Consider the following 144,179-nt stretch of genomic DNA (forward strand, 5'->3'; position numbering starts at 1 on the left):
AGCAGGGGGAGGCAGTGAATTACTGGATTTTAAACAGTATAGGCGCTTATTTTTAATGTTTTACATACAGTAGCTTTACCTGCAAAAGAGGCCAGCATGAAGTGATCCAGTAAGACTAAAGTTCCACTTTAATGTGACTGTTTTGGGAAAGAGTTAAAGAGGAGGTCCAGCCCCCCCCCCCAATGAAAAATTTTTAGTCAGCAGCTACAAATACTGCAGCTGCTGACTTAATATATGGACACTTACAGTACCTGTCCAGGGAGCCCGCAATGTTGGGGGCAGCCTTCACCATTCCTTGTAGGGTAACCCGGCAGTGATGCCTTTCGGCTTCTCAGCTGGTTCCCTACTGCGCATGCGCGAAGCACGCTGCACTTTCTAAATGGTCTGGTGGCGGAGGAAAGAGACAAACTTCCAAGAGCCAAGGCCATGGCCCTGTCTCTCGGAAGTGGGGAACGGTACCTGTCAAAAAACAGGTGCCCATTCTCACCTCCCCCTGAAAGGTGCCAAATGAGGCACCGGAGGGCGGGGAGGAGACAGATAAGCGGAAGTTTCACTTTTGAGTGGAACTCCGTTTTAAAGTGGAACTAAACCCAAAACAGTTTAAAAAAAATAGCTACATTGGTTGTGTTCTCAACCAAACTGTCAAACCATCAAATGTCTGGTGTCATAACTGATCACATGGGCAGCACCATGGCAGCTGAAGTTCAAACAGGTAAGATGGCCGCTTCCTTGGCTGAAAAGGACAGGAGGGTTTAGTTTCACTTTAGGGTTGATGAACTGCAATATATTACATTTCTGCATTCGAGTTTAGGTACATTCAATGTTTTACAAAAATTATTATATATGCAATATTCAAATTAAGAAAATCATCTCTACTTCTGTTTTTTATATTCTTTTATTATTCATTAAATGTACCCCCATCACAACTACATTCACCACTTTGTAATCTTTGGCACCCTTCTAAACTTCATTTTCTGTAGCTCAGTACCTGAAATGTGTACCATACCTGCATTAGTATTACCAGGGTCTGCCATTAAAGACTGTATATGGGATCTTTAGATCTGAACACACATATTAGAAACAATCAGGCTTTTATAGTGTAGGAGAAAACCACAAAAAACAGGAGAAGAGAACACTCAAAATCCATACAGATAGTGTCTTGGCTGAGATTTGAAAACAAAGGCACCAGTGCTGCAAACCATAAGTGCTAATTGTTAAAGTGGTTGTAAACCCTTCCATATACCCAATGAAGTGAGTAGCCTCAGGTAAAACACTGAGATTTAAAAATAAATCCTCCTACATAAGTTTAACCTGTTTATTTGCAGCCATTTGTCCTATACATCCTTGTATAACACAGAGATGAAACAGATTTTTCACAGACCCACAACGCATGGTATGCAGAACTGCAGTTAAAGACAGTACAGGAGCTCTAGAGTGAGTGGACTTTAAAAAGACATTGGGGTTGATTTACTAAAGGAAAATCCACTTTGCACTACAAGTGCACTGAAAGTGCAGTCGCTGTAGATCTGAGGGGGAGTTCTGAAATGAGGGGAAGCTCTGCTGATTTTATAATCCAATCAAGTGCAAGCTAAAATGCTGTTTTTTATTTTCCTTGCATGTCCCCCTCCAGAGGAGTAACTAGAACCTTCAGGGCCCCGGTACAAGGAACCATGAAGGGCCCACTGACCTCTGGTCCCGGGGCCCTTTCTAATGATCCTGGTGTCCTTTTCTCCCATCGCGGGGCCCTTGATTATGGTCCTGCAGCAGGACCCCTTTCTGGCGTCTTTTACACATTTGAACTGATCGGACCACCCATTGTTTTGTATGGGGAGGTGGATGTAAACAGACGTGTCCATTTACACCTGCCTGCATCCGCTCCAATGAAAACAGACTAGCGGATTGGATGACAGTCAGACCGGTCCATAGAGAACAGCAGTCTGTGTCTGTGTCCACTCTGCACAAGTGGAGCAGACATGGACCTGTCATCCACCTGTTCGGTGTGGATCAGCGGAAAGATCCCGCACTGAGCAGGTGGATTTGCTTGGCAGAGTCTACCCATGAGAAAGGGCCCTAAGGGGGAGCTCTATGGACTGTAATGTAAAGGGAAACTGATGTAAGAGGTGCTCTGGGAATCCTTATGTAAGGGGGACTCTGCTCACCAAAGCCCCCCATGTACATCAGAGTCCCCCTTTACATTACAGTCCACAGAGATCTCCCTTACATAAGTGTGCTCAGAGGCTGGCGAGATAAGAGAGGAAGGGTGGGGGACACTTCCCTTACCATAGATGGAGGCTTGGGCCCTGGATTGGTCAGCAAACAAGATCTACTAGCCTGTGCTATACATACACTAATAGGGCGTACACACGGTCGGACTTTGTTCGGACATTCCGACAACAAAATCCTAGGATTTTTTCCGACGGATGTTGGCTCAAACTTGTCTTGCATACACACGGTCACACAAAGTTGTCGGAAAATCCGATCGTTCTGAACGCGGTGACGTAAAACACGTACGTCGGGACTATAAACGGGGCAGTGGCCAATAGCTTTCATCTCTTTATTTATTCTGAGCATGCGTGGCACTTTGTCCGTCGGATTTGTGTACACACGATCAGAATTTCCGACAACGGATTTTGTTGTCGGAAAATTTTATCTCCTGCTTTCCAACTTTGTGTGTCGGAAAATCCGATGGAAAATGTCCGATGGAGCCCACACACGGTCGGAATTTCCGACAACACGCTCCGACCGGACATTTTCCATCGGAAAATCCGACCGTGTGTACGGGGCATAAGGCTACGTTCATACTGAGGCGCTTTACAGACGCTACAGCGCTATAAATCGGGCCTGCATAGCGCCTGTAAAGAGCCTCTCTTGTGTCTCCAGTATGAAAGCCTGAGGGCTTTTACACTGGAGCGGTGCACTTGCAGGATTGTAAAAAAAAGTCCTGCATCTTTGCAGCGCTGTATACACCGCTCCTAAATTGCCCCTGCCCATTGAAAACAATGGGGCAGTGCCGCCAAACCTCTGGCAAAGAGCCGCTGCAGTGATGCTTTGCGGGCGGGTTTAACCCTTTTTTGGCCGCTAGCGGGGGTTGAAACTGCCCCGCTAGCAGCCGAATAGCGTCGCTAAAACAACGGTAAAGCGGCACTAAAAAATAGTGCCCCTTTACCGCCGATGCCCGCTCCCAGTCTGAAAGTAGCCATAGGCTGGCAGAGCATGCTGGGGCTTGTAGTGCACCACACTAGGGAAACCCCAGTGGGCTGCTGTGTTGGTTGAAGGGCTCTGGAGGGGACAACACAACAAGTCCCATCAATGACTGACCCACCTGTGTGCTGCTTTCTTTTCAGGCACTGAGAAGTTTCATTAGGAAGGCAATTGGCTGACCTGGAGAGCTGTGGATCCTCTGAGGAGGGTTGCAGCATCCATAGTACAAGCTGGCCTTTCCTCCACTATCTACCTGCAGGCTGCTGGAGTTTCTCTTTGCTAAGCATGGAGCTGCCGAGGATTGGAATGTGGGCGGGGCCACGGGGAGACACGCGAGGGGGGTGGGAGGAGAAGATCCTGCTGTCTGTATCTCTTTCCTCTCCTGTCCGATGTCCGTGCGAGGAGGGGGGGCAGGCTGTCAGTGCGGGGTCCGAACAGTGTGACAGAGAGTGTAATAGACACTCTATACTCATAACTGCAGCCAGCAAACCCGGAGCCACATCCCAGGCTTTTGGGTCCCCCCCACATGGGCAGAACTCCAGGGCCCAGTTGCTGGTGCGACCCTGGTAATTCCGCCACTGTCACCCTCAGATCTACAGTGACTGCACTACCAAGTGCACTTGTAGTGCAAAGTGGATTTGCCTTTAGTAAATAACCCCCCATATGTCATACATTTGTAGTTAGGATACATCTAGTGTGTTATACCTAGGATATAGTGCAAGACCATCTGTTTGATAGCTCTTCGCATTTATCTTCCAAATTTCCTATCATTTCTTGACAATTTTCAAGTGATTTCTCTGCATCCTGGTTCTCTCGCTGTAATGTTTCCATATGTGCTTGGTACTTGTTGGCTTGTTCCTGCAATCCTTGCTTTAAGTATAATTCCTGTTCCTGTGAACACAATAAGAATAGATACATGAGAAATCCATAGAAGCCAAAGAAAGAAATTTTCATAGGAAAATCAATAGAAGTCAAAGAAACATGATAGTGAAAGTGGTTATTATCTTATAATAGAGGTTAAATACAGTTATTTCAATCAAATGTTGGTAAATCAAGAAGCTTGTTCATATTTAGAGTTGGGCGAATGGTTCGGCCCAAGCATGAGTTTGGGCCAAACATCGGCTGAGCGCCCATTTCGACGAATGCCCGAATTATCAGGACGTTCGACCCTTTTTTTTTTGCCAACTGAATGACTACAATGCACTGCGCCGCTGCACAGTGCATTGGAAGCCCAGATTGGCTGAAGCAATAAAAGATTTGCCCAATCAGGGCACATAGCTTCAAGGGTCGTAGCTTGGCGACCTGGGGTCACAGAGATCTACCCACAATCCCAAGTTTTTCTCACACAGTTAAGAAAGAGAATGATAATCTGCTGTTGAAAAGGTACTGTTTTAATCAAGCTAAATCATATATGTATATGCTATATGGTATAACATAATAATTTATTATTCATCTATTTACTGTGAAATGACTGGTTAGAAGTTATAACTTGTTCGTTAAGCCACCTGCTTGAGTACAGTTTTTGAAAATATAGTAAAGTATCTTAAAAACAATATATAATAATTATTTGTACCTTATGGTAATTAACCCCTTACCACCCAGGCCAATTCTGACACTTCTCTCCTACATGTAAAAATCATCATTTTTTTTGCTAGAAAATTACTCAGAACCCCCAAACATTTTATATACCGTATTTATCGGCGTATAACACACACCCCAAGTTTAGGGGGGAATTTTAAGGCAAAAAATTTTAGGAGGGAAGTTTAAGGAAAAAAAAACCTACATTTAAATGCCCATCAATACAGCCTTATCTGTCCATCTGCAGCCTTGCTCTGTGTCATTGCATCCTTTGCAGCCTTGTGTCATTGCAGCCTTTGCAGCCTTGTGTCATTGCAGCCTTTGCAGCCTTGTGTCATTGCAGCCTTTGCAGCCTTGTGTCATTGCATCCTTTGCAGCCTTGTGTCATTGCATCCTTTGCAGCCTTGTGTCATTGCATCCTTTGCAGCCTTGTGTCATTGCATCCTTTGCAGCCTTGTGTCATTGCATCCTTTGCAGCCCTGTGTCATTGCAGTCTTTGCAGCCTTGTGTCATTGCATCCTTTGCAGCCTTGTGTCATTGCAGCCTTTGCAGCCTTGTGTCATTGCAGCCTTTGCAGCCTTGTGTCATTGCATCCTTTGCAGCCTTGTGTCATTGCATCCTTTGCAGCCTTGTTTCATTGCATCCTTTGCAGCCTTGTGTCATTGCATCCTTTGCAGCCCTGTGTCATTGCAGCCTTTGCAGCCCTGTGTCATTGCATCCTTTGCAGCCTTGTGTCATTGCATCCTTTGCAGCCTTGTGTCATTGCAGCCTTTGCAGCCTTGTGTCATTGCAGCCTTTGCAGCCTTGTGTCATTGCAGCCTTGTGTCATTGCAGCCTTTGCAGCCTTGTGTCATTGCATCCTTTGCAGCCTTGTGTCATTGCAGCCTTTGCAGCCTTGTGTCATTGCATCCTTTGCAGCGTTGTGTCATTGCAGCCTTTGCAGCCCTGTGTCATTGCAGCCTTTGCAGCCTTGTGTCATTGCAGCCTTTGCAGCCCTGTGTCATTGCATCCTTTGCAGCCTTGTGTCATTGCAGCCTTTGCAGCCTTGTGTCATTGCAGCCTTGTGTCATTGCAGCCTTTGCAGCCTTGTGTCATTGCATCCTTTGCAGCCTTGTGTCATTGCAGCCTTTGCAGCCTTGTGTCATTGCAGCCTTTGCAGCCTTGTGTCATTGCAGCCTTGTGTCATTGCAGCCTTGTATCATTGCAGCCTTTGCAGCCTTGTGTCATTGCAGCCTTGCTCTGTGTCATTGCAGCCTTGTGTCATTGCAGCCTTTGCAGCCTTGTGTCATTGCAGCCTTGCTCTGTGTCATTGCAACCTTGTGTCATTGCAGCCTTTGCAGCCTTGTGTCATTGCAGCCTTTGCAGCCTTGTGTCATTGCAGCCTTTGCAGCCTTGTGTCATTGCAGCCTTTGCAGCCTTGTGTCATTGCAGCCTTTGCAGCCTTGTGTCATTGCAGCCTTTGCAGCCTTGTGTCATTGCAGCCTTTGCAGCCTTGTGTCATTGCAGCCTTTGCAGCCTTGTGTCATTGCAGCCTTTGCAGCCTTGTGTCATTGCATCCTTTGCAGCCTTGTGTCATTGCAGCCTTTGCAGCCTTGTGTCATTGTATCCTTTGCAGCGTTGTGTCATTGCAGCCTTTGCAGCCCTGTGTCATTGCAGCCTTTGCAGCCTTGTGTCATTGCAGCCTTTGCAGCCCTGTGTCATTGCAGCCTTTGCAGCCTTGTGTCATTGCAGCCTTTGCAGCCTTGTGTCATTGCAGCCTTTGCAGCCTTGTGTCATTGCATCCTTTGCAGCCTTGTGTCATTGCAGCCTTTGCAGCCTTGTGTCATTGCAGCCTTTGCAGCCTTGTGTCATTGCAGCCTTTGCAGCCTTGTGTCATTGCAGCCTTGTGTCATTGCAGCCTTGTATCATTGCAGCCTTTGCAGCCTTGTGTCATTGCAGCCTTGCTCTGTGTCATTGCAGCCTTGTGTCATTGCAGCCTTTGCAGCCTTGTGTCATTGCAGCCTTGCTCTGTGTCATTGCAACCTTGTGTCATTGCAGCCTTTGCAGCCTTGTGTCATTGCAGCCTTTGCAGCGTTGTGTCATTGCAGCCTTTGCAGCCCTGTGTCATTGCAGCCTTTGCAGCCTTGTGTCATTGCAGCCTTTGCAGCCCTGTGTCATTGCATCCTTTGCAGCCTTGTGTCATTGCAGCCTTTGCAGCCTTGTGTCATTGCAGCCTTGTGTCATTGCAGCCTTTGCAGCCTTGTGTCATTGCATCCTTTGCAGCCTTGTGTCATTGCATCCTTTGCAGCCTTGTGTCATTGCAGCCTTTGCAGCCTTGTGTCATTGCAGCCTTTGCAGCCTTGTGTCATTGCAGCCTTGTGTCATTGCAGCCTTGTATCATTGCAGCCTTTGCAGCCTTGTGTCATTGCAGCCTTGCTCTGTGTCATTGCAGCCTTGTGTCATTGCAGCCTTTGCAGCCTTGTGTCATTGCAGCCTTGCTCTGTGTCATTGCAACCTTGTGTCATTGCAGCCTTTGCAGCCTTGTGTCATTGCAGCCTTTGCAGCCTTGTGTCATTGCAGCCTTTGCAGCCTTGTGTCATTGCAGCCTTTGCAGCCTTGTGTCATTGCAGCCTTTGCAGCCTTGTGTCATTGCAGCCTTTGCAGCCTTGTGTCATTGCAGCCTTTGCAGCCTTGTGTCATTGCAGCCTTTGCAGCCTTGTGTCATTGCAGCCTTTGCAGCCTTGTGTCATTGCATCCTTTGCAGCCTTGTGTCATTGCAGCCTTTGCAGCCTTGTGTCATTGTATCCTTTGCAGCGTTGTGTCATTGCAGCCTTTGCAGCCCTGTGTCATTGCAGCCTTTGCAGCCTTGTGTCATTGCAGCCTTTGCAGCCCTGTGTCATTGCAGCCTTTGCAGCCTTGTGTCATTGCAGCCTTTGCAGCCTTGTGTCATTGCAGCCTTTGCAGCCTTGTGTCATTGCATCCTTTGCAGCCTTGTGTCATTGCAGCCTTTGCAGCCTTGTGTCATTGCAGCCTTTGCAGCCTTGTGTCATTGCAGCCTTTGCAGCCTTGTGTCATTGCAGCCTTGTGTCATTGCAGCCTTGTATCATTGCAGCCTTTGCAGCCTTGTGTCATTGCAGCCTTGCTCTGTGTCATTGCAGCCTTGTGTCATTGCAGCCTTTGCAGCCTTGTGTCATTGCAGCCTTGCTCTGTGTCATTGCAACCTTGTGTCATTGCAGCCTTTGCAGCCTTGTGTCATTGCAGCCTTTGCAGCCTTGTGTCATTGCAGCCTTTGCAGCCTTGTGTCATTGCAGCCTTTTTAGCCCTGTGTCATTGCAGCTACAGGTATTTAAAATTGGCGCCAATCATCAGCTGTGTCTTCCCTGTAGTGCGCAGGAGACGTCGAAGATCTCCGAACAGCTGATTGTGAGCCTTTTCGTCAGAACACCGGCGCCAACATACACAAAGCCGAGTGTGTTCGGCTAGTCTCGGCTCCTCTCGCGTCCCGCCCAGTCCCGCCCCTATGATGGACATAACACAGGTCCAATGGCGGGACTGGACGTGACTGTGAGCGGAGCCGAGACTAGCCGAGACTAGCTGAGTACACTCGGCTTTGTGTGTGTCGGCGGCGCTCGCTTCGCTCTGCTCACAATCAGCGGAGATCGGTGGGGGATCGGCGTATAACACGCACCCACGATTTTCCCCTGATTTTAAGGGGAAAAAACTGTGTGTTATACGCCGATAAATACAGTATACAGTATTTCACAAAAGTGAGTACACCCCACACATTTCTGTAAATATTTTCTTCTATCTTTTCATGTGACAACACTGAAGAAATGACACTTTGCTACAATGTAAAGTAGTGAGTGTACAGCTTGTATAAGGCCTGGTTCACACTGATGCTCTGTGATTTTGTTCCTTTTTTTGTCCTTTGTGGGGTGCGAATTTACCGCGATTTTATCGCAAATTTACCGCAATTTACCGCAAATTTCAGGAGTTGGACATAGCTGCGATTGATATTCTAGCCAATGGAATCATAATGTAAAAAAAAAAAAAGGTGTTAACTTCCTGTGTACTTCCTGGTTTTTGTGGAGAGTAGTGTGGTGGAATTCGCACATATGTGAACCATCACTACGATTCAAGAACGATTTACATTGGTGTCTATGGAGACTAAATTCGCAACGCAACGCAGTAAACTCTCACAAGACCCTTTCTTTAATCGCATCGCATTCGTAGAAGAATCACAATGCATGTATGTGAACGACCGTCATTGAAAACAATGACTTTATGGATGACATGCGAATGTAAAGTGTTTTTGACGCATCACATTCGTCATGAACTCGCATCAGTGTGAATCGGGCCTAAAAGTGTAAATTTGCTGTCCCCTCAAAATAACTCAACACACAAGCCATTAATGTCTAAACCGCTGGCAACAAAAGTGAGTACACCCCTAAGTGAAAATGTCCAAATTGGGCCCAATTAGCCATTTTCCCTTCCCGGTGTCATGTGACTCGTTAGTGTTACAAGGTCACAGGTGTGAGTGGGGAGCAGGTGTGTTAAATTTGGTGTTATCGCTCTCACTCTCTCAAACTGGTCATTGGAAATTCAACATGGCACCTCATAGCAAAGAACTCTCTGAGGATCTGAAAAAAAGAATTGTTGCTCTACATAAAGATAGCCTAGGCCAGGGATCCTCAAACTACGGCCCTCTAGCTGTTGCGGAACTACGCATCCCATGAGGCATTGTAAAACTCTGACATTCACAGACACGACTAGGCATTAGGAGTGCTGAAATTAATCGCAGCATCGATGCATCACCATTCGGGTGTCCCCGATGCGGCATCGATGCATGCGACTGCAAAGATCGATTACTTGCCCCGCCCCCTCCCGGGAGAGTGCTCCGTGCGTATAGCTGTTACTTAGTGTGTGTATATCCCGGTCATGTGACTCCCGGCCCGCCTCTCTCCTCTCACATCTTTCCTGATGTCAGCCCCGCCCACTGACTGGAGCTATGAGGTCAGAAGAGAGGCGGGCGGGGCTGACATCAGGAAAGACGTGAGAGGAGAGAGGCGGGCCGGGAGTCACATGACTGGGATATACACACACTAAGTAACAGCTATACGCATTAAGCGCTCTCCCAGGCGAATTCCCTGCTGACCTCAGGAGAGAACACCGGCGGATGGAATGGAGATGGGGGGGAGATGGTGAGCAGGCAGATCGCCCTGCTCATTTCAGGCTACCATGGTCAGAGGGATAGTCACAGCAATGACACATTTTTTCAAGTAAGTTCCCTCCAATGATTCTCTATCGCCCGAGTAGAATTACAACTTACAAAATGTGTGCCTGCCTGGCCACGCCCCCTTCTTATCACTAGGCAACTCAGTGTTTACAGCATTACCAGGTTGTGTCACAATCACCATTCAGCTGATCAACATAACCCAACACAAGTCCATATTATAGAATTGTCTTCTATGTGCCTTCATCACACCACAACATTATTGTCCGCAGTCTTTGACCATCTCCTGTAGCATGTAAGCAAGTCTCTGACCATCTCCTGTAGCATGTCCGCAGTCTCTGACCATCTCCTGTAGCATGTCCGCAGTCTCTGACCATCTCCTGTAGCATGTCCGCAGGCTCTGACCATCTCCTGCAGCATGTGCGCAGTCTCTGACCATCTCCTGTAGCATGTCTGCAGGCTCTAATCATCTCCTGTAGCATGTCTGCAGTCTCTGATCATCCCCTGTAGCATGTCTGCAGTCTCTGACCATCTCCTGTAGCATGTCCGCAGTCTCTGATCATCTCCTGTAGCATATCGGATTGTCCGCAGTCTCTGACCATCTCCTGTAGCATGTCCGCAGTCTCTGACCATCTCCTGTAGCATGTCTGCAGTCTCTGACCATCTCCTGTAGCATGTCCGCAGTCTCTGATCATCTCCTGTAGCATGTCCGCAGTCTCTGACCATCTCCTGTAGCATGTCCGCAGTCTCTGACCATCTCCTGTAGCATGTCCGCAGTCTCTGACCATCTCCTGTAGTATGTCCGCAGTCTCTGATCATCTCCTGTAGCATGTCCTCCATCTGATCATCTCCTGTAGCATGTCCACAGTCTCTGATCATCTCCTGTAGCATGTCCACAGTCTCTGACCATCTCCTGTAGCATGTCCACAGGCTCTGACCATCTCCTGTAGCATGTCCGCAGTCTCTGACCATCTCCTGTAGCATGTCCGCAGGCTCTAATCATCTCCTGTAGCATGTCCGCAGTCTCTGACCATCTCCTGTAGCATGTCTGCAGGCTCTAATCATCTCCTGTAGCATGTCTGCAGTCTCTGATCATCCCCTGTAGCATGTCCACAGTCTCTGATCATCTCCTGTAGCATGTCCACAGGCTCTGACCATCTCCTGTAGCATGTCTGCAGTCTCTGACCATCTCCTGTAGCATGTCTGCAGTCTCTGACCATCTCCTGTAGCATGTCTGCAGGCTCTGACCATCTCCTGTAGCATTTCTGCAGTCTCTGACCATCTCCTGTAGCATGTCCGCAGTGTGTCCTGAAATGTCCAATTGGCCACCTGGGTCATAATAGCTGTAATAGTATAGTATATGTATCTAAGTCAAAATAAAGCTTAACCACTTGCCAACCGCACCATAGCCAAATGATGGCTGCAGGGCGGTTGGATAACTCTGGGATCGCGTCATATGACGTGATTCCAGAAAACTGCTCCCGCGCGCCCCCTGGGGCGCGCACACGGGAACACGCTGATCGCGGCCGTTTACCAAATGACGGAGCGATCACATGTAAACAAACTGGCATCATGTCATGACGCCGGTTCCTCCCTCCCCTCTCTGTACCGATCAGTACAGAGGGGGAGAGATCGGATGGGAGCCGCGCTGTGGGCTGGATGTGTAGTGCCCACAGCGCAGCTCAGTGACATGTACAGTCACATCCATCCCTCCATGCTCAGCCATTTCCCCCTATGCTCTGCAATGACCCTGTGCAATACTCTGCAATGACCCTGTGCAATACTCTGCAATGATCCTGTGCAACCCTGTGCAATACTCTGCAATGACCCTGTGCAACACTCTGCAATGATCCCATGCAACCCTGTGCAATACTCTGCAATGACCCTGTGCAATACTCTGCAATGACCCTGTGCAATAATCTGCAATGACCCGCAATAATCTGCAATGACCCTGTGCAATACTCTGCAATGACCCTGTGCAATACTCTGCAATGACCCTGTGCAATACCCCGCAATACTCTGCAATGCTCCGCAATAGTCTGCAATACTCTGCAATGCCCCGCAATACTCTGCAATGCTCCGCAATAGTCTGCAATGCTCCGCAATACTCTGCAATACCCCGCAATACTCTGCAATACCCCGTAATACTCTGCAATACCCCACAATACCCCGCAATACCCCGCAATACTCTGCAATGCCCTGCAATACTCTGCCATACTCCGCCATACTCTGCCATACTCCGCCATACTCCGCCATACTCCGCCATACTCTGCAATACTCGGTGATACCCAACCATACTTTGCCATGCTCTGCCATGCTCAGCCATACTCGGCTGTACTCGCCCTCTGTATGTGGCCAGGCTGTGGAAGTCTCACACATGTGGTATCGCCGTACTCAGGAGGAGTAGGAGAATCTATTTTGGGGTGTCATTTTTGGTATGTACATGCTATGTGCTAGAAATATTGTATAAATGGACAACTTTGTGTTAAAAAAATGCGTTTTAACCACTTCCCGCCCGCCGGCCATCATACGACGTCCTTGACTTTGTGCGGGGATATCTGAATGATGGATGCAGCTACAGGCATCATTCAGATATCAGCTTTTTCAGCCAGCGATTCCCTACACCATAGAAATGATCATAGCAGCTGTTCCACTGCTTGATCATTCTTACGGGAGGCGAGAGGGGATGCCCCCCCTCTCGCCGCCCTCAGGTGCTTCTACCGACTCACCGCTACGATCGAAGCCAGGATCTTTTTTTTTTTTTTTTATCTCAGGCTTCTCAGCCTAGAGGTGAGATGTGGGGTCTTATTGACCCCATATCTCACTGTAAAGAGGACCTGTCATGCCATATTCCTATTACAGGGGATGTTTACATTCCTGGTGATAGAAATAAAAGTGATCAAAAAATGTATTTTTTGGAAAAAAGCCTCAAACTAAAATAAATAAAGTAAAATGAACAATAAAAAAAAAAAAAAAAAAATGTTCCCCGTGTGCTCGCAGTCAGAAGCGAACGCATACGTAAGTTGCGCCCACATATGAAAATGGTGTTCAAACCACAAATGTGAGGTATCGCTGCGATCGGTAAAGCAAGAGAAATAATTTTGGCCCTAGACCTCCTCTGTAACTCACAAAATGTAACCAGTAAAAATTTTTAAAGCATCTCCTATGGGGATTTTTAAGTAGCGAAGTTTGCCGCCATTCCACGAGCGTGTGCAATTTTGAAGGGTGACATGTTAGGTATCTATTTACTCGGCATAACTTCATTATTCACATTATGTAAAAACATTGGGCTAACTTTACTGTTTTTTTTTTTTTTTTGAAAGCACAAAACTGTTTTTTTTAAAAAAAAAACGCGTTCGAAAAATTGCTGCGCAAAAACCGTGCGAGATAAAAAGTTGCAACGACCGCCATTGTATTCTCTAGGGTCTTTGCTAAAAAAAATATATATATAATGTTTTGGGGTTTTGGGGTTTTGTAATTTTCTAGCAAATAAATTATGATTTTTACATGTAGGAGAGAAATGTCAGAATTGGCCTGGGCACTCCCCTGCATGTTGGGCCTCTGTATGTGGCCACGCTGTGTAAAAGTCTCACACATGTGGTATCGCCATACTCGGGAGTAATAGCAGAATGTGTTTTGGGGTGTAATTTGTGGTATGCATATGCTGTGTGTGAGAAATAACCTGCTAATATGACAATTTTGTGAAAAAAAAAAGAAAAAAAAATCTTGATTTTGCAAAGAATTGTGGGAAAAAATTACAACTTCAAAAAACTCATCATGCATCTTTCTAAATACCTTGGAATGTCTTCTTTCCAAAAAGGGGTCATTTGGGGGATATTTGTACTTTTCTGGCATGTTAGGGTCTCAAGAAATGAGATAGGCCGTCAGTACTTCAGGTGTGATCAATTTTCAGATATTGGCACCATAGCTTGTGGACTCTATAACTTTCACAAAGACCAAATAATATACACCGATTTGGGTTATTTTTAACAAAAATATTTGGCCAAAATATATGAAGAAAAAATTACTAATTTGCAAAATTTTATAACAGAAACGAAGAAAAATGCATTTTTTTACAGAATTTTTGGTCTTTTTTCTTTTATAGCGCAAAAAAAAAAGAACCCAGCAGTGATTAAATACCGCCAAAAGAAAGCTCTATTTGTGTGAAAAAAAGTACAAAAAATTCATTTGGGTACAGTGTTGCATGACTGAGTAATTGTCATTCAAAGTGTGAGAGCACCGAAAGCTGAAAATTGGTCTGGTTATTAAGGGGGTTTAAGTGCCCAGTGGTCAAGTGGTTAATAATGACTTGGGAGTAGGGATGAGCCGAACACCCCCCTGTTCGGTTCGCACCATAACATGCGAACAGGAAAAAAGTTTGTTCGAACACCGTTAAAGTCTATGGGACACGAACATGAATAATCAAAAGTGCTAATTTTAAAGGCTAATGTGCAAGTTATTGTCATAAAAAGTGTTTGGGGACCTGGGTCCTGCCCCAGGGGACACGGATCAATGCAAAAAAAAGTTTTAAAAACGGCCGTTTTTTCAGGAGCAGTGATTTTAATAATGCTTAAAGTCAAACAATAAAAGTGTAATATCCCTTTAAATTTCGTACCTGGGCGGTGTCTATAGTATTCCTGTAAAGGGGCGCATGTTTCCTGTGTTTAGGACAGTCTGACAGCAAAATGACATTTCGAAGGAAAAAACCCATTTAAAACTACCCGCGGCTATTGCATTGCCGACAATACACATAAAAGTTCATTGATAAAAACGGCATGGGAATTCCCCAAAGGGGAACCCCGTACCAAAATTAAAAAAAAAATGACGTGGGAGTCCCCCTAAATTCCATACCAGGCCCTTCAGGTCTGGTATGGATATTAAGGGGAACCCCGGCCAAAATTAAAAAAAAAAAATGACGTGGGGTTCCCCCTAAATTCCATACCAGACCCTTCAGGTCTGGTATGGATTTTAAGGGGAACCCCGCACCAAAAAAAAAAAAAACGGCGTGGGGTCCCCCCAAAAATCCATACCAGACCCTTATCCGAGCACGCAACCTGGCAGGCCGCAGGAAAAGAGGGGGGGACGAGAGTGCGGCCCCCTCCCTCCTGAACCATACCAGGCCACATGCCCTCAACATTGGGAGGGTGCTTTGGGGTAGCCCCCCAAAACACCTTGTCCCCATGTTGATGAGGACAAGGGCCTCATCCCCACAACCCTGGCCGGTGGTTGTGGGGGTCTGCGGGCGGGGGGCTTATCGGAATCTGGAAGCCCCCTTTAACAAGGGGACCCCCAGATCCCGCCCCCCCCCCTGTGTGAAATGGTAAGGGGGTACTTACCCCTACCATTTCACTAAAAAACTGTTAAAAATGACAAGAGACAGTTTTTGACAATTCCTTTATTTAAAATCTTCTTCTTTCTTCTATCTTCCTTCATCTTCTGGTTCTTCTGGTTCTTCTGGCTCTTCTGGTTCTTCCCCCGGCGTTCTCGTCCAGCATCTCCTCCGCGGCGTCTTCTATCTTCTTCTCCTCGGGCCGCTCCGCACCCATGGCATGGGGGGGAGGCTCCCGCTCTTCTCTTCTTCTTTTCTTCTCTTCATCTCTTCTTCATTTTCTTCTCCGGGCCGCTCCGCACCCATGCTGGCATGGAGGGAGGCTCCCGCTGTGTGACGGCGCTCCTTGTCTGACAGTTCTTAAATAACGGGGCGGTGCCACCCGGTGACCCCTCCCCCCTCTGAAGCACGGTGACTTGACGGGACTTCCCTGTGACGTCACGGGGAATGCCACAGGGAAGTCCCATCATGTCCCGTGCGTCAGAGGGGGGCCCCGCCCCGCGTTATTTAAGAACTGTCAGACGAGGAGCGCCGTCACACAGCGGAAGCCTCCCTCCATGCCAGCATGGGTGCGGAGCGGCCCGGAGAAGAAAATGAAGAAGAGAAGAAGAGAAGAAGAGAAGAGCAGGAGCCTCCCCCCCATGCCATGGGTGCGGAGCGGCCCGAGGAGAAGAAGATAGAAGACGCCGCGGAGGAGATGCTGGACGAGAACGCCAGAGGAAGAACCAGAAGAGCCAGAAGAACCAGAAGATGAAGGAAGATAGAAGAAAGAAGAAGCATTTAATAAAGGAATTGTCAAAAACTGTCTCTTGTCATTTTTAACATTTTTGACAGTTTTTTAGTGAAATGGTAGGGATAAGTACCCCCTTACCATTTCACACAGGGGGGGCCGGGATCTGGGGGTCCCCTTGTTGAAGGGGGCTTCCAGATTCCGATAAGCCCCCCGCCCGCAGACCCCCACAACCACCGGCCAGGGTTGTGGGGATGAGGCCCTTGTCCTCATCAACATGGGGACAAGGTGTTTTGGGGGGCTACCCCAAAGCACCCTCCCAATGTTGAGGGCATGTGGCCTGGTGCGGTTCAGGAGGGGGGGGCCACACTCTCGTCCCCCCCTCTTTTCCTGCGGCCTGCCAGGTTGCGTGCTCGGATAAGGGTCTGGTATGGATTTCTGGGGGGACCCCACGCCGTTTTTTTTTTTTTTTTTTTTTTTTTTTTGGCGCGGGGTTCCCCTTAAAATCCATACCAGACCTGAAGGGTCTGGTGTGGAATTTAGGGGGAACCCCACGTCATTTTTTTTTAAATTTTGGTTCGGGGTTCCCCTTTGGGGAATTCCCATGCCGTTTTTATCAATGAACTTCTATGTGTATTGTCGGCAATGCAATAGCCGCGGGTAGTTTTAAACGGGTTTTTTCCTTCAAAATGTCATTTTGCTGTCAGACTGTTCTAAACACAGGAAACATGCGCCCCTTTACAGGCATACTATAGACACCCCCCCGGTACGAAATTTAAAGGGATATTACACTTTTATTGTTTGACTTTAAGCATTATTAAAATCACTGCTCCTGAAAAAATGGCCGTTTTTAAAACTTTTTTTGCATTGATCCATGTCCCCTGGGGCAGGACCCAGGTCCCCAAACACTTTTTATGATAATAACTTGCATATAAGCCTTTAAAATTAGCACTTTTGATTTCTCCCATAGACTTTTAAAGGGTGTTCTGCGGCATTCGAATTTGCCGCGAACACCCCAAATTGTTCGCTGTTCGGCGAACTTGCGAACAGCCAATGTTCGAGTCGAACATGAGTTCGACTCGAACTCGAAGCTCATCCCTACTTGGGAGTGTAAATTGTGTAATATCACTGTTATATAGAGGAAACCTATGACATGGTGGGCATGGATGCAAACAGGAAAGAGGAAGAAGTAATGAGAGAAGTGTAGAGGGTGCGAGCCTGTGAAAAAGAAATTGAAATTGAAAAGGAGATTATGTTCCTTGGTGTGCCTCATTAAACATATGCAGTAAAACAATGTTGGCAGTAAAATATAATAGGTCTGAGAGTAATCACCTTGAAAGCGAAATAAAAAAGTATAAAATTGTAAATATCATTCTAATGTCTATGTTGTATACTGAAATGAGAAAAGGGCACCGACAGACCAGGGTAGATATGAGAAAAGTACGAAGAGTGGAGGAGAACAAAGCAGGGTGAGAGAAAGAAGGGGAGGAAAATAGAGATAAGTGTCCTACTGATAAGTAATAAGTGTATAATTTACACATTATGTGTACGGATATAGTTAGGCAGAGTAAGGTGACATGATAAAAATGTCTGTGATGTGCTTACCCCTGTGTAGAAAGTCTCGGGTGTGAGAGGACAATCCAAGTGAGGAGAGAAAGGAAAATTTGCCATGTCAGCACCTTCACGCTTAAATCCCCGAGCGGGATCATTGGGCTACGCCTCTAACGCCATACGAACGTGGCTACGGCGTATGCCCACGCTGCGCATGCGCAGGCATCTCCAGCCAACGGGATGACACACTGCACACCAAAACGTGGAGCCGCTGCAATGCGGAAATCACACGATGGGTGCAGATGTATGGCACCGATGTAAGGGTGGCCCCCCCCCCACACATACAATAAATAGAGGGGAGGGGACAGCAGGGGGGAGATAGCCCCTCATTTATACATCGCAGCTCCCGATGAGGAGAAGCAAAAACCGCGGCCACCAATGAACACAACACATAGGAAACAATACCATAAAATAACTCAAATAACATAAAGGAATAGTATGATACTCATATATAAACGTATAATGGCAATAAAGTAGTAATAGGTATGACCACGAGGACAGCACACAGACCAAGTGGGCTAGTAGGTGTCTTCCACCTTGGTAATTTAGGAAAGAAGGAGAGCGGTCTGTGTACTGTCTCTTAATATAACAGTGTTACAAGGTCTCAGGTGTGAATGGGGAGCAGGTGTGTTAAATTTGGTGTTATCGCTCTCACTCTCTCAAACTGGTCACTGGAAATTCAACATGACACCTCATAGCAAAGAACTCTCTGAGGATCTGAAAAAAAGAGTTGTTGCTCTACATAAAGATGGCCTAGGGCTAGGCTATAAGAAAATTGCCAAGATCCTGAAACTGAGCTGCAGCACGGTGGCCAAGACCATACAGAGGTTTAACAGGACAGGTTCCACTCAGAACAGGCCTCGCCATGGTCAGCCAAAGAGGTTGAGTACACGTGCTCAGTGTCATATCCAGAGTTGTCTTTGGGAAATAGATGTATGAGTGTTGCCAGCATTACTGAAGAGGTTGAAGGGGTGGGGGGTCAGGCTGTCAGTGCTCAGACCATACACCACACACTGCATCAAATTGGTCAGCATGGCTGTGATCCCAGAAGGAAGCCTCTTCTAAAGATGATGCACAAGAAAGCCTGCAAACAGTTTGTTGAAGACAAGCAGACTAAAGACATGGATTACTGAAACCATGTCCTGTGGTCTGATGAGACCAAGATAAACATATTTGGTTCAGATGGTGTCAAATGTGTGTGGTGGCAACCAGGTGAGGAGTACAAAGACAAGTGTGTCTTGCCTACAGTCAAGCATGGTGGTGGGATTGTCATAGTCTGGGGCTGCCTGAGAGCTGCCGGCACTGTGGAGCTACAGTTCATTGAGGGAACCATGAATGCCAACATGTACTGTGACATACTGAAACAGAGCATGATCCCCTCCCTTCGGAGACTGGGCCGCAGGGCAGTATTCCAACATGATAACTACCCCAAACACACCTCCAAGACCACCACTTCCTTGCTAAAGAAGCTGAGGGTAAAAGTGATGGACTGGCCAAGCATGTCTCCAGACCTAAATCATATTGAGCATCTGTGGGGCATCCTCAAATGGAAGGTGGAGAAGCGCAAGGTCTCTAACATCCACCAGCTCCGTGATGTCATCATGGAGGAGTGGAAGAGGACTCCAGTGATAACCTGTGAAGCTCTGGTGAACTCCATGCCCAAGAGGGTTAAGGCAGTGCTGGAAAATAATGGTGGCCACACAACATATTGACACTTTATGCCCAATTTGGACATTTTCACTTAGGGGTGTACTCACATTTGTTGCCAACGGTTTAGACATTAATGGCTGTGTGTTGAGTTGTTTTGAGGGGACAGCAAATTTACACTGTTATACAAGCTGTACACTCCCTACTTTACATTGTAGCAAAGTGTCATTTCTTCAGTCTTGTCACATGAAAAGATATAATAAAATATTTACAGAAATGTGAGAGGTGTACTCACTTGTGTGAGCTACTGTATGTGATATATATATATATATATATATACACACTATACATACACAGTAGGGACGGAAAGTATTCAGACCCCCTTAAATTTTTCACTCTTTGTTATATTGCAGCCATTTGCTAAAATCGTTTAAGTTATTTTTTTTCCTCATTAATGTACACACAGCACCCCATATTGACAGAAAAAACACAGAATTGTTGACATTTTTGCAGATTTATTAAAAAAGAAAACTAAAATATCACATGGTCCTAAGTATTCAGACCCTTTGCTCAGTATTTAGTAGAAGAACCCTTTTGATCTTATACAGCCATGAGTCTTTTTTTTTTTTTCAAATAGTTTTTATTTTTTTTTTCACAGAGTATACATGGGATATGATCATAAATCAGCAAAATGTTCAGAGATACATGAAAGGGCTATTACAAAGGTTTCTGCATTTTCCAGGTTGCTATGAAAGTGCCATAAGAATGTTATCTCCAAAGGTGTATATTTACTCCGTCAACATAGATAGAACTGTAGGGATGTAGAAAGAAACAGAAGGGAGTAAGGGATTTGAGGGGGGGGGGGGTAGGGGAAGGGAAAGGTGGGAGTGGGAGGGAGGAAAGGGGACAGGGTTTTTTTTTTTTTTTCCCCTGGTCTGTTCTTTAGGTAAGCATAACATATATAGTTACAGTAAGGTAAGTTTATCTCAAAGATTGTTCATCTTTAATTACTTTTAAACCATGCTGTCCATATCTTCCATTGGTTATCAAACTTTTCCTTTTGTTCACCTCTGCTAGCTAGTAGAGATTCATACACATAGTGAGTCTGGGTGTTTGTAAAGACTTCGGACGCGTTTGGGGCTTTGTCTGTTCTCCAGTGCCTGGCTATCAAGGCTCTAGCTACTAGGAAAATGTGGGTGATCACTGTTCTAAATTCGGGAGGGAACAATTCTATACCTATATTTAGTATTGCCAAGCTCGGCTTTGGACGGGTTAGGATCCCTGTAATAGTTGAAATGGCCCGAAAGATAGAGTTCCAGAAGCTAGTTAAATGTTTACAGGTCCAGAACATATGCAGTAGGTTGCCTATGGAACCACAATTTCGCCAACATAGTGGAGAACCGCGATTTCCAAACTTGGAGATTCTAAATGGGGTGAGGTACCATCTAAGTGCTATTTTTTGGGTCAGTTCCCAGTGGTTAACGCATCTGGATGCTTTATACAGTGATCCAAATGCGTGTTGCCATTGTACAGTTGTAATATGTATACCCAGATCTGTCTCCCACTTTTGGTAGGGAGGAGATTTTATAAATTCTAATTTGTGTTGGAAAAGGTTGTAAAACAGAGAGATACCTTTGGGTGGAGTTGGTTGTTTGGTGAAATATTCCCACACTTCTTTCGGAAGGTAAATTTGGTAAGATTTAATAGTGTGTAGGAGGTGAGCTATTTGGTTGTACTTGTATTGGTCAGTAGAGCAAAGATTGTACTTATTCTTAAGCACAGGGAAGGGAATAAGGGAGTTATTACTGTGTAGATCATCAACCGTCTTAATCCCTCTGTCCTGCCATTCCTTGATCTGAAGATCTGGAATAGCATGAGAGAAGATTGCTATGGGTATAGGGATATCTTTTTGGTTGAGTTTTGGGATTGGGACGTTGCAGAGGTCTCTCCATGCTAAGATCGATGTTTGGATAGTGAGTGGTAGTTTGGTAATGGGAAGGGGTCTCCAAACGTCTAGGAGAAGGAGGCATTTCAGATTACCAGGCGGGATCAGAGCTTGTTCAATGTCGCACCACAGAGTTTTAGGTGTCGAGTTGAACCACTCCTTAAGTTGCGCGAGGATGGCTGCCCTGTGGTAATCCTTAATGTCTACCAGTCCCATACCCCCCGCCTTTCTATGTTTAACCAACAGTGTTTTAGAGCATCTTGGTCTTTTAAGTTTCCAGATATAGTTAGAGAGTAGGGTGTTTAGTGCTTTGATGTATGTGGTGTGTATTGGGACCGGTAAGGTACGGAAAACATAAAGTATTTGGAGCAAGATTAACATTTTAAATGAGGCCAGGCGTCCTGTCCATGTTAACTCTATATTGGCCATTTTTTTTATTTCTTTGGATAGTTTGGTGATTAAAGCTGGATAGTTGGCTTCTGCTAAGTCTTGGGGGTTTTTAGTTAGTGTTAGGCCTAAGTAGGTGATGGTTGAGTTACTCCAAGTATAGGGATAGGACGAAAGTAGGTGGGATTTTGAGGAGGGTGATATGCCCATATCCAATACAATTGATTTTGTGAAGTTGACTTTGTAATATGAGATCTTACTGAATTCGTTAAGTGTATCATGTGCGTGTGGCAGTGATACATCGGGTGATGATAAAAAGAGGATAATATCATCAGCAAATAGATTTATATTGTGGGCCTGTCATTGTATGGAAAAGCCTGAGATATTGGGATGAGTTCTAACTCTTTCTGCGAGGGGTTCTATTAGTAGATTAAAAATGGAGGGAGAGAGGGGGCACCCCTGCCTTGTTCCGTTTGATATGCTGAAGGTGTCTGATAGTAGATTAGATGTGAACACTTGTGCACAGGGGGAAGAGTATAGAGCCAATATGGCCGATAAGATGGGCCCACAAAAGCCAAACCTCTGCAGTGTGTGTCTCATGTAGCCCCAATGGATCCTGTCGAATGCCTTCTCCGTGTCCAATGAGAGGAGCAGAGAAGGCACCCGACAGGACCGAGCATATTGCATGACATTGATAACTCTTCTAGTGGCGTCAACAGCCTGCCTCCCCGCTGTGAAGCCCGATTGATCAGATTTCACAAGAAAGGGAAGACAGCCATGAGTCTTTTTGGGAAAGATGCAACAAGTTTTTCACACCTGGATTTGGGGATCCTCTGCCATTCCTCCTTACAGATCTTCTCCAGTTCTGTCAGGTTGGATGGTAAATGTTGGTGGACAGCCATTTTTAGGTCTCTCCAGAGATGCTCAATTGGGTTTAAGTCAAGGCTCTGGGTGGGCCATTCAAGAACAGTCACGGAGTTGTTGTGAAGCCAATCCTTCGTTATTTTAGCTGTGTGCTTATGGTCATTGTCTTGTTGGAAGATAAACCTTCAGCCCAGTCTGAGGTCCTGAGCACTCTGGAGAAGGTTTTCGTCCAGGATATCCCTGTACTTGGCCGCATTCATCTTTCCCTCGATTGCAACCAGTCGTCCTGTCCCTGCAGCTGAAAAACACCCCCACAGCATGATGCTGCCACCACCATGCTTCACTGTTGGGACTGTATTGGACAGGTGATGAGCAGTGCCTGGTTTTCTCCACACATACCGCTTAGAATTAAGGCCAAAAAGTTCTATCTTGGTCTCATTAGACCAGAGAATCTTATTTCTCACCATCTTGGAGTCCTTCAGGTGTTTTTTAGCAAACTCCATGTCGGCTTTCATGTGTCTTGCACTGAGGAGAGGCTTCCGTCGGGCCACTCTGCCATAAAGCCCCGACTGGTGGAGGGCTGCAGTGATGGTTGACTTTCTACAACTTTCTTCCATCTCCCGATTGCATCTCTGGAGATCAGCCACAGTGATCTTTGGGTTCTTCTTTACCTCTCTCACCAAGGCTCGTCTCCCCGGATAGCTCAGTTTGGCCAGACGGCCAGCTCTAGGAAGGGTTCTGGTCATCCCAAACGTCCTCCATTTAAGGATTATGGAGGCCACTGTGCTCTTAGGAACCTTAAGTGCAGCAGAAATTTTTTTGTAACCTTGGCCAGATCTGTGCCTTGCCACAATTCTGTCTCTGAGTTCTTCAGGCAGTTCCTTTGACCTCATGATTCTCATTTGCTCTGACATGCACTGTGAACTGTAAGGTCTTATATAGACAGTGTCAGAGAAGCAATAAGAAAAGAGCTTGCCAACATCGGAAGGTTCCTGTGCGTTTGTGCGGCGGAGCCGCGCTTCGGCGCATGCGCGTTAGCAAAGTAGCGACACACGTGTTCACTACACGGCGCAACGGCGTAATGGCGTACGAACGTTCGTTTGTCAGCGTTACGCCCCCTTTCTGACCTATATAAGGACTGACTTGTTCTCTGTTTAATTGCTGGTTTGTCTTTCAGCTTCCAGTGTTCCGTTCCTGATTCCTGCTACTTGTGTTTACCTGTTTGACCCGGATTTGCCTGACCTACCTTGTTTCTCTCCAGTGTTTGAGCTCGGCCTGTTGTAAGGACTTCTCCACCATCTGCTTCCAGTGTTTGACCCTCTGCCTGTCTCCGGATTCTCCTGCCTTCTCGTGTATGACCCCGGCTTGTTTAACGGACTCCTCTACTGACATCTCCAGTACTCTACCTCTGGCTTGCCTTCAGGACTTCTCTGCTTACAGTCTGCTGTGTTTGACCCTCGGCCTGTTTAAAGGACTTCCTCATCTACCGGGTATATGTTCCCGGCCTGCACCACAGACTCTCCATTACTGGGTTCTCCGTGCCTGATCTCCTGCACCTCTCTCAGCTCCCGTTGTGTTTACGGGTTAGAACCCCAGCCGGGTCTTCTTCTCCAAGTTCCAGGGGCAGAGCCACTATTGCTCTCATCTCTACGTTACAGAAGTCCTCCTCTCAAGAGCTACCTGCCTGCTGGTGACCCGTGCCTCTCTGTGTCCTATACCCTCTGTACCATCACCAGGGGTATAGTGCACTTAGCTGCAAGGGAAGCCACTCCCAGCATCTCGGCCTCGGTGAGTACCCGTGATAGACAGGTGTGTGGCTTTCCTAATCAAGTCCAATCAGTATAATCAAACACAGCTGGACTTCTATTTTATTTATTGGGTATATTTTATTGTATATTTTATGCTTCACTATGTGTGAATAGATTTAAATGCGCAAGATCACGTTTTATTAATACCTTATCGAAGTGCAATGTGAACACTTTTTGGTCTTGCTGCTATCTTTTTAAGATATCACCACTAGGGATGAGCTTCGTGTTCAAGTCGAACCCATGTTCGACTCGAACATCGGCTGTTCGGTCGTTCGCCGAATTGCGAACGATATGGGCCGTTCGCGCCAAATTCGTGTGGCGCGTCACGGCCCATAATTCACTGCGGCATCGCAGTGCATTGCTTGCTGATGATTGGGCAAGCATGCACTATGACCCGCATGCTTGGCCAATCACAGCGCCGCCTAAACAGAGAGCCGTAATTGGCCAAAGCCAAGGAGGCTTTGGCAAATTATGGCTCAGGGGATTTAGTACACGCCCCACACTATATAAGGCCGCCTGCACGGCGGCCCTGTGCAGTGTGTTCCGGTGTGCTTAGAGAGAGAGAGACAGTGTCATTTCATTTGAGTTAGCTAGATTAGGCAGGACAGTCAGTCAGTTAGCTGCACTTAAAGTGTATTGTGTATATATATGCATCCCAGGTGTTGCATATATATATATATATATATATATATATATACACTGTATTCAGTTTAGCTAGATCCGTTCCTGTTATCTTCTAGACTATTTACATTTAGTGCAGTGCGTCCTGCTCACAGTGTTCAGCTAGATCCGTTCCTGTTATCTTCCTACTGACAGGCAGGCTTGTCTTGTTACAGTATTTACAGCTACCTAAAGAAAATTACTGGTGTTCTTTTGATCCTATTAGTACCACGGTCAGGCAGCTAGACTATTTACATTTAGTGCAGTGTGTCCTGCTCACAGTGTTCAGCTAGATCCGTTCCTGTTATCTTCCTACTGACAGGCAGGCTTGTCTTCTTACAGTATATAAAGCTACCTGAAGAAAATTACTGGTGTTCTTTTGATCCTATTAGTACCACGGTCAGGCAGCTAGACTATTTACATTTAGTGCAGTGCGTCCTGCTCACAGTGTTCAGCTAGATCAGTTCCTGTTATCTTCCTACTGACAGGCAGGCTTGTCTTGTTACAGTATATAAAGATACCTGAAGAAAATTACTGGTGTTTTTTTGATCCTATTAGTACCACGGTCAGGCAGCTAGACTATTTACAGTTAGTGCAGTGCGTCCTGCTCACAGTGTTCAGCTAAACCTACAAGTTAGTGGGGTGCGTCCACCTCACAGTGTTCAGCTAAAGCTACCTGTAGAAGGTTGGTGGTGTTCTCATACTACAGGCTGCAGCATCAGTACATATATATCCCAGCTTAGTGCAGCTACAGGCCATTAGTATGTCTGGAAGGCCAAGAAGGAGAGGCAGACAGTCACAATCCAATAAGAGAGGGCAAGCAGGCTCTGTGTCTAGTGCTGGTCGTGGACACGGTGCATCCTCATCAGCACGTGGCCATGGGACACGCTTGCCCTTTTTTTCGGCAGCTGGCCGTGTTGAGCCGCAACATGCGGAAGACTTGGTCGAGTGGATGACCAAGCCGTCCTCATCCTCTCTCACCCATGCCCAGGGTGCTTTGTCTGGCAAAGCAGCGGCCTCTTCCCTTGGCTCAATGTCATCAGTGACTCCTTCCCTAGCTCCACCATGTCCTCCTGAGGAGTTCCTCGAACTGTTTGACCACAGTGTTGGGTACATGCTCCAGGAGGATGCCCAGCATTTGGAAGGCTCTGATGATGATACTGAGCTCGATGAAGGCAGTAACATGAGCATGGACAGAGGGGGTGCCCAAGAAGGACAGCAATCTGGCAGTCATGCTCCCCCTGCTGCAGCATACTGCCAGGTTTGCTCCAGTGATGAGGAGGGAGGGGATGATGAGGTCACTGACTCAACGTGGGTGCCTGATAGGAGAGAGGAGGAGGAGGAGGAGGAGGCGGAACATCACCAACGAGGCAGGATGCCCTCCAGGGGCCAGCCTAAGGGCAGCACATTGACTGCATCACACCCCAAAGCTCCACATGTGCAGGGCGCTGCAGTCTCTGCGCGTTATTCAAAAAGTTCTTTGGTGTGGGCCTTTTTTGAGACGAGTGCATCAGATTGCACCGCTGCTATTTGCAACATTATGTCTCAAGCGTATCTCACGTGGCCAAAACATCTCCCACTTGGGTACCACATGCTTGACCAGACATATGTTGACCTGCCATGCAGTTCGTTGGCAAGCGTATCTAAAAGACCCACACCAAAGAACAAAGAGGACCTCTCCTTGCTCCTCATCAGCTGAGATTTCCAACCCCACTAGACCTTCAGTCCTCTCTGAGACCTGCACTGAGAGGAATGAAGGTGTAGAATTAGGTGTGTCACAGCCAAGTACTTGTGGGCAATCTGCTTTTGGTACACCGACGTCAGATTGTACCAGGCAAATTTCCCTGCCCCAGCTGCTGCACCGCCGAAAGAAGTTTGCTCCCAGCCATCCACATGCCCAGCGGTTGAATGCTAGCTTGGCAAAATTGCTAGCACTTCAACTGCTGCCTTTTCAGTTGGTAGACTCTGCCCCCTTCCGTGAGTTTGTGGAATGTGCGATTCCTCAGTGGCAGGTACCCAAACGCCACTTTTTCTCACAGAAGGCGATTCTGGCTCTCTACCGGCATGTGGAAGGCAATGTCCATGCCTCGCTGAACAGGGCGGTCAGCGGTAAGGTGCATATTACCGCTGACTCATGGTCCAGCAGGCATGGACAGGGACGTTACCTAAGTTTCACGGCGCATTGGGTGACTCTGCTGGCAGCTGGGAAGGATGCAGGACAAGGTGCAGTAGTGTTGGAGGTTGTTCCGCCACCACGCCTCCAAAATGCTAATGATTGTGACACACCTCTCTCCTCCACCCCCTCCTCTTCTTCTTCCTCCATGGCCTCTTCCTCGGAACCAGCGGTGCTCCATAGTCGTTCAAGGGGCTACGCAAGTACGCAGGCCAAAAGATGCCATGCGGTGCTTGAGCTGGTGTGCTTGGGGGACAGGAGCCACACTGGGGCAGAGGTTCTGTCAGCTCTGCAGGGGCAGGTTCAGAGGTGGTTGACGCCACGCCAACTTAAGGCAGGAATGGTGGTTTGCGACAATGGCACCAACCTCCTCTCTGCCCTCCGACAGGGACAAATGACCCATGTGCCCTGTTTGGCTCACGTCCTTAACTTGGTGGTGCAGCGGTTCTTGGGCAGGTACCCGGGCTTACAGGATGTCCTGAGGCAGGCCAGGAAAGTCTGTGTGCATTTCCGCCGGTCATATAATGCCAGTGCTCGGCTGACGGACCTCCAAAAGGAGTTTAACCTGCCCAAGAACCGCCTAATCTGTGACATGCCCACCAGGTGGAACTCAACGTTGGCCATGCTGTAGCGGCTGCACACGCAGCAGAGGGCCATCAATGAGTACCTGTGCGACTATGGCACCAGGACAGGGTCAGGGGAGCTTGTTTTTTTTCCCCCACGCCAGTGGGCCATGATCAGGGATGCATGCACTGTCCTGTCACCATTTGAGGAGGCCATGAGGATGGTGAGCAGTGACAGTGCATGCATCAGTGACACTGTCCCCCTTGTCCACACGCTGCGTGGAATAATGGACAGGGCACTTGAGGCAGAACAGAGGCAGGAAGAGGAGGACTTCCTTAGCTCTCAAGGCCCCCTTTATCCAGACAGTGTTCCTGCGTGCCCGCCAATCACACAGGAAGAGGAGGAGGAGGAAGATTGTGTCAGTATGGAGGTGGAGCCTGGCACTCAGCATCAGCAGCAGTCTTTAAGGGATCAGTCCCAAGAAACACATGGACTTGTACGTGGCTGGGAGGAGGTGGCTGCGGACCATGTCGTCCTTAGCGACCCAGGGGACTCCGGACCGAATGCCTCAGCAAACCTACTCTGCATGGCCTCCCTGATCCTGCAAAGCCTGCGTAAGGATCCTCGTATTCGTGGTATCAAGGAGAAGGACCAATACTGGCTGACAACCCTCCTTGATCCACGTTACAAGGGTAAGGTTGCGGACCTTATCTTGCCATCGCAGAGGGAGTAGAGGATGAAACATCTTCGGGAGGCCTTGCAGAAAGGTCTGTGCAACGCGTTCCCAGAGACTGGGAGGTTACAAACTCCTGTTTCTGGACAACGTGTTGCTAAGGCTTCGGTCAGTCAAAGAAGGAGCGGTGGAGAAGGTGGCCGTCTGACCGATGCGTTCAGACAATTTTTTGGTCCGCAGCCCCAAGGTATGATCGGTTCCAGCAACCATCGCCAGCGTTTGTTTTACATGGTGCAGGAATACCTAGGGGCAAGATCAGACTTGGACACCTTTCCCACCGAAAATCCTCTGGGTTACTGGGTCTTGAGGATGGATCACTGGCCAGAGCTTGCACAGTATGCAATTGAGCTACTGGCCTGTCCTGCATCCAGCGTTCTTTCGGAACGCACATTCAGTGCTGCTGGACGTGGTAACCGATCACAGGGTGCGTCTGTCCACCGACTCGGTCGATTGACTGACCTTCATAAAAATGAATCAGTCTTGGATCACCACCAGCTACCAAGCACCTGATGCTGATGTAACCAAATAATTTTTTTTGAAATCTCAGATCCCTTCAAAGACTGCCTATGCTGATGCTGAGTGACTATCCCTGAGTAATTATCCTCTTCCTCCTCAATCATCACGCTGATAGCTTGTAAGAACATTTTTGGTTCTGGGCGCCACCACCAGTGCCTAAGGCACAATTTTTCAGCCCCTGTTTAACAGGGGCGTGTAATTACAATTTTTGATGTAATACTTTGCAGCAGGGCTTGTTCCTGCATTCCAACTAGAGTGTCTGTGAGGGGTTGCAGTGTTGTGGCACCAGCACCAGTGCCTAAGGCCCAATTTTTCTGCCCCTGTCTAACAGGGGCGTGTAATTTCAATTTTTGATGCAATACTTTGCAGCAGGGCTCGTTCCTGCGTTCCAACTAGAGTGTCTGTGAGGGGTTGCAGTGTTGTGGCACCAGCACCAGTGCCTAAGGCCCAATTTTTCTGCCCCTGTCTAACAGGGGCGTGTAATTACAATTTTTAATGCAATAATTTGCAGCAGGGCTCGTTCCTGCGTTCCAACTAGAGTGTCTGTGAGGGGTTGCAGTGTTGTGGCACCAGCACCAGTGCCTAAGGCCCAATTTTTCTGCCCCTGTCTAACAGGGGCATGTAATTACAATTTTTGATGCAATACTTTGCAGCAGGGCTCGTTCCTGCGTTCCAACTAGAGTGTCTGTGAGGGGTTGCAGTGTTGTGGCACCAGCACCAGTGCCTAAGGCCTAATTTTTCAGCTCCTGTTCAACAGGGGCATGTAATTACAATTCTTGATCTAATATTTCACAGCAGGGCCCTGTGAGGGCTTACAGTGTTGTGGCCACAGCAACACCTAAGGCCCAAATTTCTGCTGAGTATATAGGGCAGGACCCTACTTTCAAACATCTAACTTACAAACGACTCCTACTTGCAAACGGAAGGAGACAACAGGAAGTGAGGTGAAATCTACCCCTAGGAAGGGAAATTCTCTCCTGTAAGAGTTAATATGGGAAAACAATTTCTCCTTTCCACTGATGCTTTCCAATCCTTGTTCCACAAAAAAACCCAAATTTTCAAAAAACATTTTTCATTGGGACAAAAAATGAGGTGAAATCTTCTGAAGAGGAGGAAAGACAGCAAAACAAATGTCACAGGGGTGATAACCCTTCCCTATGTTTTCCAAAAAGCTTAAAAAAGATTTTTTGGCTGGAGCTAAACACGTTAAAAATGTACCCTTTCAAAATTACAAAGAGATTCTACTTAACAACAAACCTACAGTCCCTGTCTTGTTTGCACCGCCTGTATACTGCTGTTCAGAGTATATAGGGCCTTTTCTTATTTTAATTTGGGTGCGGGGTTCCCCTTAATATCCATACAAGACCCAAAGGGCCTGGTAATGGACTGGGGGGTACCCATGCCGTTTGTCTCACTGATTTTCATCCATATTGCTAGGACCTGACATTACATTAAACCCGCAAGCAGTTTTAAATGAGATTTTTTCCTTTAAAAATGACATTTGGTGCAGGGACTGTTCCAAACACGGGAAACATGCGTCACTTTACAGGCATACTATAGACACCCCCCAGGTACGATATTTAAAGGCATATTTCACTTTTTTTTTTTTTTTTACTTTAAGCATCATTAAAATCACTGCTCCCGAAAAAACAGCCGTTTTTAAAAGTTCTTTTTGCATTGATACATGTCCCCTGGGGTAGGACCCGGGTCCCCAAACCCTTTTTAGGACAATACCATGCAAATTAGCCTTTAAAATGAGCACTTTTGATTTCGAACGTTCGAGTCCCATAGACGTCAATGGGGTTCTAACGTTCGTGCAAACTTTCGGTCCGTTCGCAGGTTCTGGTGCGAACCGAACCGGGGGGTGTTCGGCTCATCCCTAATCACCACACATACTTTATTTTGGTCACTTTTTTCTGTTTACTATACACATGTTCACTTTTACTCATTCGTAGCGCGAAGGACACTTTCACTTATTTTCCAGTTGATGATCCACTGGGTCATGAGAATAGACCACTGGCCAGCTATCAAGCCCGTGATGCCAATGTCACTGATTAAGTGCTTTCTGGATCTGGAATTTCTGAAAGACCGTCTAGACTACCTAGCTTTGTGGGTGTTGATTTTGTCTGAAAGAAATTTTTGGTGTAGGTTTCATGGGCATAATAAACACCCAAGGACCAATTTTTCCACACCTGTTTGACAAGTACATATCATTTAAATTTTTGACAGTAAGGCCAATTCTTGCTTACAAAAGGCACCACCAACACCCAGAGACCAATTTTTCTGCACCTATCACTTCTATCCAAAGTCTGCAAAAGAGACACCAGCATTTATCCCAAAAATCTCTAATCTTGTTCCCAGTGCACTAAATTGTGGTCTCATCATACAGACTGGCTCCCCAAGTCATTGTTTAAAAAAAAAAATGTAATTTGTTTGTCTTTATAAATGACATTATTGTTGCAGCAGCTTCTATACACGGTACAGATGTGCCACTTTACAGGCAGACTAAGGGGATCCCCCAAGCACTATATTTAAAGGATTTTTTTCATTTTTATTGTTATTTCTCATTTTTGCAGTCTGGTTGTACTAAAGTTGATTGATCAATCAACCGGGTACATTCAGCCTACATTATTGGTTCGAATCTTTGCTGGTTCCTGCTGAACTGACCGAGATTCAAACCGTGTATGGCTGGCCAAACTATGGAAAAACCCCAAACCCAATTTTGGAAAGATTTGCAAAGGTAGCATCTACTTAGAGTAAAAAGTTTGGTCTAGATGGGGGAGGGGGAGAGAGGGGGGTGTTCATTAAAGGGAAGATTCAGGCAAAAAGATAAACGTACTATTAAAATTCATACACATTTTACCAGCCCAAAAATTTCCCAGCTCATTGGATGGAAGGGATAATGATGCTGATTCATTGTCCAATGAACAGTTTGGAGGCACAGAGGTAACATAAGCTGAATCTCTAAATCTAGAGCTAGGGGTGTCTTGGCTTTGCAGCCTGATGGAGATTGCCCAACAGAATTACTAATAAAATGGCTATGAATGTCTGAACATGTGTATTGTGACAGTACAACACTGTGTGAGAAGGGGCACCTGTGTTCTCATCAATACAGGTTGAGGGGCTTCAGGATACTTATTCAGTACAGAGGAAACTGGTTATTCAGTCTCCTCTGGGTATTAGTAAATCCTGGGCTGGGTCCTTGCTTCATAGAGGGTTAAGAGATGAAGTCTCCAATCTTGGGACTAGCAACTTATTGTACATGTGTGTGCAGGGTTTTTATAAAGAAGAAAATGACTAGAATTCAGGGATCCAGTGTAGCTGCAAAGGAGCAACCAGAGATGATGCATGTGTGCAGTGCCAGGACAAGATCATTCAGTGCCAAGGACAAAGATTCCAAATTGCACCTCCCCTTCATTGTGTGTGAGCTTATATGGAGGAGGGGAAAGAGAGCACAGCCCGCACCTCCTCCCGGCCCTCTCCTCCTCCCCTTGCCACTTCCAGTGCTGGGCTGACAGAAGTAGTGATGTCACTATCACTACTTCTGTCATTTTTATAGAAGAAGGAACTTGTGGCACCCTCCTCCCTACAATACACGCTGTGCTCAGGGCAGCCTCTCCTTCTTCTGTCTACCCCTTGTCCCGGCCTTGCATGTGTGCACAAGAGTCTAAATTGTGAGGTCTGCCTGCAGGTTAGACAGACAAATGGCTTAAAGCCTGTGAAGCCATAGCAGCTGTGCTGCAAGAGCAAACCAAGCGTATATTTTGTTGTGTCTTTTGGACTTTGTGTGTTTTTTGGACTTTATTTTAATAAACTGGGCAAGAACAGCCCTAAGAAGAAGATTTTGTAAGTGGACTGCACCCTGAAAGCACCTTATTGAGGACCCATTTACATTTGTGTGATGTGTTAATGCATGTAATGTCACATGTTAACAATCTCTGCATTAAGACACCCATTTAAATCAATGGGCTTGAAAGGAAAGGGTGGCTGATCATGTGACCACTGCGTTTGGCTGCCATTGTGGTTGCATGATCGGGAGCTGGTCCTGCTGGCTTCCAATCACTAGTATAGACTGAGGCCTGTTTTTGACAGCTTGGGTATGGTGCTAGAAGAGTGCGGTGAGTGTGTTCTTAGCACAGAAATCTCTGCCACCCGTGGACACATATGCACAGCAAGTGGGTATCAAAGCCCACCCTCTAAAGCTCACCCACACATGTGTTACATGTGGAGAAAAAAAAGATGCAAGGCAGCCTGAGTAGAAAAGTATTTCCCTGCCAGCATGCTGCAGAGAAAGACCCTTGCTATGTGTGGATTCAGTGCTCTCTCTGCAAAGAACATGCACCTTTTCACACAAGAACTGGGGCTCTCCAATCTGCATGGAGCATACATTATGCTGATTTAAGATGGGGACATTGGACCTCTGCAGAGATACCACTGATTGTACACAGGGCACAACAGTCCTTCTCTTTTTTTATTCGAAAGGTAAAAAGACGCTTCAACTAAGACAGTTACAGCAAAATTGTTATTACCTTGGCCTTCTCACGGATGGTCCGCTCCATGTTCTCATTCATCACTCTTCTCTCCATCTCCATATGTCTTATCATTTCACTAATGGTCTGTTCAACCACGACCTTGTTTTCAGCCTTCATTTGGTTAGTCTGTTGTTCTAACTGTCTTCTGAAATTTTGTTCCATTTCGTAAATTTTTCTGCGATTGTTTTCCTCTGAGAGTACAAATGGGGAAACAAAATGAGAATTCTTTAATTTAATAAAATTCTGGGTTTTTACACATAGAAGAATTGTGATATTATAGATAGCTGAGATGTGACATTAAAATATGAGTGAGCTGATAATAAAGATATTTTTAATTTCATGGATTAGTAGCAGACAGAAGTCATACCAGTGGTGTAGATAAGGGGGGGGGGTCCAATTCCTTCTCAAGAGTACCCACAGAAGCAGGTAGTGCTGACCTCCTTTAAGCATTTCAGGAGCAACCCCTACTGCCTGTCAAATCTCTGAGAGAGGCAGCAGGAGCGAGGGAAGCTTTTCTTAGCTCCTCCTCAGCTCTAGCCACATGACCCAAAATAAGGGAGGACTTTACTTCTGAACTTCCAGGTCTGGTGAGTGTATTATGGAGTGGGAGCTGTAGTACCCGGATAAGAGGATGATCTGTACTGGAGAGAAGGTAATGTGAAAGTGTCTCTTGCGCTACTGAGTAGGTGGTATATGTAACCAGTGACACAGCTCTAGTGAAAGATGAAACTAATGCTGCCAAACCTAAAAGTGAATCACAAATCACTAATCCTAAAAAATGTGTCAATATAAGTGATCTAGCGCAGAAGATAAACTCACTAGAAAATACAGTGATTAAACCATTAAAAAAAGAACCCTAAAATACAAGTGTTGACATTCTTCCCAACACCACTGATTATGGACCTATTATATCACTGAGAACTAAAAAGTATTCATCCTCTTTTTAATCGTTTATTAAGAAGATTTTTGATTCGGTTTATATATATTTTTGGGGGGACACATCTATACTAATTCCATTATTTATTTTTTCACATCCGTGATAACTTTTTGTCACTATATTCCTTATTTGCACATGTCTATTATCATTAATACTTAGATACCTCTTGTCACGTTTGCACATTGTATATTTTGCACAGTGCTCCATTTTACGTGTTCACTTTATATTAATACTTTTTAATTTTTTAAGAGTGTCTTTTATGGTTCAATCACTGTATTTTCTAGTGAGTTTATCTTTTGCGCTAGATCACTTATATTGACACATTGTACTGGAGAGAAGTCTAAATCAGGGGAAGAGATGTACCAGGGTGGAATTTGACTTGGAGAAGGAGGTAATTTTTTGTTGTATTCTGTCTAAAAACCTGTGCATTTTGCTCTCCTGACCCCTGGTATGGATTTTGGGGGGGACCCCGTGCCATTTTTTTCCTAATTCTGTCATAGGGTTCCCCTTAACCACCTCAATACACTGTATTATATACTCTGAACTGCACTATATACCCTGCACTGTATTAAATATACTACACTGACTGCACTATATATTCTCCACTGTATTATATATACTATACGGACTGCACTATATTCTCTGAACTGCATTATATATACTGTACGGACTGCACTATATAATCTGAACTGCATTATATATATGTAGCACCCACCAGTTTGAGTGAGTGCTACAATGGAGAGTTTAGTGTTATATTAGGCTAAATTTGCCAGAATCTCACTCTGCAGTGTAATCTGGTGGGGTTTGATTTCTGGGGAGGTTTATTGGTGTAGAGGAGGGTGTGACCCCCTGCACTCTGCTTGAACAAGTTTCCTTTGTGTTCTGGGGTTGGGCCTAGAGGACAAGAGGAATACAAGTGTGAGTGACAGGTAACTTCTGGAAGACGCCTCTGGACCAATAGTTAATTTGTTGGGACAGGGGCGGGACTTCTATTTAAGGTCTGGTCACATGCTTCCCGGGGTTGTTGTTCATTCTGCATGGGAAGTGAGGAGAACTGGCTGAAGGATGTAAGGTCCAGGATCCGTGCGGGTGCTCTCCCCTACGGGGGGGGGAGACGAGAGCATGTTATTGAGAAGGTATCCAGGAGTCAGGATATAGCCACTGATACAGCGCTGGTGTTCTCCCCTGTGTGAGGAGAAGAAAAGCAAGCCAAGTGGATGGAGAAGAACTGAATTACTTTCTTCCAAATCGCTGCCAATACTGACATCCAGGACTGGGCGAGGATTTTCCGTGTGCGACATGGATCATCACTCAGAAACACAAGTGAGTGTAACCCAGAGGGAAACAGAATTTCTACAGGGACTTTAGAGGGGTCCATGGGTAATAGAGCTGGGCCCTAGAGGAACTAATGCCCTGGAGGAATCCGGAAAGTCACTTCCCGAGTGTTATTCAGAGTATCACAGAGGGAGTTAAACTCAGAAGTTCTGCTAAGTCAGGAAGTGGTGGTAAAGAGGAAGAAGGAAACATGCAATGCAAAAGGAATGTTATTCAAGATGGAGGTCTACTACTCGGGGCTTATATAATCTGAGAATAATGTTGTATTGCATATCGTCCAACCTTGCTGCATTATTCAGAGAGACTGTTCAGCACGATGCTGCATTTCATTTGGAAACCACAATAAACTTGTATATAGTTCACTTTCATTGACTGTCTGCGTATTCTATTTGGTTGAGGAGTGGGGGTGATGGAACAAGCTCCAGGGTAGAACGAACTTTCAGCCGCTCCTATGGGAGTAGGGCGCTTCATATACTATACCAGGGGTCTTCAAACTACAGCCCTCCAGTTGTTCAGGAACTACAATTCCCATCATGCCTAGTCATGTCTGTGAATGTCAGAGTTTTACAATGCCTCATGGGATATGTAGTTCCGCAACAACTGGAGGGCAATAGTTTGAGGATCCCTGTACTGTATGGACTACACTATATACTCTGAACTGTATTATATATACTACACTGACTGACTGACTGCACTACACTACCTGCCTAACCTCTATTAATTTACTATATATGGCCACTATGTAAGCAGCAGCCTTATATAGTGTGGGGCGTGGACTTATGTAGCCCCTGAGCCATGATTGGCCAAAGGCACCCTACCTTTGGCCAATCATGGCTCTCACAGCACATTGCGCTGTGATTGGCCAAAGCATGCAGGTCAGGTGCATGCTTTGGCCAATCAGCAGCCGTCAATGCACTGCGATCTCGCATTACATTATGGAGCACTCCGCAGTGCTAGAATTTGCCGTGAACGCCCCATATTTTTGTTTGTTCTGTGAACAAACCAACATCCAGACCATCCCTATGACCCTGTTTTTTTTGTTTTGTTTACCTTAACATCAAAAGTGAAAGTAGAAGAAACCCCACATTTTAGGTTTCCATAGAAAAGTAATAAAGGGAACTTTTCCAATGGGGACACTAGTTCTCCCTGGAAGGGAGGGGGGTCAAAGGATCCCTGTAATTTGCAGGGATTTTTCCTCACTTCCTGTTTTGGCTGTGGGACAGGAAGTGAAGGGAAATCTCTCCAATGTGACACAGATTGCAAAAAACAAACTGACAGGGGTTATAACCCTCCTTTACTCTAGCAAAAATGAGGAAAAAAAAGTTTTGCCTTTAGTTCTACTTTAACATATCCCAACCCTAGCGCTCTATGCACTCCTGAACCCTGAACTATATACAGTGCTTTGAAAAAGTATTCACACCCCTTGAAATTTTCCACATTTTGTCATCTTACAACCAAAAATGTAAATGTATTTTATTGGGAGTTTATGTGATAGACCAACACAAAGTGGCATATAATTGTGAAGTGGAAGGAGAATGATAAATCATTTTCAACATTTTTTACAAATAAATATGTGAAAAAGTGTGGTGTACATTTGTATTCAGCCCCCCTGAGTCAATACTTTGTAGAACCCCCTTTCACTGTAATTACAGCTGCAAGTCTTTTTGGGGATGTCTCTACCAGCTTTGTACATCTAGAGAGGGACATTTTTGCCCATTCTTCTTTGCAAAATATCTCAAGCTCTGTCAGATTGGATGGAGAGCGTCTGTGAACAGAAAAGTCTTGCCACAGATTCTCAATTGGATTTAGGTCTGGACTTTGACTGGGCCATTCTAACACATGAATATGCTTTGATCTAAACCATTCCATTGTAGCTCTGGCTGTATGTTTGGGGTCGTTGTCCTGCTGGAAGGTGAACCTCCACCCCAGTCTCAAGTCTTTTGTAGACTCTAACAGGTTTTCTTCTAAGATTGTCCTGTATTTGGCTCCATCCATCTTCCCATCAACTCTCACCAGCTTCCCTGTCCCTGCTGAAAAAAAAAACATCCCCACAACATGATGCTGCCACCACCATGTTTCACGGTGGGGATGGTGTTTTTGGGGTGATGTGCAGTGTTAGTTTTCCGCCACACATAGCATTTTGTTTTTAGGCCAAAGAGTAAAATTGTGGTCTTATCTGACCAGAGTACCTTCTTCCACATGTTTGCTGTGTCCCCCACATGGCTTCTCACAAACTGCAAACAGGACTTCTTATGGCTTTCTTTCAACAATGGCTTTCTTCTTGACACTCTTCTATAAAGGTCAGATTTGTGGAGTGCAAAACTAATAGTTGTCTTGTGGACAGATTCTCCCACCTGAGCTGTGGATCTCTGCAGCTCCTCCCCTACCATGGGCCTCTTGGCTGCTTCTCTGATTAAAGGTCTCCTTGCCCGGCCGGTCAGTTTAGGTGGATGGCCATGTCTTGGTAGGTTTGCAGTTGTGCCATACTCTTTCCATTTTCGGATGATGGATTGAACAGTGCTCCGTGAGATGTTCAAAGCTTGGGATATTTTTATTATAACCTAACCCTGCTTTAAACTTCTCCACATCTTTATCCCTGACCAATCTGGTGTGTTCCTTGGCCTTCATGGTGCTGTTTGTTCACTAAGGTTCTCTAACAAACCTCTGAGGACTTCACCGAACAGCTGTATTTATACTGAGATTAAATTACACACAGGTGGACTATATTTACTAATTAGGTGACTTCTGAAGGCTATTGGTTCCACTAGATTTTAGTTAGGGGTATCAGAGTAAAGGGGACTGAATACAAATGCACGTCATCGCCATACTTGTCAGATATATACTTGTGTTGGTCTATCACATAAAATCCCAATAAAATACATTTACGTTTTTGGCTGTAACATGACAACATGTTGAAAATTTCAAGGGGTGTGAATACTTTTTCAAGGCACTGTATACTTTGCTGTGTATTTCCTACTTTGAATCACTTCACTCTGTACTTTGGGCTATATATGATATACTTCTGACCATTGCACTATTTTTTTTTACACAACAGTTGCTATTTGCTCAGTAGTTGCTGACTAGGTTAGTGAAGTTCTTCTTCAGAGTAGTTTGAGTGTAGAAAAGTATATAATAAATGGAAGAGTTTAAAGGAGAAATGTATTATGACATATGAATGCAAGCACCATTATTATAGACAATATGACTGTGACAGTGAGTGACAATGATTGGATCATTCACCTGCCGCCTCCTTCTCTTTCATGTTCAGAGCGTTGTCCTGTTGTATAATGCTGATTTCAGTGCTTTGTTTGGACTCGATGTATTGTTTTAGAGCCTCATCCGCCTGTAGAATAGAAACAATAATAGGAATGTATTACAGGATGCACAAATCTGATTCTACTACATTATCTATTACAGTCTTGTGTGCCCATAGATGGAAACCCATCCATCTGAATATAGATCCTGAGGGGAGCCATCATACTAATTACTGGAATGATAAAATTGGAGGAATACCGGGGGCAGTACGTTTAAAATGCTGAAAATAAAAGTGTGACTCACGTCCAAAGTTAAAAAAGCTATAAAGAATCACAAAAGGGCATTTAAAATATATATGAAAAAACACTGTCAACATTTGGAAAGTTACAAAGAATATAGAAAAAAAAGAAAATCATGGCTACAAAAATTCAAAATGAATGACGAGTTTAGAAGAAGAATAGGACAAACCTTCTAAAAATGTTCAAATATAATAATAGTAAAAAGGTCAGGTCTGAGCATGTAGGCCCTTTACAAAAAAATCTGGGGTGGGCAATTAGGGATAAAGAGAAGGCAAATGTATATAAATACCATCTTCAGCTCTGTGTATACAAAGGAAAATAGAGAAACTCAAAGCAATAATGGGGATAGTATGGCCCCAAATGAACCCCGATGGCTCAAAATTGATACGGTAAAGAAACATTTAGACAAAATAAGGGTCAATAAAGCACCTGGACCAGATGGCTTACATCCACTCACCCTCAATGAAGTGAGCTCTGTTATTTCAAAGCCGATATTTTTAGGAACTCTTTAATGACTGGCTCAATACCACTAGATTGGTGCATGGCTGACATGGTGCCAATATATTCCCTTCCCAACCGGCACACGCTGATGTACATCGGCAGAATGGCAAGGCTGGGCAAATGGGCTTACAGGTACCTCCATTTGAATTCCCCGCCGTGTCATTGCGTGCGCGCCGGCCGGAATCTCCGTGAGTCAGGTCGCGGGTCCCGCGGACTCGATCGCCACGGGGATACCCGCGATCGCCTCACAGAGAGGACGAACGGGGAGATGCCGATGTAAACAGCATCTCCCCGTTCTGCCTGGTGACAGTGTCACTGATCACTGCTCCCTGTCATCGGGAGCAGAGATCAGTGAAGTGCCACAGCCAGCCCATCCCCCCTACAGTTAGAAATCACTCCCTAGTACTGACTTAACCCCTCCCCGCCCCCTAGTGGTTAACCTCTTCACTGCCAGTGTCATTTATACAGGAAGCAGTGCATTTTTATAGCACTGATTGCTGTATAAATGATAATGGTCCCAAAAATGTGTCAAAAATGTCTGACATGTCTGCCATAATGTTGCAGTCACAATAAAAATCGCTGATCACCGCCATTACTAGAAAAAAAAAAAAATTATTAATAAAAATGCCATAAAACTATCTCCTATTTTGTAGACGCTATAACTTTTGCGCAAACCAATCAATAAAGGCTTATTGCAATTTTTTTTTACCAAAAATATGTAGAAGAATTCGTATCGGCCTAAACTGAGGGAAAAAAAAATTTTTATATATTTTTGTGTGATATTTATTATAGCAAAATGTAAAAATAATGCTTTTTTTCAAAATTGTCGCTCTTATTTTGTTTATAACGCAAAAAATAAAAATCGCAGAGGTGATCAAATACCACCAAAAGAAAGCTCTATTTGTATGAAAAAAAGGGTGCCAATTTTGTTTGGGAGCCACGTTACACGACCGCGCAATTGTCAGTTAAAGCGACGCAGTGCTGAATCACAAAAAGTGCTCTGGTCAGGAAGGGGGTAAATTCTTCCGGGGCTGATGTGGATATAGTATCAACATTTTTACTAAGTGTAGCACGGCCCCCTTGAAGGCTGCTTGGATTTACCTATTTATATTATCTCAGCTTTTATTGGAGTAAGCAAAGGATATAAGTAAGTAAGCATATGTACAAAAAGGGATAATCGATCAATTGAGTTCTGGATAGCAGCCAAAACACAGTAGAGAAATTCCCCAAGAAAACAGCTTAGTAATAGTTCAACAATACAAAAGGACAATATACATTTATGTACAAAGGAATACCAGCTAGAGTATAACCTGGGGGGGATAGTAAAGAATTCACTCTTTAATGCAATAAATTACCACATTGGTAATGTAGGCCTATTCAACCTTTATATCCCAATGAGAGACCAGACAGAATAGAAGTAGGATAGGGGCCCTTTAACTAGTAACAACAGTAACGTCCAGGATGCAGGCCTGTGATAGTCTTCACCGGCAGTTGGAGCTCATTAAATTATATCCAAATATGGCAGTGATGTGATGGCAAGCAAGGTAGCTTAAACAGGCCAGTTATACTCCTTGAAGTGGTTTGAGGTAAAGGCGTCTATGTACAGTGTCTTATAGTAAAATGTTCAAGGATAAGGTGTCTGTACACAGTGTTCAAACAAGGCAACTAGATAAGTATTGCAAACAATGGGCAATTGCCCTCTCACCAACAACCAGACCAGATAGGCGCCTTGTAAACAGCGACCCTGAAAGAGACGTCCTTCAGGAAGGTGAACAGTGATGATCCACCAGCTGCTGGATGCGGAAGGTCGTAGCATCAGTCTGATGAGTTGGTGCCGCTTGGATGTCTGACGAGCAGCAAGCAGGGTCGAGCCCTCTGGGGCCGGGCTGGAATCACTCAATAACCGCGTAGTAGGCCGCAGCCCTCTTTCTTAGCAGCAGAGAGGTATGCACTCGGGGAGGCCCAGGGAGAAAAGAGCATAGGCGGATCCGCTGGCTCTTTTATAGTTCCCCCCAGAGATCTGTTCGTGTTGTAGAGGGATCTCTGACATATGTAATCCAGAGGTAATATCACCACATCAGAATATCTTTTTTTTGATCAAAACAACGTTTATTGAGCATGTAAAATATTTGAACACACGTGTAAACAGTGCAACAGGCACTACAATTACAAATCAATCCAATTGATATACATAAAAGAATGATATGAGTCAGTAGGGAAGCTTGCTTAATACATTATGTTAGGTAGTATAACATTATGAGGGTGATGGGGGAGAATGCTGGGGAACCTGAAGGGGGCCAATAGGGTCACCACAGAGGTGTGTGCCTAATCCTCCGCATCACAGGTGGAGGTGTCCTCCAGCCATCTGTCCCAGACGTTATGATATTTATTGGGGCAGCCCCTGTGGATATAGAGTAGTTTTTTATATGGGAGGATATTATTAACCGCTCTGATCCACTGTTGTAGTGTGGGGGGGGGACCCCCTCATCCACTTCTTGGCTATCTGTAATCTGGCTAGGAATAATGTTTCCTGTAAAAATATGTTAAGGTATTTCTCGCCTTCAGAGAGTGAGAGGAGCCCCAACACGCATTAGGGGGGGCAAAGGGACAGTGGGGAGCCCATGCGGTCATGGAGGAACTGAACCACCTAGGTCCAGAATCCCTGTATGGACGGGCAATTCCAGAGTAAGTGGTAGAAGGAGGCGTTAGGGTGGCTGCAACTGGGGCAATCAGGGTCATGTCCTGGTCTGTATTTAGATATGCTGTAGGGTGGTAGGGCGGTAAATACGTTAAATACGATCTGTGAAGAATGCATAAATGGGTGAGGCAGTCAGAAAGTTTTGGAGATACAGATTTACAGTTAGCAAGGGCCTCGTCCCAATCCTCCTCCGACACAGTGCCCAGTTTAGACTTCCATCGGGTTTTCAATTGGTGAGCAGTGGCAGTAACCGTGGGTGTCAGGCAGAGGCGGCTCTAGGCTTTGTGAGGCCTTAGGCAAAACTTAGACATGAGGCCCCACTCACACCCATAATGGAAAAAAAATTAAGCGATACAAATTAACTGTATAAACTGCATATATTAAGAACCTTAAAGTGCTGGTGTCAGTTTCCTCTATTTCAACGCTGGCATCAGTGTACCTTCTCAGGACTGGCATCCGTGTGCTCTCAGTGCTGGTGTTGGGGTACTCTATCTCAGTACAGTGTGTCTTGGAGCTGGTGTCAGGGTGCTCTATCTCCGTGTCCTCTATCTCAGTGCTGATGTCATGGCACTCTTTCTTAGTGCACTCTGCCTTGATGCTGGAATCAGTGACCTCTGTCTCAACGCTGGTGTCAGTGCTGGCATGCTCTCAGTGCTGGTGTCAGTGTTCTCTATCTCAGTGCTGGTGTCATGACACTCTTTCTCAGTGCACAGAGATGGGATCCTTGTCCCCAGGTGAGATGTGGTCCCTGTCCCCAAGTAAGAAGGGGTCCCTGTCCACAGGGGAGTTTATGGGGGCCCTGTCCCCAAGTAAGAAGGGGCCCCTGTCCGCAGGGGAGATGGGGTTTCCCATTCCCAGGGAAAGATGGTGGGGGCTCTGCCTCCAGAGAAGAAGGGGTCCCTGTTGTCAGGGGAGATGATGGGGGCCCTGTTCCTAGGGGAGATGAAGGGGTCCCTGTTGCCAGGGGAGATGATGGGGTCCCTGTCCCCAGGGGAGAAGGGGTCCTTGTCCCCAAGTGAGAAGGGGTCCCTGTCTTCAAGTGAGAAGGGGTCCCTGTCCCCAGGGGAGATGGGGTTCCCATCCACAGGGAAGATGCTAGGGGCCCTGTCCCCAGAGAAGGAGTCCCTGTTGGCGTTGTCAGGGGAGATGATAGGGGCCCTGTGTCCAGGGAAGATGAAGGGGACCTTGTCTCCAAGTGAGAAGGAGGTCCCTGTCCCCATATGGGAAGGTGTGCCTTCCCCAGGAAAGATGAGGTCCCAATCCCTAGGGAAGATGGTGGTGGCCCTGTCCCCAGGGAAGAAGGGTTCCCTGTAGCCAGGAGAGATGATGGGGGCACTGTCCTCAAGGGAGATGATGGGGCCCCTGCCCCAGGGGAGATGATGGGGGCCCTGTCCCCAAGGGAGATGACGGGGCCCTGTCCCCAAGGGAGGTGAGGTCCCCATCCCCAAGGGAGATGATGGGGGCTCTGTCCCAGAGTGAGAAGGGGGTCCCTGTCCTCATATGAGAAGGGGGTCCCTGTCCTCATATGAGAAGGGGGTCCCCGTCCTCAAGTGAGAAGGGGGTCCCGTCCCCAGGAAGGATGGTGGGGGCCCTGTCCCCAAGTGAGAAGGGGTCCCTGACCGCAGGGGAGATTGGGTTCCCGTCCCCAGGGAAGATGGTGGGGGCCCTGTCCCCAAAGAAGGGGTCCCAGTTGCCAGGGGAGATGATGGGAGCCTTGTCTCCAAGTGAGAAGGGGTCCCTGTCCACAGGGGTGATTGGGGTTCCGTTCCCAGGGAAGATGGTGGGGGCCCTGTCCCCAGGAAAGAAGGGGTCCTTGTTGCCAGGGGAGATGATGGGGGCCCTGTCCCAGGGTGAGAAGGGGGTCCCTGTCCTCAAGTGAGAAGGGGGCCCCTGTCCTCAAGTGAGAAGAGGGTCCCTGTCCTCAAGTGAGAAGAGGGTCCCTGTCCTCAAGTGAGAAGGGGGTCCCTGTCCTCAAGTGAGAAGGGGGTCCCGTCCCCAGGAAGATGGTGGGGGCCCTGTCCCCAGAGAATAAGGGGTCCCAGTTGCCAGGGGAGATGATGGGGCCCTGCCCCCAGGGGAGATGATGGGGGCTTTGTCCCCAGGGGAGATGATGGGGGACGTGTCCCCAAGGGAGATGAGGGGGGCCCTGTCCCAAAGGGAGATGACGGGGGCCCTGTCCCCAAGGGAGATGAGGTCCCTCTCCCCATTACCAGGGGAGATGATGGGGCCCTGTCCCCAGGGGAGATGATGGGGGCACTGTCCCCAAGTGAGAAGGGGGTCCCTGTCCCCAGGGGAGATGATGGGGGCCCTGTCCCAGAGTGAAATGGGGGTCCCTGTCCCCAAGTGAGAAGAGGGTCCCTGTCCTCAAGTGAGAAGGGGGTCCCGTTCCCAGGAAAGATGGTGGGGGCCCTGTCCCCAAGTGAGAAGGGGTCCCTGTTGCAGGGGAGATGGGGGCCTTGTCCCCAGGGGAGATGACGGGGGCCCCTGTCCCCAGGGGAGATGATGGGGTTTCCATCCCCAGGGAAGATGGTGGGGGCCCTGTCCTCAAGGAAGATGGGGTCCCTGTCCCCAGGGGAGATGATGGGGGGCCCCTATCCCCAGGGGAGATGACGGGGTTTCAGTCCCCAGGGAAGATGGTGGGGGCCCTGTCCCCAGGGGAGATGATGATGGGGGCCCTGTCCTCAAGGAAGATAAGGTCCCTGTTCCCAGGTGAGATGATGGGGGCCCCTATCTCCAGGGGAGATGATGGGGGGCCCCTGTCCCCAGGGGAGATGATGGGGTTCCCGTCCCCAGGGAAGATGTTGAGGGCCCTGTCCCCAGGGGAAATGATGGGGGCCCTGTTCTCAAGGAAGATGGGGTCCCTGTCCCCAGGTGAGATGATGGGGGGCCTCTATCCCCAGGAGAGATGATGGGGGGCCCCTGTCCCCAGGGGAGATAATGGGGCCCTGTCCCCAGAAGAGATAAAGATAGGGGCCCTGTCCTCAAGGAATATGGGGCCCCTGTCCCAGGGTAGATGATGGGGGGTCCCTGTCCCCAGGTGAGATGATGGGGCCCCTATCACCAGGGGAGGAGGGGTGGGGTATGGGATGGTGTGAGGGGGTATGGGGTCAGCTCACTTACCATATCCAAGCTGAAGGGCACTCATCCATGGTTGCCTGGCTGGGTTCCCTCCAGCAGCAGCAGAGACAGGGCGATCAGCATATCTTCAAGGCCAGAGAGATCTGTGTATGATGGGGGGAGGAGGTGGGGGCTGGCAGACAAGCCTGAAGTGTCCTCCGGCTCTCCTAGGGCTGCTGCACATGTATCTTTAAACTTCTTTAGTGTGGGGGAAGTGTGCAGAGCATCTCTGGAGCACTGCAGAAAGGAATAGATGCAGCTGACTTGGGGGGGCGGGACTCTGGCTTGAGACGACACTGAGCTGGGCGGCGCTCCGTTAAGCAGGAGAGAGGAACCCGGAGGAGCTGGCCAAGGACAGGGCATGAGAAACATAGCAGCCAGTTTCCGGCTCTTCAATTAGGCAAATTAGGAGCCTGCGGGGCCCCTATGAGTTGCAAGGCCTTAGGCGGCCGCCTAATTTGCCTAATTAGAGAGCCGCCTCTGGTGTCAGGAGGTGAGTAAATGTAAGAGATTAGTGTCAGGGAATTTAGTAGACCAGACTGTGTGGACTGCACAGAGGAAACCAGAAGCACATGTAAGAGAAAAATAAGGGTGTTCATTATTAAATGGGTGACAAATAAGTGAAATATATACAGTGCAAACAACCACAGACCCACAAACAAATGGTATATACAAATGGATGGGAAATACCGTAATCGTAACAAAAGCTGGGCCGAGGTCATACACAAGGAGGTCAGTCAGATGGGAAAGGACGGGGAACCAACAGGACAGGGAGAGGATGGATGGATAGGCTGCAGGGCAGAGATCCAGGGAAACCAGGAAACTGGAGGGACAAGTACAGGATAGGGATCGGATCAGGTCAGGACAGATGCAGGCTCAAGGTCAAGTTACAGGCAGCAAGATCAGGGCACAGGGAGAGAGATACCAAGGCAAGCATGTGAGGGCTTGCCGGGTATTTATAAGGCTGCAGTAATTGACCTCATGTTACACCTGAGAACAGAGGGTGCTGTCTGCTCCACACTGCCGGAGTACACCCACTGGTGGACACCGGTACTACGGCCCAAGGATGCAACAGTGCCAACAGCAGGTGAGTCCTCTTCCTACAGGTCCTAGGTGTTGGAAGACACCCGCTGGTGGACACTGGTACTGCGATCCAAGAGACCGATAGCGCCACCAACTAGTAAACCTTCTCATGACAGTACCCCCCTTCAAAGGAGCGGCCTCAGGACGCTCCAACAAGATGAAATTGTCCAAAGTTCATGGCCTCAAACCAAACAACAGATGAGGGCACATCAGGCTGGGCATCGGGTACATCAAACTGGACAGCGGGCACATCCGAGAAGACAGCGGGCACATCCGAGCAGACAGCAGGCACATCGCAGCAGACAGCGGGCTCCGGGTCGTCGAGCTGGGCAGCAAGCTCCGGGTCGTCAGGCCAAACAGAGAGCACCGTAAGGGCAGGTTGGATCACAGGCACCGGCTCAACAAACTGGGTAATGGGCCCCGGCCCAGTGGGCTGGGTAACGGGCCCCGGTTCAGCGAGCTGGACACCGGGCACTGGTCCGGCAAGCCGAATAACGGGCACTGGCTTAACGGACTCTGGTTCAGCAGACTGGGTCAAGGGCACCGGTTCAGCAGACTGGGTCAAGGGCACCGGTTCAGCAGACTGGGTCAAGGGCACCGGTTCAGCAGACTGGGTAACGGGCACCAGTTCAGCAGACTGGGTAACGGGCACCAAAACTCCAGGCTGACACACGGGCACCGAAACTAAAGGCTGACACACCAATATCAAGACATCTGGCTGGAAGGCAGGCAACGAGACACCAGGCTGGAAGGCAGGTACCAAGACATCAGAAAGAGAAGCGGGCACATCAGACTGGGAATTGGAAACATCAAGCTGGAAGGCAGGCACCGAGACATCAGGCTGAAAGGTGGGCACATCAGGCAGGAAGGCGGGCACATCAGGCTGGGAAGTGGGCACTTCAGGCTGGAAGGCATGCACCAAGACTTCTGGCTGGAAGACAGGCATCAGAACATCAGACTGGGCACATCAAACTGGGAAGCGGGCACATCAGACTGGGAAGCGGGCACATCAGACTGGAAGGCATGCACCAAGACTTCGGGCTGGAAGACAGGCATCAGGACATCAGACTGGGAAGCGGGCACATCAGACTAGGAAGCGGGCACATCAGACTGGGAAGTGGAGACATCAAGCAAAAAAGGCAGGGACCGAGACATCAGGCTGGAAGGCAGGCACAGAGACATCAGGCTGGAAGGCAGGCACAGAGACATCAGGCTGGAAGGCAGGCACTGAGATATCAGACTGGAAGGCAGGCACATCAGACTGGAAAGCAGGCACCGACTGGAAAGCGGGCACATCAGACTGAAAGGCAGGCATCGAGACATCAGGCTGGAAAGCGGGCACATCAGACTGGAAGGTAGATACATCAGGCTGGAAGGCAGGTACCGAGACTTCGGGCTGGAAGGCAGGCATCAAGACATCAGACTGGAAAGCGGACACATCTGAGTGGAAGGTAGGCACATCAGGCTGGAAGGCAGGCACCGAGACTTCTGACTGGAAAGCGGGTACATCAGACTGGAAAGTGGACACATCAGACTGGAAGGTAGGCACATCAGGCTGGAAGGCAGGCACCGAGACTTTGGGCTGGAAGGCAGGCATCAGGACATCAGACTGGAAAGCGGGTACATCAGACTGGAAAGTGGACACATCAGACTGGAAGGCAGGCACATCAGGCTGGAAGGCAGGCACCGAGACTTTGGGCTGGAAGGCAGGCATCAGGACATTAGACTGGAAAGCGGGTACATCAGACTGGAAAGTGGACACATCAGACTGGAAGGCAGGCACATCAGGCGGGAAGGCAGGCACCGAGACTTTGGGCTGGAAGGCAGGCATCGAGACATCAGGCTGGAACAGGTTGGTTGGTGTGGAGGCAGGTTGGGTTACTGGCAGAATGGTGTGGGTCAGGAAGAACTTTTGTTTCTTTTTTGGTTTAGCCACTGCAGCTTTGTACGTAGGTGCAGGGTCGTAAGAAAAGTATGTAGCTGGGCAAAAGGAAGACCAAGGAACAGTGGCTGGAGGAGGGTTCTGTGGGGTTGTTACAGGTGGAGGAGAAGAGACAGGTGGATTAAAGGCAGGATAGGTGCAGCACTTGGAGACTGGGTAGTAGTATTTGGTAGGGAGCTGAGTAAACTGGGCTGTAGCTGAGGTTGCCATAGGTGATGGGGAGATAGATTTTTGGAAAGGCAGGTGTTTGATGGCAGGGCTGGAATGTTGAGGCTTGGCTAAGTGCAGGAGATCTGACCATGTCTTTAGTACAGGTTGAACAAATGCTGATTCACACCCGGCCTGACTAACCAGGGATTGCACTGAATGGATGCAATCAGACAACTCCTGCTGTGAACAAGCGGAATAATGTTCCATAAAAAAGCTGGATCATCTTCTAATAACCATACCACGGATTCGACTTGGCCATAATTGAAGGGGGGAGAAAAATCACCGCTCCCTTCGGGAATGCATGACAGGGCTGGTTTTGCACATAACTAGATCAGGGGCTGAACATCTTCAAATGACATATACCCCTGATTCACTAAGGAATGAGCTGTATTAAACTGGAGATTACTTTGTTGAGGCGCAGGGCTAGTATTTTAGCTAGTATTTTTACGTCTAATTGGAGGAGAGAGATGGGCCTGTATGATTCAGGGAACAGTGGGTCTTTGCCTGGTTTAGGTATAAGGACAATGAAGGCTTCACTCATAGATGTCGGGAGTGCGTTCGTGTCAAATATGTGAGTATAATGTTTGCAGAGTTTAGGGATAAGGGTCTCACCGAATTGCTTGTAAAACTCGAAGGGGGAGCCCATCCAAACCGGGTGCCTTGGATGTGGGGAGTTGAGCCAGAGCCTCCACTATACATTCAGTGGTTATAGGCTTCTAGCTGATCGACTTGGGAAGGGGTAAGTGTGGGGAAAGTGATGTTTTGTAAGAATGTTGACAGTTCATCTTGGTAATAATGAGTGGCAGAGGAGTACAGGTCAGAATAGAAGGTCCTTAACACCCCGGCCACTTGGTCAGGGTCTGTAATCATGTCGATTGGAGAGAAACCACTACTGGGGGTTTGTGGTCCAAGTGGGCCATATAGGCGAGGAGCTTGCCAGCTCGTTCACCATGCTCGAATATTCGTTGTTTGGTAAAGAAGATGCCCTGCTTGGCTTTCTCGAGGTGTAGTTGGTCCGTGAGCCTGGTCTGCATTCGCACAAGAGAGGCGTTGGCTGCTGTTGGATCAGTCTGGAAGACGTGTTGTTCTCAAAAGGATGGCGAAGCAGTAGTTTAGAGGAGGCCTTGTGTCTATTAATTCGCATAGAGAGGATCATACGGGCATGTAATTTAAAGGCTTCCCACATGGAACCGACCGGAGCAGAACCCTCGTTTGTGCGGAAGTAATGTTCCCACTCCACCTGGACAGTGTCCAGGTCAGACAGGGTAGTGAGCCAGAACTGGTTCAGCCTCCAGAACCAGACCGCAGGGGGAACCGGCAGCTGCAATGTGATCCAGTATGGGGAGTGGTCAGAGAGCACTCTAGCATCAAAGCCTGTGTCAAGGAGTTGAGGGAGGAGGGAGGGGGTGAGAAAGATGAAGTCTATACGGGACATGGCTGATCATGAGGGTGTAAAGCAGGAGAAGCGTGGTAATGTTGGGTGCTTGTATCTCCACGTATCAGTGAGGGTAAATTCCGCAAGGAATCTCCCGAATCTGGTGGTGCTAGGTGTGGAAGTTGGGGGGGTAGTTAAGCTCAGTCTGTCCAGGTTCGGGGTAATGACCATATTAAAGTCCCCGGCCCAGATGGCCGGCACTGTCGAGAGTTGGGCCATGAAGGCTATCCCCATCTGCAGCACAGCAAAATGAAATGGTGGAGGGATGTAGAAAGCCAAGAGGAGAACCTCCAGGCCTCTAATTGTGGCGTGTAGAAACAATGACCGGCCCTGGGGGTCCGACTGTAGTGTGTGGAGCTGAAATTGTACCGTCTTGGCGATGAGAATCGCAACCCCACGGGAGTTGGTGGTGTGTGGGGCCTGGTACAGCCATCCCACTCAGGGCTTTTTGAGACTCATTTGCTTCTGGCCTGCCAGGTGAGTCTCGACGAGAATTGAGATGTCCGCCCGCTGGGATTTAAAGTGGGAAAGGACTGCTGTACGTTTGGCCTTCTCACAGACCACGGACATTCCAGGTCATTATTTTTAGGGATACCATTAGATGCAAGGGGGGGTCAATATGTACAGTCGGACTCCCAAGGGGCGGCAGGCAACATATAACAGTAAAATCAACATAAAACAATTCCTGGCATAGTAAAAGTGCATAGCGAGCACCCAAGGGTTGGAGGAGCCAGCCGATGGGTGCCATGACAACTCCGTTAAGCCATTGCGGTCGTGGTTCAAACATACAATAATGGGATGTTTAATAGGCCCAGACAGGAGGATTATACACATATGTGGTGACATCGAGCAAAAAGCGACATATTTCATGCAGTACATCAATATGGATTCAAAAAGTAGGAAAAAAATGCAAAAAACAAAAGAAAAGAAATAGACTGCTACAGCACTGGACCAGCAGGGCAGATTTAACACTCTGACATCCACTATAGGAATAGGGGCAGAGGCTGGCCAGGGAAACTGTGTTAGTGAGATGGTAGACAAGGGTGGCAGAAATGCCATTGTCTTGGGATGACCAGCAAGGTCAGTAGGGCGGTCAAACTGAAGAGCGCAAAACGGTGCAGGGGGGTTTCCAGTCTTGGGGGGTACAGGTGCAGGCAAGCCGCCCGAGATGCGTGACTCAAGCATATTGTGCGGGAAAGGCAGTAATTTGCTGGGTGGATGTGGGGAAAGCAGAACGAGTGCGGAGCCTCAATGGAGGATGGAAGAGGAGGGGGACATCAAAGTAAATATAATGTGTGACCAACTCATGATTCCCAGAGAGGTAATAAGGGCACAAATCCTGCAGGGTGAGCGGTCTTTCAATTCCGGACGGTGCATGGCGTCCGTGCTCAGGGCTGCGAATCTAAGTGCGGGACGGGCCGGCCGTGCGGCGTTGCTCCAGCCAGGAGAGAACAGCCTGCGGGTCTTCAAAGAAGTGCGCCTTACTGTCACTCGTCACGCTGAGCCATGCTGGGAAGAGCATCGCGTATGGTAAGTGTTGCACACGGAGTTGTCTCTTCGCCTCGGTGAATCGCGCTCTTTTTTTCTGGACTTCAGCCGAGAAGTCCGGGAACACCGCTACTGTCACTTTGCCGATTGGGATGTTGCCTCTTTCCCGAGTAAGCCTGAGGATGGTGTCTCGATTGCGGTAGTTCAGGAACTTGGCAATGAAAGTCCGTGGCGGTGCTCCAGCAGGGGGGGACTTCCCAGCAAGGCAGTGTGCACGCTCCACCACGAATGTGGAGGAGAAGGCCTCCCTGCCGTAGGTCTTAATAAACAGGTTATCCAGGTACGTGGGGTGGGGGGGGGTCGGCACCCTCGGATCTCTCAGGAAGCCCCACAAAGAGCAGGTTACACCTCCAGAGGCGATTCTCCATGTCATCCTGCTTGGAGAGGATCGTGTTCAGTTGGTACTGTAGTTGTTCAGTGGTGACTTGGAGTGGATGCAGGCCCTCCTCCACATGGCTGACCAGGCTTTCGGTTTCGGACACCCACTCTCTTAGCTTGTGAACGTCCTGCCTAATCAAGGAGATGTCGACCTTCACCTCCTCGATCCTGGAGGTGAGGGTAGATTGGCACAGGGCGATGGCTTTCAGCACTCTGACTCCGAGGACATTTTTAGAACACGGGAACATGGGAGAGTGTCTGCTGCAGCTGGTGTATCTGTGTTCCCCAAGGGCTGTGGCAATTACTGGAAGCTGATCCCCAGGATATCATCCCACCGCCTGTCAGTATATGCTCGATTCGGCCCATTGGGGGCCGCAACTTCAGGTGAGAGGCTGGGGAAACTATTGATGCACCCCTGGAACAAGATTGGACCTACCTATTAGATATCAGGCACTTGCACTTTTGCACCACCTGTAGAAGATTGCACTGGGCTGACATCGGGAATCGCACTACTGTTTCTATTTTGGACATCCTCTTCTTAGTTCATTTAGCAGTAGCTTTCACCCTAGAGAACACCGCTATTTATGCTTATCATTGCACTTGCACTTTCATCTGTAGCAGTTTTTGGATGCCGCTATTTAGTCGCACCTTATGCAATTTTGGATTGCACTTTTGATTTTTTTATTTGTAGTATATTATTATTTTCGGTTATTTCATTATTTAGTAGTTCACTGAGTTTTGCTACATCTCTTGACATTTTTAATGGTCTTCTTATTTATGCACATTGCACTTTAGGATTTGATTCACCTCACTGCTTTGTTGCACGTTAGCACTGCCAGTGTTTATTTTTCATTATTGTGCTAATATTGTTGCACACTGCCACTTATGTTTACTATTGCACTTGCACTTCTATCTTTAGAAGATTCTGGATGCCGTTATTTAGTCGCATCTCATGCGTCTTTGGATTTTAATTTGGACTTTTTTTATACTTTATCAACATTTTTGGATACTTCACTATGTACTAGTTCACTTATTTTTGCTATATTTCTTGCCATGTTCATATGGTCTTCTTTTTTATGCACATTGCACTCTAGGATTTTATTCACTTCACTGCCTTGTTTTGCGTTAGCACTGTCAGTGTCTACATATCATCATTGTGTTACTATTGTTGATCATTTTATTCTTTTATTTTAGTTATCACTTACCTTAGGATTATTGGCTATTGCATATTAAGTGGGGTAGCACCACATATACTTCTATTTTATCATCCTTTGTGTTTGCAGGGAATATAGTCCCTAGGATCTGTAAAAAGGATTTGTCACGAGCGGAGCTCTCACTCTGCACGTCCTACTCCATGTAGCTCCAGACCATGCCCCCACAACATCAGAATATCTAATCGAAAAGACTACTAGTCCCACAATCCTCCAATCCTCCCGGTTTGGCTCACAGATATCATGACAGTTACTGGTGCTCAGCACTAGAGGGACATCAGAATAGATGGAGAATGACAGGGGTGGTCTGCATAATAATGTAACTGTAGTCCACTGTCGCTACATAAGTAACTACAGACTGGTTAGTTTAACTTCTATAATTGGGAATCTAGTCTAGGCATTTGATATGTAGCACCCTCTTAGCGAAGGATGCTAGGCACATTTAGTTTTTGACTCCTTGTGTAGTCAAGGGAGCGGTGATTTTGTTCTGGTCTGTTCATGGTTTCAGGGGCTAGGTGTTTAATTGCTTTCCCCTGCCTCTGAAGAAGCTTCAGAGCTTCAAATGCCCAGCCAAAATATTAATCATGCTTCAGCCAATCATTGGAGAGCAGTGTCCAGAACAGGGCTGGAAAGGTGATAAATAATCTGAAGTCCTGAAGAGATCGTCTCGAAGGTTCCAAACACTGAGGTGCTGCTGCCTTTAGGCAGCTCATGGACTTTGTAGCTGTTCTTGAGGCCCCAGCTGTTTCAGGGCTGAGGGCCTGGCTGGATCTCCTGAGAAGCTGACTGTATGTCTTCACCACAAGGGATCTGGTCTGGAGAAGAACTCTCCCTCAATGGACCATACAGTATCTGGAGGAAGCTGGAAGGTGTGCAGCTATCTTGGTGACTTGAGTAAAGACCCTGAATTGATTCATGATGACTGTGTGCTTTTAGGGATGCAAGTGCCATTGGTAGCTGTGGACTGACACAGCTTCCATAGGGTCTCAGAATTTTGGCCATCCTCAGCAGACTCCTGGAGTGTGAGCCTGGAGAAAAGTGCCCTCGTTACTGTGCAGTGTTCTGGAAAAAGCACTGGGTACCAATAGTTGTGCAGTGGTACGAGGTAACCAGATGCCAAAGAGACTTACTTCATGGTCCACAGTTGTGGGGTCTTAGACTGTTCAATATTCACATTTACCGGGGGGGCGTGGCCAACCGGAGCTGAAGATGGACGCTTAACTGCATAGCTCAGCAGCCAGGGGACACAATCCAGCGTAATCGGCCCACACCACGACTCCATCCGCACCCATCCTCGCTCCAGGCACCCAGGAGACAAAGATGCAGCCATCCAGGAAAAGATTTACGGAGCACAAGCCCCAAAAACTAACAGAATTCGCCTACAAGCCGGCGGGCTGGGACTCCCAAGATGGCGCCGACCAGGCCGCGCCGTCCGAATCATACACGGACCTCCCGGATGATCTCCAGGACGCACAGCACTCCACAGGTACGATTCCTGACAAGTACCAAGCCCCAGAGAGTGACCCTCTCCCCAGCAGCCCAGCAAAAGCTCGGATGAGGCTAGATACACTGACGCTGCACACACAGCGCCAGCTAATTGAGGCCCAGGCTCCCATCCCCTTCTCCATAGACCAGGCCCTGCATTCCTCCATGGCCTCCTTCCCCACATCAGGGCAGCCAGTCATGGACACAACTCTGAAGGACATGCTTCTGTCCCTTCAATCCTCCCTCATGAATGATCTTTCATCCATGTTCCACAGAGTCACCGCTGACATTCACAAGCTAGATGACAGAATGACTAATGCTGAGAGGGGTATACAGGCCTGTACTTCCACAGTAAATGAAGTGATTGATTCTTATGACAATATCAAGGAGGAACAGGCATGGATGCGCGCCAAAATGGCGGATTTAGAAGACAGGTCACGCAGGAACAACATTAAACTGAGGGGAGTCCCGGAGTCCATACTCCCGGTGGACTTACCACGCTACGCGAAAGAATTAATACATCTAGTGATACCTGAAGCTTCCCCCAGAGACGCCATTATTGACAGAATACACAGAATTGCCAAACCGTCCCACCTGGCAGCCTCGGTCCCTAGAGATGTACTAATGAGGGTCCACTTCTACCAAACCAAAGAAAAGCTCCTTATGGGCCTTAGAGCAAAATCTCCACTACCCAGCCCCTATACTGGGATACAACTTTTCCCTGACCTGTCCAAGTACACCCTCCAACTGCGTCGGCAACTGAACCCGATAACCAAAGGTCTGCAGAACCACAAAGTACCATACAAATGGCGCCACCCAGCTACCATCCTTGTTATCCGCAATGGTCAGACGCATGCAATAGGAGACCTAGATAAAGGCCTAAAGCTCCTCCACTCCTGGAGCATAATCCCTGATATGGCTGCCCCTACCGCACTAACCAACGGTGCCTTACCTCCTCGTAGACAACAAAACCATCTTCTCACCTGAGGATGTTCGCATCTACACAACAATGGCCGACAACTCATCCCACAGATCCCCTGAGCTCTGACAGTCCGACACCTTAACTCCTTCCCTCCGGTGATACTGACTCTGTTTACCCCCACGTAGAGGATTTAACGGTGTCAAACACCCCCTCTAATATTCGCGCTAGCTGAATAATACAGCAATATCATATCCAACAACTGCGAACCAAAAACCCAAGTTCCTTTCCCACTAGTTTCCACTCTTTATACCAGTACTCTATCAATGCATTTCTCTACTGGTTACTGACGTATTGCTCTATCCGCAGCACTCTAGTCCACCTCTATTTCAGACCCTTGGATTGCCACTGGAACACCACTGCGCTCTAGCTAGACTCACCTGCAAACAGAAGCATCAACATCCCTATACCAGTGCCTCAACACATCTGCACTCGGACTTCCGCCTCAGGATCAAAGCAACCGACCCCACCTGCCATCGGACTCATCCTCCAGCAACGAACCGTAAGTGTTGCACTCAACACCCAACACCCCCACGGACACAAAATGTCATTCACTATACTGTCATTAAATACCAACGGCCTCAATCATCCTGCCAAGAGACACTCACTGTGGAGATCCGCTACAGATCTTCACGGCGACATCCTTTGTGCCCAGGAAACACATCTGCTCACCAATGATACACCCCTATGCAAGAACAACCGCTTTCCCCAGATGTTCCACGCCACCCATTCAACTAAAACCAGAGGGGTCATGATTGCAATCAGAGACTCACTGGACTTCCTACTTTTGGATATCGAAAAAGACCCCGAAGGCCGTTATATCATAATTGCTTGCAAAGTCAACAAAGTGACCTATACCATAATTAACCTTTATGCCCCGAACTCTGGCCAAACTAAATTCCTCCACAAGGTCCTGCGTAAAGCCAAGCACATCCAAAAAGGTCACCTGATATTATGTGGAGACTTTAATCTCGTCCCTGAAATATCCATCGACTCAACATCATCGGCAACCAGAAGAGTCTCACCTCTGAAAAGATTCATCTCCTCTCAAGACCTCTACGACGTTTGGCGCTGTCACCACGGCTCCGAACGGGACTATACTTTTTTTTCTTCCAGGCATCGCTCCTATTCAAGAATAGACCTGTTCTTAACCGATAAGTTTATTCTACAAAATGTATCTGCCTCCACAATCCACACCACGACATGGTCGGACCATGCCCCAATCTCTATCACGATCCAAGACTCTAACTTACAAAAAACTACATTTCTATGGCGAGTAAACAACCACATCATTCAACACAATCAATATGCGCCATCTATTGCAGAACAAATAACTGATTTCTTTTCACTAAACAAAGGCTCGGTGCCCGACCCTGCCGTGGTGTGGAGTGCACACAAAGCATACATGAGAGGCATGTTAATTAAATTAAGTTCCCACCATAAGAAAAAGAGGACGCAACGTATAAACGACCTGACAACCCAAATAGCAACCCTAGAATCGAGACACAAATCTGACACCCGAGACCACCTGACAAATCACCTATTGACCCTTAGACAGGAACTTAGAACACTACTCCTTCACTCTTACGAATTCCTCCAGAAAAAATTTAAGGCTACATCGTATTCTACCTCTAACAAAGCAGGAAAGAAACTAGCACAAAGACTAAAAGGCAGACGAACCAGAGCCAAAATATCTCAACTTATCCACCCTCATACCAAAGCCCCGCTGAGCAACCCCCAAGACATAGCTAATGCCTTCAGCGCCTACTATGAAGACTTATATAATCTAAAACAAGACCCGCTCACACCCCAGCCCACCCCAGACGACATTGACCACTTTCTCAGGAAAGTCAAGCTACCCACACTGACGATAGACCAACTGAATACCTTAAATGCCCCCTTCACAGAAATAGAAATAAAGAAGACTATTACCTCACTACCTAGCGGCAAAGCCCCAGGCCCTGACGGCTTAACTGGGGAATACTATAAGCAATTCTCACCCCACTTGACCCCGTACTTAACGGAATTATATAACCACGTTGCCTCCTCTTCTGCTTTCTCTAAAGAATACTTGAACGCGTTGGTAATAACATTGCCAAAGCCAGGGAAACAGTCGAATATACCTCAAAATTTCCGCCCAATCTCTCTACTTAATCTCGACCTTAAAATTTACGCAAAAACCATAGCAACAAGATTGATCAAAATTATGCCCACCCTTATACACCATGACCAGACGGGGTTCACAAAAGGTAGACAATCATCTGACGCCACCAGACGGATGATAAACCTGATCCACCATGCTGAATCCACCGGAACGCCTTCTCTGCTCCTATCCTTGGATGCAGAGAAGGCGTTCGATAGGGTGCACTGGACCTATCTAGAAAAGGTACTCCAAAAGTTTGGATTCCAGGGTCTGATTCTTAGAGCCATCATGGCACTATACTCCAACCCTGAAGCTCAGGTTTACACAGAGGGCATGCTCTCCTGCCCATTCCCCATAACCAATGGCACCCGTCAAGGCTGCCCTCTATCTCCCCTCATATTTAATATGCTCATGGAGCCCCTGGCAGAAAGTATCCGTTCTCATCCCAACATCTCGGGCTTACACATTGGAACTACGCACCATAAGATCAGCTTATTTGCGGATGACATCATCCTTATCCTATCCGACCCGACTGTTTCCCTGGCTGAGGTACACCATATGCTCCAATGGTTTAGTTCGATCTCCTACTACAAGGTGAACACATCCAAATCCTGCATCCTAGACATAAATATAAACGCCACCATAAAAAATCTTCTACAACTACAATATCCTTTTGTATGGGCAGACACTGATATTGCCTACCTGGGCATCAAACTCCCAAGGAACACTAAAAACCTCTATTCAAGAAATTTTCCCTCATTACTTCAGACTATACAGCAAACGACACAACAAATAGCAAAACAAGAGCTGTCTTGGACAGGAAGGCTTGCGGCCTTTAAAATGGTCTGCCTACCTCAAATACTTTATTATTTCAGAACCCTACCAATTCCACTACCTGCTACATTTTTTAGATCCCTACGCACAATGTACAACAAACTCCTGTGGAACGGTAAACGTCCCAGGTGTGCACATCAACAACTGACTAAACATAAGCAAGTGGGGGGCACGAGCTCTATAGATTTTGAAGACTACCATATAGCAGCCATTCTGGCCCAACTACCCTGCTGGTTCCATCCAACTCCAACTACCCTATGGGGGCAAATTGAATGCTCCTCAATTACAAGAACAGACCTGAAAACCTGGCTACTGAGCACCCCACTGGGCTCATTGATTCCAAAGTCCCTATCTCCAACTATTAAAGCATCAGCGCAAGCCTGGAAAAAATTATCCATCTCAATGAACCAGACCCCCCATGAACCACAAACACACATCCCTCTGGCCTCCTTGAAACATATAGCACCTGAACTACCAGTAACCTCATGGACACACATGGGCGTAGGGCCCCTACAACATCTACTGCAAGACAACTCCCTCAAACCATTCTCCCAATTGCAATCTGAATATACAATACCCACATCTGAATATTTCACCTACCTCCGTATACAACATTGCCTCAAAACGGTCCCCCTTCCTCTGTACAACATCCACCCCAAGACTTGGGATTATCTCACCAACCCTAACACAAATCTCAGAGGAATCTCATACTTCTACAACTCCCTACACCAAAAACATACCTTCACCAAACTAAAGCCTCACAAGAAATGGGAAATAGATCTGAATCACGAATTCACAGACAATCAATGGCATCAAGCATTCAAATCCACGTACAAGGCCACGAAATGCGCGGCCCTTTGGGAACTGGCGCAAAAAATCTCTCTGCGTTGGTACATGACCCCAGCCAGAATCACGTCTATTAATCCTCAAGTCCCCAATATCTGCTGGAGATGCAACTCATCCCCAGGAGATCTTCTCCATATCTTATGGTCATGCCACCTTCTTAAAACGTACTGGGATAGTATTTTCCAGCTAATCTCAAACATTACACACATCAAAACTCCCCCCTCCCCAGCACTTGCGATCCTGAATCTTACTATTGAGGACCTTCCTCACCCCTTTAGAATAGTGACCACCCACATCCTGATGGCAGCTAAACTTAACATAGCTAGACACTGGAAGTCAGACACATCCTTAACCCTAACCCAAGTCGTAGATTTGGTATCATTACACTACAGTTATGAGCACACATCTGCTTCTGACACAAACCATTATAAAAAAATACAATCCAGCTGGCAACCATGGACCACCTGGACTAGAGGCTGCGCAATTCACGTCTAAGTTACTGCATTAAAACCCCTTCCTCTTGACCGAGCAATACTATGAATAGAGTATGTTTACATGTTTATTTTCAACTAACAACCTTCCAGAACATTTTCTTTCTTCTTTCTTTGGAATGCACTAACACAGATGGTCCACTTCACTCCTGTGACTCTAGTGATCCCACTTGGGGTGTCACACTAGTGAAGTGGATCAGCAACGACTACAGTATACCGTTACTAGAGATACTGGTTATTATGTACTCAATGCATTAATTCATTGTGTATGGACAAAGTTTTACTCTACCCAATGTGGAGCTGTTTTCAATGCATTGTCCACTTTTACGTCATGCACGACGTACAATGTTCAATTGTACAATGTATACTATGTAAAATTAATAAAAATTATTGATTAAAAAAAAAAAATATTCACATTTACCTAAGGAGAAGATTGCCCTCTCATAGCTATATGCTAATCATTTCTTGGAGTATCTCAAGCCCTAACCCCAAATCAATTTTTTTTTTTTTTTATGAGGGGGAAAGCAAAAGCCTTGATAAAGAAGTTGCTGTGGATATAGTATACTTGGATTTTGGCAAACCGATTGACACAGGGTACGTCGCTGGACGGGAAGCTATATAGGGTCTGGGATTAAAACAATTTGTCTTTGCAGATGACACCAAGCTAAGCAGTGGAAAAAGGTCCTTACAGTTATGTTTCCAATTTACAAGCTGACCTCAATGCACTGTTTAATTGGGCAACTGTGCGGCAAATGAGGTTTAATGTTGATAAATGTTAAGTGAGGCACTTAAGGGCTAAGAATATGCATGCATCATACATACTAGGAGGATTACAACTGGGTGAATCAATGGTGGAGGAGGATCTGGTGTTCTGTTAGATCTAGATATTGACTTAATAATAGCATGCAATGTCAAGCTGCAGCTTCTAAAGCTAGCAAAATTCTTTCTTATATTAAAACGGAGTTCCACCCATTTAAAAGTCAGCAGCTATAAAAAGTGTAGCTGCTGACTTTTAATAATCAGACACTCACCTGTCCCACGGTCCAATGATGCGGGTGCATGAAGCCTCGCACCTCTCCCCCTCCTCTCCGAGGCGCAGGCATTCTAACTGTGGGCACCCGGCTGTGGCTTCACAGCCAGGCATGCACTGTGCATGTGCGAGCCGCACTGTGCGCTGTGAATGGCCGGGCAATTTTCTGGGACCTGTGACGTGTCCCAGAAGTTTGCAGTGAGGGAGGGGGAGAGGAGAACTGAATGCCGCAGAGCCAGGGGAGGAAGTTGGAGCTGGGTGCCAGTAAAAACAGGGTACCCGCTCCTCCCCCAAAAAAATGGCATGCCAAATGTGGCATGTCAGGGGGTCACTTGCACTTAAAGCAGAAGTTCCATTTTTGGGTGGAACTCCACTTTAAGAGAGGTATGGACTCCAGAGAGAGAGAGATATCATTTTGCCCCTGAATAAATCATTAGTAAGACCTCATCTGGAATATGCAGTTCAGTTTTGGGCACCAGTTCACAAAAAGGATATGGGTGAACTGGAGAAAGTGCGGAGAAGGGAAACTAAACTGAGGCATGGAGGAGCTCAGCTATGAGGAAAGATTAGAGGAACTGAATTTATTCTCTCTTGAGAAGAGGAGATTAAGGGGGGATATGATCACCATGTATAAATACATACTGTAAGTTGTCCATATAGTGAACTTGGTTTGAGTTATTTACTTTAAGGTCATTAGGACAATGGGTAGGGAAGAGATTTACCTCCACATATAGAGGAATGGCTTCTTCATAGCAAGAGCTGTGAAAATGTGGAGTAAACTCCCTCAAGAATTAGTCCTGGCTAAAGTAGATTTGTTTTAAAAAAGAGCTGAATACATTCCTAAATGCAGAAAATATGTTTGGATGCTAACACCAGAGAATATTAATGCAGAGAATATCCTATTTCCTCCTTGGGGATTGGGAAGACATTTTATTCTCTCTCATTTGGGTAAATTGGATCATGGTTTAGGTCGAGTTCACACTTGTACGATAAACGCTCCAACATTGGGAGCTCATATCGCATGACATGTGATAATCAATGTTTCCCTATGAGAGGCATCTTAACTGGCCCGACACAAGTCGGTCCGACTTTGAAAATGCTCCCTGCACTACTTTGGTCCGACTTTGATCCTACCTCAGCCCATTGAATATCACTGAAGTCGGATCAAAGTCAGATCGCCGTCTTAGCTGATCTGACTTTGGCATGCGACTTGTGCTCTGATGATCTTGAAGGGAAACTCCACGCCAAATTTAAAAAAAAAACGGAATGGGTTCCCACTTCAAAAGCATACCAGGCCTTTCAGTCTGATATGGATTTTATAATCCATAACAGACCCATATCTGAGCACGCAACCCGTCAGGTCAGGAGATACCGGATAACGGCCCCCCACCCTATGTGAATGACTATGGGGTACATTGTACCCCTACCCATTCACTTAAAAAAATAAAATAAAACGCAGTACACAGGTTTTTAAAGTAATTTATTAGGGAAGCTCTGGGGTCGCTTCCGATTTCTTCTCCTCTCTCCGGCTCATCTGCCTCCTCCGCTGATGACTTCTGCCTCTGCCGGTTCTTCTCCACTCTCCACTGATGTCTTCTAACCCTCTCCGGGTCTTCTCCATCTGTCCGCTGTCTTCTGCCTCTGCCGGGTCTTCTTGCTCTTTTGCCAGGTCTTCTCTGCTGCCTTCTCCCTCTGTTCTTCTTCCGATGTTGACTCACCGCTCTCTACCGCTCTAATGCTGGGTGCGTGGTGTGCCACTACTTATATTTGCATGGGGTGGGGTCAGCGGGTGACGTCACCCAGAGCCACCGCCCCTATAACATCACTGCCCAGTGCATGATGGGGTGGTGACGTCATAGTGGGTGGGGCCTCCATATGACATCACCCGGTGACCCGCCCCATGCCAATATAAATAGTGGCACACCCAGCATTAGAGTGGGAGTGCGTGCTGAGTCAACATCGGAAGAAGAACCACTAGTTGTATTTGTATGGGGCGGGGTCAGCGGGTGACGTCACCCAGAGCCCCCGCCCCTATAACGTCACTGCCCAGTGCATGATGGGGTGGTGACATCATAGTGGGTGGGGCCTCCATATGACCTCACCCGGTGACCCCGCCCCATACCAATATAAATAGTGGCACACCCAGCATTAGAGCGGGAGTGCGTGCTGAGTCAACATCAGAAGAAGAACAGAGGGAGAAGACAGCAGAGAAGACCCAGCAAAAGAGCGAGAAGACAGCAGAGAAAACCCAGCAGAGGCAGAAGACAGCGGACAGAGGGAGATGACCCGGAGAGGGCTAGAAGACATCAGCGGAGAGTGGAGAAGAACCGGCAGAGGCAGAAGACGTCAGTGGAGGAGGCAGAAGAACTGGAGAGGGGAGAAGAAATCAGAAGCGAAGCCGGAGCTGCCTTAATAAATTACTTTAAAAACCTGTGTACTGCGTTTTATTTTTGAAACTTTTTTTTACGTGAATGGGTAGGGGTACAATGTACCCCATACTCATTCACATAGGGTGGGGGGCCAGGATCTGGGGGCCCCCTTGTTAAATAGGCACAAAAATAGGCTTGTTCCGATAAGCCCCCCGCCCACAGACCCCGACAACCAATGGCCAGGGTTGTCAGGAAGAGGCCCTTGTCCTCATCAACATGAGGACAAGGTGCTTTGGGGTGGGAGACACAGGGCCCCCCCTGCCCCAAAGCACCCATTCCCCCATGTTGAGGGCATACGGCCTGGTACGGTTCAGGAGGGAGGGCACTCGCTCCTCCCCACCCCCTTTCCTGACCTGCCGGGCTGCATGCTCGGATAAGGTTCTGGTATGGATTTTAGGGGAAAACCCACACTGTTTTTTCAGCATGGGTATTCCCATTTAAATCCACACCAGACCTAAGGGCCTGGTATGCTTGTGAAAGGGGAACCCATGCAATTTTTTTTTTAAATTTGGCATGGAGTTCCCCCTAAAGATTCATACCAGACACAAAGTGCCTGCATTGTCAGGATCAAAGTCAGATCCCAGTTCATTGAAGTCGGATGGATGTCGGACTTCAAGTCGCAGGGCAAAGTCGGATCCACAATTGTATGACTGTCGCGTCGTACCAGTGTAAACCCGATCTTATAGAGTTTTTTTGCCTTCCTCTTGATAAGCTGGAGGTATAGGGTCCTGTATATGAAAGTTATTTATTTATGTATTCTTTTTTTTCTTAGCCTGACTAACTATATGATGATGAAGAGGGGCTCTTTGACCCCCCCCCAAAAAAAAACATGTTGGCTTTTTATGACATAGGAGTCTAAGTAAGTTATGTCAAATCTAAAACTGTATAGTTGTCACTTTGACAAGAATAGAGGGAAAATAGTGGTAAATATATGGACTTTACAAATTAAAATATATCTACCCGACAAAAAGGGGATTTGGTGGGCGCCCAGAAAAAAACAGTAATAACATAAATAATCATGGCATTATTTTTATATGTCCATAAAGATTCCTACAATGCATCAAATCAATGAGTTTTATAATTATTTTATATGCTATGTTTCCTAATTCTTTAAAGATATACAGTCCACAGACCTTTACACCTTTTCCTTTTTCCATGTTATATTTCTCTTCTATGGCTTTCAAGTGTTGCTTGAACTTTGCATGTCCTCCGCGTACGTTATACGCTCCCCCAGCCAAAGCCTTCTCAAAGGTCAAGGAATGCTTCTTGATGAGAGAGTTACATATCTCCAGAGACTTCTCCTCATTTATGCAGATAAACCCATTTTTCTCTTTGAGTAGGTTTCTCTAATGAAAGAAAATATGTGAGTTTAATAATAGAAGGTGGAATTTTGAAGTTTGCCTTGGAAAGTAAGGTAAAATTGCCCTTTGCTAGGGCTTAATGGCTCAGTGGGATAGTTGGTCTAGTGCTTGCTTTGATGTGAAGATTTACCAGTACGCGTAGAGGAAATTACAAGGAAACTCATATCTGCAATGCTGAAAGGCTTCATTGACAAAGGTGGCTACCAGTGAGAACCTTGTTTTTGCCAGAGAGGAAACCAGCCCCATGCAAAGCTTGTGAGTAAACAACTGTGACCAGAAACAGCTGCAAGACCAAAATGTACATTGTACAAACCTATGGGTATTGTCATCACTGTTTACAGGTAGTTGCTCTTACCAGCGGTAAAATGTGAACAGGGATTCCGAGCAGCCCTGATAACAGACAATTTGCATCCAGGTTGTCAGTTCTGGCTTCACACAAACTGGATGCAGCTAATTGTCCAGTTTGTATACAGCCATAGCTGTATCCAAATCTAGAGATTGGCCACATCTGAATGCTACAGCTTAGATGCCAGCGTGAATGATTGCTTGAATCATGAACAAAAGAAGCCCTCCCAGCCCTTTAAGCTTGTAAAGGAGATGCAGTAACTTGATGATCTAATCTCTGTCACTCTGCTCTTTCCTCCTCTCATCATACTCCTTGAGTATTGCATTACAACTGATAGCTTTCCTGTGCTGCTTCTTCTTTCCCCAGCTCTGGGGTTTGCAGGAGGCTGATATAAAATACTCATAAAATACATTTAATTATGTAAAACAAAAATGATAATATTGCGCCAATCCCAAAAAAAATGTATAGAAAGCTGCCAACACAACAATTAGACAAATTGTGAATCGAAAATAAAAGAATACAGTGTGGCGCTAAAGTGAACTTGTTCCTCATTTGGGTCAGACCCACTAAAATATCAATCAGAGGGCCAAACTTACCCAGTGAGGTATTTAATCAAATAGGATTTTTTCAAATCCTGTATTATTACAAAAGGAAAAAGCAATAATAAATTCACTGAGTAATCCCTATAGTCTGCCTTATCAGGTGTGTATTAAATTGTATCCAATAAAGTCCAGCCAGACGAAGAGCTGATTGTATTACCCTAAAGGAGATGACTGTATGGGGATAAGTATATGTGCTATTTAATCGTGAAGAAAAAAATAATAAAATAAAATGAAAAACGTGATATTTGTATTAAAATTCCGTGAGTCGACATCCAATGTGCTAAAACGTTGCTCAGCAGACGTGTATATCTGTTGGTAACAGGTGTCGTACAAGGTACGTATATTATAATAGTATGTGATAAAAATATAAAAACATATAACTCAATATAAGTGCACTCATATATATAAATAATGTTCATAAACACACTCAATGGAATCAGATGTGAGTCCCAATGCTGGACCTTTGAAGGTACACCCAGATACTTGGCCGCTTGGGCTTCCTTTGAACAGCCAGGATGGTTCCCGTATACTCAGATGGTAGGACTGAAACTGTAGATATAGGTATGTAAAAAATACTCTTACCAAGAGTGGTGGACTCCCCGGCCAGCGGCTTCGGAGTCAGAGTAAGCTTGTGGTAAAACGAACGGCAATGAGTGGAATGCTGCTTCATCCGTCAGTAGAAGTACAGGAAGGTGAGGGTCTCCACAGGACTGTCCCCCACACTTGAACGCTCTATTCACCGTACAGCTCCTCCGGTGGAAAAATCAAAGGAGAAACTCCACATAGCGTAAAACTGCTTCAAAAGGACTTTAATAAAAGCTTTGCAGTAAAAAATTACACTGGCTCATGGACCACAACAGAGACCAGGTATAGTAAAGGTATATTGGCCCATAGACAACAACAGAGGCCAAAGTGCCAAAACATATAGAATCAATTAAAAAAGCGATTGTTCGGTCGTGGCATAGCAGGCATATCCAACGCGATGCATTTCGTCCGCTAGGACTTCAACTGGGGTGTATGCCTGCATGCCACATTTATATATATGCTAAAACATAATTTGAAAAAAGCCGCACCTGCTTACACCATGTGAGACGCCACTTCCGGGTCCCGAGAGATGACGTCAATTAAGTAATAACCTATCATGATGGGCAGGAGTGGGGATGTAGAACCCGGCCTCTAGGTGAATTAACTCAATGCTCATTGGTCGGGAGAGCCCACCGTCGCTATCGTGATTGCTCACGAGTCAGGTGGTTACATCCAGGCCAATAGGGGCCATCACATACGGCCATGATTCTTATAACATCCACACTAGCGTGCCCTCACCATCCGGGACCACCCAACGCGACTCATTATAGGTCACCTGACAGTCGCGGACGGAGGGTCACGGGCTGGTTAGTGTCACATGAAGCTGGCGGCCAATCAAGGCTTACGCAAGCAACACGTGACGTCAATACCGGAAGTAGATGATAGTGTCTTTGCGAGGTGGAGCGCACATGCGGTGCACACCTCTATCCAAGATGTGTATCGGATACATCTACAATTGTGAGAAGTGTATGGAACGCAAATGCGCCCCACCGATCTGTGTCTCAACAATAGCAGGATTTATGAGGAAGTGTATATAATCAATAGGACTCTGCAGCCTCAAAGACAAACATTATAATTAATAGGGCTTTGCAGTCTCCAAAACAGAGCACAATATAATAAAATTAAATTAAAATTAAAAATTTAAAAATTTTGAAAAAATTATTCCAATATAGATTAACTAGGTTTTAATAGGGGAAAAGAATATATAGTACAAAAATATAAAAAAGACTGAAGAAAAATAAGGAAAAAGAAAAGAGTCTGTGGATCGAAATCATAATCATTACCCCTTACTAATGCTTAAAATTGATAAGTGGTAATATGGAAATCGCATGGATGCCTACAATAGGGATCGTATAGTCAGGAGTAGACAAATCCTAACCATGGAAGTATGAGGCGTCTCACAGGGCACAAGCAGTGCTCGCATCCAGTAATTCTAATGTACAGTTATTGGTAGTCACAATAGTTCCACATCCTGTACTAATTAAGTACAAAAACTGCCAACATACAATATCAAAATAATATCCATATCATTTAATAGTTGGCGCATAAGTATTAATCTCAAGAAGTGTCTATATCATTTTAAGAAATTATATAACCTAAGAAAACAAAGCTAGGGCGAGTAGGGAAACAACTATTTAGGCCCGATTGATAAATGCGTTTATGTCCCAGTCAATGTTGAGACCAAATGGCGAATAACTCTTTAATTGATGGATCCAAAAAGTCTCTAACTTGGACACACCCTTTTTGAGGGATTCGCCCCTCCAGTGTGGAATGAATTTGTCTATCACTTGGAACCGGGTCCCAGTTGGGTTCCGATCATGACACCTTAAAAAATGTTTAGGGACACTATGGTTTGTCAAGCCTTTTCTAATATTAGCAATATGTTCATTCCCTCGTACTGAAAAAGTGCGTATGGTCCTACCAACATACTGTTTGTTACATGGACATGTGATCAAATAGACCACATAATGTGTTTCACATGTCAAGAAGTTTAATTTGGTATTCTTTTCCAGTAGAGGTGGAAGTGAACGTCTCACTTTTCCTCCTTCCACAAACGCTGTGTAGACAAACATTGCAACGTCGGCAAGGAAAAAACCCTTTCATATTTTGGAAGAAGGGAGGACGTACAGCTGGGGGGTCAATAATATTGGGAGCAATCTGATTCTTAATTGATGGGGCTCCCTTAAAGATGATCCCACTGCACTCGGGGAGCACAGGACCCAATACAGGGTCATTTTTAAGGACCTTCCAATGTTGGGATATAATCTGTTTGATCTGTTTATGTTGTATAGAAAAGCCTGTCAAAAAGGACCACTTGTGTTTATTCTCTTGTGTAGGTTTAGGTTGCCCTACCAACAATGTCTCTCTATTGATTGAGGAAACCTTTCTAATTTCATCATCAACCAATATTGGGTCATAACCTTTATCGATAAATCTAGATCTTAAGATCTGTGCCTGATAGTGGTAATCAGAGAGGTTACTGCAATTCCGCCTAATCCTGGTAAGTTGGCTGCGTGGTACTGATTTTAGCCAGGTCGCGTGATGGCAACTATCGACCAGAATGTAACCATTCCGGTCGGTAGGTTTGAAAAACGTTTTTGTTTCCAGATGGTCATCGACAGCCACTATCTCCAAATTGAGAAAATGGATAGTCGAAGTACTGATCTCATACTTCAACTCGATACCAACGTCGTTAGCATTCAGTGTAGTCAAGAAAGCATGTAAAGACTCAACACTACCTCTCCGTAGGAGGAGGATGTCGTCTATGTACCTGGCCCAAAGGACCAACTCCGGGGGGTCCAGGGCATAGACGACATCCTCCTCCCACCGGGCCATAAAAATGTTGGCCAAACTAGGGGCGAACTTAGCGCCCATGGCGACTCCCTTCCGTTGGATGAAAAAATCACCATTATACCAAAAGTAGTTATGTTTGGTTGCGAACCTTAGCAGGTCCATAATAAATCTTTGTTGAGTTCTTGGGATAGATTCTTCCCTGGATAGGAAGAGTTCAACTGCCGCTATCCCCAAATTATGGGGTATACAAGTATATAGCAACGTCACGTCAGCCGTGACTAGAAGTAAGTCTCTGCTGTAGGTAACGCTATTCAACTTGGTGATAGTGTCTTTGGTATCCCTCAAATAGGAAGGTACATCCTGTACAATAGGTTGGAGGAAATGATCTATATATTTCCCTATACGCGAAGTAACGGAATCGATACCGCTAATGATGGGGCGGCCTGGAGGCCAGGTAATACTTTTATGCACTTTGGGTAAATAATATATGACAGGGTCCCTGGGGGCAACTGGAACTAAAAAACTCTTTTCTTTTTTGTTTAGGATTCCTAATTGGAAACTCGTATCAACTAGATCAGTGAGTGATTTCTTATAGGAAGCTGTAGGATTAACATACAGTCTTGTATAAGTTTCCGTATCACTCAGAATTCTAGTCATTTCGAGGTGGTAGTCATCTTTATCCAAGATGACTATCCCACCCCCCTTGTCGGCGGGTCGGATAATTAAATCCTTGCGCTCGCATTATTGTTTAAGTCCGATTTTAATGTTGGGATTACTAAAAGTCTTTTTGACAGGTAATTTGTCTAAATCTTTTAGCACCAGGTCACGGAAAACCTTTATAGAGGGGGCAGTGGAACCTGGTGGATTGAAAAGTAAGGGGTTTGAAAGTCCTGAATGGACAATATGTGAGCTCACCTCAATTTGTGGTCTTGTTGGATTAGAGAGTATATATCGCTGCACATTAAGTTTTCGTACATATTTCTGTATGTCTATAAAAGTGTTGAACTTATTAAGTCTTTTTGGGGAGCAAACTTTAAGCCCTTATTAAGAACTGAAAGTTCTGTGTCTGAGAGATTGGATTTACTCAGATTGAAAATCCCGCCATCTGTTAAGACCGTTGCTTTTTTTCGGGTGCGCCTCCCCCCTCTAGTCCCGCGTTTGCGTCTATAGCTCGTTTGTGTCTTTCTTGTACGTTGGGAAAATCCCTACCGTTGGAAGGTCCTGGTTGCTGCTGGTTATAATTGAAAGGTGACCTATTGTGATACTCAGAATCCATCTCTCTGTAAGAGTGATAGGAGTTATAACTGTCACGTGGTCTCTCATTCTCTAATGGTGAATATCGGTTGTACGTATGAATAGGTGTTCTTGGTGGGTAGTGATGTTCGTACTGATCATGATGTCTATCATGTTGGTGTTCTCTCCTTGGTGTAGACCTATAATGGTCATAATTAGAAGACTGACCTCTCTGTCCCTGTCCCCTACCTCTTCCACCCCTACCTTTACTGTGTGGGGGGGGGCCTCTATTCGGGGGCCTAGGGGTACCCGGAGGAATCGGATGGTGATTATAAGTGGTAATTTTTCTTTTTTCTGAAGGGTGGTAAGGTTGTTGGGAATAAAGAGTCTGTGGTTCCGAGGTGTCCATTTCACATGCACCTCTCTCAGGGACAACAGTCTCTTCTTGTTTGTTTTGCCAAGCAAGAACGCTTCCATTTTTATAGTCACTGACATCTCTGGTATACTTTTTTTGCTTTTTGATCTTTTGATCTTTCTCTTCCTTCTCCAAATGATTCCTCAGGGATGTAGAATGGGAGATATACTCTGGAGTAGACCTATGGGAAGCCAGTTTTTCTCTGATTTCCTTGATCTCCTTATCTATCGTGATCATTCGTGTTCGTTTTTTGTCTATCAAGAAATTCAGAAGCGAGAGTCCTTTTGAAGCAGTTTTACGCTATGTGGAGTTTCTCCTTTGATTTTTCCACCGGAGGAGCTGTACGGTGAATAGAGCGTTCAAGTGTGGGGGACAGTCCTGTGGAGACCCTCACCTTCCTGTACTTCTACTGACGGATGAAGCAGCATTCCACTCATTGCCGTTCGTTTTACCACAAGCTTACTCTGACTCCGAAGCCGCTGGCCGGGGAGTCCACCACTCTTGGTAAGAGTATTTTTTACATACCTATATCTACAGTTTCAGTCCTACCATCTGAGTATACGGGAACCATCCTGGCTGTTCAAAGGAAGCCCAAGCGGCCAAGTATCTGGGTGTACCTTCAAAGGTCCAGCATTGGGACTCACATCTGATTCCATTGAGTGTGTTTATGAACATTATTTATATATATGAGTGCACTTATATTGAGTTATATGTTTTTATATTTTTATGTTTTTTTCACATACTATTATAATATACGTACCTTGTACGACACCTGTTACCAACAGATATACACGTCTGCTGAGCAACGTTTTAGCACATTGGATGTTGACTCACGGAATTTTAATACAAATATCACGTTTTTCATTTTATTTTATTATTTTTTTCTTCACGATTAAATAGCACATATACTTATCCCCATACAGTCATCTCCTTTAGGGTAATACAATCAGCTCTTCGTCTGGCTGGACTTTATTGGATACAATTTAATACACACCTGATAAGGCAGACTATAGGGATTACTCAGTGAATTTATTATTGCTTTTTCCTTTTGTAATAATACAGGATTTGAAAAAATCCTATTTGATTAAATACCTCACTAGGTAAGTTTGGCCCTCTGATTGATATTTTAGTGGGTCTGACCCAAATGAGGAACAAGTTCACTTTAGCGCTACACTGTATTCTTTTACATTTAATTATGTGTCAATGATAACAGGACCACAATATTTAGTGTTAGTTATATCTTCTTGGAGTTCACTGTTAAAATCTGTAGCTCAGTATTACCACTTTTGGTCTTTGGTATCACTTCATTCCCCAAAATTTAAGATAAAACATCCTGACATCAAGCCTCACCATAAATTGTTCCAGGAACACATGATTGTTATCCTTAAAGGACCTCTTCAGGAACATCTGCCGAGCTTCTTCCTCGTACCTTCTGCTCTGTTCCAGGAAATTGGCCAGTGTTTTAGTGGGCAGCTGAATGGTCTTCATTTTCTCCACATAGTGCTTTGTTGCCTCCTGAATGGCCGCCTGGTTTTCTTTCTCGGCCAAAGATACCACAGCTTCCTCAATGCAGGCAAATTTGGAGTTGGTTATAGCTTCAGTGTACATTTTGGCCAGCTCACCAAATCCTGAATTAATGGAAAAATAAAAATATATGTTTTTCCCCAAAAGCCTTTCAGAAATGTTTAAAACATCTGTATATTCGACAAAACCCATTTAGTTAAACTTTATCAAAAGCTAAAGATTTTTATTTTATTTTTCTAGTTTTGGATAGAGAAAGGATTGGTTAATGTATATATACAGTGAGGAAAATAGTTTTTGATCCCCTGCTGATTTTGTAGGAAAAAGAAATGATCGGTCTAACAGTCAGAGACAGAATAACAAAAATATCCAGAAAAACGCATTTCAAAACAGGTATGAATTGATTTGCATTTTAATGAGTGAAATAAGTATTTGATCCCCTATCAATCAGCAAGATTTCTGCCTCCCAGGTGTCTTCTATACAGGTAATGAGCTTAAGTTAGGAGCACTCTCTTAAAGGTAGTGCTCCTAATCTCAGCTTGTTACCTGTATAAAAGACACCTGTCCACAGAAGCAATCAATCAATCAGATTCCAAGTTCTCCACCACTCCACCATGGCCAAGACCAAAGAGCTGTCGAAGCATGTCAGGGATAAGATTGTAGACCTACACAAGGCTGGAATGGGCTACAAGACCATCGCCAAGCAGCTTGGTGAGAGGGTGACAACAGTTGGTGCAATTATTTGCAAATGGAAGAAACACAAAATAACTTTCAATCTCCCTCGGTCTGGGGCTCCATGAAAGATCACACCTTGTGGAGTTTCAATGATCATGGGAACGGTAAGGAATCAGCCCAGAACGACGCGGGAAAATCTTGTCAATGATCTCAAGGCAGCTGGGACCATAGTCACCAAGAAAATAATTGGTAACACACTACACCGTGAAGGCCTGAAATCCTGCAGTGCCCGCAAAGTCCCCCTGCTCAAGAAAGCACATGTACAGGTCTGAAGTTTGCTAATAAACATCTGAATGATTCAGAGGAGAACTGGGTGAAAGTGTTGTGATAAATGAGACCAAAATCAAGCTCTTTGGCATCATCACAAATCGCCATTTTTGGAGGAGGAGGAATGCTGCCTATGACTCCAAGAACACCATCCCCATTGTCAAACATGGAGGTGGAAACATTATGCTTTGGGTTTGTTTTTCTGCTAAGGGGACAGGACAACTTCACCACATCAAAGGGACGATGGACGGGGCCATGTACCGTCAAATCTTGGGTGAAAACCTCCTTCCCTCAGCCAGGGCATTGAAAATGGGTCGTGGATGGGTATTCCAGCATGATAATGACCCAAAACACACGGCTGAGGCAACAAAGGAGTGGCTCAAGAACAAGCACATTAAGGTTCTGGAGTGGCCTAGCCAGTCTCCAGAAAATATGTGGAGGGAGATGAAGGTTCAAGTTACCAAACGTCAGTCTCGAAACCTAATGACTTGGAGTAGATCTGCAAAGAGGAGTGGCCTGGTGGCCAACTACAAGAAACATATGACCTCTGTGATTGCCAACAAAGGTTTTGCCACCAAGTACTAAGCCATGTTTTGCAAAGGGGTCAAATAGAGAGAGAGAGAGAGAGAGAGAGAGAGACACAGCTTGTAAAAAACATCTAGAATATGGAAGAGTTAAAGCTGAACATTGGGCACAAGAACTTTAATATATATATATATATATATATATATATATATATATATATATATATATATATATATATATATATACACGGTATCTCACAAAAGTGATTGCACCCCTCACATTTTTGTAACTATTTTATTATATATTTTCATGTGACAACACTGAAGAAATTACACTTTGCTACAATGTAAAGTAGTGAGTGTACAGCTTGTATAACAGTGTAAATTTGCTGTCCCCTCAAAAAAGCTCAACACACAGCCATTAATGTCTAAAAAAGTGAGTAACCCCTAAGTGAAAATGTCCAAATTGGGCCCAATTAGCCATTTTCCCTCCCCGTTGTCATGTGGCTCGTTAATGTTACAAGGTCTCAGGTGTGAATGGGGAGCAGGTGTGTTAAATTTGGTGTTATCGCTCTCACTCTCTCATACTGGTCACTGGAAGTTCAACATGGCACCTCATGTCAAAGAACTCTGAGGATCTGAAAAAATAATTGTTGCTCTACATAAAAATGGCCTAGGCTATAAGAAGATTGCCAAGACCCTAAAACTGTGTACTAATGGAATGGGATGTGAACTGTTCGCATGGAGGGGAGTATTGCCAGATGATGGTTTTCTAAACAGTGTAAAGCCAAGGCTTTGATCTTCATTGATGAAAATACTGACATGACATCAAGGAAGTCAATGACCTGCTGAAGGCAATTCAGAGTAAATTTCAAATTATATTCACTGTGCTCCATTTATCATAAACAACTGCCATTTGTTTGTTTTTTTATAAAATGCTTTTTTTCATCCATTGTCTACAACAGGCCTTGACTTACTGCCTCTTCTCTATCTCTCAAACACTGAACACTGAAAAGCATTCCAAGCATAAATGCAACCTCAGTGTGTAAAAGAAATAAACCAAACCATCATCTAGTAACAGAATCTCTAAAGAATACTTTTCTTCATTGGCTTGAGTAAGCACCAAAACATGGACTACCTTCTGCAAGTGCCCTGAGAGCCACACAATAAGTCCCAAAAGGCCACGTATGGCTCCCAGGCCAATGGATGGGCTCCAGGGCTCTATCTTCCTGATAATGACGAAGCGGGCATGCCTGTGCCATATGTTTTGGCATGGTTACTTGTAGTCTCTGCTGGGACAATGCAAAAGAGTAGGCATGTGCAATTCATTTAGTTCCAAATTAGTTTTTTAACGAATTTCGACAAATTCGTTAATTCGGGAATATCCGAATTAACGAAAACCCGTTTAACGAAATTTTTCCCAATTTGTCGTAAATTCGATAAAATTGGACATTCGTAAATTCAGGCATTCGTACATTTGTACATTCACAATTTACGAATGTACATTCGTACATTAGTAAATTAGTGAATTCGTAAATTTATAAATTCGAAAATTCGGAAATCTGAAATAATAGTTCACTAATAATAACTTAACTATTAGTAATTACTATTAACTTTTAAATTATAGGTATTGTAATTTCCTTTCCTTGGCTGTTAGTGAACGTAACACATACAAATTTATCCGAAGTTATGAATGATCCGAAAAAACGGAATGGAACATAATGAATTAATAATAATAAATAACAATAATAATAACAACGTTTTATTATTATTATTAATTATTATTAATTTGTTCCATTCCATTTGTTTAGATGCAGCATTCATTTTGGATAATTCGTAACTTCGGATAAATTCGTATTTGTTACGTTCACTGACAGTCAAATTTGAAAGGAAATTACAATACCTATAGTTTAATAGTTAGTTACTATTTCAGATTTTTGAATTTTCGGGTTTTTGGATTTTCAAACTTCGAATTTACAAATTTCCGAATTTTCTAATTTACAAATGTACGATTTTACGAATTCACGAATGTAAGAATGTACGAATGAATGAATGTTCGAATTTACGAATGTACGAATGAACAAATTTACGAATCGCGATCATAATGAATGACCCAAAAAACAAAAAAAAAATAATAAACTAATGAAACAAAAATGAACGAATTTTTTGGCTGTGCACATGTCTACAAAAGGGCAATTGGGAGACAGTTATCTCTCATAACAGGAAGTGGCTGAACAAGGACCATTATGGCATGTTTACTAAGAATTTTGTTAAAGATGCAGATTTTAAAATATTGAAAACAACTTTTGAAATGACATGAACATATTAATACCTGTTTAGGAAATGAGTGGTTGGGTTTAAATATGCTTTAACATACCACAATGTAGAACTGCTTTTACCTTAAAGAGGTATCTATGTGGATACACTACATATTAAACAGTTTATTGAACTCACGATGTCCTGTGACAGTCAGCATGTCCCTGACATGTTTCGCCCCAACATTTTGGAAAATGTAGTCGCAAAATCTCCGGGACTGAGCCACAAATCTCTCACTCAATTTACTCTCAGGTGCCTTCTCCAGATTCCCAAGAACCCCATCATTCGCAGCGGGTAACCCAAAGATGAAACATTTCCGTGTTCCGAAATACGCCCGAATGCGCTTCCTCAGCCTGTTATAGTCCTCATCCTTTGTTGTTTTTTCAGCTGTTTGTAGATAATAGGGAAAAAAAATATATAGAAATGGTGATTTGTTTAGGACTTTAGGGTTATGGTAACATTTTATTATCATTGACACGCTACCTACACATATAAGTTAGAACTGTCTTAGAGTCCATTTAAATTTATATGGTGCAAGTCCTGGGCACCAGAACAAAACAGAAAGGGTAAATCTCCAATATTAAAAAAAAAGGGGGAGGGTGTGACCAAGATGGCGGCAGTTTAGGACCCTTAGTTAAAGAGCTCTGCTACCCCCGCGGGGAATTTATCCTGTTTTACTACCCTGGGACTCTCCTAGGCTCTCCCTAAATCATCCCGGCGGGGAATGTGTCAGAAACCATGAAACAGAGAAACATGAGACAGAAGTACAGTTAAATCACACTTGTTTAACAATAAAAGTAAAAAGAACAAATGTAGTCAAAACATAGCCAAAGTTCAGTAACCGGAACAGATAGTCAGCCAAGCCAGAAGTCAGGGATCAAAGTAGTGGAACAGCAAGCAGGATCTGGAGCCAGAAAGGATGTCAGCAAAGCTAGTCTTTAAACAGGAATGCAGGAGATAGTTTCTTGTGATGTGACCAAGGTGAAGACAGAGCTCCTCTGGACTGGACGGCTTAAGTAGGCAGGACTGATGAGCAGGATTATCAACAGCTGAGTAACTGTGGAGAGAGATGGGAGCTGGCAATTAGCCGACAGCTGAGAGGCCAGCTCAGAGAAGGAAGGGCTGAGCCCAGCCCTAACAGTACCCCCTCCTTAACGACCCCTCCCCCTCAGAGGACCACCAGGCTTGAGGGGAAAACGTCTATGAAAATCACAGAGGAGGACAAGGGCATGTACGTCCGAGGATGAGACCCAAGAGCGTTCCTCCGGACCGTACCTTTTCCAATGCACCAGGTACTGTATGCATCCATGGAACCTACTGTAGTCAACAATGGACTGTACTTCATACTCCTCAAGGTTCTCAACCTGTACTGGGTGAGGACGTGGCACCGAGGTGGTAAAGCGTTTGCAGACCAAAGGATTAAATAAGGAGACATGAAATACATTTGAAATACGCATATTAGATGGAAGGTCTAATGCGTAAGCCACCGGGTTAATCCTGCGAAGAATACGGAAAGGCCCAATAAACCAAGGTGCGAACTTCAATGAGGGAACACGAAGTCGGAGGTTGCGAGATGACAGCCAGACCCTGTCCCCAACCTGGTAGGAAGGCGCAGGCAGGCGTTTGCAGTCAGCATGGAGTCTGTACCTATCATTAGCATGACGCAATGCCTCCTGGACTTGTGCTCAAGTGGAACGAAGACCACGGAGATGCTCCTCTAATGCAAGAATACTCTGAACAAACGAGTCAGACAACATGGAAGGTTGGAAACCATAATTCGCCATAAACGGGGACAATCGGAAGCAGAATTCAAGGCACTGTTGTGAGCAAACTCTGCCCACGGTAATAGGTCTGACCAGTTGTTATGATGGTCAGAAATATAGCGACGTAGAAATTGCTCCAAGGACTAATTGGCTCGTTCTGCGGCCCCATTAGACTGTGGGTGACACACAGAGGAGAAAGCAAGCTGAATTCCCAACTGTGCACAAAAGGCTCGACAGAACCGGGACACAAAATGACTACCCCTGTCAGAGACAATCACCTTGGATAGCCCATGTAAGCGAAAGATCTCCCGAGCAAAAATGGAAGAGAGTTCCTTAGAAGTGGGCAACTTCTTAAGTGGAATACAATGACACATTTTTGAGAACCGGTCAACCACCATAAGGATAACAGTGTTGCCTTGGGAGTTGGGTAACTTCACAATGAAATCCATTGACAGGTGGGTCCAGGGCCTCTCTCCATTGGGTATGGGTTGTAAGAGGCCCACTGGAAGGTGTCGTGGAGTCTTGCTCTGAGCACACACGGAACAGGCAGCTACGAAGGCAGTTACATCAGCACGTAGACTAGGCCACCAGATTTGTTGGGAAATGGCCCAAATGAGGTGATTCTTCCCAGGGTGGCCAGCTGCTTTGGGAGAATGGTAAGTCTGGAGCACGGCAGTACGGAGACTCTCTGGGACAAAGCAGCAGTCACAAGGTTTCTCAGGAGTAGGAATGAGCCGAACACCCCCCCCCCCCCCCCCCGTTACGGTACACAGCAGAACATGCGAACAGGTCAAAAATTTGTTCGAACACGAGAACACCTTTAAAGTCTATGGGACACAAACATGAATAATCAAAAGTGCTAATTTTAAAGGTTAATATGCAAGTTATTGTCATAAAAAGTGTTTGGGGACCCGGGTCCTGCCCCAGGGGACATGTATCAATGCAAAAAAAAGTTTTAAAAATGGACGTTTTTTTGGGAGCAGTGATTTTAATAATGCTTAAAGTGAAACAATAAAAGTGAAATATTCCTTTAAATTTCATACCTGGGGGTGTCTATAGTATGCCTGTAAAGCTGTAAAGTGGCCTATTTTTCCTGTGTTTAGAACAGTCTGAGAGCAAAATGACATTTCTAAAGGAAAAAAAGTCATTTAAAACTACTGGCGGCTATAATGAATTGTCAGGCCCGGCAATACAGATAAAAGTTCAGTGATAAAAACGGCATGGGATTCCCCTACAGGGGAACCCCGAACCGAAATTTAAAAAAAAATGCGTGGGGGTCCCCCCAAATTCCAAACCAGGCCCTTCAAGTCTGGTATGGATTTAAAGGGGAACCCCATGCCAAAATTTTTTAAAAAATGGTGTGGGGTCCCCCCAAAAATCCATACCAGACCCTTATCCAAGCAAGCAACCTGGCAGGCCGCAGGAAAACTGGTGACCCTGCCCCCTCTGACACAACAGGGAAAGCCATAGGAAAGTCCCCGTGTGTCAGAGGGGGTGGGGTCAAGAAGAACAAGATGGAGGAAGAAGAAGAAAACCAAAGGAAGAACAGAAGAAGATGGAAGAAGAAGCGGGGAAAGAAGAAGACATTAATAAAAGAATTGTCAAAAAATGGCTATTGTCTTTTTTAACATTTTTGACACTTTTTTTGTGAAATGGTATGGGTACATTTGTACCCCATTACCAATTCACACAGGGGGGGCGGGATCTGGGGGTCCCCTTGTTAAGCCCCCCGCCCACAGACCCCCACAACCAATGAGCAAGGGTTGTGGGGATAAGGCCCTTGTCCCCATCAACATCGGGGCAGCCTCCCCATGTTGAGGGCATGTGGCCTGGTAGGTTCAGGAGGGGGGGCGCTCTCTTGTCCCCCCCTCTTTTCCTGCGGCCTGCCAGGTTGCATGCTCGGATAAGGGTCTGGTATGTATTTTCGGGGGGGACCCCCGCCATTTTTTTTTTTTTTGGAGCGGGGTTCTCCTTAAAATCCATACCAGACCTGAAGGGTCTGGTATGGATTTTGAGGGGGACCCCCACACCATTTTTTTAAATTTTGCTGCGGGGTTTCCCTGTGGGGGAATCCCATGCCGTTTTTATCAATGAACTTTTATCTGTATTGCCGGGACCGACAATTTAGTTTTAAATGACTTTTTTTCCTTTAGAAATGTCATTTTCTTGGACTGTTCTAAACACAGGAAACATACGCCACTTTACAGGCATACTATAGACACCCCCCAGGTACGAAATTTAAAGGAATATTTCACTTTTATTGTTTCACTTTAAGAATTATAAAAATCACTGCTCCCGGAAAAAACAGGCATTTTTAAAACTTTTTTTGCATTGATACATGTCCCCTAGGGCAGGACCCAGGAGGAATCACAGGAACCGACTCCAACTTGGAAGTGGAGGAAAATTGTCGTGACAAGGCGTCAGCCCTTACATTCTTAGAACAAATGAGGCAATGTAATTGACAAGAAAAGAGCCCATTCGCCCTTCTGGGAGAGAGGCGTTTAGCCTCAGACAACAATGTGAGATTCTTATGGTCAGTAAGAACGAGAACCGGCACAATGGTACCTTCGAGGAGATGTCTCCATTCTTCCGGGGCTAAAGTGATCGCCAACAGCTCCCTCTCACCAGTCTCGTAATTGCACTCCGCAGGTGACAATTTCTTGGAAAAGTAGCCACAAGAATGCATAGCGCTCTCAGAGGTAGGACATTGAGACAGAAGGGTGCAAACACCAGTCTCAGAAGCATCAACCTCAAGAAAAAAAGGTAACCTAGGATCAGAATGTGCCAACACAGGACCAGAAACAAAGGCAGCCTTGAGACTCTCAAAGACCTTAATGGGCTCTGGAGACCAACTCTGTGGGTTACCGTCCCTTCTGGTCATATCAGTGAGGGGCTTGACCAGAGACGAGAAGTTACGAATAAACTTCCGATAATAGTTGGCAAAGCCCAGGAAACGCTGTAGAGGACATCGTTAATAAATTCCTGGAAAACTTATGGGGCGTTACAAAGGCCAAAAGGCATTAAGAGGTACTCATAATGGCCTGTTCTGGTATTAAACGCAGTTTTCCACTTGTCACCCTCCTTAATCTTCACGAGATTGTATGCCCCTCTCAAATCAAGCTTACAGAGGGGTTGTGCCTCTGTAACCAAGGATAACCAATAACAAGTGGAAACTTAGGTGAGGAAATCATTTGTAATTGGATTATCTCATGGTGAAGAGCCCCTACGGCCATAGACAATGGAACCATCTCATGAGTCACATGTTCAGGCTGTAAAGGTCTCCTATACAGGAGCCTCAATGGCAAGTGGAGTGTCACGCAGCTGCAGCAGAATCAAGTGCTTCGATACAAAAGCAGCATCAATGAACAGCCAGCAGCCCCAGCCGGACGTTTCAGCCCAAGAAAGGGTGACCAAAACCAGGGGCTTATCCTTCTGGATAACTGGGGATGAAACAACGCCACCTAAGGTCTGACCGTGACAGGACCTCAAGGTTCGGGCGTTCCCTGGACGGGTAGGACAGGACTTCAAAAAGTGACCTGCCTGGCCACAATAAAGGCACAATCTCTCCCTCCTCCTAAAGGTTCTCTCATCCGCAGAGAGATGCGTGAAACCCAAGGGCATGTGTTCACCTTCACTGCCCGACTCGGTACCAGGAGGCATGGGAGGTGAGGGAGGCACGGGTGGGACTACAAAGCTCAGGGACAAACATACAGGAGGCTTCCGCAAGCGCTCCTTAAAAGAGAGTCTTTCTCTGAGCCTGGAGTCAATGAGGATGGCAAACGTGATCAACTTCTCTAGCTCAGTGGGTATATCTCGGGCTGCTATCTCATCCTTGATGGTAGAGAACATGAGAAAAAGCAGCCACAAGGGCCTCATTGTTCCACACTTGTTTAATAATAAAAGTAAAAAGAACATAGTCAAAACATAGCCAAAGTTCAGTAACCGGAACAGATAGTCAGCCAAGCCAGAAGTCAGGGATCACAGTAGTGGAACAGCAAGCAGGATCTGGAGCCAGAAGGGATGTCAGCAAAGCCAGTCTTTGAAAAAACAGGAACGCAGGAGATAGTTTCCTGTGATGTGACCAAGGTGAAGGCAGAGCTCCTCTGGACTGGACGGCTTAAGTAGGCAGGACTGACGAGCAGGATCATCAACAGCTGAGTAACTGTGGAGAGAGTTGGGAGCTGGCAATTAGCCGACAGCTGAGCGGCCAGCTCAGAGAAGGAAGGGCTGAGCCCCGCCCCGACAGAATGGCATGGACCTGGTACCGAACTACCGTAAGACGCAAAAGTAGGGAAACATCCCTAAATCCCCCAAGTCTCCTGGCAGAGTGGCTGTACACGTGGCCAGTAAGAGCAACATGGCATCCCAGACAGAGGTCCTGGAGCGTGCACTCACGGAGCAGAGTAACTTTGCTACCCTAATACAGGCGATTACAGGCTGCCAATCCACGCTGTCAACTCTCACCACCAAGATTGACACCGTTCAGCTGGAAATCGGCCTCATCCGGCAGGAGTTTGATAAGATCTGCTAGAGGGTTACAGAGCGCCGGCTGGGTGATATGGAAGACACGGTCCGAGACCACTCAGCCTCCATGCACATTCTGCAGGTGAGAGTGTGCCCCCTCGAGTCGAGAGCTGAGGACATGGAGAACAGCAACTGATGGAACAATCTTAGGATCATAGGTTTCCCTGAGGGATCGGAAGGCTTGGATCCACCTGCATACATGGACCGGCTGCTCCACACATTTTTCCCTCAGGCGGCCTTCTCTACCTTCTTTGCGGTGGAGAGAGCGCACAGGATGCCACGACAACGTGGGTCGGCTGGCTCCCCACCACGTACCTTGATCTTCAGGCTGCTTAATTTCCCGAGACCGTGACCTGATCCTGCAAGAGGCTCGTAAGCTGCATAACATCCGTCATGAGGATACATGGCTGATGTTCTTCCCCAATTTTTTGGTGGACACCCAGAAGCTTCGAAAACCTTTCAACATGGTGACGCAATCTCTGAGAGCAAAGGCTATCAAGTATTGTATGCTATTCCCAGCACGCCTCAGGGTGCAAGATGGGAAACCACTCGATTCTTTACATCACTTAGTAAGGCATCGCAGTGGCTGAACACGCTGCCTCCACGCTGATACAACTAATCCTTGTGAGTCCACTTGTCCGTATCAGTGAGTACTACCCTGCCCCTCTCCCCCTCTAATTGCACTGTTACTTTTAATGGAGTTTTCTTCCTGCAATGTCGGCTGTGCGGGCTGTTCCTACTTTCCTTAGCCCTAGAAGCTATGGGGACTGAAGCCTTGCCTAGGACTGTCTATTCAATATTCCAATTGAACACGTTCCTGGTAAAATGGCGCATAAATAGTGGGTGCTGCGGCGATTACCAGTTGGGTTATGGAAGCATCTGACAAACGTACATCTTCGCCAGCACACCATGGATCAGCAAGAAGTTGTCCAAGAAGGTTTTTAATGGAAAGAAGTTTCATCACAAAAGAGGTGCAACGTTTCGGGGCCACGCAGGACCCCTTCACATGCCTGACGAAGGGGTCCTGCGGGGCCCCGAAACGTTGCACCTCTTTTGTGATGTAACTTCTTTCCATTAAAAACCTTCTTGGACAACTTCTTGCTGATCCATGATGTGTTGGCGAAGATGTACGTTTGCCTAGGACTGGGGCACGCTGCTGTTGACAGAGTTCTGTTGGACTGTTGGACTTTTGACTGCAGCCCACATAGCATTAGGTTCACATTTTTGCCTCCTTCACTTCTGGGGAACAAGGGGTGTTTAGCTCATGGTCTGCAACAAGTTATGGTTACCCACATGGTTTCTTTTCCTGTACACTGACTTTGCCTTTTGAGATATAACCAACTGAATAAAGATCCCACTATGTTCCCCCAGGATTTTGGCTATTCCATGATGTAACAGCCCTATTATGTAAGTTTGTGCCCCTGATTACATTCAGGAGACATCCCTACTGGTTCCTGATTATTGGCGGCATCTCCTCTGGACATGGTGTACCTACACCTTTTTGTTTTTGAAGTTGAACATATTTGGCTGCTCTCTGTTCATGACCCCAAGTAGTCATTGACTATGATTAGTTTTGGGATACAGGCATACCCTGGTTTGGGGGATGTGCGGGCTGGGGGGAGGGGGGTGTTGGAACGGGTTGGAATGGTTGCTTGTTCAAGTGAAGGAATGTATTTTATGTATTTACATACAGCATCTCACAGAAGTGAGTACACCCCCCACATTTTTGTAAATATTTTATTATATCTTTTCATGTGAGAACACTGAAGAAATGACACCTTGCTACAATGTAAAGTAGTTAGTGTACAGCTTGTATAATGTAAATTTGCTGTCCCCTCAAAATAACTCAACACACAGCCATTAATGTACTTAGAGTATCCCCTGAAAGTGAAAAGATCCAAATTGGGCCCAATTAGCCATTTTTACTCCCAGGTGTCATGTGACTCATTAGTGTTACAAGGTCCCAGGTGTGAATGGGGAGCAGGCGTGGTAAATTTGGTGTTTTTGCTCTCACTCGCTCATACTGGTCACTGGAAGTTCAACATGGCACCTCATGGCAAAGAACTCTCTGAGGATCTGCAAAAAGATCTACATGAAGATAGCCTAGTCTATAAGAAGATTGCCAAGACCCTAAAACTGAGCTGTAGTATGGTGGCCAAGACCATACAGCGGTTTAACGCAGGTTCCACTCAGAACAGGCCTCGCCATGGTCGACCAAAGAAGTTGAGTGCACGTGCTCAGCGTCATATCCAGTGGTTGTCTCTGGGAAATAGATGTATTAGTGCTGCCAGCATTGCTGCAGAGGTTGAAGGGGTGGGGGGTCACCCTGTCAGTGCTTAGACCACACACTGCATCAAATTGGTCAGCATGGCTGTGATCCCAGAAGGAAGCCCCTTTCTAAAGATGATGCACAAGAAAGCCTGCAAACAGTTTGCTGAAGACAAACAGACTAAGGACATGGATTACTGGAACAATGTCCTGTGGTCTGATGAGACCAAGATAAACTTATTTGGTTCAGATTGTGTCAAGCATGTGTGGTGGCAACCAGGTGAGGAGTACAAAATCAAGTGTGTCTTGCCTACAGTCAAGCATGGTGGTGGGAGTGTCATGGTCTGGGGATGCATGAGTGCTGCCGACACTGGGGAGCTACAGTTCATTGAGGGAACCATGAATGTCAACATGTACTGTGACATACTGAAGCCGAGCATGATCCCCTCCCTTCAGAAACTGGGCCGCAGGGCAGTATTCCAACATGATAACGACCCTAAACACACCTCCAAGACGACCACTGCCTTGTTAAAGAATCTGAGGGTAAAGGTGATGGACTGGCCAAGCATGTCTCCAGACCTAAACCCTACTGAGCATCTGTGGGGCATCCTCAAACAGAAGGTGGAGGAGCGCAAGGTCTCTAACATCCACAAGCTTTGTGATGTCATCCTCATGGAGGAGTGGCAACCTGTGAAGCTCTGGTGAACTCCATGCCCAAGAGGGTTAAGGCAGTGCTGGAAAATAATGGTGGCCACACAAAATATTGACACTTTGGGCTCAATATGGACATTTTCACTTAGGGGTGTACTCACTTTTGTTGCCAGTGGTTTAGACATTAATGGCTGTGTGTTGAGTTATTTTGAGGGGGCAGCAAATTTACACTGCTATACAAGCTGCACACTCAATACTTTACATTGTAGCAAAGTGTCATTTTTTCGGTGTTCTCACATGAAAAGATATAATAAAATATTTACAAAAATGTAAGGGCTGTACTCACTTTTGTGAGATACTGTAGCTGCTGACAAAAGTTCTTTTCTCATTGGGTGCTGTGGAGGGGTCTGGAGCTGGCCTCTTCCCAGGGTCCGGATGCTTTTATATACTTGGTCCTACCGCACCGTCCATATTATTTCTACCCTCAGCCATGGCTCTTTTACCTATTATCTCATGGAATGTCAGGGGCCTAAACTCCCAGATTAAGCACTCCTTGGTGTTTAATTTCCTCAAAACATACCGCCCTGATATATGTATTTTACAGGAAAGCTACCTAACAGGCAGTAAAGTCCTTAGCCTTAAAAAACCCTGGGTGGGTCACTATTATCATGCCACTTACTCTTCCTACGCCAAGGGGGTAAGTGTGCTTATTCACAAGTCACTCTTTTTCACTCTGGTGGATTGACATCTAGACCCTGGGGGGAAATTTGTCTTTCTCCACATGGTAATTGCAAATGTACCTATGGCCATGTACCTATGGCGGTGGTGGGACTATACAACCCCCCACCAGCATATTTAAATGAAGATTTCCCAGTACCTAGCAAATGTTTCGGATGACAATGTGGTTCTAGCAGGGGATTTCAACATGCCTCCCTGTCCTGAATTGGACAGGCTGACACCAGATGGGGCCGTGGACTCCTCGCTCTTCCGATGGGCCTCCACTTTTGGCCTTACCGACGTCTGGCTTTGGAAAAATCTCCTCCAGAGAAGTTTTTCTTGTCAGTCTGCCACTTATGCAGCCATGTCCAAAATTGATCTTGTATTTGTCAGCGTCCCTGTCCTGGCCAAGGTACAAGAGATATCTCTTCTGCCTAGGGGAATATCTGATTACACGCCTATCCTGCTATGCCTGAATGTCTTTTCTGCTGCCACTGACTGCCTGTGGCACCTGTCACGGTTCTGGATCTCAGATGAAAGGGTTGCCCCGGGTACTGAATCAGATGTACAAAGGTATTGGGACACTAACCCACCTGCCACTGACCCAGCCTCTAGCTGGGATGCTTTTAAAGCCCATGTACGGGGATACTATCAGATGAAAATCGGTCAGGTCTGACGCCAATCTGGACTGGAGCTGGCTCAGGCTAAGCAGAAAGCCAGTGCACTAGAACAACAATATATTACTGCTAGAGATGAGGTGATGCGCAGGGACCTACAGTGTGCTCTGCGCGAGGTGATGTTGTTGAGGGTTGCATCGGCCAAAAAAACAACTGTTGCATCAGTCGCAGCATGTTTTCGAACAGGGTGAGCGGACTGGTCGTCTCTTGGCATGACTGTCCAAAGAACAATCGGTTATGACAAGTATTGCAAATGTTAAAGATGCTAATGGACAGCTGGTATCTGACCCTGGAGGTATTAACGACTGCTTTGCCTCCTTCTACAGAGACCTATATTTTTCCAGGGCGAGATACACTGGACCTGAGCTCCAGACTTTTCAAGAGGACATCCAGCTTCCAATTTTGTCTGAGATGGCTCGCCGGAGAATTGACGTTCTGCTCACCCTAAAGGAAATTCAGCAGGCTATTGGTTCTATCATGCAGGCAGGGAAAACACTAGGAGATGGTGGTCTCCCGGCAGAATTTTACAAAGCACATATTGAGGTACTGGCTAGAAGGCTGTTGAAAGTACTGTCGGCCTCCTTTGAGGCCTTTTCTCTCCCTCCCTCTATGTCTACAGCTATTATTGTCATGATACCCAAACCAGGCAAGGACCCTGAGCTATGCTGCTCGTATAGGCCCGTTTCACTGCTTAACGTGGATGCGAAGATCCTTGTGAAGGTGCTGGCCACTCGCCTTAGCAAGGTCATTCTATCCTTGGTCCACAGAGACCAAAGTGGGTTTATGCCGGGATGGGGTAATGACATCAACTTGAGAAGGCTTCACACAGTCATAGACGGTGTTTCAGCTGGGGGGGGGCTTTGGGGTGGTGGCTTCGCTTGATGCCGAGAAAGCCTTTGACTTGGTGGAGTGGGAATATTCGCATTGGCAATTGAGCCATTGGCGGAGCTCTTGAGGACCTCCAGGGAGAGGTACAGGGCATCTCATTCCCCCCCCCCAGTTGAAAAGGTGTCTCTGTGACGTTACTGTACCTACATGACGCTCAACGGTCACTACAGGTGGTCTTGGCTATTATTGACCGGTTTGGGTTCTTTTCAGGAGTTAAGGGGAATTGGGACAAATCACTCCTGATCCACAGATCCCTCTACAGCAGGTATCCCGTTTCAAACGTTTAGGCATCCACATTCAGAGGGACCCTCTACGATATTTAGATGACAACTTATACCCTGTGCTCCAACAATTTATCCATCGATGTAATATATGGGAGAACCTTCCACTCACTCCGGTGGGGGGAGTAAATCTGATAAAAATGTGCTACCTCCCTAAATTCCTCTACATCTTCTGCCAATCCCCGGTCCTTATCCCAGCTGCTTACTTCGCTAAACTTGATCGCGCCATCACCTCATTTATCTGGGCGGGCTAGACCCCCCATGTGTCCAAAACCACACTGCAGCTTTTGCTGACTGAGGGTGGTTTGTCCCTGCCAAACTTCAGGAAATACTATTGGGCTGTACAATTGGTCACGGTGAGGTGGTGGTTTGCTCAAGACATTTCCAACCCGGCGGTGAATCTGGAGGCAGTTATTCTGGGGTTCTACTCTGAACTTAGCAATCTTGTATATCGAGGGCCCAGATATAGTTCCCAAGTAACCACTCCAATGAAAACAACACTTATGGCCAGGAAAGAGGGTTACCCAACATCTTAGTGAGGCAGGCACCATATATCCACACACCCCACGATGGGGCAATCCCTCTCTACCTCATCTCAGATCTTTACCAGATTCCCAGGTCTGGGCTAGATATACGATTACAAAGCTGAGTCATATCATGTCAGGAGGGCACCTCCTTCCCCTAGAGGAACTCAGGCGGCAATTTAAACTACCTTTGTGGATGTACTTTAGATATATGCAACTCAGACATGCCATACAGGCCCAATATCCTGATGGGGTTGTTCTTGCTGTACACTCAGTTGAATTCCTTCTTGCTGCCTCTGAAATCAGCTGCACGCTGTCCTCCATATACCTGAGACTTACCTGCAAAGATACCTCGAACATGCTCTGGTTGTTTGGAGTGTGGCAGCAGGACATTCCTGCTCTGACGGAGGAGGATTGGACTGAGGGTCTGCAAAATGTATCCCATTTATGATCTCAGCCAAGGACCGCTTTTTGCAATTAAAATTTTTTCATTGAGTGTACTACACTCCCTTTAGACTCTCCAGGATTTACCCGGGTGTGGATGACACCTGTCCCAAATGCATGCAGTCGGTGGGAACTTTCATTCATATGGTGTGGGAATGCCCCCATATTCAAACCTTCTGGCAGGCAGAGGTCGCTGACTTAAATAGGGTTACAGGCCTCTCTCTAGACAGGGACCCACTTGTCTTTCTACTGGGCATCACTGACAAACTGGTAACCACCAAACACACTAAACTCTTCACATTTTACGCGGCCTACTATGCTAGGAAGACGATTCTGTCAAGATGGAAGCTCCCGGATCCCCCCAGCTCTCAGCATGGAGAGCACCTATTAACGCTGTTCTACCCCTATATGAACTTACTTTTATGGGATGCAACTGCCCTCAGAAATTTGACAAAATCTGGGCAACCTGGGTCCTATCCCCATACAGTTATGCCCCGTACACACGGTCGGACATTGATCGGACATTCCAACAACAAAATCCATCTGATTTTTTCTGATGGATGTTGGCTCAAACTTGTCTTGCATACACACGGTCACACAAAGTTTTCGGAAAATCCAATCATTCTGAACGCGGTGACGTAAAACACGTACGTCGGGACTATGAATGGGGCAGTAGCCAATAGCTTTCATCTCTTTATTTATTCTGAGCATGCGTGGCACTTTGTGCGTCGGATTTGTGTACACACGATCGGAAATTCCGACAACGGATTTTGTTGTCGGAAAATTTTATAGCCTGCTCTCAAACTTTGTGTGTCGGAAAATCCGATGGAAAATGTGTGATGGAGCCCACACACAGTTGGAATTTCTGACAACAAGGTCCTATCACACATTTTCCGTCGGAAAATCCGACTGTGTGTACAGGGCATTAGAATACACTGAGGGAACACACAATTAACCCCTTGATCACCCCCTAGTGCTGTGGTTCTCAACTCTGTCCTCAAATACCCCCAACAGGCCATGTTTGCAGGTTTTCCTTTATCTTGCACATGTGCTTTAATTCAGTCAATGGCTTGGTATTTTGGACAGCTATTTTATCTAAGAAAAATTTCCAAAACATTGCCTGTTGGGGGTACTTGAGGACAGGGTTGAGAACCACTGCCCTAGTGTTAACCCCTTCCCTGCCAGTGACATTTACACAGTAAGTTTTTATAGCACTGATCGCTGTATAAATGGCAATGGTCCCAAAAAAGTGTCAAAAATCTCGGATCTGTCCGTCGCAATGTCGCAGTAGCGCTAAAAATCGCAGATCAGCGCCATTACTAGTAAAAATATATATATATATATAAAAATGCCATAAAAATGCCATAAATCTTTCCCATAGTTTGCAGACACTATAACATTTGCGTAAACCAATCAATATATGCTTATTGCAATTTTTTTTACCAAAAATATGTAGAAGAGTATATATTGACCTAAACTGATAAAGATTTTTTTTTTTTTTTTTTAAATTTGGGGGATATTTATTATAGCAAAAAGTAAAAAATATTGTTTTTTTTTTTCAAAACTGTCGCTCTTTTTTTGTTTATAGCGCAAAAAATAAAAACCACAGAGGTGATCAAATACCAACAAAAGAAAGCTCTATTTGTGAGGAAAAAAGGACACAAATTTGGTTTGGGTACAGCATCGAACGACCGCGCAATTGTCGGTTGAAGGGACGCAGTGCCAAATTGTAAAAAGTGCTCTGGTCAGGAAGGGGGTAAAATCGTCTGGGGCTGAAGTGGTTAAAGTACAATTCCTTACAAATAATTTGCTAAGAATTATAGCTAAGCAATTTTTACTAAGCCATGACACATACGGTTTTTAAGTTTTAACGCATTCTCCAGGTAGTCGTCTTCTGAGATCAGTTGCCCATCAAGGTTCAGTTCCAGATGAAAGTCTCTCACGGCCCAGATAAAGATGGGGAAATGACTGGAAATTTCCACCTCCTCGTCCTCATTGTCCTCTGATTTTATCTTGATTAGCTCAGAGATTTCTCCGACAAACCTGTTAATGTTAAGAGAAATATACCTTCACCTTTGAAGAGATTTCTTATATTATATACTGTATGTGTATCTAAATATTTAAGTCTCTCTCTTTCTCTTTCCTGGCCACCTGTCAAAGGCTCTTTGAAGAGCAATATGAATGTGAATTGCTCTTCAAACGGCAACACATGTGTGAACAAGCTCTAACAAGACATCAAAAAATAAACCAGCAGAGGTTTAACCCTTGCATATTCTCTATATATAAATATATTGAATTATAGTGGACACTCAAGGTCTTCCAAAGAAGTATAGAAGAAATCAAACTAAGCCAGTAGGTCACTTCTATACTTCTTTGTATGACCTATTAATGCCTACTATATAATAAATATTATATTAATTATTATATTTTAAATAAAACAAGATAGCTTTAAAATCTTTGGAGCAAGTACCATAAAGTTCTTGCACAAAGCAACCAGTCACCCTACCATAACACCTTTCTATTTGGGGCATGCCCTATGCATAGGAATTTCAGGATTGGCTTAGGTTAGTGGGCAATTTGAAGCAGTCAACCAATGTTTCTGATGCAAAGTTTCAGCATTACAATACTTTCCAGGGTTTGTTAACCACTTCAGTACCACACACACCTTCACCCTCTTCTTGCCCAGGCCAATTTTCAGCTTTCAGCGCTGTCGCACTTGAACGACAATTGTGCGGTCATACAACACTGTAACCATATGAATTTTTTTTATAAGTTTTCTTCACACAAATAGAGCTTTCTTTTGGTGGTATTTAATCCCCACTGGCTTTTTTTTTTTTCATTTTGTGCCTAATAAACAGAAAAAGACAAAAAAAATTGGAATAACAATGCATTTTTCTTCGTTTCTGTTGCAAATAGATCTTTCTTCATAGATTTAGGCCAGTATTCTGCTACATTTTTTTGTTGGAAATATCCCAAATCAGTGTATATTATTTAGGCTGTAGGAAAGTTATAGAGTCCACAAACTATGGTATATACAGTATATCTGAAAATTGATCAATCCTGATGTATTGATCATTTCTTGAGGCCCTAAAACACCAGGACAATATAAATATCCCCTAAATGACCTATTTTTTAAACATGGACAGTCCACGGTATTTAGTAAGAGGCATGGCAAGTTTTTTTTGATTTTGTAATTTTGTTGTCATAATATTTTGGAAAATAAAGAAATTACAAAAAAATCATCTTTTTTCACAATTTTTCTTTTTTTTACATACTGTCACCAGTGCAGTACAGCGCCATCATATAACGAGTGTGGCATTGATCAGGGACACTGACTGGTGACACTATGTAAAAAAAAATAATAATAATAATAATAGTAATAATATTTTTTTTTTCAAATTGTTTCTTTTTATTACATTTTTTTTTAACATTTTTTTTAACACATTGGGGTTTATTTACTAAAGCTAGAGAGGGCAAATGAGTCACAATTCTGCAGAGAAACCAATCAGCTTCTAACCTCAGCTTGTTTAATTAGGTTTCCTGTTGCATCATGGCAGCATACACTTTTGGTTGTGACTCCGCCCCCACAACCTGATAGGCCCACATAGCTATAAATTGTAGAGAGGGCCCCCGCCCCAGTATTCTCTTATTTTTCCTCACCTGTCAGGACCGAACGGTTCAAGAAGCACCCCCTTACCGCATTCGCCCCAGCCAGGTTCTAGCCTCTCCTGGGTGGAAGTCCTTACCTGTACAGCCTCTAAATGAGCTAAATGGAAGGAACCCCGCTCTGGTGATCTCAGGGGTATGTTGCGGCTCCAGTATAAGCCTTAAACAGGCTTAGTTGTTGTGCAGCGGTCTCCAGAATCTTTTCCATCACTGTTTGTCCTCTTTCTGGGCATTGTAGTCCCTCTGTGACCCTCCACAGCGCGCTGAGCGTCTCGGCGCTTCCGTGCATGCGCAGTACACATCCTCAGGGTGTCCGTTCGTTTTTGCAAGTCTCCAAGATGGCTCCGAGCGTTTCACGCCGCTGCTGCGCATGCGCGAGCGGGACGTGACCTCGGCTGCCATGGCGGCAATTTTAAAAAGCTCCTGTGTGTCATTCTGTGCTCCTCTTGCTTCCTGAAAGACTTCTGACTGTTTTTTTCAACTTGTTTGCACTCTTGAAGTACCCCCCCCGGGTAAGTGTCTGTTTATCTCCATACACTGTTTTTCTGGTCTGCTTGCATGCTCTTACCTTCCTGTATCTCTCTCAGGTGTTCACCTTCTTTTCCCATGGAGGCCGCTGCCCCAGCAGATCACCATCAGCCTAATAGGTAAGGGGGGGGATTCCAGTTGGTAAGTAGAGAAGACTGAAAAAGAGAGCAGGATCGTACTAACGCTGAGTATAAATGGTCAGTCCTATCAGGTCCGCAAGATCATCCAAGTCAAGGCAAAGAGAGTCTTCACACGGGAGAAGCCGCTCCGGCCATAGACGCAGCCGCTCATGCAGAAACAGCCGCTCAGGCCACAGGGGAAGCCGTAGGAGGAGTCGATACTACTCAAGGCATAGCCGTTCCTACCACAGAAGATCCCCTGCATGTAGACACCAGCCTTCTGCGCACCCTTCCTGCCCGGCCGGGAACGCTTGCTGGGTATGCAGGGCCACAGCCCTACCAGATAAACTGGCTTGTCGCAGGTGCATAGATGAAGCCACCAGGGAGAAAGAGCTGGATTCCATAGAACCTACTGGAGTCTCTACTCCCCAAGTCTCAACTCCTGATGTGGAGTTTATAGCCCGTAGCGCCTCACCTACAAATCCCAGTACATCAAGGGATCAAGAATTCCCGTCGGACGATAAAGAGCTTGAAGCATCAGCTGGGTTTGTTTGATTTTTCACTTATGGAACCATTCGTTAGATCGGTCAAGGAAGCGATAAACTGGGAGGAGCCTAAGGAGGTACAGCAGAAACAGAGGAAGTATTTCCCAAACCTCAAGAAAGTTCCGGAGGCTTTCCCGTTCATCGATGAGTTAGATGAGCTGATTAAAGAGGAATGGCAGAATCCGGAAAAGAAGTTTAGTCTATCCAACAGACTTACCAAATTGTACCCGCTCAAGGAACCCAAGGTATCCCCTTTGGTTTCCCCTCCAGTAGTAGACGCATCTTTGATGCGTCTAGCCAGGCATGTGACGCTCCCCATTGAAGACGTTCAGAGACTTGCTCGACAGGAAGGTTGATACAGACCTTAAGAGGGCTTACCTATTTGCAGGAGGCACCTGCAGACCAGCGGTGGCACTAGCTGCGGTCGGAAAAGCTATTTCCAGCTGGTCTTCTGCTACGGCAAAACTTGTCACTGAGGGCGCAGATCAAGAGCAGATCACTAAGGCCCTACAAGAGCTTAGCCTTGCGGGAGATTTCGTGGCGGAAGCCTCTGTGGATACTATTAGATCCGCATCAAGGTCCATGTTAGCCGCTGTAATGGCCAGAAGAACATTATGGCTTAAACCCTGGTCAGCGGACCCTGCCTCAAAATCCAATTGATGCCGAATTCCGTACGATGGGGTAAACCTCTTCGGGACAAAGCTGGATACTGCAATTTCTAAGGTGACAGGCGGGAAGTCAGGTCTCATCCCATCAGACAGGAGGCCGAAACAACAGAGGCCACCTCCCTTTAAGCGTAATCTCCCGGAGAGATACAGGGATGCAAAATCCTATAGACCGGGGAAAGAATACAGAAGAAGTTGGAAGAACCCCCGGACGTCCTTCCTCAAATTCCAGAAACCCAAAACCCCTGCCTCCAATGACCAGAAGTCCTTTTGAAGGTACGCCCGCCCAACCAGCGGTAGTGGATGCCAGACTCACAAAGTTCAAACTGGTTTGGGCGGGAATGATAAAAGGCCCATGGACGGTATCCACCATTCATTTCGGGCACAGGTGGGTTTTCAGAGGTCGCCCCCCCAAGGGATCTATTTTGATCAACCAGACTTCCTCCTTCCCGAGAAAAAAGACTGTCTTTAGTCCAGTATATTCAAGATCTGCTCCAAAAGCAAGTATTAGTGGAGGTGCCGCTATCTCAAAGAGGCAAGGATTTCTATTCCCCACTTTTCTTAGTGAAAAAGAAGTCAGGGGACTTTCGTCCAGTCTTGGACCTAAAGAACCTCAATCGGTCAATTAAGATAGAAACATTCAAAATAGAAAGCCTTCAATCAATCCTCCAAGCAATAAACCTGGGAGATTAGATGCTGTCAATCGACCTCCAGGACGCATATCTACATATCCCTATCCATACCGAATTCCAAAAATGTCTCAGTTTTACCCTAAACCATCGGCACTTCCAATTCCGAAGCCTCCCGTTCGGGATCTCTACCGCACCCAGGACATTTACAAAGGTCCTATTGCCTGTAATAGTCCACTTGAGAGAAAAGGGACTAAGGGTCCGCCATTACCTGGACGACATCCTACTTCTCTCAGACGGACAGGGATCTCTTGTCCAACATCGGAAAATTCTGGTCTCCACGTTGCAGTCCCTAAGGTGGCTGATAAATTGGAAGAAGAGCAACATCCATCCCACACAGAGAATGGTCTTTCTGGGGACCAAGCTGGACACAAGGGAGAACACAGTGGAACTTCCACGGGAAAAAATATCTCTCCTAATACAAAAGGTGAAAAGGGCAATCTCGGCTACAATGCTACCGGCCAGGGCATGTCTCAGTATCCTGGGCTCCTTAGCGTCCACCATTCCAATGGTCCAATGGGCACAATGGAACTCGAGGCCTCTCCAGATCTCCTTCCTGCGCCAGTGGAATGGAACGTCAATGTCCCAGCCAATCTTCATCTCTCAGGAGGTAAAACAATCATTGAATTGGTGGACATGACCTTACAACTTGAGAAGATGCAAGTATATAATCACTCCTCATCATAAGATAGTGACCTCAGATGCCAGTTTGCAGGGATGGGGAGCTCACTATCAGGACATCGCGGCTCAGGGCCGCTGGCCATTCCGGACACAGGACTCAGTGTCGAATGTTTTGGAGATGAAAGCAGCGTTTCAGGCTCTCCTGGCCTTCAGTTCTCACTAGAGGGAGAAGCATGTCCTTCTGAGGATGGACAACAAGGTGGCTGTCGCCTATATCCACAGGCAGGGGGCACCAGAAGCAGGTCCATGATGCAGGAGGTCCGTCCTGTTCTAGAATGGGCACAGCTGAACCTGTTGGACCTAAGGGCGGTTTATGTTCCGGGAGTCCAGAACATCTTGGCCGACTCGCTGAGCAGGAATTTTACTGAGCAGGAATTTTACCTCCAACAACGAGTGGTCTCTGAGTCCCCAGGCCTATGCTCTCATATCCCGGACCTGGGGCTCACCAGAGATAGACCTAGCTGCAACTCCGGAAAACGCAAAATGCCAGAGATTCCTATCAAGGATACCATTTCCTTCGGCGGAGGGGACGGATTGCCTCCAACACCCCTGGGATTTTCACCTGGGGTACATTTTCCCTCTGACTCCACTCATAGCGAGATTCCTCCTGAGGCTCAAGAAATCAACATCATTGGTGGTAGCAGTAATTCCTTTCTGGCCGAGGAGGCCATAGTTTACTACCCTCATGCAGCTGAACACGGCAGATCCCCTGCTCCTCCCGTTGTCGACGGACCTGCTCTCCCAGGGTCATCTTCTTCACCCGAACCCGGAGAAACTGCATTTGATGGCCTGGAGACTGAAAGGGCTAGGTACTTAGAGCAAGGCTATTCCCAGAAGGTGGTGGATACCTTACTCCAGGCCAGAAGACCTACCACCAACAACACATACAGACGGGTCTGGGAGAAATTTGTCACTTTCGCTCAACAGCAAGGTTGGGACTCATCCTCCCCGTCAGTGTCACAGGTCCTGGAATTTCTTCAATTAGGCCTAGAGAAAGGCCTTAGGTCAAGCACGCTGAAGGTCCAGGTGTCGGCCCTGTCCGCCTTGACAGGAGTTAAATGGGCACAAGATCCTCTTGTGATTCAGTTTCAAAGGGCCTGTCTAAAACTGAGGCCCCCCAGAAAACCCTCCTTCCCATTCTGGGATCTCTCAGTTGTTTTGGAAGCACTATCCAAGGAACCCTTTTTCCCAATCGAGAGCATATCCCTCTGGGATCTAACACTGAAAGTTTCGTTCTTAAAAGCCATAACATCGGCTAAAAGGGTGTCAGAGATGCAAGCTCTAATGGTTAGTGAACCATATCTGGTTGCTTTTCCAGACAGACTAGTCCTAAGACCTTCGGATCGTTTCATCCCCAAGGTATCCCCATCTTTTCATTTCAACCAGAAGATTAATCTCCCAGCACTCAGCACGGATCAGGGCGATCCTCACCCATTAGATGTCAAAGGTAACGTCTTGGAATACCTCTCGGCAACCAAATCCATCAGAAAGATGGAGAGTCTCCTAATCATCCCACATGGATTCAGGAGAGGTCAAGCGGCATCCTCACGCACCATTGCTTCATGGCTAGTAAAGACCATCAAGAAGATTTTCAATACCAAAAGCGGTATCCTCGAGCCAGATTTGGGATTGCATCGCAGGATCCTTGTAGATGATACTTACCTTGTCCCCAGGATCCTGCAATGTCTCCCTGCTGTGATCTGCGAGCCGCCGTGTCTCCCTCGATTCACAGCACCGAGCTCCGTTCCCTGTGAGCGTTGCGACGCACGGGGACGGAGTTCGGCGTCAAATTCAAAAAGTAAAACACACAGTACAGATACAGTACACTGTAATCTTACAGATTACAGTACTGTATCAAATAATTACACATCCCCTTTGTCCCTAGTGGTCTGCCAAGTGTCCTGCACGCAGTTTTATATTATAAAAACTGTTCTTTCTGCCTGGAAACTGGAGATTGTCCATAGCAACCAAAACTGTCCCTTTACATTAAAAGTGGTTTTAGACCAGCTAGAAAACCGTGATAATCAATTAGAATCACTTGCAGAATTGATTGATAGTGATTTGTGGAGAAATCCGTCATCAAACACTAAAAGTAACGAAAGCGACAATTATGCAACTGAGCAAACTTCAGTGTTTTTGATTTGATTACATTATTGAATAATTTTTATTATTATTATATTATTATTTGTTATAATTATTTATAGTTATTTATTATATTATAATTTTTGATTTTGTTTTTCAAACTTTATCATACCCGGGATGTCTACTAGACTCTTGTTTGGACAGATTTAAGTGAATTGTTCCTAAGAATTACAGGCCTACAATATAAAACGCCAAATTTCTGTGCAAAATAATTGTACCGCTTTCAGCATCAAAAATCTGAAATAATCATACCGCCAGGGAGGTTAACAAAAAAATTGTTGCTCATTTTTTCTGAACTATGATCTTTTTGTGCTGGATTTCTTGGTTGGTTTGTTTACATGATCCCGGAGCTCCCCTCTCTGTTCATCCAGCAGTATTGTTTCACTTCATAGGAGATGCCGGTTTTGTAGGTTTACCCATTACCAATTAGCTTAGCAGCTGGATTTTCACATAGTGCATCTCTGGTCACCCATCAGTAACCGTGGCCTGTCACCCATCAGGGACCATCGCCAGTCACCCGTCACCCATCAGTGATCATCGCCAATTACCCGTCACCCATCAGTGATCATCGCCAATTACCCGTCACCTATCAATGATCATTGCCAGTCACCCATCAGTGACCGTCATCTGTCACACCGTCATCACTTATCAGTGAATGTCACCTGCCACCCATCACACAGCCCATCAGTGAACGTCACCTGTCACCCGTCGCACAGCCCATCAGTGACTGTCATCTGCCACCCATTGCACAGCCATCAGCAGCATGTCCAAAAAAGTATATAGCAGTGAGGAGGCATTCCAGATCCTCTCCATGACTGATGAGAGCAGTGGTAGGTTCTCATCAGATTCCAATGGCAATCAAATTCAGCATTTGAACCGATTGATAGCAACGGATCAGTGAATGATTCGAAGGAAGAATGGGTCCCTCCTAAAAGGGCACAGTGCTCTGGAAAACAGGCAGCTGCCAGCAACTAGGATCAAATTCCCAGTCCCAGTACCAGTGCTGCCACCAGCGATAGGCCCTGGGAACAAATGCCCAGGCCCAGTACCAGTGCTACCGCATCGCGCCCAAGGACCAGCACAGGAGCTTCAAATCCCCCAACTACGAGCACTGGAGTGTCACGTCCCCATAGTCAGGGCTACTACATACCTCTCAGCTGGTCTTGCCAACCCAACATGGCTGCCTTCCGACTCGGTATCAGCAAGTATTCCCTCTTTCACCGCACATCCAGGTGTGCAGGCCAAAGCCCAAAATTTCTCAGAAATGTACTGCTTTTATCTATTTTTGAAGGAAACTTTGCTACAATTTATCGTGGACCAGACCAATCTATATGCCCAGCAGCGTATTGCCAACAACCGCCAATCATTATATGCCTGTTCGTTGGAGTGGAGAGATTTGACTTTGGAGGAGTTGAAATTGTTTATGGGCCTCACCATAAACAGGGGGCTTACAAAAAAAATTTAAGGACATGCCTACTGGTCTACCAACCCCATCCACCACATGCCCATTTACTCTGTCGTAATGCCCAGGTTGAGATATGAGATGATTATGCGCTTCCTTCATTTCAGCGACAATACCCAGTGTCCTCCCTGAAATCATCCAAATTACGATAAATTATGTAAAATTCGTCCACTCAGAAATGTATTTTCCCATTGATTTGTAGAACTCTATTTTCTCGATCAACATATATGTGTGGATAAATCTCTGGTACCCTTTCTGGCAGGCTAGGAATAAAATAATATACTCTTATGCCCCGTACACACGATCGAACTTTCCGCCAATAAAACCTTGGATTTTTGTTCGAAGGTTGTTGGCTCAAACTTGTCTTACATACACGCGGTCACATAAATGTTGGCCAACAATTCTGAACGTTGGAACGCGGTGACGTACAAGATGTACGAGGAGCCGAGAAAAAGGAATCAAGCAGAAGGCTCCTTCTGCTTGATTCCGAGCATGCGTGAACTTTTGTGCGACGGACTTGTGTACACACGATTGGACTTTCCGCCAACAAAGTTTTGTTAGCGGAAAATTTGAGAACCTGCTAGCAAACATTTGTTGGCGGAAAGTCCGACAGCAAATGTTCAATGGAGCATACACACGGTCGGACTTTCTGACAACAAGCTCACATCCAACATTTCCCGTCGGAAAATCCGATCATGTGTACACGGCATTAGCAAAAAGGCCAGATACGGAATAAAATTTTATAAACTTTGCGAGAGAGCCACGGGATATCTGTATGTGTTCCGCATATACGAAGGAAGAGATTCCCAGCTCCAGACCCTAAGTTCCCGGCCTACATGAGCACAACTGGAAAAATTGTATGGGACCTGGCATACCCACTGCTGAACGAAGGTTATCACTTATACCTGGATATTACACCAGCTTGCCCGTTTTCAAACACCTATACCTCGCAAAAACCTGGCCTGCAGAACCTCCAGAAAAAACAGGAAGGGCTTCCCACAATCTCTAGTCAACAAAAAACTGCGAAGGGGGGAAAGAGCAACTTTGAGATACAATGAAGTGCTGGCCTTGAGGTGGAAAGATAACAGAAATGTGCACATGATGTCCACCATCCATGATGACAATACAGTTGAGGTTCAAAGAAGACGAGGTCCCATTGAAAAGCCAACATGTGTCCAAGATTACAATCTCTACATAAGGGGGAGTGGATTTCAACGACCAAATGCTTCAGCCCTATTTGTCAATAAGGAGGTCCTGTTTCTGGTACAAGACCGTAGCAATTATCCAATTAATTTGGCTATTTATAATGCATACATAATCTACACCAAATCCACGGAAAGCCCCACCCACTAAAATTAATTGAAGAAGTTGTCACGTCCCTCATCTATCAACAAAGACCCCCCAGAAGACCTTCATTCTGATGCTGTTAGCCGACTTCATGAGCGCCACTTCCCAGACAACATTCCACCATATGAAGCAGGCTAAGGACGCCAAAAAAGATGTTTTCGAAGAGATACCAGCTACCATTGTCCCCAGTGTCCCTCCTAACCCAGCCTTTAAATTGATGAATGCTTCTGACTTTATCACACATCCCTAAAATATTAGCCCATATTTTTAACCATTTCCCCATTTTCATCATCTATGCTGACCATTTTCCATGCTTCCTCAAATAACCATGCCACTGCCTTCCATGTGAACTGACCCTGGCCTGTTTTTTCAACTATGCTTTTGCCTACCGCTTGGACTGATCTGTTGCCCTGCTACTGTAGTATACAGGGATCTCACATGTGAGGGGCTCCAGAATTGTTTTTCCGGATGGATAAAACAAATTTTTTTGTTTCCTCGGGTTTCGTAATTTCCAGATTAGGGTCTGGAGGCTTCAAAAGAGATCTCGGTGGGAGAAGCCTCTACCCCTGTGCCCCTGTCTTACCTGATTTTAGGCCGTCAGCCCGCTGCTGCTGACTTACTGCCATCATGCCTCTGCCTGCCGCATAAACTGACCACACCTCTGCCTGCTACCTGGACTATGGAAATAATTAGTTGTAGCAGGAGGCAGTATGTTTATGAAGGGCTGGAGAGCGGTAACAATAATGAGTGCAGGGAGGTAACTGTGTACCAGGACCAGTATTATGGCTGTGCTGGCTGTCTCTGCCTGGACAATTCCTATAGACAAATGCTTTGGCTGTGCGGACAATATCCTTGTGCTGACTATAGACAATATTCCTGCCTGCTGCCTGGAAAATTACTATTGTTGTCGCTAAGCACATCCCTGCCTGCTGCCTGGACCAATTTTCTCCTCTGTGGACACTACTAAAATCACAGGTAATACTTTTTACTATTTACCCTCAATAGAATTTATTTTGGAGTGCAATTCTTGGTATGTACATGTTATGTGTTAGAAATATAAAGGGCCTTAAAAAAAGATAGGTTGTCAGGAAATTATAAATTTATGCTCCTAGAATGCCTGACAGTGCTACTTGTGGGATGGTGGGCCTCTGTATGTGGCCAGGCTGTGTAAAAGTCTCACACATGTGGTATCGCCATACTCAGGAGGAGTAGCAGAATGTATTTTGGGGTGTCATTTTTGCTATGTATTTGCTATGTGTTGGAAATCTTAAAAAATGGACAACTTTGTGTAAAAGAAAAAATGCATTTTCATTTTCTTTCCACATTTTCCAAAAACATCTGTTTAAAAGACTCATTATGCCTCATAGATTATATTATATCATATATATATTATTATATAGATTATAGATTATTAGTTGGGGTGTTTGCTTTCCACAATGAGGTAATTTTGTGGGCAATTCCATTGTCCTGCTCCAGGGCCTTCAAAATTGTTATAGATGGTCATGACATTAGATGTGTAATTTTGTCCCTAGAACAGCTGATGGTGCTCCCTGCATGTTGGGCCTCTGTATTTGGCCAGGCTGTGAAAAAATCTCACACATATAGTATTGCCATACTCAGGAGGAGTAGCAGAATGCATTTTTGTTGTATGCATTTGCTCTGTGAGAGAAATAACCTGTTAACCACTTAAGGACCGAGCCTCGTTTTGAGATTTGGTGTTTACAGGTTAAAATCAGGGGTTTTTCCTGCTAGAAAACTACTTAGAACCCCCAAATACTATATATTGTTTTTTTCTAACACCCTAGAGAATAAAATGGCGGTTCTTGCAATACTTTATTTCACACCGTATTTGCGCAGCGGTTTTGTGAGCGCACTTTTTTTGGAAAAAATACACTTTTTTGAATAATTAAATAATAATGTTATATTGTGAAAGATGATGATACGCAGAGTAAATTGATACCCAACATGTCACACTAAAAAAATTGCGCCCGCTCGTGGAATGGCAACAAACTTTTACCCTTAAAAATCTCCATAGACAATGTTTAAAAAATTCTACAGGTTGCATGTATTGAGTTACAGAGGAGGTCTAGGGCTAGAATTATTGCTCTTGCTCTAACGATCGTGGTGATACCTCACATGTGTGGTTTGAACACCATTTACATAAGCGGGTGCTTCTCACATATGCATTCGCTTCTGCACGTGAGCTCGGTGGGACGGGGTGCGTTAACTTTTTTTTTTTTCTTATTTATTTTACTTTTTATTTTTACACTGTTATTTAAAAAAAAATTGTGTCACTTTTATTCCTATTACAAGGAATGTAAACATCCCTTGTAATAGAAAAAAAGCATGACAGGTCCTCTTAAATATGAGATCTGAGGTCAAAAAGACCTCAGATCTCTTATTTACACTAAAATGCAATAAAAAAAAATTTAATCCTGTGGGTATAATTGAGAAAAAGGCGCCACTACTCAAAATACCGCCACTGCGCCTCTGAATAGATAAAGAATATGTGGAAGCTGCCACTTAAAAGGACCAAAAATAAAAGCTGAATTTTAACTACTGGTCAATCTGGGATAATGACACAAAGTCAAAATAGCGGCGCTAAATGTTTCTGCACAAGGAATATTAAATCCCCTAAAGTGACATGTGACTGAAAAAAACTCAAAATTACAAATGAGAATATAACTGACATGTACTAAAATATAATAAATGCTAAAGCAATAAATTAACAATAGCACTAAACACCCTGTGACAAGTGAAGTGATATGATGTAGCTAGTAAAGCCACAAAAAAATGAAAAAAAGTTTATATAAAATATATAAAAAATAAAGTCCATAAAATATTGAAGGGGATCTATAGTCGATGTGAAGATCTCTTAATCCATTCACCACACCAATGTGTCTGTGATTCCACTCCCCTAAAGAAACGCACTCACCGAATTCCAATGCCTACATTCTCATGTTAGGCTAAAGCGCATTTAAACCATTTGGATAGGGTTTTAGAGCAAGCATCCAAACTCCAGCCGTGCGTCTCATATAATCTCCACATGTGAATGAAAGAAGTGTACCAATAGTGTAATACTGTAAAAAAAGCTTTAATGAAAACACTAAACAGCCTCCAAGATTTAAACTCACATGGTACAAGTTAAAAAACAGCAAAAGTGACTAAGGATAAAACGGCCACGGTGGACCCAAGGTGTGCAGGCATAAGGTTGAATCTCACCCCTCCCTTGGTCCTTGGATCTAAACATGCTTGTCAACTTGACACTAGCAAGTTGATGAGCAGGTTTAGATCCAGGACCAAGGGAGGGGTGAGATTCAACCTTATGCCTGCACACCTTGGGTCCACCGTGGCCGTTTTAATTGCTGCTCTGGAAGCTTTGAAAGGCTTCCAGAGTACACTGGTACTCTGGTACACTTTTTTCATTCACATATGGAGATTATATGAGATGCACGGCTGGAGTTTGGATGCTTGCTCTAAAACCCTATCCATGTGGTTTAAATGCGCTTTAGCCTAACATGAGAATGTAGGCATTGGAATTCGGTGAGTGCGTTTCTTTAGGGGAGTGGAATCACAGACACACTGGTGTGGTGAATGGATTAAGAGATCTTCACATCGACTATAGATCCCCTTCAATATTTTATGGACTTTATTTTTTATATATTTTATATAAACTTTTTTTTGTTTTTTTTGTGGCTTTACTAGCTACATCATATCACTTCACTTGTCACAGGGTGTTTAGTGCTATTGTTAATTTATTGCTTTAGCATTTATTATATTTTAGTACATGTCAGTTATATTCTCATTTGTAATTTTGAGTTTTTTTCAGTCACATGTCACTTTAGGGGATTAAATATGCCTTGTGCACAAACATTTAGCGCCGCTATTTTGATTTTGTGTCATTATCCCAGATTGACCAGTAGTTAAAATTCAGCTTTTATTATAAAAAAAAAAATTTGAAAAAAAAAAAATGTCCCTTTAAGAGTTATGGGCAGAAGTGACATTTTGAAATTGCTTCTGCCCTGCAATGGTATGGAGGGGGTGGGGGCCATCTTCCCAGTTCCATACCAGAGAGGGGATAGGATCCGATTGCCCTCTTCCGCCACCGATAAAAGTGATCTTGCAGCAAATCCGCCACTGACACCACTTTTATCTGAAAGCCGACAGTCCGCTGAAGAAGAGGATACCGGGGTTATGGCAGCTAGCTACTGCCATAACAACAATATTCCACTTCAAACAGCCGCCGTATAACGACGGCGGGAGGTCAGCAAATGGTTAATATGATAATTGTGTAAAAAAAAAAAAAATTTTGCAAAGAATTTTGGGAAAAAATTACAACTTCAAAAAACTCACCATGCTACTTACTAAATACCTTGGAACGTCTACTTTCCAAAAAGGGGTCTTTTGGGGGGTATTTGTACTTTCCTGACTTGTTAGGGTCTCAAGAAATGAGGTAGGCCGTCAGGTGTCATCAATTTTCAATGATTTTCATAGCTTGTAGACTCTCTAACTTTCACAAAGACCAAATAATATACACTGATTTGGGTTATTTTTACCACAGACATGTATCAGTAAAAATGTTGGCCAAAATGTATGAAGAAAAATTACTACATTACAAAATTGTATGACAGAAACAAAGAAAAAGGGATTTTTTCACAAAAATTTTCGGTCTTTTTTTATTTATAGCACAAAAAATAAAAAACCCACTAGTGATTAAATACCACCACAAGAAAGCTCTATTTGTGTGAAATAAGGACGCAAATTTCATGTGGGCACAGTGTTGTATGACTGAGTAATTGTCATTCAAAGTGTGAGAGCGCTGAAAGCTGAAAATTGACCTGGGCAGGAAGGGGGTGAAAGTGTGCAGTAGGCAAATGCTTAATACTGACATGTTCAGATAGAAACTCATTCAATTGATCTGTAAACTAATGAAACCAACGTAGATACAAAAGTAACAATGTTAATGTGTATTTCTCTCGCTCATTGTCTGGACAATGTTCATAAACAATGTTACTTTAGATCTTTCTATCTCCTGTCTGATCAATGTTTATAATCAATGTTACTTTAGATCAGGGATCCTCAAACTACGGCTCTCCAGCTGTTGCAGAACTACACATCCCATGAGGCATTGTAAAACTCTGACATTCACAGACATGATTAGGCATTAGGGGAATTGTAGTTCCTGAATACCTGGAGGGCCATAGTTTGAAGACCCCTGCTTTAGATCTTTCTATCTCCTGTCTGATCAATGTTTATTAACAATGATACTTTGTATTCTCTATCTCATAGCTGGAAATTTCTAGCAATTGTGAGGGGGATAACAGCATGGGAGCAGGAGAACAGGATGGACTACACACATCTTATGAATGGTACTTTGACTAAGTTTTTTTGGCCAAGTGTAGCATGCTCAGTGCCCACAACTTGTCATCTGCTATATTTTCTTGTAGACTATTATAAAAACATACTTTAATTTGTTCATGGCGTCCTGGTCGATGGTTCCTTTGCTATTGTAGACCAGGGCACTGCTAAGCAGGACAGCAAGGGCAAAAATCCTGATGTCGCTTTTGCCATCCCCCTAAAAATAAACAGAATTACATTTATGGAAACATTGAATGAGCTAAGTATGAAATTGCAGGGTAGAACTTTTATGTTTGGTTTTGGATAGAATGATGGATGGTTAGGTCATCTGTCAAGTTTTAATTGTGGCTTACATCTCTTTTAAAGGGGAGCCAAACTCATCAATTTAACAGTTTCAAAAACCAGTTACTGTACATTCCTGGCATGCCAGCAATGCTAACTGTCACATATGATTGTGCTTTCAACCAAACTGGCAAACCATCAAATGGCTGCTGTCATAACTGATCACATGTGCAGCATCATGGCAGTTGCAGATCAATCAGAGGCTAAGATGGCAGTTTCCTTGGCTGAAAAGGATAGGGGGGTTTAGTTCCACTTTAAGAAGATCCCTCCTCTCCTGTTTTTTTTTGCATGCTAGTTGCATATCGAATATGAAGAGTTTACTAAAGTCACGAAAATTCTCGTACGACAGAACAAAAAATCGGAAGTGATGTCATGTGTTGTAGTGTATTCCTATTATATTTTCGGACGACAACTGTGCTGATTGAACGGAAATCATACGATGTGGTATCATATGAGAATAAACTTTGTGCTTGTCCGATCGGATAATATCGGATTAACTGTCGGGATTGGCTCTAGAAAGCTCTGTACTAACGATCCGATCATTGTACGATCGCTTCCAAAGCTGTATTTTTTGTACGATTTTCAAATCGTGTGTACAGGTCATAACACAGAGTCAGAAAGTGATGGGAAATCCAAAATGTAGAACTGTGCCACCAGAACAAGAGGTGTGGGCAAATCTTTCCAGTGGGGACAAATGTGATTGGGAGTTCCCCTCAACTTGGGGAGATTTCTTCTCACTTCCTGTGTTGTGCTTCCAGAACAGGAAGTGAAGGGTAATCTCCCCAATGGGACACACATGGTAAAAAAAACCCAAAACAAAACCTGACAGGGGTTATAACTTTCCCTTACTCTATCCAAAATGAAAAAGTTGTGACTTTAGTTCTACTTTAAGTTAACGCTAGATATAATGGTTAGAGTAAAGTGAAACTCTGCAAAAAAGTGCATTGGAAGCAGCCTGTCAAAAGCATTAAATAAAGTTTGCATCCCCCCCCTTTCACACACATAGTTTTACTGCCTGCTGGTCCTGCAAATTGGTTCATTATTTTTCCACTTACCAGACCAAGCTGTCCATCAAATTTTTCAACTGAAAAATTTGCGAAACCATATTACACTGAGCCAGAATTGGGATTTATTTATATGTCTCTTATATAAAGCCAATTTAAACCAATTTAAATCTACATGCCAGTCTAAGGCAACCCTATTCACTGGGTGACATCCCTGCTGTGTGATTTCACTACAGAAGGAACAGAGTTGTCACCCTAGTAAAGGAAGAGGAAAAATAATGGATCTACTGGCAAAATCAACAGGTAATAAAACTGTATTGTAAATGATATATTATTTTTATCCGGTAAACCTGTCAGTGACACAATCTGGTGCAGCTCTGCATGGTAGCCAATCGGCTTCTAACTTCATCTTGTTCAAATAAAAATGATTGTAAACTCTCACATATACCCAGTGAAGTGACTGGCCTCAGGTGATACACAGAGATTGAATAAATCCTCCTACATAAAGTGTAAATGCTTATCTGCAGTCTTCTCTTCTTTATAACTCTTGAAAGTGTAGAATTTATACAGCTTGTAGGGCTGTAAAAAAAGGGGGGGGGGGCAGAGAGCTGAAGTTACAATCTGTAGAGCTCAATGAGGAGAGCTCTGAGAGCCGATTAAAAGGAAAGGGCCCCCCTTCACACAGCACACAGGAACAGAGATGAGGCTGTCAATCTGCTGGAGCTCCCTCACCTTTTTCTTTTGGTGTCAGAAACACTTGTCAGAAGTGACTCATTCTGATAGCAGAGGAAGGAAGAAGCAGACAGAAATTACTCTTAGTGCTCTTGATTGAGAATAGTACACACTATAGAGGGATATGCTTTGTCAGTGGCATCGGGAGGGGTGGGCTGAGGGGGGCTGGAGCCCCAAGTGGGTCCTCAAAATCCCCGGGTCTCAGGCATTCACAATTCTATTATCAGCCCCGAGCCCGAGCGGGGACCGATCTGACTCCGAGCTCGCCTGAGTGACATGGCAAGTCCCGCCTTCTGGAGCCTGCAGCGCCTATGATGGATGTCCTACTGGTTCAATGTCAGGACTGCGGGATGCGTGACGTCCATCATAGGCACTGCAGGCTCCAGAAAGTGGAAATTATGATGAGGCCGTGTCGAGCATTATGAGATCCCTGCTCGGCACTCGGGCGGGCGGCTCTCCCCTCCTGTCCTGTCCTGTCTCTGGCTACCTGCTGTCTACTGGGATGGGCGCGCCGCACACTACGACTGAGCTGCAGAAGGAGGTCACCTGAAGTCTGATGTGTAATGGTCAGGTAAGTCAGTGTGTGTCAGGTAGGTCAGTGTAATGGTCAGTGTGGGTCAGTGTAATGGTCAGTGTGGGTCAGGTAGGTCAGTGTGTGTCAGGTAGGTCAGTGGAATGGTCAGTGTGTGTCAGGTCAGTGTGTGTCAGGAAGGTCAGTGTGTGTCAGGTAGGTCAGTGTAGCTCAGTGTGTGTCAGGTAGGTCAGTGTAGTTCAGTGTGGGTCAGGTAGGTCAGTTTGTGTCAGGTAGGTCAGTGTAAGTCAGTGTGGGTCAGTGTGTGTCAGGTAGGTCAGTGTGGGTTAGGTAGTTCAGTGTGTGTCATGTAGGTCAGTGTAATGGTCAGTGTGTGTCAGGTAGGTCAGTTTAGTGGTCAGCATTGATGGGCACTGGTAAGCCAAGCAGCAACCAAAAAGTGAGCTTACTCCCCCCCCTCCCGTCACACAACACCCCCCCCTCCCCCCGTTGCCTGGCTCGGACTTCGGGCTGAAGCCCCTGGTCTTTTTCCCACCTAGCAACACCTATGTGCTTTGTTCATATTTTATGTCTGAGGTTTACAACCACTTTAAGCTCTGACAAAAAAGCTTGAAAGGTGATTGGCTACCTACTATGCACCGCTGCACCAGATTTTGTACTCTCCAGGTTTAGTAAATCAACCTCAAGTGTCCTAGGGTGGCAATGCTCATTCACTGTACTATCTATGGAGAAGCAGTGTTGCCACCATTTTGCCAGCCCAGGCTGCTCTCCTGCTTCTCATGTTCTCACCTTCTCTATATCTCCAAGACCTTCAGTATCCAGGAGAACCAGAGTGTGATTCGTCTTTGTTGGGTGAGGGACACACCATATCCAGATGCCTTTGGTCTGAGCTCGAACAGTGGACCCCACGTCAAAGCCTACAGGTAAGAAATGTAGAGAATACAATTAGACATCAACATACCAATAGTCTCATGGATTCACACTAACTGCTAACCACTTACCTCTTTGAGAACCAGACAATTTATTCATCAGGTAGGACTTCCCCGTCCGATACATGCCGACAATGGACACCACCACCATGGGTTGGTTGAACTTGGAGAGGATGTTGATGGCCTTGGGGTTCACCACAAGCTTATCATCTGCTGTGTTTTCAATCAGGCAGATGGGGGCTTCCATTTTGATCACTGACTTTCCAGCAAAGGATGTGCAAATATCTGAAAGGAGGAAATGTAAAGTTGTGTATATCCAAAGCTTTTTTGTTTTAGTTCTGTATAGAATATAGAAAGTTTTTCACATCTATTAAGTTTTTATTGTTGTATGCATCCTTGCTAGACTATTCACCTTGTCTGCACTGTTTATCATTGTCAACTAGTCATTAAGTGCTAAGAAATCCAATTAATAGGAATTTTAAGATTATAAACTGATGATACAGATTTTAAAATTCCATGGCAATATAAAACAGAAAAAAGGGTGAAAAAGGTCATATGTTGAGGCATGATAAGTTTCTCAGCTTTCCATATCTATATAAGCAGGGATGAAAGCAGTGATGTAGGTGTTTTTTTGCAGATTCCCCTCCAAAGTGAACAGCTAATTTACCATTAGTAAATCAACCTCAATATGTGGCAAATATGAAACAAGTATCCAATCAATGTGCAAGCAGTTCATGTGAAGCTCAGAAAAAGATTGCAATAGTGATAATGAGCAAAAAGTCTCTAGCTGGGTGTCTGAGTGAGTGGATGGGATTCTGTATGAAACTTCACTCAAGTGCACCTCCACTGTAGATTATACAAAATGCTTACTTACCAGATCACTAGACTCCAAATTATAGGAGTCTAGACATGCAGTAGAAGGTAAACCAACAATCAGAGCAATTCCCTCTGCTTTAGGTTGAAGAGATATGCAGTAGTATATGGATGTGTATTTGGGCACAATAATTTCAATTGTATTTGTTTAGGTGGAACTGTGCATTTAATTAAGGTTAATAGTAGCGCACTAATTGTTCACAATTAATTGTTTACATTTATCATTTAATTTCACGGTGTGAGAGTATTTTTTTTAGTTGCAGCTGTCATCATTTAGGTATCTTTTTTAAGTGTACTTTTTGCAGAGTTTAAATCATATCAGGGCTTTAGTACACAATTTTATTTTTTCACTTAGTATCTACACCCACTTGAGCAGCAGGTATGGATATATTTAAATTTTTGGAAAATTGCACAGTAGACCTTGAGGATGTTTTTTCTACAAATCACAATACTGACACTTTTAGAAAATTCGGGCATTTAATGGAAAAGAAAGTGAGCCTTTGGTGGGACCTCACCACACATGAGCAGTACATTAAAGAAAATATTGCACCAAGGAGGTTTAGGTGGGACGTTCCCATCAATGATGGCTTACTAGATCGTGATTCAGTGGATGAATGGTTCAAGTTTTTTAACGAAAAAGGTTTAGAAATGTCACAATTTTTAATTAAAAGGAAAGAAAGAAAAGTCACACTCATTAACGACTTAAGCCCTGGAAGAATTTACCCCCTTCCTGACCAGAGCACTTTTTGCGATTCGGCACTGCGTCGCTTTAACCTCCCTGGCGGTATGATTATTTCGGATTTTAGGTGCTGAAAGCGGTACAATTATTTTGCATGGAAATTTGGCGTTTTATATTGTAGGTCTGTAATTCTTAACAATAACACACTTAAATCTGTCCAAACAAGAGTCTAGTAGATATCCCAGGTATGATAAAGTTTGAAACACAAAAACATAAATTATAATATAATAAATAAAAATAAATAATTAAAAAAAATTAAAAAAAATAGTAATAAAATAAATTTCCCCACAATTCACTATCGCTCAATTCTGCAAGTGTTCTAATTTACTATCGCTGTTTTCTAGCTGGTCTAAAGCCACTTTTGACGTAAAGGGACACTTTTTGGTTGCTATGGACAATCTCCAGTTTCCAGGCAGAAAGAACAGTGTATATCATGTAAAACTGCATGCAGGGCATGGGCCAGAGCACTGGGGACAAAAGGGATGTGAAATCATTTCATACAGTACTGTAATCTGTAAGATTACAGTACTGTATGTGTTATGATTTTGACATTTTTTTGAATTTGCCGCCAGGCTCCGCCCCCGTGCGTCGCGCCGCTCGCAGGGAACGGAGCCTGGCACGGAGAGGCTTCGGAGGAGGACGGAGTCCTCGGACACTGCGGGTGACATCGCAGGATCCCGGGGACAAGGTAAGTAACGCTGCCCCAGGATCCTGCAATGCGATCCCGAGTGTGGCTCGGGGTTACCGCTAATGGGACTGAAATTTAACCCCGAGCCACACTCGGGAAAACCGCCAGGGAGGTTAACTGAAAATTGCGCGGTGGCTCCCAAACAAAATTGATGTCCTTTTTTTCCCACAAATAGAGCTTTCTTTTGGTGGTATTTGATCTCCCCTGTGCTTTTTAGTTTTTTGTGCTATAAACAAAAAAAGAGTGACAATTTTTAAAAAAAAACATTATTTTTTTACTTTTTGCTATAATAAATATTCCCCAAAATATATAAAAAACTATTTTTTCCCTCAGTTTAGGCCGATACGTATTTTTCTACATATTTTTTGTAAAAAAAATCTCAATAAGCGATTATTGATCGGTTTGCGCAAAAGTTATAGCGTTTACAAAATAGGGGATAGTTTTATGGCATTTTTAATAATATTTTTTTTTTTAAATGGCAGCGATCAGCGATTTTTATTGTGATTGCGACATTATGGCGGACACATCGGACATTTTTGACACATTTTTGGGACCATTGTCATTTATACAGCAATCAGTGCTATACAAATGCACTGATTCCTGTGTAAATGACAGGCAGTGAAGGGGTTAACCATTAGGTGGCAGTGTAGGGGTTAAGTGTGTCCTGGGGGCGTGTTTCTAACTGTGAGGGGGCTGTGTGTGACACCTGACTGATCTCTGCTCCGATGACAGGGAGCAGAGATCAGTGACACTGTCACTAGGCAGAACGGGGAGATGCTTGTTTACATCAGCATCTCACCATTCTTGCTCACCCTGAGGCGATCGTGGGTATCCCCATGCCAGTTTTTTATTTAAAATTTGGCAAGAAGTTCCCCCTCAAGATTCATACCAAACAGTGCCTGGCATTGGCGGGGATCCAAGTCAGATCCCCGTGCTTGTCGCTCATTGGAAAAGGTAAAAACATTTTTCCTTTCCCGATGAGCGAGCCAGCTCGGCGCTGCTATCCGCAGCTGACACAGTGCACTGCGATTACCTGCGGTTCTGTGCGGATGGTTGCGCTAAATCGCTCCTGGACGCAGTCAATTCTATTTTTTCTATCTGCACCAAACCGCATGTAATGAAAACGCAGCTAAACGCAGTGTGTGAATGAGGCCAAAAGAAAGCATTGTGTGCATTTAGCTGCGGTAGAAAATGCAGGCAAAAGCACAATTCTACCCATCCGTGTGAAATGGGCCTTATTCAGTTTTTTGAAAAATGAAATGACAATCAAAAGAATATAAAACTCTCATTTGAGATCAGTAGTAGGAGTATCCAATTTCTTGATCTTGAAATAACGTTAGAAGAAGGTCTCTCAACAAAGACGTTCTTTTAACCGGTTAAAAGAAATAGTTATATTCCAACTGACAGTTGTCATTACAGCCCATGGCTCATCAACATACCAAAGGGAAACATTATAAGAATCAGAAGAAACTGTAGCAGTCAAAGTGTATTTCTTGAGCAGGCAAACTCCATTGGGAATAAGTTTGCTGAAAAAGGGTATAATGAGGATTTCATAAAAGGAAAGATACAGGAGGTATTGAAATTACCAAGGGAGTCCCTTATACAGGACAATAAGAAGATCAAGGCAGACTATGGAGAAGTGCCTATGGTTTTTAATTACAGCATTCAACATAAGAAAATTGAACTCATAGTTAAGAAGCGTTGGCCACTTTTACAAGCAGATAATCAGCTGAGAAAAATACTACCAGAGAAACCTTGCTTCATTTATAGAAAAGCTCCGACCTTGAGGAATCTGATAGTAAAAAATGTTCCGGACCCTCCTAAAATAAATCAGAATTTTATGTTTTTCCAGGGCAAGGGGTTTTTTCCCTGTAAGAAATGTTATGCCTATAGGAACACCAATCAAAACGGACAAAAGTGCAATAAATTCATATCTAACACCACCAAAAAAGAATATGAAATAAAGGACTTTATATCGTGCCGAACAGAAGGAGTAGTGTATATGCTGGAGTGTTCTTGTTCCTTACAGTACATCGGAAGAACAAAACGGCCCTTATGGAAGAGACGAAGGGAACATGTACAAAACATCAAAGCAGGTTTCCCAAAACATAGTGTTTCCCGACATTTCTCTGAATGTCATGAAAAAAATCCCATTGATTTGAAGTTTTGGGCCATTGATAAATATAAGCCTCATTGGAGGGGAAGCCACAAAGTGAGGGAATTGAGCAAAAGTGGATCGAGATGGATTTATGAAATTAATTGTTTTGTGCCATTAGGGCTGAACATTGATTTTGATTTGAATTGCTTTTTATCAGACTTTTAGATGTAGTTTTATCTTGCTGCCACTAGAGGGGGGACTGCAAAATAGCTACATGTGATTCATTTAATTTCCATTTTATCAGATATGCAATCATTTTACATTCATATATGTGCATTTAGAGATTTTTCTCCTAGGGTCCTATGCACATTTTAATATTTTTCATATTTTTTTATTTTTATACATGCATTTTACACCATTTTAACACATTTTAAAATATGTCTATAGTGATTAAAGTATTAATGTAGTTTAAATGTAACAGTCTATTGCTCCTTTTGTACTTTACCTGTACAATGTGAACATATATTGTTTGTGTATAATCAGTATGAGTAACTATCATTGCGCCCAGTGATCTGGAGTGTGTTACGGTATGATGTTACTATGCATCCTATGTCATTATAGCAACCCGCAAGCACTGTGGGGCTATAAATCCCTCCAGGCTCGTCACAAGACTGTATTCCCTTGATAAAGTCACGTGACCTGTGACGCAATGCATCGGGAGGAGGAGCCAGTGACGTCATCCCAGTGTTCAGAACAACACAGAGGTGAAGTGAGGAGGAGGAAGCCTGTGAGCCTACAAGCTTATGAGCCTGACTGTTATCACACACTTTGTTCAGCTGGGTACATGTGAGTGTATCTACAGTATTTAGCTTACATAGCTCAGTTGGTTTTAAAAACAGTTTTGTGCAATTCGTTTTTTTTCCCTTTTCTCTTTCTTTCCTGAGATTGGTATCCATGATTAAAGGATCAACGACCAGTCATTGAGGAAAATAGACATGTGAAGGGTTTGTCTATCACCACTCACCATTAATTGAAGTCAATCTTGATCGACATGTGTATGTGAACACTACAGATATTTCTTGTGCCTAGCTTATTGCAAGATTTTTGCGCATTTCAAAGGAAGTCTTTTCTTTATTGTATCTTTATTGCATCTGACAATTTAGATCTGTCATTGTTTATTACTTTAATTGCGGTATCAGCACATTTATTGTTTATTTGATTGCGGTATCAGCACATTTATGGATGTGTATTTGGGCACATTATTTTTATACGTTTAGGTGGAATCACCTACATATATATGGATGTGTAGGAAAAAACAACAGTGGATAGCGGCGCAGGTCAGAGTAAGGTAATAAGCAAGTGCAAGTTTATAAACTCTGCACTCCAGCCCTCCTTCTGACTGTCCGACCACGTTCCAGGCCTCGCTGTGGATCCTAATCCCGGAAGTAACGTGTGTACCAGGACGCTGGCTGCATAGGGAGACACAAAGCTCCATTCTATCCGGACTGCTGAGATCACATGTGGGTCTACTGGATTTCCCTGCATCTGACAACAGTTTCCTATATGTGAGTGTTTTAATGCAATTTGTCATTAAATCTATACAGTCTTACTAAGAGGCACCTGTTTTGTTTTTTTTATCTTCCATATCTGGAGTGGCTTCAACTCCCCACACAAGGCTGCCCTACCAAAAAGTCGCCAAAACTTCACAAAGAGCTGTATTTGCTTAAATGACTTTTTTGTGAACTTGCACTTGCTTATTACCTTACTCTGACCTGCGCCGCTATCCACTGTTGTTTTTTCCTGTATATCATATTGAAGCTTTTATCCTTTTATGATTGTTGTTTTAGTTCCAGTTTTTTTATCTTGAGCGTTTTTTTGCTTATCAATACATATCCCTTATCAATTACTTTCTATGTTTTATCGTAAACGACCTGCCCCCCCGCAGAAACCACCTTGTTAAATCATGGCCTTAACTTTGCACCATCCAACAAACCCGATCCGTTCATATTGTTCAAGGACCTTAACAGATATATTAGAAACCTTACATTAAAAAGATTCTTTCAAATCAAAAATACCAAAAGTATTCCCAATACAGATATTTCTAACATAGTCGTCACACCTGACTCCCCCACAAATAAACAAGAATTTGACTTTGATGCAGATGTGATCAAGATGCTTGAGCATCTCTATCATGATGTCTCATACACAGGATTAGATCTCTTTACACAACATCTACACACTTCACCACCCATTATACACTCTGGATTGAAACCCAAATCAGTTTTTTACCCCTACCAGTCTAAAGGCCCACACCTTACTACATTACAACATGATATTTTCTGATCTTAAAAAGATGTGTTCTTGCGAATCCTCACATACCAAAAATCTTGGGTATCTTGCTCCCAAAGAAGTGACAGCTGTACAAACCCTAACCAAAAATAACAATTTGATCATTAAAACTGCCGATAAAGGCAGTGGGATCCTCATTCAAAATAGATGTGATTATGTCAAGAAGCGGATCGCTTGCTTGCGGATAGCTCAACCTATTGCAAACTATGCTCCGATCCACTACCTGAATACCAAAAATAAATCAATCAACTTATTCACACCGCCATTGAACAAAACATTATCAATAAAAATGAAGCCTCTTTTCTATGGAGAGACTTCTACCGCACTCCATATTTTTGTCATATTCCAAAAATTCACAAGGACCAGACAAACCCTCCAGGGAGACTCATCATTGCCGCTATGGACAGTATCACCTCTGGACTATCCAAATACATAGATCATCACTTGCAACCGTTGGCACAAGGATTACAGTCGTACATCCGGGACAGAACCCACCTTTAGGATTTGTTGAAATCATATGGGTGGGAAGATGGATACACTTGGATATCCTTAGATGTCAATTCTTTGTATACATCTATCCCCCATACCTTCGGACTAGCAGCATTAAATAACTTTTTGTCCGAAAATCAATATATGAGCAATGAACAAGTTGCCTTTATCCGGGACTGTGCAAGGTACTGTCTAACACACAACTACTTTAGTTTTGATGACCAGTACTACTTGCAAGTCCAAGTAACAGCGATGGGTGCCAATTTCCCACCCTCCTACGCTAATCTAGCTATGGGACTGTGGGAACATAGACACATTTGGCAAAACAACCCCTACCTCAAACACCTTATTTTTTATGGACGATTTATCAATGACATTATCATCATCTGGGATGGTGCTGGTGATGTCATCAATGAGTTTGATTCCCATTGTAATGACAATCCATATGGCCTTAGTTTTACCAGTGTTACGGATCGAGATAAACTGGCATTCCTAGATCTTGATCTTTATCACAAAAACAACAAAATACATGCTAAGAATTATTTCAAGCCGACAGCAGGAAATTCACTGCTGCACTATAAGAGCTGTCATTACCGAAAATGGAAAGATAACATACCAAAAGGGCAATTTTGCCGATTACGCAGAGATTGTACTGAAACATCAGAATACATTGAGCAAAGTTGCCTTCTAAGAAACAAACTCAAGGACAAAGGCTATCCTGCATCATTGGTAGATCAGGCTCAAAGACATTATCTACAACCCACTCCCCCAGTCATACACAAAAAAGTTTTGATGAATCAAGCCTATTTTTTATGACATTCCACACTGACTTTTCTAAAATGGAGACAATCTTAAAAAAGCACTGGCCAATTCTTCTTGAAGACCCACACCTTAGACCCGTTTTACCTGATCACCCTAGAATCACCTATAGGAAAGCCCCTAACATAAAAAACAAAATTGCGCCCAGCAAATTAAAGTCACAAAAGAGTATCACACAGGCACATGTCTGCTTGATTCCTTTAAGAGGCATGTTCCAGCGCAAAAAGCCATTGTGCAAAACTTGCAGTTATGTCAAACATGGCAAGAAGCAATTCTCAACAAAAGGAAAAACATATGTCCTAGGAGACTTTTACAATTGTAGCTCTGACTTCGTAGTCTATGGCTTGTTCTGTCCTTGCAATTTAATATACGAAAAAGATTCGGTGAACATCGTAGAAAAATTGAGGGGGGCAAGGACAAGCATAGCGTTCCACGTCACTTTGCAGAATACCACAATAAATCCACTGAAGGCTTCAAAGCATGGATCCTAGAGAAAATGCCAAAAAACCTTTCTCAGGCTGAGAGATTCCATAATTTATGTGAACGAGAGACTTATTGTATTAATTCCCTAGATACTTTAAATCCTGGTGAAATTAATGAGGAGCTAGAAATGTCCACAATTTTGTAAGATATTGATTCTAAATTATTGAACATATTTTTAAATTTTGCTTTGTTTCGCTCTAGGTGATGTTACATGTTTCTCTCCTTTTTCTTGAAAAAAACAATATATTCTTGTTTTAAGAACCCTTGGAGTGGGTGGCCCTCCAGCAGTTCATTAGTATTCACACCTATTTTCCTTCCCCCTTCTCCTTTCTTCTTCTAAATGCCCCCCTCCTCCGTCCCTCTTCTTTCTTCCCTAAACCCCCCCATTTTTCCTTTCCCCCTCCCCCCATTCCATTTATTTACTCTTTCCCAATCCCCTTCCCCTCCTAAACTCTGGAAATAATGCTATTAAAACACTAATTATCAACTCATTCAAAATACCTTTATAACAATAAATACCAATACATCTGAATATATTCCAATTTATATATATATATATATTTAATATCCGCCCTTATTTTATATGTGTATATATATATATATATGTACATATAAAATAAGGGGGGTATTAAAAAAAAAAAAAAAATATATATATATATATATATATATATATATATATATATATATATATATATATATATATATATTTATAATTAATAAATTGGAATATATTCAGATGTATTGGTATTTATTGTTATAAAGGTATTTTGAATGAGTTGATAATTGGTGTTTTATTGGCATTATTTCTAGAGTTTAGGAGGGCAAGGGGATATATATGACAAAGAAATTTAATGGGGTTGTAAACCCTTGTTTTAAAAAACAAACAAAAAACAAACATGTCATACTTACCTCTACTTTGCAATTCGTTTTGCACAGAGTGGCCCCGATCCTCCTGTTCTGGGGCCCCCCGGCGGCGCTGGTAGCTCCTCCCTGCATCAAGTGTCCACGATGGAGAAGCGCGCTCCTTAGTGGATACCCGTGTGGGCGCACTCCCGGGTCCTGCATCTGTATCCATTCACACAGAATGCAGGACTTGGCCTGCCCCCCCCCCCCCCCCCCCCCGAACACAGCATCATTAGATTTTACCGACAGTAGTGGGAGCCAATGGCTGCACTACTATCAATCCATCTAATCAGGAGACGAGACACCAGCTAGTGCAATGATTAAGCACTTTGTGTGAAACGCGTCTGCTGAATAGTGTGGATCCCTCCTCCCTTGTGTGTCATGTTTTTTAACCTTTGATTCTACAATAAACCAACACATTTTTCTTCATCTCTGGATGTGCCGCTTTTTCTCTTTGTTGCATGGATTTCCCAGCTTGCGGACCTTGGCAGGCACCTAGTCTTGTTGCCACAGCAGTATCAAGAGATCTTTAATTTGCAGACAGCCTTGGAGTGGTGTACATTCTACTTCCCTTTTCCCTTGGTGTGCTCGTTCCTGGCCGTAGAAACATCGGGATCAGGTAAGTATAAAAGGAGGGCTCGGGAGGCTGCAGCACCACAAAAGGTTTTACACCTTGAAGTGGTTGTAAACTCTTACAATCCACATTTTGCTACAGATAAGCCAATAATAGGGCTTACCTGTAGCTACCCCAGATATCTCCTAAACCTGCACGGTTTAGGAGATATCCCCTGTATTTGCATGTGCCGACGTCATCGTCACATGCGCACTAAAGTAACGGCACGTACGTGCCGTTGCTTCAGTGAGTGTGCCGTTACCGGTGGCTTGTGATAGCCCGCAATACCAGGAAGTAACTCCAGGAGCGATGTCGCCGGCCGGTGCTGTGTACTGGGACCGCTGCGGGGGCTTCGATCTCAGGTGAGTATTACATAATAAACTAGTATACTATGCATACTAGCTCATTATGCTTTTGTCTTGCAGGTCTTTTTTTTTGTTTTCTATGTGGGTTTACAACCACTTTAATGCATAGAATGCATTAAGGTGAAAAACCATTAAGGGTTTACATCCCCTTTAAAAATGTACTAAAACTGGGTCACTCAGAATTTGGTGCAGATTTGCATGGTAGCCAATCAGCTTCTAACTTCAGCTGGTTAACAATAAAACATGGAAGCTGATTGGCTTCTCTGAGCTGCACCAGATTTTGCACGCTCCAGTTTTATTAAATCTTCCCCTATGAATGATCGGGATCTGTAATTATGATCATGCATGTTGGAATGCATGACAAAAAAAAGCAATACAAAATTAAGTGCCCCCTTAAAAAAACAAACAAAAAAAAAGATTAAAACATTTACAAAAAAACATTATTTTACCCTTTTTTGTTTGTTTTTTCCTATTTTATGGCATATTTTGTTGCTTTCACATTATTATTCTTAAAAGACAAAGCATTTTCTAAAGGTGACATAAGACAGAAAAATAACAAAGGCAGATCATCAAAAAAATAAAATATCACTTCAAAGTCACAAAGGATACACATTTATAGATTTCTGACCATTATTATAACAGAGGCAGATAATCTCTACATTTAACCCAACAAACATTTGTCACATTCAAGCACACATTATTGTATCAATATTTGATCATTTGTATTATTTGTACATCTGTTAGAGAAGAAACTAAAATCAGATAAAAGACACACAAAGTATCAGATGAATTACCTGTAGATGATGTGTTATCTCCCAGCTGTGTCTCTGAGGACTCCTTGTGTCTGTTCTGCTGCCAGGTTGTGTCATATATATAGCAGTCTACGTGTGTAGGGAAGTTTGTGTAGGGAAGTTATTTACTGGAAGATAAGAAAGACTTCTTTCACTTTCACCCTCATTTTTTTTCTCAGAATTTGTTGTTCTCCGAAAAAGTCAAATATGTGTAATTTAGAAATTTGAAGTTTTCTTTTTTTTTTTTTTGTCATCCAGCAACCAATGAAAGTTTCCACAATGACGAAAACAATAATTTTGTATAAAAATCAATTTCACTTAAATCACTCGCTCCCATTGATTGTATTAGTCAACAAAACCAATAAAATTAAAATAAGATGGAACAATAGAAATGGGGTTCTTCTATTGGCTCTCCAGTTTCATACTATTTCTTTTGATTGGATTATTCAATCCATTTCCTGTTTCAGGAATCGGAATTAGTGAATATGCTCATCCGAAATGGAAAAAAATCTATAACTGTCTGATACAAGAAAGCTTTTTAAGGCATGAAAAACAAAGATAATGCTTGAAATACAGTACTGTGTAAACGTTTCAGGCAGGTGTGATTAACCACTTTAGCCCCGGAAGGTTTACCCCCCTTCCTGACCAGGCCATTTTTTTGCAATACAGCACTGTGTTACTTTAACTGACAATTGTGCAGTCGTGAAACGTTGTACCCAAATAAAATTCATGTCCTTTATTTACCACAAATAGAGCTTTCTTTTGGTGGTATTTGATCACCTTTGCAGTTTTTATCTTGTGCGCTATAAACAACTAAAGACCGACAATTTTGAAAAAAAATAACAACAATATTTTTTACTTTCTGCTATAAAACACATCCAATTAAAAAAAAATCAATTTTCTTCATCAATTTAGGCCAATATGTATTCTGCTACATATTTCTGATAAAAAAATCTCGATAAGCGTATATTTATTGGTTTGTACAAAAGCTATAGAGTCTACAAACTATGGGATATTTTTATGGAATTTTTATTTATTTTTAATTTTAAATTTTTACTAGTACTGGCGGTGATCAGCGACTTATATCGGGACTGCGACATTGCGGCAGACAAATCTGACACTAAGTGACACTTTTGACACTTTTTTGGGGACACTAATACAGAGATCAGTGCTAAATAATATGCACTGTCACTGTACTAAAGACACTGGCAGGGAAGGGGTAAACATCAGGGGCAATCAAAGGGTTAAATGTGTCCCTAGGGAGTGCTTGCTAACTGTGGGGGAGGTGCTTGTACTGTAAGCAGAAACACAAGATCTCTGTCTTCTCCTGTCACAGAACGGCAACCTGCTTTGTTTACATAGGTAGACCATTGTTCTGTCTGCCTCAGGAAGACGTGTCTCCAATCACAGCAGGAGCTGGTTGCCGGGCCAGACCAGGAAGAGCAAAATCATGTAGAGGTACATGATTTTGTGCAAAGAGGCCGCCCCGCTGTAGTAAATGTACATGGGGTGGTCCAGAATTGGTTAAATGCTGTAAAGTAAGAATGCATTCAAGAATATGTATTTTCATTTTTTTTTATCAAATTACAAAATGCAAAGTGAGCAAACGGAAGGAGAATCTAAATTAGATATTCAATATTTGGTGTGACTACCCTTTGGCTTCAAACCAGCATCAATTCTTACACTTGCACAGGTGTATGATTAACCAATTTTACCAAGCAGGTGCTAATGATCATCAATTTCATATGTAGGTTTAAACTCGGGTTGATTTACTAAAACTAGAGAGTGCACAATCTGGTGCAGCTCTGAGTAGAAACCAATCAGCTTCCAAGTTTTGTCAAAACTTAATTGAACAAGCTGAAGTTAGAAGCTGATTGGCTCCCATGCACAGCTGCACCAGATTCTGCACTCTCCAGTTTTAGTAAATCAAGCCCACAGTCATTACCTGAAACAGAAACAGCTGTGTAGGAGGTGTAACTGGGTGAGGAACAGCCAAACTCTGCTAGTAATGTGAAGCTATGGAAGACAGTTTAATGTCACAGATCATACACCATGGCAAGACTCAGCACAGAAACAAGACACAAGGTAGTTATACTGCATCAGCAAGGTTTCTCCCAGGCAAAGATTTCAAAGTAAACTGGGCTTTCAAAATGTGCTGTTCAAGCTCTGAAGAAGCACAAAGAAACGGTCAACATTGAGAACTGTAGACACAGTGGTTGGCCAAGGAAACCAATTCATAAGATGAAAGACACATCGTGCTTCCTTCCTTTCAACATCGGAAGATGTCCAGCAGTGCCATCAGCACAGAACTGGTGGAAGCCAGTGGGACCCAGGTACACCCACTTCTGTCCAGAGAAGTCTGGCCATAAGTGGTCTTCATGGAAGAATTGTAGTTAAAAAGCCTTTCCATTGATGTGGAAACAAGGCTAGGTGACTCAACTACGTAGGAAAACATAGGAACTGGGGTGCAGAAAATGGCATCTGGTGCTCTGGACTGAGGGGTCAGAACGTGAAATATTTGGTTGTAGCAGGATGATGGTACCCGCCCCTACCTCTAGATTAATTTGTTTCAGGCAACCCATTACATTCTAATAACAAAATGGGACAAGCAAAGCATCAACTGAACTATCGGAAGATAATGGGGTTGAATTAATAAAGTAATAAAGAATTTACACTGAAATTAGTGAATATGGTGAAGCTTTTCTCACTTTAACACTTGAGGCGTTTTTCAGGCGCTACATCGCTAAAAATAGTGCCTGAAAAAAGCCTCAGCTGCAATCCCATCACAAAAAGTCCTGCCTGCAGCTTCTTTTCAGTGGTGGAGGAGTGGTGAATACACCACTCCTCCACCGCTCCTGCCCAGTGAAATCAATGGGCAGTGCTGTCGAACCGCCGCAAAGCGCCGCTACAGTGGCGTTTTGCGGGCTGATTTAACCCTTTTTCGGCAGCTAGCGGGGGTTAAAATCACCCCGCTAGTGGCTGAATAGCGCCGCTAAAACTACGGTGCTTTCAGTGTGAAAGGGAGTCAGTCATGTGCAAGGCATTAAGAAGGATTAAATGAGTTAAAATAAACAGGATTTTTGTTTGCTTGTGATTGAAAAAAAGCTGTTTTAACATTAACTAATCTAACTGAACATTCTCTACTCCCTCAGGAAAGCCTCCTGGTAAATTTTCCCATGTTGGTTTCTCTGTGCAGTTTGTCTCTAGGCAGCTGTCAGGGGTGTTATGTATATTTACAATACTTACACAGAAGGCTTTTCCTGCAAATGAGCCATTTCCAGGAACAGAGGCTTTGACTTTCATCTGCTGTTTCGTTACATTCCTAATTCCTGATCTAATAATATAGAGTTCACCTTCCATTGTTGGAGGATATCATTTATAATTCACACATTGCTTGTAGTGCACAATGGACAAGTACTTAAATCAGTTTAAATGTATATAACAAAATATAAGAAGGTCACAGCACAGACAGCGTCAGTATTTGCTTCATTAAAGAATAATCTGGCAACTTCGAGCATCCCTACCATTTTCAATGACTGACCTACACATAGGGTTCCCACTTTTTCTTCAAGCCAAACCCGAACACTTTATTGGTGCACGTCATTTATATTTTGTAGTATACACTATAGACAATATTAGAGACCTTGTTAGAGACGTTGGAAACTTTTGGGTAGCTTAAAGAGAGTAGTAATGAGGTGTGCACAGCACACCACAGCAAACAGTGGGTGTAGCCAAATTGTGTTAACAGTGGGAGGGGCCTAAAGTAGCTCATCCTACCTACAGCACCCCTTACTATCTATGGCACTCCAAAGCAGGCGAACCTTCTACTGACAGTCAAAAGCAGCCCAACCTACCTACACTATCCACACCACACCAAAGTGGCCCATATCTATAACATCCCAAATCAATCCATCATATCCAAGACATCCCAAAGTGGAGCACCCTAACCACAGCACCCCAAAGTGGACTTTGGGGCAGCAGGATGGACAGGGGGATAGTAGAGTTAACTTTGATGCCAGCAGGATGGACTGGGGGCAGCAGGGTGAACTGGGGGTAGTGGAGTGGACAGGGGGGGCAGCAGGGTGGACTGGGGGTAGTAGAGTGGACGGGGCAGCAGGGATGACTGGGGGGTATTGGAGTGGGCAGGGGGGCAACAGGGTGGACTGGGGGTAGTAGAGTGGACGGGGCAGCAGGGAGGACTGGGGGGTATTGGAGTGGGCAGGGGGCAACAGGGTGGACTGGGGGTAGTGGAGTGGACAGAGGGGCAGCAGGGTGGACTGGGGGTAGTGGAGTCGACAGGGGGCAGCAGGCTGGACTGGGGGTAGTGGAGTGGACAGGGGGGGCAGCAGGGTGGACTGGGGTATAGTGGACTGGGAGGCAGCAGGGTGGACTGGGGAGTAGTGAAGTGGACTGGGGGGCATTGGAGTAGATAGGGGGCAGCAGGGTGGAATGGGGGGTATTGAAGTGGACAGGGGGCAACAGGATGGACTGGGGGGTAGTGGAGTTGACAGGGGGCAGCGGGGTGGACTGGGGTAGTGGAGTGGACGGGGACAGCAGGGTGGACTGGGGGTAGTGGAGTGAACAGGGGGCAGCATGGTGGACCGAGGGTAGTGGAGTGGACAGGGGGCAACAGGGTGGACTGGCGGTAGTGGAGTGGACAGGGGGGCAGCAGGGTGGACTGGGGGTAGTGGAGTAGACAGGGGGCAGCAGGGTGGACTGGGGAGTATTGCATTGGACAGGGGGTCAACAGGGTGGACTGGGGGTAGTGGAGTGGACAGGGGGCAGCAGGGTGGACTGGGGGTAGTGGAGTGGACAGGGGGCAGCAGGGTGGACTGGGGGTAGTGGAGTGGACAGGGGGAAGCAGGCTGGACTGGGGGTAGTGGGATGGACAGGGGGCAGCAGGGTGGACTGGGTGTAGTGGAGTGGACAGGGGGCAGCAGGGTGGACTGGGGGTAGTGGAGTGGACAGGGGGCAGCAGGGTGGACTGGGGATAGTGGAGTGGACAGGGGCAGCAGGGTGGACTGGGGGTAGTGGAGTGGACAGGGGGCAGCAGGGTGGACTGGGGATAGTGGAGTGGACAGGGGGCAGCAGGCTGGACTATGGGTAGTGGAGTGGACAGGGGGGCAGCAGGGAGGACTGGGGATAGTGGAGTGGATAGGGGGCAGCAGGCTGGACTGTGGGTAGTGGATTAGACAGGGGGGCAGCAGGGAGGACTGGGGATAGTGGAGTGGACTGGGAGGCAGAAGGGTGGACTGGGGGGTAGTGAAGTGGACTGGGGGCATTGGGGTGGACAGTGGGGTAGCGGGGTGGACGGGGCATCAGGGTGGGACGGGGGGCAGTGGGGTGGACTGGAGGGTAGCAGAGTGGATGGGTGGGCAGTGGGATGGACTAGGGGCCAGCGGGGTGGAATGGGGGTAACAGGATGGACTAGGGAGCGGTAGTCAGGGGGGGCAGTGGGGTGTACAGTCAGGAGACAGTGGTGCTCAGTGGTGGACTGCATACCCATCTCCTGCTGTCCCATTCTGTAAGCTGTGGTTTGCTCCCTCTACTGAGGCTGATCAGCTGCACTTGCTGCTCCTTCTGCTGGGCTCCTGTAAACCTGGACAATCCTGTCAGCACAGGAGACACACAGACAGGGAGAAGAGGGGTCCTTTCGCTACTGGAGGGCTGTCCTGAGAGTTGCCTGTCATTTTTGGAAACGCCTTGATGTGTAAACTGTGCATGCCAGTGAGGCGACAGAGGCCAGTAGTAGTGAGCAGAGAAGTGTGGACAGTTTGTGATCTCTGGAGTCTGGATTGGGGACAAAGCTGAGGAGAAGACACATTGGTGGCAGGCACTGGGGACATCTCACTGGCAGGTATGCTGTCATAATGATGTCTCCGGGTGTATGGCAGCCTGAAACCCGGACAGATGATGTAAAAACTGGACTGTCCCGGTGAATGCCGGGCAGGTGGCAACCCTACCTACGCCATGCAATAGAAATGGAGATATGGGCGTACAGTTACTAAAAGGCTTCTGTGTATACAACACACAAGATACTACATGTTAACCTTTACATATTCCTAGCAAACTCTTGTTTAAAAAGAAAAAAAAATGAGATTGTTAGTTTGCATATATTGCAATACTTGTCCAAGCTGGCCAACTGCATCAAAATGATCCCCTCTCTGGCCAGTCCCTACCCTACTTTACAGATTAACAGCCTCTTACTTGCTAAATTTCCTGCGCTTAGCAGCATGGACATTGGGTGGCAATATGGTGCAAATAGGTATACAGCTGGAGGGGAGCTGCAGCTCACTTAAAAAAAAAACTGTAAGTAAACTACTGTATTTTTCTTTATACTTATTATCATCTTTTTATGGGTATATATTTCCAAAGCAAATTACAGGGAAACATTCCTTCAGCTGTACATGTTTCTAAAAGCAAAATATCCCACCATGTAAGTGTAGGTGGAATGAGGGGGGTGCAGCGTGGTGTGGCGGCAATAATCTACACAGTCAGGTGCAATATAAAACTTGTATTGTATGGTATTATATTGTAATGGAGCAACAGTTCACAAGAAATACGGTGGAAAGACTGCCCAGCCGGGTGCACTCACGGTTTCCAGCATGTGAACAGAGCGGGCCCCAAGCCATCATGACAGAACTGTAGAGAAGGGCAGAGTGCAGCCTGGCCATCTCGTACCCAATTGGAAAGATGTCCAATGACCCTGCACTTTTCCCTCCTTGTCAGGAACCTTTCCCTACTGCTAGAACTGTCCCAAACAGACAGGGTACCTACCCCTACTCTGCCAACTTGCAAAATGCATGCCAAACCTGGGAGCTAGGACCTGGAAATAGGCTCTGCTTGACCCAAGATGGCTGCTTAGTGACCCAGAAGACCATAGAGGAACCTTGTTCCTCTTGAGTCCCTCTCCAACAACAGTGCCGCTGTGGAGAGTGCCACCCACAGTGGGGAAAACAGACTGCACCTGCCTACATACCGAATGTGTTTCAGAGATCATTACATTTTCTTAAATGTATAAAATCTCACCACATGTAGGCAGGTAATAGTTAACGCTGCCCCAGCCGGGAAGTTGAGCGTTAAAATGGTTCTAAAGGCTCAAGATTTTTTACCTTCATGCATTCTATGCATGGAGGTAAAAAACCTCCTGTGTGCAGGAGCCCAAAACCCCCCCAGCCCCCCCCAGCCCCCCCCCAATACTTACCTGAGCCACATCATGATCCAGTGATGTGCATGAATTAGCCATTGGCTCCTGCTGCTGTCAATCACAAACAGCATGTTGTGGAGGCACCCAAATTCCTGAGTCACTGCTCTGCGTGTCCATTCAGACACGGAGCCGTGGATTAGCCCCACCCCCTCAATTTTTTGGGGGAGGGTGGCAAAAAAAAACCCCCCAACCCCACCTTTCGGTTATTCCATCAGTGAAATACTCCAACTACCCCCCTTACAGTCGATCCTGCAGTGAAAATCCCCCCGTCACTCGGACCGACCGAAAGGTGGGGTTGGGGGTAGTTTGTTTGCCACCCTCCCCCAAAAAATTGAGCACTGGCCTCCACTGGAGGGGGTGGGGCTAATCCATGGCTCCGTGTCTGAATGGACAGCAGAGCAGCAACTCGGGTGCCTCCACAACATGCTGTTTGCTATGGGGGCACTTGGCAGGAAGGAGGGGCCAGGAGCGCTGGCGGGGACCCGAGAAGAGGAAGATCGGGGCTGCTCGGAGCAAAGCCACTGCACAGAGTAGGTAAGTATAACATGTTTGTTATAAAGAAAAAAAGAAAAGAAAAGTTGACTTTAATATCACTTTACTTGTGCTCCCATGTTATATTTTGGTGGCCTTCTCTGGGTCCAACCCACTGGTTCCGTGTGATATAAAAGGAATAGGGGATTTGAGCTTGGGTGGGCTAATAAAACATAAGGTTTTTCTTGCTGCTGTTCTGCTGCAGTCTGGAAATCCAGTGATGTGCCGATGTCAGAGTTCCCACAGCCCAGAAGGATCACCGGCATTTGTAGTCTCTTGTGAACATGCCAACTATGGACTTTGGCCGAGAATGACTCTTTCCTATACAAGCATTTTGGGGTAGCCACAAGCCTTAGTTAGGGACTAGGGATGTTAGGGAAATGTTTGCACTTTATTTCAGATTGTCGTCTGTCTTTGTCATTATCATATATTTAGGTATAACTTTTGAAACGTTGACTTTGCTTGACCTGAAGTTACTAAATGTTTGTATGGTAAGTAACCGGCACAATCTACAACTTGGGTCACTAAACACATTAGGGTATGAAGATAATGGTACTAGAGTTCATACAATGTGAAGATACAGTGGTTACCAAGGGTATCAAAGGTTTCTCTAGCCACCTGAAGTTGAGCATGTACTGTACGAGTGGTAGGTGAGATAGCCTCTTGCAGCAAAGAAGATGTTATTGTCACTTCTTCAGCTGCCATCTGTCTCCCATAGCAATGGGAGCAGATCTGCACCGTCAAGGCCCTCAATCTGTACACAGGTACAAAAGAGAAAGAATTAGGTGAAGTGCACGCATGGACTTGGCGCTAGGTGCATGGCAGGACCCCTTACTATTACTGGGAGTGAGGTAGCAGTGATATGCTGAACAGGTAGAGAGGGCATTCACTCTGCTAAATGTTCCTCCGAGTCCTAAATACACAAGTGATCGTAGTGATAAAGAATGGATCATAAGAGTTATGCCCCGTACACACGGTCGGATTTTCCGATGGAAAATGTCCGATCGGAGCGTGTTGTCGGACATTCTGACCGTGTGTGGGCTCCATCAGACATTTTCTATTGGATTTTTTTGACACACAAAGTTTGAGAGCAGGCTATAAAATTTTCCGACAACAAAATCCGATCGCGTCAATTCCGACCGTGTGTGGCCAGTTCCGACGCACAAAGTGCCATGCATGCTCAGAAGAAATTCCGAGATGGAACAGCTCGGACTGGTAAAATTAGCGTTCGCAATGGATACAGCACTTTCATCACGGTGCAATGTAAAAAATGGTTTAATACAGCGCACTCTCTTCTTCTTTATAATGTGAGAAGAATGAAGTAGTTTTGCTGCTCATATTCACACACACTTCTCACAAACTTCTTTCTTTATTATTTATCGGGACTCCCTCAATATATTTGGATTTGTCACATCTGACAAAATTATTTTTGGATTGTTTTCTTTTTTTTTTTTTTTTTTTTTTTTTAAAGGCTGTTTTTTTTTTTTTTTGTAGGTTTGTATTTTTTTCAAAGCTGATCTTTGTTTCATTTTATTTTTAGTTTTACTCCATAATATTTTTGTGTGTGTTTTGTGTGTCAAGTTACCACAACACCATTGATATTTTATATTATTTAATCTCAAGGAGATTGTTTGGTGTTGGTGTCCCTTGTTAATTTCACATTGTACTTTAGAAATGTACCTGAATCCTCACAAACAAACTGTCTTTTTTGAAGGAAAAAAACATATAGGAGAGTATAATTGAAACAAAAAATCCTTTATTAAGGGCTCAGAACCAAACAAAGAGGGAGGCAACGCCGGAGAAACAGCAGAAATTGGCGAAGCCTTGGACCCCCAGGACAGACATCAATTCTTTAACATCAAAATTGGTGGCCTGAGGAGTCCTTATCTAAGGGAGTGCAGTCTGGTCCAGAAGTCCCAGAGATCCGGAAAGCAGCAGATGACATCTGTGTCCCCAGGCTGTGGTACTACAAGAGGCTGCATCTTTTGCCAGACCAGACTGGACCCAGGGTCATCACTTTCTGGTCTCCTTTCCACGCTTCCTTCCCGGCTGTGGCTCTGGTGTTGGAGATGTGGCAGGAGGAGGAGTAGGACCTGGAGGAGGAGGAGGACTAGTAGGACCTGGGGGAGGAGGAGGAGGAGTAGTAGGACCTGGAGGAGGAGGAGGACCATGTGTGAGGTCACAAATGTGGGTAGCAGATGTTATTTGGCCCCTCAACCCCTTATTGAGAGCTTCCAAAATTAAGGACTCACACAGGAGTCATTGGCCCTCCTCCATCTGCAGCATTTTGCAGGCAGTTATGCAAGCAAAGTCCTCCTCCACAGTGTGGGGGGTTCTCAGGGCCTCTGTAGCCTTCCAAAAGAGGCCTATGGCAGCCTCCTCCAGGGTACACCTCTTCCTGCCACTTTGTCTTTGCGGGTGTAGGGGAGGGACCTGGATATCAGGCAGCCTGCTTGGCCCGGCCACCTCCTGGCTGAGACTTCCCTGTGTATGAAAAAGGGACATGGTTTTAGCTTTTGCTTCATCAATCACAATCATAAATTAGTACTCCAAACTAACATCTAGTTAACATCATTGATTGGACAAGCAGAAATATTTACAGGAATGCTATACCTGGCTCAATCTGGGCTCCTCCACATGTTGCTGCCTGGAAGGCCCAGGTTGGGCGTCAGAAGCCTCAGCTGGGGTGGAAGGAAGCGTGGAAGGAAGAGTGGAGAGTGCTGGCCTGGGTTCAGTCTGACCTGCCAGAAAATGCAGCCTGTCATAGTACCACAGCCTGGGGACATAAATGTCATCTGCAGCTCCAGATCTCCGGGAATCCTGGACCTTCTTGTGCTCCCTTAGATAAGTGCTCCTCAGGCCACCAATTAGGACCTTCAAATAGGTGATGTCTGCCGTGGGGACCACCGTCTTCACAAATTCCAGCAATTGATCCAGTGCTGCCTTCCTCTTTGTTTGGTTCTTATAATGTGGGTGGTTTATCTGCCACAGACAAGGCAGCTCCCTGAACATATCAATGAAGATTGCCATAAAGTCGTTATCTTTCAAGATATCCATTTTTACTGCAAGACACAACACAAGACAAACCCTAATGTCAGGCAAAACTCTCCTAATCTTGTTACAATATAGGCCTCAATCTAGAAGCAGTATAGGCCCAAGTTTGGCTCTTACCTTCGTTATCACAATCGGCGCCTCCGATACTCCTTCCTCCGCTCACAGATCGTACGTACTACGCACGCGTGTTACGCTTTATACACACTGCGCATGCATGTAACTCCGCCAGCCCCTGAAGTTCTTTCTAGTCTATTCCCCACCCCTTTTCGTTCGGCGCAGTGGGGGAAGAGCACATGGCGGAGACACAGCAGGTGCGTGCTAATTACAGCAACGAGGAGGAGGGGGGGGAAGCCCGGAGCCTGAAACGTCTGGATCCAGAAGGAGAAGATTTAAGGCCCCAAACATGTCCTTTGGGGAGATGTTGGAGATGGTGGACATCCTGAAGAAGGCCGACTATGATAGGAAGTATGGACCTTACCCCAACCCCAATGTCAGAAAGACCACGATCATGGCGAAAGTGGTCAAGAGCCTGCACCGTAATTTCGGGGTACGACGATCGAAAGATCAGCTCAGGAAGCGGTGGTCGGACCTGAAATTAAGAGAACACGAGCAGTACAGAAGGATCAGGAGAGTGCTGCAAAAAGTAAGTAGTTGTGCTGTGTTCCTATTCTTTATGTTTATTACGTTCGTGCTGCTCCATGTGCTTTTAGGAACTGTTGTACAGTTTAAAATGGCAACTTTCATGTTCATGGGCACATTATTAGTTCGTATCAAACATTTTTATTTCAGCCTATAAAACACCATTGTTTTGGCCATATGCATTTGACCACATTTTTTAGGGCCTGCTTAATAATTTGGTTGTATAGATGGGTTTGTTACTAGAATGAAATGCAAACTAGATTCTGTGTAAGGAGAGGACACTCAGCAGCTGTTTACACATCTGGACGCTGGAGCACTAGTCTGGGACACAAGAACACCCTTTTTATTAGGGGGCCCACACAGGTGCTCCAGTGTATACTATAGGGGTGTCTCCATCTGTGAAGCTTGTACAAGACAAGTAAAGTATTGAAGCTTGACAAAGGACACTGAAAATTCTACATCTTGGAACTCTGTCAAAATAGACAATTGTACCCCACTTCCAAGCAATGTTTCATATTTTTAGTTCTTCCCTCAAATATCTGTGTGCTAAGTATACCATTTTTTTTTTACATAGGGGAGAAAAGACTCGGAGGACACCCCTCATCCGAGGAGACTAGAGACCCCCCACCTCTGGAAGAAGGGGAAATACCCCAAACACAAGAAGAGCAGGAGGAGGAGGAAGACGTGGTGGAACTAGTCACCACAACAGGTGAGTGTCTGCGACCACAGGCTCAGGTAAGAGATGGATGCCGACATATTTATAATACCTGGTTTTTTTTTTGGTTTCTATCTTTTTAGGTGATCGTGATTAGGGATGAGCCGAACACCCCCCGGTTCGGTTCGCACCAGAACCCGCGAACGGACCGAAAGTTCGCACGAACGTTAGAACCCCATTGACGTCTATGGGACTCGAACGTTCGAAATCAAAAGTGCTCATTTTAAAGGCTAATTTGCATGGTATTGTCCTAAAAAGGGTTTGGGGACCCGGGTCCTACCCCAGGGGACATGTATCAATGCAAAAAAAACTTTTAAAAACGGCCGTTTTTTCGGGAGCAGTGATTTTAATGATGCTTAAAGTAAAAAAAAAAAAAGTGAAATATTCCTTTAAATATCGTACCTGGGGGGTGTCTATAGTATGCCTGTAAAGTGACGCGTGTTTCCCATGTTTAGAACAGTCCCTGCACCAAATGTCATTTTTAAAGGAAAAAATCTAATTTAAAACTGCTTGCGGGTTTAATGTCATGTCGGGTCATGGCAATATGGATGAAAATCAGTGAGACAAACGGCATGGGTACCCCCCAGTCCATTACCAGGCCCTTTGGGTCTTGTATGGATATTAAGGGGAACCCCGCACCCAAATTAAAATAAGGAAAGGTGTGGGGCCACCAGGCCCTATATACTCTGAACAGCAGTATACAGGCGGTGCAAACAAGACAGGGACTGTAGGTTTGTTGTTAAGTAGAATCTGTTTGTAATTTTGAACATTTTTAACGTGTTTAGCTCCAGCCAAAAAATCTTTTCTAAGCTTTTTGGAAAACATAGGGAAGGGTTATCACCCCTGTGACATTTGTTTTGCTGTCTTTCCTCCTCTTCAGAAGATTTCACCTCACTTTTTTGTCCCAATGAAAAATGTTTTTTGAAAATTTGGGTTTTTTTGTGGAACAAGGATTGGAAAGCATCAGTGGAAAGGAGAAATTGTTTTCCCATATTAACTCTTACAGGAGAGAATTTCCCTTCCTAGGGGTAGATTTCATCTCACTTCCTGTTGTCTCCTTCCGTTTGCAAGTAGGAGTCGTTTGTAAGTTAGATGTTTGAAAGTAGGGTCCTGCCCTATATACTCAGCAGAAATTTGGGCCTTAGGTGTTGCTGTGGCCACAACACTGTAAGCCCTCACAGGGCCCTGCTGTGAAATATTAGATCAAGAATTGTAATTACATGCCCCTGTTGAACAGGAGCTGAAAAATTAGGCCTTAGGCACTGGTGCTGGTGCCACAACACTGCAACCCCTCACAGACACTCTAGTTGGAACGCAGGAACGAGCCCTGCTGCAAATTATTGCTTCAAAAATTGTAATTACACGCCCCTGTTAGACAGGGGCAGAAAAATTGGGCCTTAGGCACTGGTGCTGGTGCCACAACACTGCAACCCCTCACAGACACTCTAGTTGGAACGCAGGAACGAGCCCTGCTGCAAAGTATTGCATCAAAAATTGTAATTACACGCCCCTGTTAGACAGGGGCAGAAAAATTGGGCCCTAGGCACTGGTGCTGGTGCCACAACACTGCAACCCCTCACAGACACTCTAGTTGGAATGCAGGAACGAGCCCTGCTGCAAAGTATTACATCAAAAATTGTAATTACACGCCCCTGTTAAACAGGGGCTGAAAAATTGTGCCTTAGGCACTGGTGGTGGCGCCCAGAACCAAAAATGTTCTTACAAGCTATCAGCGTGATGATTGAGGAGGAAGAGGATAATTACTCAGGGATAGTCACTCAGCATCAGCATAGGCAGTCTGAAGGGATCTGAGATTTCAAAAAAAATTATTCGGTTACATCAGCATCAGGTGCTTGGTAGCTGGTGGTGATCCAAGACTCATTCATTTTTATGAAGGTCAGCCGATCGACCGAGTCGGTGGACAGACGCACCCTGTGATCGGTTACCACGCCTCCAGCAGCACTGAATGTGCGTTCCGAAAGAACGCTGGATGCAGGACAGGCCAGTAGCTCAATTGCATACTGTGCAAGCTCTGGCCAGTGATCCATCCTCAAGACCCAGTAACCCAGAGGATTTTCGGTGGGAAAGGTGTCCAAGTCTGATCTTGCCCCTAGGTATTCCTGCACCATGTAAAACAGACGCTGGCGATGGTTGCTGGAACCGATCATACCTTGGGGCTGCGGACCAAAAAATTGTCTGAACGCATCGGTCAGACGGCCACCTTCTCCACCGCTCCTTCTTTGACTGACCGAAGCCTCAGCAACACGTTGTCCAGAAACAGGAGTTTGTAACCTCCCAGTCTCTGGGAACGCGTTGCACAGACCTTTCTGCAAGGCCTCCCGAAGATGTTTCATCCTCTGCTCCCTCTGCGATGGCAAGATAAGGTCCGCAACCTTACCCTTGTAACGTGGATCAAGGAGGGTTGCCAGCCAGTATTGGTCCTTCTCCTTGATACCACGAATACGAGGATCCTTACGCAGGCTTTGCAGGATCAGGGAGGCCATGCAGCGTAGGTTTGCTGAGGCATTCGGTCCGGAGTCCTCTGGGTCACTAAGAACGACATGGTCCGCAGCCACCTCCTCCCAGCCACGTACAAGTCCATGTGTTTCTTGGGACTGATCCCTTAAAGACTGCTGCTGATGCTGAGTGCCAGGCTCCACCTCCATACTGACACAATCTTCCTCCTCCTCCTCTTCCTCCTCGTCCTCTTCCTGTGTGATCGGCGGGCACGCAGGAACACTGTCTGGATAAAGGGGGCCTTGAGAGCTAAGGAAGTCCTCCTCTTCCTGCCTCTGTTCTGCCTCAAGTGCCCTGTCCATTATTCCACGCAGCGTGTGCTCCAACAGGTGGACAAGGGGGACAGTGTCACTGATGCATGCACTGTCACTGCTCACCATCCTCGTGGCCTCCTCGAATGGTGACAGGACAGTGCATGCATCCCTGATCATGGCCCACTGGCGTGGGGAAAAAAAAACAAGCCCCCCTGACCCTGTCCTGGTGCCATAGTCGCACAGGTACTCATTGATGGCCCTCTGCTGCGTGTGCAGCCGCTGCAGCATGGCCAACGTTGAGTTCCACCTGGTGGGCATGTCACAGATTAGGCGGTTCTTGGGCAGGTTAAACTCCTTTTGGAGGTCCGTCAGCCGAGCACTGGCATTATATGACCGGCGGAAATGCACACAGACTTTCCTGGCCTGCCTCAGGACATCCTGTAAGCCCGGGTACCTGCCCAAGAACCGCTGCACCACCAAGTTAAGGACGTGAGCCAAACAGGGCACATGGGTCATTTGTCCCTGTCGGAGGGCAGAGAGGAGGTTGGTGCCATTGTCGCAAACCACCATTCCTGCCTTAAGTTGGCGTGGCGTCAACCACCTCTGAACCTGCCCCTGCAGAGCTGACAGAACCTCTGCCCCAGTGTGGCTCCTGTCCCCCAAGCACACCAGCTCAAGCACCGCATGGCATCTTTTGGCCTGCGTACTTGCGTAGCCCCTTGAACGCCTACGGAGCACCGCTGGTTCCGAGGAAGAGGCCATGGAGGAAGAAGAAGAGGAGGGGGTGGAGGAGAGAGGTGTGTCACAATCAGCATTTTGGAGGCGTGGTGGCGGAACAACCTCCAACACTACTGCACCTTGTCCTGCATCCTTCCCAGCTGCCAGCAGAGTCACCCAATGCGCCGTGAAACTTAGGTAACGTCCCTGTCCATGCCTGCTGGACCATGAGTCAGCGGTAATATGCACCTTACCGCTGACCGCCCTGTCCAGCGAGGCATGGACATTGCCTTCCACATGCCGGTAGAGAGCCGGAATCGCCTTCCGTGAGAAAAAGTGGCGTTTGGGTACCTGCCACTGAGGAACCGCACATTCCACAAACTCACGGAAGGGGGCAGAGTCTACCAACTGAAAAGGCAGCAGTTGAAGTGCTAGCAATTTTGCCAAGCTAGCATTCAACCGCTGGGCATGTGGATGGCTGGGAGCAAACTTCTTTCGGCGGTGCAGCAGCTGGGGCAGGGAAATTTGCCTGGTACAATCTGACGTCGGTGTACCAAAAGCAGATTGCCCACAAGTACTTGGCTGTGACACACCTAATTCTACACCTTCATTCCTCTCACTGCAGGTCTCAGAGAGGACTGAAGGTCTAGTGGGGTTGGAAATCTCAGCTGATGAGGAGCAAGGAGAGATCCTCTTTGTTCTTTGGTGTGGGTCTTTTAGATACGCTTGCCAACGAACTGCATGGCAGGTCAACATATGTCTGGTCAAGCATGTGGTACCCAAGCGGGAGATATTTTGGCCACGCGAGATACGCTTGAGACATATGTTGCAAATAGCAGCGGTGCGATCTGATGCACTCGTCTCAAAAAAGGCCCACACCAAAGAACTTTTTGAATAACGCGCAGAGACTGCAGCGCCCTGCACATGTGGAGCTTTGGGGTGTGATGCAGTCAATGTGCTGCCCTTAGGCTGGCCCCTGGAGGGCATCCTGCCTCGTTGGTGATGTGCTGCCGCCTCCTCCTCCTCCTCCTCCTCCTCCTCTCTCCTATCAGGCACCCACGTTGAGTCAGTGACCTCATCATCCCCTCCCTCCTCATCACTGGAGCAAACCTGGCAGTATGCTGCAGCAGGGGGAGCATGACTGCCAGATTGCTGTCCTTCTTGGGCACCCCCTCTGTCCGCGCTCATGTTACTGCCTTCATCGAGCTCAGTATCGTCATCAGAGCCTTCCAAACGCTGGGCATCCTCCTGGAGCATGTACCCAACACTGTGGTCAAACAGTTCGAGGGAATCCTCATGAGGACATGGTGGAGCTAGGGAAGGAGTCACTGATGACATTGAGCTGAGGGAAGAGGCCGCTGCTTTGCCAGACAAAGCACCCTGGGCATGGGTGAGAGAGGATGAGGAGGATGAGGACGGCTTGGTCATCCACTCGACCAAGTCTTCCGCATGTTGCGGCTCAACATGGCCAGCTGCCGAAAAAAAGGCCAAGCGTGTCCCATGGCCACGTGCTGATGAGGATGCACCGTCTCCACGACCAGCACTAGACACAGAGCCTGCTTGCCCTCTCTTATTGGCTTGTGACTGTCTGCCTCTCCTTCTTGGCCTTCCAGACATACTAATGGCCTGTAGCTGCACTAAGCTGGGATAGAACACCTGTAATTTTCTTCAAGTAGCTTTATATACTGTAACCAGACAAGCCTGCCTGTCAGTAGGAAGATAACAGGAACGGATCTAGCTGAACACTGTGAGCAGGACGCACTGTACTAAATGTAAATAGTCTAGCTGCCTGACCGTGGTACTAATAGGATCAAATAGAACACCTGTAATTTTCTTCAGGTAGCTTTATATACTGTAACCAGACAAGCCTGCCTGTCAGTAGGAAGATAACAGGAACGGATCTAGCTGTACACTGTGAGCAGGACGCACTGTACTAAATGTAAATAGTCTAGCTGCCTGACCGTGGTACTAATAGGATCAAATAGAACACCTGTAATTTTCTTCAGGTAGCTTTATATACTGTAACCAGACAAGCCTGCCTGTCAGTAGGAAGATAACAGGAACGGATCTAGCTGAACACTGTGAGCAGGACGCACTGTACTAAATGTAAATAGTCTAGCTGCCTGACCGTGGTACTAATAGGATCAAATAGAACACCTGTAATTTTCTTCAGGTAGCTTTATATACTGTAACCAGACAAGCCTGCCGGTCAGTAGGAATTTAACAGGAACGGATCTAGCTGAACACTGTGAGCAGGACGCACTGCACTAAATGTAAATAGCAGGAACGGATCTAGCTGAACACTGTGAGCAGGACGCACTGCACTAAATGTAAATAGCAGGAACGGATCTAGCTGAACACTGTGAGCAGGACGCACTGCACTAAATGTAAATAGCAGGAACGGATCTAGCTGAACACTGTGAGCAGGACGCACTGCACTAAATGTAAATAGCAGGAACGGATCTAGCTGAACACTGTGAGCAGGACGCACTGCACTAAATGTAAATTGCAGGAACGGATCTAGCTGAACACTGTGAGCAGGACGCACTGCACTAAATGTAAATAGTCTAGAAGATAACAGGAACGGATCTAGCTGAACACTGTGAGCAGGACGCACTGCACTAAATGTAAATAGCAGGAACGGATCTAGCTGAACACTGTGAGCAGGACGCACTGCACTAAATGTAAATAGCAGGAACGGATCTAGCTGAACACTGTGAGCAGGACGCACTGCACTAAATGTAAATAGCAGGAACGGATCTAGCTGAACACTGTGAGCAGGACGCACTGCACTAAATGTAAATTGCAGGAACGGATCTAGCTGAACACTGTGAGCAGGACGCACTGCACTAAATGTAAATAGTCTAGAAGATAACAGGAACGGATCTAGCTGAACACTGTGAGCAGGACGCACTGCACTAAATGTAAATAGCAGGAACGGATCTAGCTGAACACTGTGAGCAGGACGCACTGCATTAAATGTAAATAGTCTAGATAGAAGATAACAGGAACGGATCTAGCTAAACTGAATACAGTGTATATATATATATGCAACACCTGGGATGCATATATATACACAATACACTGTAAGTGCAGCTAACTGACTGACTGTTCTGCCTAATCTATCTAACTCAAATCAAATGACACTGTCTCTCTCTCTCTCTGTCTCTCAGCACACCGGAACACACACTACACAGGGCCGCCGTGCAGGCGGCCTTATATAGTGTGGGGTGTGTACTAAATCCCCTGAGCCATAATTGGCCAAAGCCACCCTGGCTTTGGCCAATTACAGCTCTCTCTACTGACGGCGCTGTGATTGGCCAAGCATGCGGGTCATAGTGCATGCTTGGCCAATCATCAGCCAGCAATGCACTGCGATGCCGCAGTGAATTATGGGCCGTGACGCGCCACACGAATTTAGCGCGAACGGCCCATAACGTTCGCAATTCGGCGAACGATCGAACAGCCGATGTTCGAGTCGAACATGGGTTCGACTCGAACACGAAGCTCATCCCTAATCGTGATGTTGTGGATCCAGGGCATTTCACCTCGGAAAGTGCACAGATCCTGATCAGGGAGATCATGGGGTGTAATGTTGCATTGGAAAACATCAAGAAAAACATCAATGATGTTATTCAAAAAAATAAGAACATCATTGATGTTTTGGGGAGAGTTTAAAACCCCTCCAAAGCCCTTTCCTTTATGGTGTGCTACAATTTTTAACTATTTTTGAAGAATTGTAGAAAAGCCAAATTTTGAAGATGCACACAGTGTGTCAACATGTGCTATCTGCCATCACGGGAAATCAATGGACGCGTTTTGGGGGTGCAACCCCTTCCTCAATAATAAAGTAGCTGTGAGGAAGGGGTTGCTCCCCCAAAACACGTCCCTTGATCCCCCATGATGGCAGCTAGCACATGTTGACATTGGTAAATTGGTGTGCATCTTCCAAATTTGGCTTTTCCTGGGGTGACTTCACCCCATCTAAACGCAATATCAAACACAGTTCCTAAATACTCATGTCTGATATTGCCTTCAAGTTCTACCAAATGTGAACTTTGTATGTTCAAGATTTGCATCTTTCTTGTTGGTTTTAAACATGCCTGTTTTATCTTAAAAGGACATTTCTACTTTTTCTAATGCCACCCCAAAAGTTGTTATACAACAAACATGTTGGTTTGTTTTAAAAACCTTGTCAAAATGCACATGTGATTGTGCAGGTATTAAAAAGATTGTTAATCAAGAATGTGTGGATAATTGTCTCAACGTTACAACACTTTTGGGGTGCTCTATTTGCTGGTTTCTGTGACAATGGGGGTTATTTAATAAGGGCCAATCCACTTTGCACTACAAGTGCAGTTTCAAGTGCACTTGTAGTGCAAAGTGTCTTTGCCTTTAGTAAATAACACTCAACAGTGTTTTGTATAAGGTTACACAATCACGCCATTTTCAGGACTCACCACATTTCTGTCAGGGTCAGCTAAAACAAACACTGTAGGGATATTTTAGCTTGCTGTCCACCATTTTAGCTATAAAAATATGTATCCATCTTAGAATAATATGTATATGTGATGTCTATCAAAAATTAGTTTCAATTTCTTGTAAATGGCCTGACTTCTTTTAAATGACGTGTAAGTCCTTTCTTGTTGTTAATTTCTATATGAGTTATTAATATTCTATTTAAACATCTTGTATGTCTGTAACTTTACCATATATTAATGAAGGGGTTGGACTTTTGTTGTGATGTCATGTTGGTTATAAAAGTGAAAATACGGAAGTAAAAGATGGGATCATTCTGAATTGCATGCCTTGTGTGTGTCATAATTTCTTGTCGGAATGATCTCCAGATCTGAGTGGGTTTTAAGGAACACTCTAATCAGGATATCATACAGGGGTTCACTTGCTTTTAGAACATACATACACGCCAACAGCTTGGTGTCAGAATGTGGGGCGGTCATTATTTAAGTCGGGTGAGTCTGATTTAATTAATATTATTTCTCTTGCCGTGACTTTAGTTTAAAAGACTGTTTCCCTATATGGGATTAACAGAAGGTGTAGTGTTAAAGACATTTATGCAAATATATGAACCTCGGTAGAAGTCCGTTCGGGTGACGGAAGAAAGGGCTCTGAGTAGTCCAAGGGCTCTGAGAAGTCCAAAGAAACTCTGAGATAGTCCAAGGGGTTCTGAGAAACCCAAAGTAATATAATACAGTACTGTAAGAAGTTTTATAAAGATATCTGATAGAGTGTGCCAGAAAAACCCAAACCTCTTCGCTTGCCTTTCTTTCGCTTAGGAGATAAAATAAGTACACAAAATAAGGTCATCTGTTTGTCCGTGTGGAATTTGTCAGGTGTCATAAGGTAAGATGACACCTTTCCACTGCATTGTATTGTCATTGTATTATAATGAAACGTAGAGTGATGTTACAATATTTGGTGATGTATTGATGCTGACTTTATATTATATGATTTATATATAAATGCTTTGATTCTAAAGTATAAGATATATATATAGTTGGCAGGATGATTCTGGCATTGATGCAGTGAGTAAAAATATTTTCTTTGCCTTGCTGTAATCAGACGTTCAGTGTCATCTTAGGGAAAGTAAAAAAAAAAAAAAATGTCTCAAAAGTGTCCTGATTGTATTACTGGTTTACACAAATTTGTGTTTCAAGAAGGATTGACAGTGCAGGGAGTAATGTCACTTATTGGAAGAGCAGGGGAGACTCATCAAGTCTGTCCCTGGTCTTTGAAGTATTGTGACATTAGGGACGTTTTTACCATTTAAAATATGGGTAGAGCATTAATAACACTTTTTTAAGGTAATACATAAATTGGTGAGGCTAACTTTTGATTAAAACATGCTATTTGAATAATTCTTTTTGCTACTGACATCTCTTGCAAAGGGGAAGTCAGGTGGAAAATTTGGACATTTGGCTTTTTGCCAACAGGGTTCAAGTACTAATATCTCACTGACTGTAATAGATAGTGGGGAATTGTTTGTGGCATTAGTACTACCGCAATTAAAGGCATTGTTTGAACCTGTTGGCATACTGCAAAAAGGAAAAAAGAGACTGAGTATCTAATTAGAATGTTTAGAAAGAAAAAATAAATATATATGTTGTGGAGATAGGCTGGACCGAGGCTCCCTATAGTATCCTAGCCCATACATTGTCCACGATGGGTTTAGCAGAGTCATGGGATGGTAAATTAAGGGTTAAATCTTACAAACCACAACACAGAAGTTGAAAACTGCGGGGGCTGCACACGCTGTAGAAAGTCAGAATACAAAATACTGCAGTTTTAAAACAAGCAGAAAGCACGGAGGAAAAAAAGAGGAAGTAACTACGCAGTTAGTTAATGCTCTAGGTTTCCTTTCATTACACAAGACGTTTACACAGGATTTAACACTTAAGATGAAATGCACAGTCTTTTAATACAGACTTATTAAAGTCTGTCTTAAAAAAAAACAAAAAAAAACAAAAAAACGTTGATTGAAAAAGACGCAGGGGGATGTTTTGACATCCCAAAACAAACACAAGTATCAACACATTATCAAAATGATTTCTTAGGAAATCAAAGGGGAAACTTTTATAAAAAGAGGAAAGGGAGCAAGGATAAAGACGGAGTTACATACAGATTTCTTATAGAAAGGAATCTTAAGGGAAATTGTCTCGCCTTACAATACTCCCAGTAAAAAAGGCAAATGGTGACTATAGGTTTGTAGAAGACCTAAGGGACATCAATAGCCTAGTGATACCAATTGCCCAAGTAGTGCCTGATGTGCCATCAATACTTACCGCCATACCATGCGATGAAGAGTATTTTTACTGTGATTGATTTAAAGAATGTTTTTTTCCATCCCTGTAGACGAGGAGACATGGCCACTGTACTCCAAGTCACCCTTGGGCCCTGGACTGCCCCTCATGGTTCTGTACTGTTGCAGTATGTTGGTGATTTTTTGATTTGTAGTTCTTCAGAGGAGGACTGCCGAGCTGATAGCCTATCTTTATTGAAATGGTTACATGTATGTGGTTACAAAATGCTTAAGAAAAAGTTACAATGTTGTCAAAAGAGAAAAAAAAAAAAACAGTTGAGTATTTGTGCTCACAAAAGGAGAAAGAAGAGTCAGTCATAAAAGAGTTGCGGCTCTGAATGGGTCTGCCCCGCCCACTTAATAGGAAGGACATGCTCACCTTCCTAGGTATGAATGGATACCTGACTGCTCTTTCAATGACAATATATTGAGACAAGTAATCTCTTTGAAGCAATGTCTCTGAAATGTCTGATACTGTAAAATGGTCTGATGAAATGTTAAATGTTTTTGCCATGTTGCCATGTTTTGCCATGTTGAAATGTGTAATGGTTACCAGCCCGAGCCTCGGCCTCCTTGAATATGGCAAAATGTTTCACTTGTTTGCCAGGGAAAATTGCAGAACCATGGCGGGAGTACTGGCCCAGGAATATAGTGGGAGACTGTGCC

The 144,179-nt window shown here is 45.1% G+C and overlaps 1 protein-coding gene across 2 annotated transcripts; it reads right to left on the reverse strand.

Annotated features, from left to right (window-relative positions):
- Nucleotides 1–1,301: 1,301 nt before the first annotated feature.
- On the reverse strand, nucleotides 1,302–121,191 carry LOC141148312 (guanylate-binding protein 6-like). 2 transcript variants are annotated; one of them, XM_073635629.1, is made up of 11 exons: nucleotides 121,066–121,191; nucleotides 109,925–110,137; nucleotides 109,713–109,840; nucleotides 106,421–106,530; nucleotides 90,967–91,154; nucleotides 76,513–76,761; nucleotides 72,362–72,639; nucleotides 64,810–65,022; nucleotides 39,003–39,105; nucleotides 33,488–33,681; nucleotides 1,302–4,092 (listed from the first exon to the last, which is right to left on the reverse strand). In XM_073635629.1, the coding sequence occupies exons 2-11, from the start codon at nucleotides 110,097–110,099 to the stop codon at nucleotides 3,907–3,909; spliced, it is 1,824 nt and encodes a 607-aa protein (XP_073491730.1). In that variant the 5' UTR covers nucleotides 110,100–110,137; nucleotides 121,066–121,191; the 3' UTR covers nucleotides 1,302–3,906. The 2 variants fall into 2 exon arrangements, with proteins under 2 accessions (XP_073491730.1, XP_073491731.1); XM_073635630.1 differs by lacking the exon at nucleotides 76,513–76,761.
- Between the last annotated feature and the right edge of the window lie 22,988 nt (nucleotides 121,192–144,179).

The sequence above is a fragment of the Aquarana catesbeiana genome, linkage group LG06 (assembly GCF_042186555.1).
Source record: "Aquarana catesbeiana isolate 2022-GZ linkage group LG06, ASM4218655v1, whole genome shotgun sequence".
NCBI lineage: Eukaryota > Metazoa > Chordata > Amphibia > Anura > Ranidae > Aquarana > Aquarana catesbeiana.

Coding starts and splice junctions, on each gene's coding strand:
- LOC141148312 (XM_073635629.1), bottom strand. CDS start 110,099: ATGGAAGCCCCCATCTGCCTGATTGAAAACACAGCAGATGATAAGCTT. Junction 91,155..106,420: donor GACGCCATGAACAAATTAAA/GTATGTTTTTAT, acceptor TAACATTAACAG/GTTTGTCGGAGAAATCTCTG. Junction 39,106..64,809: donor AAAAAGGAAAAGGTGTAAAG/GTCTGTGGACTG, acceptor TCTATTCTACAG/GCGGATGAGGCTCTAAAACA.